The sequence below is a fragment of the Oncorhynchus mykiss genome, chromosome 2 (assembly GCF_057628025.1).
Source record: "Oncorhynchus mykiss isolate SJ-2025 chromosome 2, ASM5762802v1, whole genome shotgun sequence".
Lineage (NCBI taxonomy): Eukaryota > Metazoa > Chordata > Actinopteri > Salmoniformes > Salmonidae > Oncorhynchus > Oncorhynchus mykiss.
In genome coordinates this window covers 53,249,762-53,374,040 of record NC_143023.1, presented here as the reverse complement: position 1 = coordinate 53,374,040, position 124,279 = coordinate 53,249,762, and the positions used below count along the sequence as shown (strand labels likewise).

Sequence of the window (124,279 nt, the reverse complement as noted above, 5' to 3'; positions counted from 1 at the left end):
GTGGGCCTACAGCTAGAGCATTTTTGACAAGTATAACAAAAACATTGAAGCATTATGAACATCCTGTGTACTATTTTCTTAGTCCAAATAAAATGACAAACTGTCAGGAAGCATTGAGACATACAGTGCATTCTGAAAGCATTCAGACCCCTGGACTTTTTCTACAATTTGTTACGTTGCAGCCTTATTCTAAAATGTATTAAATATAATTTTTTTCCCTCAGAAATCTACACACAATAGCCGATAATGACAAAGCGAAAACGGGTCTTCAGAAATGTTTGCAAATGTATTTTAAAAAATCTAAAAAAGGAAATTTGGTATTTGCAAACATTTCTAAAAACCAGTTTTCGCTTTGTCATTATGGGGTATTGTGTGTAGATTGATGAGGGAAAAAAAAACATAAAATGTAGAAAAAAGGAAGGGGTCTGAATACTTTCTGAATGCACTGCATATGCCCTTATATCAGTCATCAGTCAAAAAGAGGGTGTCTTGTCCTGAAATCTGCTCCTGAATTCATCCCGGTCATCAGCAACAGAGCATTGGGGTAGGTGTATGTCTGGCATCAATGTGTGCACAATTACAATGATAATTTAATATGGTCATGAAAAACAAAATCTAAAGATATAACATAAACATACTGTTGACACATAGGTTATGGTGTAATGGAATGTTTTGCCTTGTGTGGTAGGTTTTGTGGGTTTTCACACTCTTATGTAGGTGTCATAACCAGACTTAAAATAACATTAATATATGTCACAACAGGTCTAAATATAGGCTATGACAAGTTATGTCAGCTATTATGACATGGTTATGTCAAGTAAAGTGTTACCCAAAAACCACGCTGGAGAAAGTCTACCAACACTACTAACAGGCTGTGACACAGAAAACGTTTGACATGTAGGACAAAAACTGCCCTGGTGAAAGTCCAACAACTCCATATATACTGGGGTTACATCGATTAAATCAGACTAACATTTATGCAGGCACAGTAGGCCCATTTAATTTGCTTTCGTTTGGCTACCTCAGAAGACCTCAGAAAAACGCCTTAAAATCCAAACTCAATGCCCCCGCGCTTCATATTCCATCCGATAATACCGCAGCCATTCGTCAATCGCTCTGCACCATCTTCCAGACAATCCTGCAAGACGGCCGTCTTCTCGCGTCTGATACTCCAGGCAATGAGATTAAAGGCCGAATGGAGAGACGAGATAAGACCATACAGACTAAACCGAAGGCAGTAAATGTGTTTAAAAAGGCTGTCGCTAGCGTGACAAATGGCAGTGGCGAATTTGCATGAGTGCACTGTTCATGGTAAGAGAACAATATATCACTGGAGAACAATGAGAAATCTTTATGGTCTGTGTAGTGTATTGGTCTGAACAGTGGAAAACCTATTCAAGTGAACAAAAAGTGCTCTTTTGTGATGACTTGTGGCATTGAAGTCAAGAGTCAACCCTAAGAACCAGTTACGCAAATATATATATTTAATTTAATATGGCCCGCTAAAGTTGTATAACGCCATCGGTTGTGTAGATCCAGCTACTCAACCCCAAATGAACAGAACAAATAATCCCAGCAAACCTGAAAATTACAAGGTGCTTATCTTTTCCATTCATTTTAGATTGAGGGATATAGCTGGATCTACAGATGGCCTGGGACACCACATTTGAGGTCTAAAAACATCTTTCAACTCTGGGATGGTTATATCCCTTTAAAATATCTACGCCTTTAATCCGTGCCTGAGTTCAACTCAGCTCAGACTAAGGAGTGCAATGAGAAAAAAATGAAGATAGGAGCTAATTGAAAATGGGATCAAAGCTAAGCAGCATCAGATGTGAGACGCACTGTAGGAGGATTCCTTGGGGCTGTGTGTGGGACAACAACACTTTCACTGGATTAAGACAGATCGTGGGAGGACTCTGGGGAGATAACCCACTCTCAAACAGCAAGACTGAGTTCACTTGAACGCCAGAAAGTTTGGTAGATGGATGATAAGTGTGGGAGGAACCCACTCCAAACATTTTTACAGCCCTAAAACCACAATACTCTTCAGGCCAAAATACTGAACAAATCAGAAGAAAAAGTCCTGGACTAACTGAACTGTTGATGTGGTAATAATGTGTGAGTGATGATTGTAATACCTCACAAGGAGCAATAACCTGTGTAGTGATGCTGTGATTACTTTAGTAACAATATTGTACATACCGCATCTTTTGGGCACACTTATGACATGTTGGCATTAGCAACATCACAACACCAGTGTTGACAGGGGGTTTTTACCAAAGCTAGTACACAGGCCTTGTTTTGGGTTATTGTCACCATTGCAATGGGAAACATATTGCCATGGACCTAACCAGCAGAAGCCTTGGTACCGACAAAAGCCGTGTCCACTTTCAATGGCAAGAAAATGGCACCACATCAAAAACAAAAAGCAAATCTGTCTGTCTTTCACGGCTGCCAGGGATTTTCAACACTCTGATCTGAGAGCCGTTACACAGCAGCAAGGCGGCGGTTCCCATTATTCAACACAGAGGCTGCCAGGACGACAATGTAACGCCCCTGCTTTTTGACCTGGTATCCCTTGAAAGAATGAGTTTCCCCCTGAGTGAATCACAATGCACGGGGAAGCCAGGTCGGGAGGAAGCCGGGTCCGGGGTACAAGCCGCTGCGATGTTAATTTAATGACGAGCTGCAGCTCAAATGATCATCCAAACAGCTGAATAAAGTCATTGTTGTTTTGCTTCGGTCTGTCCCTCTGTCACCAACAGTAGAGAGGGACACCTCTTCCCAAAAAGCTCTTCCTTACCACCGCCCAACCCAATTAAGTTCTACACAGGGTTTTGAAGGGGAGGGGGCCCTGCTGAAAATGGCCCATTGGTTTTGTGAACTGAGACAATTAGTACGTAATTGGAGTATACATTATCAGAATGACGTCAGATGCTGAGAGATGACAGAGAATAGAAAAATAACGAACTACTAAATGTTTGCACCTGGACAGTTCGCACCTGTTTCTTTTTTCAGAGGGGGATAAAAGAAAAAACAAAGTGCTTTATTAATACTTCACTGTACATTTTTATTGTTCGCTGAACCTTTATTTGATATTTTGACATTTTTGTTGTTTTACAACCTCTTGAAAATAAGGTGCAAACGTTGCACTTGTGGTAATGCTTAGTTAATCTGTCCAAAATCAGGATCAGACCAATAAACACTACATGGCCACATACAAAAGTATGTGGACACCCCTTCAAATTAGTAGATCTGGATATTTCAGACAAACCTGTTGCTGACAGGTGTATAAAATCAATCACACAGCCATGCAATCTCCATAAACAAACATTGGCAGTAGAATGGCCCATACTGAAGAGCTCAGTGATTTTCAACGTGGCACTGTCACAGAATGCCACCTTTCCAACAAGTCAGTTTGTCAAATTTCTGCTCTGCTAGAGCTGCCCCCGTCAACTAAGTGCTGTTCTTGTGAAGTGGAAAAGTCTGGGAGCAACAACGGCTCAGCCGCTAAGTGGTACGCCACACAAGCTCACAGAATGGGACTGCCGAGTGCTGAAGCGTGTAGCGCGTAAAAACCGACTGTCGTCAGTTGCAACACTCACTACCGAGGTCCATACTGCCTCTGGAAGCAAGGTCAGCAACTGTTTGTCTGGAGCTTCATGAAACGGGTTTCCATGGCCAAGAAGATGCCCAGAAGACTAAGATGTGCAATGCCAAGCATCGGCTGGAGTGGTGTAAAGCTTGCCACCATTGAACTCTGTAGCAGTGGAAACGCGTTCTCTGGAGTGATGAATCACGCTTCACCAATCCAACAGACAAATCTGGGTTTGGTGGATGCCAAGAGAACGCTACCTGCCCAAATGCATAGTGCCAACTGTAAAGTTTGGTGGAGGAGGAATAATGGTCTGGGGCTGTTTGTCATGGGTCGGAGCTAGTCCCCTTGTTCCAGTAAAGGGAAATCTTAACGCTACAGCATACAATGACATTCTAGACGATTCTGTGCTTCCAACTTTGTGGCAACAGTTTGGGAAAGGCCCTTTCTTGTTTCAGCATGACAATGCCTAAATGCACAAAGAGAGATCCATACAGAAATGGTTTGTAGAGATCGGAGTGGAAGAACTTGACTGGGCTGCAGATAGCTCTGACCTCAACTTAATCGAACACCTTTGGGGTGAATTGGAACGCCGACTGCGAGCCACCTATATATACACACACATGTATATACAGTATCAGTCAAAAGTTTGAACACACCTACTCATTCAAGGGTTTTTCTATATTTGTACTATTGTCTTAATTGTAGAATAATAGTGAAGACATCAAAACTATGAAGTAACACATATGGAATCATGTAGTAACCAAAGAAAGTGTTAAATTCAAGGCACACTTGAATTTAAATTTCAAAGCAGCATTTGTTTTTCAACAGGACAATGACCCAAAATACACCTCCAGGATGTATAAGGGCTATTTAACCAAGAAGGAGAGTGATGGAGTGCTGCATCAGATGACCTGGCCTCCACAATCAACCGATCTCAACCCAATTGAGATGGTTTGGGATGAGTCGGACCGCATAGTGAAGGAAAAGCAGCCAACAAGTTGGAAACCCTTCAAGACTGTTGGAAAAGATGAGAAGGCAAAAAAAATGTGGCTACTTTGAAGAATCTCAAATATAAAATATATTTTAACACTTTTTTGGTTCCCACATGATTACATGTGTTATTTCATAGTTTTGATGTCTTCACTATTATTCCACAATGTAGAAAATAGTAAAAATAAAGGAAAACCCTTGAATACGTAGGTGTGTTCAAACTTTTGACTGGTACTGTACATATACAGTGCACATTCGGAAAGTATTCAGACCGCTTGACTTTTTCCACATTTTGTTACATTACAGCCTCATTCTAAAATGTATTTAATCGTTCTTTTGCCCTCGTCAATCTACACACAATACCCCATAATGACAAAGCGAAAACAGGTTTTTAGAAATATTTGTAAATGTATAAAATAATAAAATAATAAACGGAAATACCTTATGACTTAAGATGTTTCTACAACTTGATTGGATTCCACCTGTGATGAATTCAATTGATTGGACATGATTTGGAAAGGCACAACATAAGTCTATAAGGTCCCACAGACATGAGGTAGAAGGAATTCTCCGCAGAGCTGGATTGTGTCGAGGCACAGATCTGGGGACGGGTAACAAAAAATGTCTGCAGTATTGAAAGTCCCCAAGAACACAGTGGCCTCCATCAATCTTAAATGGAAGAAGTTTGGAACCACCAAAACTTTTCCTAGAGCTGGCTGCCTGGCCAAACTGAGCAATCGGGGGAGAAGGACTTTGGTCAGGGAGGTGACCAAGATGGTCACTCTGACAGAGCTCCAGAGTTCCTCTATGGATATGGGAGAATCTTCCAGAAGGATAACCATCTCTGCAGCACTCCTCCAAATCAGGATATTAGGGTTGGCCTCGCCAGATGGAAGCCACTCCTCAGTAAAAGGCACATGACAGCCCACTTGGAGTTTGCCAAAAGGCACCTAAAGGACTCTCAGACCATGAGAAACAAGATTGAATACTTTGGCCTGAATGGCAAGTGTCACATCTGGAGGAAACCTGACACCATGCCTATGGTGAAGCATGGTGGTGGCAGCATCATGCTGTGGGGATGTTTTTCAGTGGCAGGGACTGGGAGACTAGTCAGGATTAAGGGAAAGAAGAATGGAGCAAAGTACAGAGAGATCATTGATGAAAACCTGCTCCAGAGCATTCAGGACCTCAGACTGGGGCGAAGGTTCACCTTCCAACAGGACAACGACCCTAAGCACAAAGCCAAGACAACGCAAGCTTGGCCACCCCAAATACAGGTGTGCCAAACTTGTAGTGTCATACCCAAGAAAACTTGAGGCTGTAATCGCTGCCAAAGGTGCTTCAACAAAGTATTGAGTAAAGGGTCTGAATACTTTTGTGAATGTGATTTCAGTTTTGTATTCTTTATAAATGTGCAAACATTTCTACAAACCTGTTTTTGCTGTGTCATTATGGGGTATTGTGTGTAGATTGATGAGGATAACTTTTTAAAATCCATTTTAGAATAAGGCTGAAATATAACTAAATTTGGAGGGGTCCGAACATTTTCCGAATGCACTGTATGCTGTATTTGCTCAAGAAATATTTGGTAAATACATTTCTCAAAGCAAAGGAGACATGATGCTAAACTGGGGGAATAAAACCATCTTTACTTTTCTAGCCTGAAAAGACATGCTTTGGTCTTCTTTCTCTGTTGGTTTTGAAAGGTGTCAAAAGCTTAAAAGATTCTCATGTTATCTTAAGCAGATGGAACTATTAAAACAGTAAGACTGACGAAGGATGAAAAAGGTCAAGTTCAGCCAAGTGTGGGAGTGCTGTCACATCAAATTACCCAGAGTGCTTTGTGCCTCAGATGTCCCCAATGACTTTCATCCTGTGATATATTTAGTCACGCTTAACTCCAAATAAATGGTTTTCTCAAAGGGCATTCACACATATTCAGAGCTCTGACAGATACTTGCAGTGCATCACAAGTGTCCAAGGATTTATTCCACACAATTGGAATCCAGTAGTAGAACATTTCCAAAAAAAACACTGCATTTGATGAAAGTGAAGACGTTTTCAAGATTTAGTATGTTTTCTAGGAATCTGTGTGCAAGTTCACACTTGGTTCACGCTAATGGCTGTGACGACAGAGTTGAAGAGAGAAGTCTCACAAGAGGATGAGGCCGCAAACACGTACTGGTATCCAAGTGAGAAAAAATTGCTGGACAAGATGTGTTTAAAAGGGATGAAACATGGAATGCTGAATGTCCTCATTTGAACCTCCAATGTAAAGTAACTGACTATGAATGGAGGTTTTCAATAAAGGTTTGGGAGGCATGTCAGAGCTTGGTTGTATTCAGTAGTGCACAACGCAGCAAAAAAAACTTACAAGTACTGCTACTAGCACAGGGATAGCTTATAATTACAAATCAATAAAAGTAACAAGTAATTAAAGAGCAGCAGTAAAATAACAATAGCGAGACTATATACAGGGGGGTACCGGTACAGAGTCAATGTGCGTGGGCACCGGTTAGTTGAGGTAATATGTACATGTAGGTAGAGTTATTAAAGTGACTATGCATAGATGATAACAACAGACAGTAGCAGCGGTGTAAAAGAGGGTGGGGGGCAATGAAAATAGTCTGGGTAACCATTTGATTAGGTGTTCAAGAGACTTATGGCTTGGGGGTAGATGCTGTTTAGAAGCCTCTTGGACCTAGACTTGGCGCTCTGGTACTACTTGCCGTGCAGTAGCAGAGAGAACAGTCTATGACTAGGGTCGCTGGAGTCTTTGGCCATTTTTAGGGCCTTCCTCTGACACTGCCTGGTATAGAGGTCCTGGATGGCAGGAAGTTTGGCCCCAGTGATGTACTGGACCATTCACACTACCCTCTGTAGTGCCTTGCGGTTGGAGGCCAAGCAGTTTCCATACCAGGCAGTGATGCAACCAGTCAGGATACTCTCGATGGTGCAGCTGTAGAACCTTTTGAGGATCTGAGGACCAATGCCAAATCTTTTCAGTCTCCTGAGAGGGAATAGGTTTTGTCGTGCCCCCTTCACAACTGTCTTGGTGTGCTTGGACCATGTTAGTTTGTTAGTGATGTGGACACCAAGGAAATGGAAGCTCTCATCCTGCTCCACTGCAGCCCTGTCGATGAGAATTGGGATGTGCTCGGTCCTCTTTTTCCTGTAGTCCACAATCATCTCCTTTGTCTTGATCACGTTGAGGGACAGGTTGTTGTCCTGGCACCACACGGCCAGGTTTCTGACCTCCTCCCTATAGGCTGTCTCATCGTTGTCGGTGATCAGGCTTACCATTGTTGTGTCATCGGCAAACTTAACCCTTGTGTAGTCTTAACATTCTGTATACTCCCCTTGTCCTAAGGGTAAAAAATGACCCGCCTTCACTAAACCTCTAAAATAAAGCAGTTTAATTGAATTGTAAACCCCAAATCTATTTTGCATGCAGAAACAATCGGTCATTCATCACAAACTTTGTGAATACCTGGGTATTCCCTCTTCACAATGCAGAAAGACTGCATTTAATCAGTGGACACCACTCGTTTTTACAACACACCTGTCATAATTGTTTTCTTTACTAATGTAGAGGTTTATTATTATTATTGCTAAAGGTGTGAACATACATTTTTTTAGCAAGAGATGGCACCTGTATAGCCTAAGAAAGTAGCAGAAATGTGCAAAAAGTCATTTTATATGCATTTTATTAAAGGGAAACAATAACAGTCACTTTTTTGGCAACATAGTAATATATTATTATATACTGTACATATTATTTATTTATTTATTTATTTCACCTTTATTTAACCAGGTACAATTGTGACCTGGCCAAGATAAAGCAAAGCATTTCAACACATACAACAACACAGAGTTACACATGGAGTAAAACAAACATACAGTCAATAATACAGTAGAAAAATAAGTCTATACACAATGTGAGCAAATAAGGTGAGATAAAAAAAAAGCCATGGAGGTGAAGTAAATACAATATAGCAAGTAAAACACTGGAATGGTAGATTTGCAGTGGAAGAATGTGCAAAATAAATAAATAAATAAAATAAATACAGTAGGGAAAGAGGTAGTTGTTTGGGCTAAATTATAGATGGGCTATGTACAGGTGCAGTAATCTGTGAGCTGCTCTGACAGCTGGTGCTTAAAGCTAGTGAGGGAGATAAGTGTTTCCAGTTTCAGAGATTTTTGTAGTTCGTTCCAGTCATTGGCAGCAGAGAACTGGAAAGAGAGGTGGCCAAAGGAAGAGTTGGTTTTGGGGGTGACCAGAGAGATATACCTGCTGGAGCGTGTGCTACAGGTGGGTGCTGCTATGGTGACCAGCGAGCTGAGATAAGGGGGGACTTTGTAGATGACCTGGAGCCAGTGGGTTTGGCGATGAGTATGAAGCGAGGGCCAGCCAACAAGAGCGTACAGGTTGCAGTGGTGGGTGGTATATGGGGCTTTGGTGACAAAACGGATGGCACTGTGATAGACTGCATCCAATATTTTGAGTAGGGTATTAGAGGATATTTTGTAAATGACATCGCCGAAGTCGACGATCGGTAGGATGGTCAGTTTTGCAAGGGTATGTTTGGCAGCATGAGTGAAGGATGCTTTGTTGCGAAACAGGAAGCCAACTCTAGATTTAACTTCGGATTGGAGATGTTTGATGTGAGTCTGGAAGGAGAGTTTACAGTCTAACCAGACACCTACAGTGCCTTGCGAAAGTATTCGGCCCCCTTGAACTTTGCGACCTTTTGCCACATTTCAGGCTTCAAACATAAAGATATAAAACTCTATTTTTTGTGAAGAATCAACAACAAGTGGGACACAATCATGAAGTGGAACGACATTTATTGGATATTTCAAACTTTTTTAACAAATCAAAAACTGAAAAATTGGGCGTGCAAAATTATTCAGCCCCCTTAAGTTAATACTTTGTAGCGCCACCTTTTGCTGCGATTACAGCTGTAAGTCGCTTGGGGTATGTCTCTATCAGTTTTGCACATCGAGAGACTGAAATCTTTTCCCATTCCTCCTTGCAAAACAACTCGAGCTCAGTGAGGTTGGATAGAGAGCATTTGTGAACAGCAGTTTTCAGTTCTTTCCACAGATTCTCGATTGGATTCAGGTCTGGACTTTGACTTGGCCTATTCTAACACCTGGATATGTTTATTTTTGAACCATTCCATTGTAGATTTTGCTTTATGTTTTGGATCATTGTCTTGTTGGAAGACAAATCTCCGTCCCAGTCTCAGGTCTTTTGCAGACTCCATCAGGTTTTCTTCCAGAATGGTCCTGTATTTGGCTCCATCCATCTTCCCATCAATTTTAACCATCTTCCCTGTCCCTGCTGAAGAAAAGCAGGCCCAAACCATGATGCTGCCACCACCATGTTTGACAGTGGGGATGGTTTGTTCAGGCTGATGAGCTGTGTTGCTTTTACGCCAAACATAACGTTTTGCATTGTTGCCAAAAAGTTCAATTTTGGTTTCATCTGACCAGAGCACCTTCTTCCACATGTTTGGTGTGTCTCCCAGGTGGCTTGTGGCAAACTTTAAACAACACTTTTTATGGATATCTTTAAGAAATGGCTTTCTTCTTGCCACTCTTCCATAAAGGCCAGATTTGTGCAATATACGACTGATTGTTGTCCTATGGACAGAGTCTCCCACCTCAGCTGTAGATCTCTGCAGTTCATCCAGAGTGATCATGGGCCTCTTGGCTGCATCTCTGATCAGTCTTCTCCTTGTATGAGCTGAAAGTTTAGAGGGACGGCCAGGTCTTGGTAGATTTGCAGTGGTCTGATACTCCTTCCACTTCAATATTATCGCTTGCACAGTGCTCCTTGGGATGTTTAAAGCTTGGGAAATATTTTTGTATCCAAATCCGGCTTTAAACTTCTTCACAACAGTATCTCGGAATTGCCTGGTGTGTTCCTTGTTCTTCATGATGCTCTCTGCGCTTTTAACGGACCTCTGAGACTATCACAGTACAGGTGCATTTATACGGAGACTTGATTGCACACAGGTGGATTGTATTTATCCTCATTAGTCATTTAGGTCAACATTGGATCATTCAGAGATCCTCACTGAACTTCTGGAGAGAGTTTGCTGCACTGAAAGTAAAGGGGCTGAATAATTTTGCACGCCCAATTTTTCAGTTTTTGATTTGTTAAAAAAGTTTGAAATATCCAATAAATGTCGTTCCACTTCATGATTGTGTCCCACTTGTTGTTGATTCTTCACAAAAAAATACAGTTTTATATCTTTATGTTTGAAGCCTGAAATGTGGCAAAAGGTCGCAAAGTTCAAGGGGGCCGAATACTTTCGCAAGGCACTGTAGGTATTTGTAGTTGTCCACATATTCTATGTCAGAACCGTCCAGAGTAGTGATGTTGGACGGGCGGGCAGGTGCAGGCAGCGATCGGTTGACGAGCATGCATTTAGTTGTACTTGTATTTAAGAGCAATTGGAGGCAACGGAAGGAGAGTTGTATGGCATTGAAGCTAGTCTGGAGGGTTGTTAACACAGTGTCCAAAGAAGGGCCAGAAGTATACAGAATGGTGTCGTCTGCTTAGATGTGGATCAGAGACTTACCAGCAGCAAGAGCGCCATCATTGATGTACACAGAGAAGAGAGTTGGTCCAAGAATTGAACCCTGTGGCACCCCCATAGAGACTGCCAGGGGCCTGGACTACAGGCCCTCCGATTTGACACACTGAACTCTATCAGAGAAGTAGTTGGTGAACCAGGTGAGGCAATCATTTGAGAAACCAAGGCTATCGAGTCTGCCGATGAGGATGTGGTGATTGACAGAGTCGAAAGCCTTGGCCAGGTTAATGAATACGGCTGCACAGTATTGTTTCTTATCGATGGTGGTTAAAATATCATTTAGGACCTTGAGCGTAGCTGAGGTGCACCCATGACCAGCTCTGAAACCAGATTGCATAGCGGAGAAGGTATGGTGTGATTCGAAATGGGAGATCAATAACCTTCCAGGATACCCCGGCCAGGTTGATTAGAAAGGCCTGCTCGCTGAAGTGTTTCAGGGAGCGTTTGACAGTGATGAGTGGAGGTCGTTTGACCGCTGACCCATTATGGATGCAGGCAATGAGGCAGTGATCGCTGAGATCTTGGTTGAAAACAGCAGAGGTGTATTTAGAGGGAAAGTTGGTTAGGATGATATCTATGAGGGTGCCCGTGTTTACGGCTTTGGGGTGGTACCTGGTAGGTTCATTGATAATTTGTGTGAGATTGAGGGCATCAAGTTTAGATTGTAGGATGCCTGGGGTGTTAAGCATGTTCCAGTTTAGGTCGCCTAGCAGCACGAGCTCTGAAGATAGATGGGGTGCAATCAGCTCACATATGGTGTTCAGAACACAGCTGGGGGCAGATGGTGGTCTATAGCAGGCGGCAACGGTGAGAGACTTGTTTTTAGAGAGGTGGATTTTTAAAAGTAGAAGTTCAAATTGTTTGGGTAGGCTATCTTTGCAGTAGATTGCAACACCGCCCCCTTTGGCCGTTCTATCTTGTCTTAAAATGTTGTAGTTAGGGATGAAGATTTCAGAATTTTAGGTGGTCTTCCTAAGCCAGGATTCAGACACGGCTAGAACATCCGGGTTGGCAAAGTGTGCTAAAGCAGTGAATAAAACTAACTTAGGGATGAGGCTTCTAATGTTAACATGCAGTCATCAAAAGAAAGCGCCTGGAGAATAGGAGTGAAGCTAGGCATTGCATGGCCTGGATTCACCTCTACATCACCAGAGGAACAGAGGAGGAGTAGGATAAGGGTAAGGCTATGAGAATTGGTCGTCTAGAACGTCCGGAACAGAGAGTAAAAGGAGGTTTCCGGGGGTGATAAAATAGCTTCAAGGTATAATATACAGACAAAAGTATGGTAGGATGTGAATACAGTGGAGGTAAACCTAGGGATTGAGTGATGAGAGAGATAGTCTCTAGAAACATCATTGAAACAGGTGGGTGTGGGTGGTGGAACTGACAGGTTGGATAAGGTATAATGAGCAGGGCTAGAGGCTCTACAGTGAAATAAGCCAATAATCACTAACCAGAACAACAATGGACAAGGCATATTGACATTAAGGAGAGGCATGCTTAGTCGAGTAATCATATGGGTCCAGTGAGTAGTGAGGTTGGTTGGGGTCACGGCGATTCAGACAGCTAGCCGGGCCATCAGTAGCAAGCTAGCATAGGATGGAGGTCTGTTTTTAGCCACCTCGTGTGTTTCCTTCGGTAGATTAGTGGGGTTCCGTGTGGCAATTGGCAAAATAGATATAGTTATAGTGACCAAAGAAAAATTGTCCAATAGACCTATTCAGATAGCAGCCGATAAGACAGCTAACGATTAGTGGGCCGCAGATGGGCGTTCAGGTAACGTCACGATGGAGGGGCCAGTTGGATAACTCCCTCGGGCAGATAACGTCGGTAGTCCAGGTGTGAAGGGCCGGTGGGGTACCGCATCGGTAGTAAAACGGGTCCGGATAGTTGCTTGTAGCCCAGGAGTGGCTGATGGAACTCTTCAGATGGCTAGCTCTGGAATAATTGATGTTTGCTCCGGGATCGACGTGAGCCAATAATCACACGGATAGCAGCTAGCTAGCTGCGAGATCCAGGTGTAAATGTCCAGAGCTTGAGGTTGAAATCCGGGGAAATGTCCGGTATGTTCTGGTCGGAGTCGTGTTGTAAAAAACTGTTGAGTTTTTGGAAAAGAAAATATATAAAAGATATGCGAAGAAAGATGTAAATATATATACAAATATATATACACGGCGAGGACAAAGGACGTCTGATTGCTATGCCATCTTGGTACATATACTGTACTGTACAACGAGGAATTCAACTACAAAATACTAGTCTTCTCCCATTTTTTTAACCATTGCCACAACCCAAGGTGTAAAAACAACAACAATAAATAAGAATAAAATAAAACAAAAACATGAATCCAACTCTAATTAGCACATGTGGAACAGTATGCAAGTGTGTGTGCATGGACTTTGCAGATGTACAGTTGAAGTCGGAAGTTTACATACACTTAGGTTGGAGTCATTAAAACTAGTTTTTCAACCACTCCACAGATTTCTTGTTAACAAACTATAATTTTTGGCAAGTCGGTTAGGACATCTACTTTGTGCATGACACAATAAATGTTACCAACAATTGTTTACAGACAGATTATTTAACTTATAATTCACTGTATTACAATTTCAGTGGGTCAGAAGTTTACATACACTAAGTTGACTGTGCCTTTTAACAGCTTGGAAAATTCCAGAAAATGATGTCATGGCTTTAGAAGCTTCTGATAGGCTAATTGACATGATTTGAGTCAATTGGAAGTGTACTTGTGGATGTATTGCAAGGCCTACCTTCAAACTCAGTGCCTCTTTGCTTGACATCATGGGAAAATCAAAAGAAATCAGCCAAGACCTCAGAAAAAAATTGTAGACCTCCACAAGTCTGGTTCATCCTTGGGAGCAATTTCTAAATGCCTGAAGGTGCCACGTTCATCTGTACAAACAATAGTACACAAGTATAAACACTATGGGACCATGCAGCCATCATACCGCTCAGGAAGAAGACGTGTTTTGTCTCCTAGAGATGAACGTACTTTGGTGCGAAAAGTGCAAATCAATCCCAGAACAATATCAAAGGACCTGTGAAGATGCTGGAGGAAACAGCTGCAAAAGGAACTATATCCACAGTAAAACGAGTCCTATATCGACATAACCTGAAAGGCCACTCCGCAAGGAAGTGATCTTCTGCTCTAAAACCACCATAAAAAAGCCAGACTACGGTTTGCAACTGCACATGGGGACAAAGATCTTCCTTTTCGGAGAAATGTGCTCTGGTCTGATGAAACAAAAATAGAGCAGTTTGGACATAATGACCATGGTTATGTTAGGAGGAAAAAGAGGGATGTTTGCAAGCCGAAGAACACCATACCGATGGTGAAGCATGGGGGTGGCAGCATCATGTTGTGGGGGTGCTTTGCAAGCAGTCATCCTTCTGCATCTGTAAGTTCCAATCACCTTGTCCAGGTTGTCCACGCCTCCTTTGTTGTGGTTGATGTCCCACGATCACTGATTTCAGCCATTTTGTGCAGTGTGCTCAGGAGGACCACATTCTTGTTACTCTTTGGGAGGTAAGAAAGTAGAGTGGTGGTGGGGTGAAGGCAAACTTTGATGAGAAGGCCTCTCTCCCCCTTGTTGCGAGGAGTGCAGGTGGAGCTCAGGCTTGTTCTTTTTAACTGTGCCAACCATGGTGATCTTCCTCTTCAGGAGCTGCTGGCTGAGTTCAATCAGTAGCACACAATCTTAATTTCTCATGGTGTGTGTGTGTGTGTGTCTTTCTGATTTTTGTGGTGTGTAAATGATTTTATAACTGCCGGGTCAAAAATGACCCAAAGACAATCTTTGTACCCTGGTGGTGTACAGCGTTCACGGAAATATGAACAAAGGCGATGTTTCACTTTTTCTAATGTTGGGGTCATTCTAGGAAAAGTCATCAAATTTCAAGCTGAAAAAATATAATTGAGTTTTTTTTCCTGCTGTTAGCGGCAGATACTTTTTTACCCTTAAGACAACACAAGGGTTAATGATGGTGTTGGAGTCGTGCCTGGCCATGCAGTCATGAGTGAACAGGCGGATGTGTGGCCGTCCGAATCATCCCAAACTCTCTCAATTTGGTTGAGGTTGGGAGATTGTGGAGGCCAGGTCATCTGATGCTGCACCATCACTGTCCTTCTTGATAAAATAGCCCTTACACAGCCTGGAGTGGCGGATGTGTAGTTACCTACCCTTACAACCTGGGGGCGGCCCGTCAGGAAGACCAGGATCGAGTTGCAGAGGGAGGTGTTTAGTCCCAGGGTCTGTAGCTTATAGATGAGCTTTGAGGGCACTATGGTGTTGAACGCTGAGCTGTAGTCAATGAATAGCATTCTTACATAGGTGTTCCTTTTGTCCAGGTGGGAAAGGGCAGTGTGGAGTGCAATAGAGATTGCATCGTCTGTGGATCTGTTGGGGCCGTATGCAAATTGGAATGGGTCTAGGGTTTCTGGAATAATGGTGTTGATGTGAGCCATGACCAGCCTTTCAAAGCACTTCATGGCTACAGACGTAAGTGCTACAGGTCGCTAGTCATTTAGGCAGGTTACCTTAGTGTTCTTGGGCACAGGCACTATTGTGGTCTGCTTAAAACATGTTGGTATTACAGACTCTGACAGGGAGAGGATGAAAATGTCAGTGAAGACACTTCCAGTTGGTCAGCGCATACTCGCAGTACACGTCCTGGTAATCCGTCTGGCCCTGCGGCCTTGTGAATGTTGACCTGTTTAAAGGTCATCGGCTGCGGAGAGCGTGATCACACAGTATTCTGGAACAGCTGGGGCTCTCATGCATGTTTCAGTGTTATTTGCCTCGAAGCGAACATAGAAGCAGTTAGCTCGTCTGGTAGGCTCGGGTCACTGGGCAGCTCTTGGCTGTGCTTCCCTTTATAGTCTGTAAAGGTTTGCAAGCCCTGCCACATCCGACGAGCGGCAGACCCGGTGTAATACGATTCGATCTTAGTCCTGCTTTGCCTGTTTGATGGTTCATCTGAGGGCATAGCGGGATTTCTTATAAGCCTCTGGGTTAGAGTCCCGCTCCTCGAAAGCGGCAGCTCTAGCCTTTAGCTCAGTGCAGATGTTGCCTGTAATCCATGGCTTCTGGTTGGGGTATGCACGTACGGTCACTGTGGGTACGACATCATCGGTGCTCTTATTAATGAAGCCAATGACTGATGTGGTGTACTCCTCAATTTCATTGGAGGAATCCCAGAACATATTCCAGTCTGTGCTAGCAAAATAGTCCTGTTGCTTAGCAACTGCTTCATCTGACCACTTTTTTATGGATCTAGTCACTGGTACTTCCTGCTTTAATTTTTGCCTGTCACGGGAATCAAGAGGATAGAATTATGATCAGATTTGCCAAATGGGGGGCGAGGGAGAGCTTTGTATGCCACTCTGTGTGTGGAATAAAGGTGGGCCAGAGTCCACCATCTACGCTGTGACTGATTCAGTTTTGTTACGGATAAAAAGCATTTGTTTGCTATAACAATGCACACGTACATTGACAATTGGTGTGTGGAAACTTTGGTAGAGTGCTTGAGAGTGACTGTACTACAGAAGGCTGCAGTGGTTATGCAAAATTGCCAGACTGCTCCTGACTAATCCCATTGCTGTGGAGGAGCCGGGAGGTGGGGGGCCTCAACACAGCACAGAAAGCCCTCATTATAGTTCAGATCTGGAGTATCCCCCGGGTAGAGTGTGCAGAGAATACCCACACTGCAGTTGTGAAAAGAAGAACATTGTTGCAACAAAGAAAAAAGAAGGAATGAGGATGGGACTTGCTGTTCCAAGGTGACTTTTTTGAGGTACCAGGAGCACTTTGTCTTGGCTGCGTAGTGCACTGGACAGAGAATGAATGAGAGAAAATCCGCCCCCATGCTCCAGAAGAGAAAAGACTCTGTCCCATGACATACTGGAAAAGTAAACAGCATTCGCCAATGTTTGCCAATCAGTGAGTTAATTGGCAGCTTTGACAGTGAGGAGCCTCTTGTTTCAGAGACAATACCTAATCTGTAGTTCCAACAGCAGCCTGCTCTGAGAGTCAAACTTTGTATACGCTGGGCCACCATTAGGGACCGTTCAAACACTGTTGGAAGTTGGGAAGCATGCACTCTGAGGCATAATCATGCAGAAGGACTTCGGGGAAAAGTACAACCCCCTCTCCTGCTTTCCCTTTTAACAGAACTCATTACATCTGCCGGTGGGAGAAGGGGGATTCTGTGGGCATGTGTCAGTCCGGCTCCTCGTCAGGGCCCCGGCGCTACAAGTGCTAACTGGGTCAGGGGGGAACAGAGAGGGGTGGGGGACTGGGTTTATCTCTCACCTGTCCGCCCTCATCGGATCTGTGCCAGTTGTGGTGCACCACCCAGGGCTCGCTGGCCAGCCAGACTGAGCTCAGTCCCAGTGAGGTCCCCTCAGCCCCAACCACCCCATCAGATTATGTACACAGCTGCACTGAAAACAAGTGTGTGACCTATATGGCATGTCCCAATAACCTTGAGGGGCTTTTTCTTTGTCTCGTTTTTTCTCCATGACCACTGGTCTGTGAGAGCAATTTAATGGAACCGATCCAGTATTTTCATCCATAATTGGTCAGGAAAGTGACAGGATGAGGAAAGGAACTTATTTGGTGTCTTCGGACACAACCGGGTGCTCATGTAAAAGGATATGTCCAACCACTTTTTGTACACGCCAAGCTTGGTAACTGTTTACGTAATGAGCCAAATGTCCTAAATCAATCTTGGCAAGACGCCTGACTGTTTTTGTCTGAAAGTGGGGGTGCAAAAAAAAGAATCCTGCAATTCTTCTGTTTTATCACAGAGGGAATCCATATTTATGAACAGAACAACTGTTTTTCATAGGTTTAGCCACAATATATTAAGCTGAACAAAAAGTATAAACGCAAGATGTAAAGTGTTGATCTTATGTTTCATGACCTGAAATAAAAAACACATGCAAGCTTATTTCTCTAAAATGTTTTGCACAAATTTGTTTCAATCCCCATTAGTGAGCATTTCTCCTTTGCCAAGAGAATCCACCTGACAGGTGTGGCATACACAGGTGCACCTTGTGCTGGGGACAATAAAAGGCCCATCTAAAATGTGCAGTTTTGTCACACAACGCCACAGATGTCTGAAGTTGAGGGAGCATGCAATTGGCATGCTGACTGCAGCAATATCCACTAGAGCTGTCGCCAGAGAATTTAATGTTAATTTCTCTACCATAAACCGCCTCCAATGTCATTTTAGAGACAGCTACATATTTGATGCAACGAAGGTAGAAATGTCTTATTTGGGCGATATTACTTACCAAGCAAAGCAGAGCAGTTTTATCGAGGTACAATTACCGTGTGTTTTTTTTTTTCAATTTGTGCATAGGCGCACACAGACACAGCTTGGCTACATTGTAACCGCGAAGTGGCCACGGTGTGCTCGCATATGGGGCTCAGCCAGGACTCTTACTTTTGTAACTGAATAAAAACATTTTAACAATGTGATTTAACCGATTGATGTTGAGAAAATAGATGGCAAAAATGCAGAATGTAAACAGCTTGGGGATCCTTTTTTTATTACAGATTTAATCATGTAATATTAGCTACCGCACATGCAGTTTCCTGAAAAGGTGCAACCTTACGTAGGCTGATGGAAGGCTACTCAGAGGCAGTGGGAGAATCTCAATTGCATCCTCCTTGCATACTCTCCTTCTCAAAATCCATTGGATGAGAAAGCCAGAGGTCCCTACCCTCTGACCTTCTCCACCAATGGGTTTTGAGAAGGAGGCGAGGAGAGAGGACGCAAGCAATTGAGATTCTCCCAGAGGCTGCTATACATCGAAGACGAATCAGTCATGCCCGTGCCCATCATCGGACATGAAACAACGATACAAACGTGGAGGGAAGAAAAACTTTCCACTGGCCAAAACCATTAATCTTGAGGCGACAGGGGGAGGTGGTGCAAAATGCAATCTGTTCATTTTTATATAATATATCAAATTCACATATCCCTTTTAATATAGACGAGCTCATAATATTACTAATAATTGAAAATCACAAATTACCCAATGGACGTTGACACATCTCAGGTAAAAAACATGTTTGCACCTCTATTTTGAAAGTGTGGATGCAGCTGCTCCTTTAATGCCATTGCTCAGGCGCCTATGCACCTTGGAATACACAGATATAGTGGAGATGTACTTACATTCACAAACATTCCCAGTATATATTTAGTACATTTTTTGTTGGTGACTGAGACCAACTACCATCACAATCTACTTTGGTTGACCACTTTACATTACTGGTATATTATGATTATTTTTTATGGATAATGCTGCTCATCAACAACTATAATGTACTATAATGTACACTGGTATATAACTAGAGTTAGATGGTGAAACAACGCCATCTGCTGGAAAATAAGAACATTCCATGCGTGTGCATTTCTTTGCGTTTGGAACAAAACACACATCCTATCCTACAACATCCCCCAGCGGCTAAACAGTACTAAAATAACACTATAATAAATAGCCCACCAAATCTCCACACAGAAGACTGTGGTCAGCAATAGACTCAGATTGGGATAGTTCCTATGTTCTCAACATGAAAATGAATGAACAATGATACAGTCAATGACATGGGCACACACTGTCAAAGGCTTACAGCCAAAAATGTGTTAGCGCTCTTCATGGTCGAAAAACTAAAAAAGTAAACTGATCGACTACATACACCTTTCTAGTGTGTTGCCGATTCTCCCTCCAACTTCCCTCTTCAGAGAGGTGGCCTACACACAATAAGACATAACCCCAAAGTGGAATTATGATTTTTGAAATGTTTACAAATGAATAAAAAATGGAAAGCTGAATTGTCTTGAGTCAATAAGTATTCAACCCCTTTGTTATGGCAAGCCTAAATAAGTTCAGGAGTAAACATTTTCTTAACAAGTCAGGTAAGTAGCATGGACTCACTCTGTGTGCAATAATAGTGTTTAACATGATTTTTGAATGACTACCTCATCTCTGTAACCCACATACACACAATTATCTGCATTTTGTTTAGTAGCTACATACTGTGTTTGTGTCCATTACAGGCTGCAAATATATATATTTTTAAACAAACCCTCAAGACAGGCTATATCAGCTACAAATGTCATTTTTTATTATTATTTTAAATAATGTTGAAATAAAGGGGCTATGATCCACAGAAAATCTATGCTCAAGTGACTTTTTCGTTGTTTTTTTTGTGTACACACACACACGGTCAAACGTTTTAGAACACCTACTCATTCAAGGGTTTTTCTTAATTTTTTACTATTATCTACACTGTAGAATAATAGTGAAGACATCAAAACTATGAAATAACACATAGAATCATGTAGAAACCAAAAAAGTGTTAAACAAATCTAAATATAATTTTATATTTGAGATTCTTCAAATAGCCACCCTTTGCCTTGATGAAAGCTTTGCACACTCAAATAATCTAATATATTTAGAGTTATTTAACACTTTTTGGGGTACTACATGATTCCATATGTGTTATTTCATATTTTATGTCTTCACTACTATTTAACAATGTAGAACATTTTAAAAACAAAGGAAAATCCTTGAAAGCACATTTGTGTCCAAACTTTTGACTGGTACTGTGTGTGTATGTATATATACATATATGTGTATGTATATATACAGTGCCTGTGTGTGTATGTATATATACAGTGCCTTGCGAAAGTATTCGGCCCCCTTGAACTTTGCGACCTTTTGCCACATTTCAGGCTTCAAACATAAAGATATAAAACTGTATTTGTTTGTGAAGAATCAACAACAAGTGGGACACAATCATGAAGTGGAACGACATTTATTGGATATTTCAAACTTTTTTAACAAATCAAAAACTGAAAATTGGACGTGCAAAATTATTCAGCCCCTTTACTTTCAGTGCAGCAAACTCTCTCCAGAAGTTCAGTGAGGATCTCTGAATGATCCAATGTTGACCTAAATGACTAATGATGATAAATACAATCCACCTGTGTGCAATCAAGTCTCCGTATAAATGCACCTGCACTGTGATAGTCTCAGAGGTCCGTTAAAAGCGCAGAGAGCATCATGAACAAGGAACACACCAGGCAGGTCCGAGATACTGTTGTGAAGAAGTTTAAAGCCGGATTTGGATACAAAAATATTTCCCAAGCTTTAAACATCCCAAGGAGCACTGTGCAAGCGATAATATTGAAATGGAAGGAGTATCAGACCACTGCAAATCTACCAAGACCTGGCCGTCCCTCTAAACTTTCAGCTCATACAAGGAGAAGACTGATCAGAGATGCAGCCAAGAGGCCCATGATCACTCTGGATGAACTGCAGAGATCTACAGCTGAGGTGGGAGACTCTGTCCATAGGACAACAATCAGTCGTATATTGCACAAATCTGGCCTTTATGGAAGAGTGGCAAGAAGAAAGCCATTTCTTAAAGATATCCATAAAAAGTGTCGTTTAAAGTTTGCCACAAGCCACCTGGGAGACACACCAAACATGTGGAAGAAGGTGCTCTGGTCAGATGAAACCAAAATTGAACTTTTTGGCAACAATGCAAAACGTTATGTTTGGCGTAAAAGCAACACAGCTGAACACACCATCCCCACCGTCAAACATGGTGGTGGCAGCATCATGGTTTGGGCCTGCTTTTCTTCAGCAGGGACAGGGAAGATAGTTAAAATTGATGGGAAGATGGATGGAGCCAAATACAGGACCATTCTGGAAGAAAACCTGATGGAGTCTGCAAAAGACCTGAGACTGGGACGGAGATTTGTCTTCCAACAAGACAATGTTCCAAAACATAAAGCAAAATCTACAATGGAATGGTTCAAAAATAAACATATCCAGGTGTTAGAATGGCCAAGTCAAAGTCCAGACCTGAATCCAATCGAGAATCTGTGGAAAGAACTGAAAACTGCTGTTCACAAATGCTCTCCATCCAACCTCACTGAGCTCGAGCTGTTTTGCAAGGAGGAATGGGAAAAAAGTTCAGTCTCTCGATGTGCAAAACTGATAGAGACATACCCCAAGCGACTTACAGCTGTAATCGCAGCAAAAGGTGGCGCTACAAAGTATTAACTTAAGGGGGCTGAATAATTTTGCACGCCCAATTTTTCCGTTTTTGATTTGTTAAAAAAGTTTGAAATATCCAATAAATGTCGTTCCACTTCATGATTGTGTCCCACTTGTTGTTGATTCTTCACAAAAAAATAGAGTTTTATATCTTTATGTTTGAAGCCTGAAATGTGGCAAAAGGTCGCAAAGTTCAAGGGGGCCGAATACTTTCGCAAGCGCCTGTATATATATACACATATACATACACACACAGAAGAAATCTATCCAGGGTGGGAGACCTTTGCGAAGAAATTATACTTGAAGAAATTATACTTTGTTCAATTCTTCTTGCTGCCTAGGGACTGCAAGAATGAACTGAGGGCGTATCCACAAAGCGTCTCAGAGTAGAACATATTTCGCAAACTGTCCTAACCAGTAGGTGTCTTGATAATAGAAAAGGGCAGCAAGTCAGTGGAGTTGTTGAAAGAATGTTTTGATATTCCTATATGATCAATGCATAAATAATCTAGACCTACATGCAACAGTATCTTGCACTTTTGAAAATGATTTCTCATGAGCCCTATTTCACATAATATACCTAACCACGCTGGCTACTAAATAAGCTGTTTAAAAAATATATATTATTTAACCTACATGTTATTTTAAGTCATCTATTTGGAGCACAATATCACATTGTTTAAAATATGCCTAAATTGGGCACGCATGCCTATAAATTGGGCAATTGAAGGCATCTAGGGCCTACTAACTTTGATTTAGTTCAATGAATATGATAGCGCTTTCAAAGATTTTATGCAACATTATCAGCAAGTGACTTGACAACTTTGCCAAGCGATTTAGAGTAGCTAAACGGGAGTGACGAGTGTGTTGATATAACGGTACGCATGAAAACATATTAGCCAATAATTAAGAGTAGGCAAAGTGATCGTGTCAGGTGAAAGTGATATAGGGTACCAGTCAAAAGTTTGGACAAACCGACTCATTCAAGGGTTTCTCTTAACTTTGACTATTTTCTACATTGTAGAATAATAGTGAAGACATCAAAACTATGAAATAACACAGAGCCATGTCGTAACCAAAAAATGTGTTAAACAAATCTAAATATATTTTATATTTGAAATTCTTCAAAGTAGCCACTCTTTGCCTTGATTACAGCTTTGCACACGCTTTGCATTCTCTCAACCAGCTTCACCTGGAATGCTTTTCCAACAGTCTTGCAGGAGTTCTCACATACGCTGAGCACTTGTTGGCTGCTTTTCATTCACTCCGCGGTCCAACTCATCCCAACTATCTCAATTGGGTTGAGGTCGAGTGATTGTGAAAGCCAGGTCATCTGATGCTGGACTCCATCACCCTCCTTCTTGGTCAAATAGCCCTTACACAGCCTGGAGGTGTGTTGGGACATTGTCCTGTTGAAAAATAAATTAAAGTCCCACTAAGCGCAAGATCAAATCAAATTTTATTTGTCACATGCGCCAAATACAACAGGTGTAGTAGACCTTACCGTGAAATGCTTACTTACAAGCCCTTAACCAACAATGCAGTTCAAGAAATAGAGTTAATAAAATATTTACCGGTACCGAGTCAATGTGCAGGGGTACAGGTTAGTCGAGGTAATTTGTAAAGTGACTCTGCATAGATAATACACAAGAGAGTAGCAGCAGTGTACAAACAATGGGGGGGGGGGGGGGGGGAGTAAACATACATAGTCTGGGTGGCCATTTGATTAGTTATTCAGCAGTCTTATGGCTGGGGGGTAGAAGCTGTTAAGGAGCCTTTTGGTCCTAGACTTGGTGCTCCGGTAGCAGAGAGAACAATCTATGACTTGGGTGATGGGAGTCTTTGACCATTTTTAGGGCCTTCCTCTGACAACACCTAGTATATAGATCCTGGATGTCCGGCGGTCTTCGTGCAAGCATCGGTTTAAATAGACGGCTACGAATAATATAAATGAGAAGTCTTATCATGAGATATTCTACCTCAGGTGAGAAATACCTCAATTATTCTTCAATATTAGACATAGCGCACCAGAAGTTGACAAATAGACCCCCTCCCAATCCCCACCCCGTCCTGCCGAAACACGGAGAAGCCAGCCAGCTCTATATTATCAGTGTCGTCGTTCAGTATGGTCTCGGTGAAACATAAACTATTACAGTTTTAAATGTCCCATTGGTAGTATAGTCTACCTCTAGTTTGCTTTCCAATGATTGCACGTTGGCCAATAATACAGAGGGTAGTGGTGGTTTACCTACTCGTCTGCGAATTCTTCCTTTCCAGTGGCGGTCCTCATGAGAGCCAGTTTCATCATAGAGCTTGATGTTAGTTCTTGAAATGTCCCAGATTGACTGACCATGTCTTAAAGTAATGGTGGACTGTCCTTTCTCTTTGCTTATTTGAGTGGTTCTTGCCACAATATGGATGTGGTCTTTTACCAGATAGGGCTATCTTCTGTATACCACCCCTACCTTGTCACAACACAACTGATTGCCTCAAACTCATAAAAAAGGAATTCCACAAATTAACAAGGAACACCATTTATTAATAGAAATACATTCCATGTGACTACCTCATGAAGCTGGTTGAGAGAATGCCAAGTGTGCAAAGCTGTCATCAAGGCAAAGGATGGCTACTTTGAAGAATCTAAAATATATTTGTATTTGTTAAAAACTTTTTGGGTTACTATAGGAATCCATACGTGTTATTTCATCTTCACTATTATTCTACAATGAAGAAAATTGTAAAAATAAAGAAAAACCCTTGAAATGAGTAGGTGTCCAAACTTTTGACTAGTAGTGTATATATTTTCTTTACCATCGTCACATTTACCGCGATTGTCTATAGTTCATAGCTGCCGATGCCTCGTCTAAATAGTTTTCCCGACATTATTTACAACGTCGTTGAGCGTCATCACCATCTTTCCTTTCCGGTAGCTCAAAACGGTCGTGAATACAAGCGTAGAAACTTCTATGAATTGATTTTACTCCTGGCTCAGTTGGTCTGAGCAGTGTCTTAAACGCCCAGTGCAGTCAATTTATTTTTTAAATAAACTCGGCAAAAAAATAAACGTCATTTCACTTTTAACTGCGTTTAATTTCAGCAAACTTAACATGTATAAATATTTGTATGAACATAACAAGATTCGACATAAACAGACAAAGATCCACAGACATGTGACTTGACAGAACCAAAATAATGTGTCCCTGAACAAGGGGGTGGGGTAAAAATAAAAAAGTAACAGTATCTGGTGAGGCCACCAGCTGTATTAAGTACTGCTGTGCATCTCCTCCTCGTGGACTGCACCAGATTTGCCAGTTCTTGCTGTGAGATATTACCCCACTCTTCCAACAAGGCACCTGCAAGTTCCCTGACATTTCTGGGGGGGGGGAACGGCCCTGGTGCTCACCCTCAGATCCAACAGGTCCTAGACATGCTCAATGAGCTCATGAGATCTGCGCTGGCCATGGCAGAACACTGACATTCCTGTCTTACAGGAAATCACACACAGAACGAGCAGTATGGCTGGTGGCATTGTCATGCTGGATGGTCATGTCACGATGAGCCTGCAGGAAGAGTACCACATGAGGGAGGAGGATGTCTTCCCTGTAACGCACAGCGTTGAGATTGCCTGCAATGACAACAAACTCAGTCCGATGATGCTGTGACACACCGCCCCAGACCCTCCACCTCCAAATCAATCCCGCTCCAGAGTACAAGCATCGGTGTAACGCTCATTCCTTCGACGATAAATGCAAATCCGACCATCACCCCTGGTGAGACAAAATCTTGACTTGTCAGTGAAGAGCACTTTTTTGGTCCAGCAACGGTGGGTTTGTGCCCATAGGCGACGTTGTTGCCTTGCGAGGACCTGCCTTACATCAGGCCTACAAGCACTCAGTCCAGCCTCTCTTAGCCTATTGCGGACAGTCTGAGCACTAAATGGAGGGATTGTGCGTTCCTGGAGTAACTCGGGCAGTTGTTGCCATCCTGTACCTGTCCCGCAGGTGTGATGTTCGGATGTACCGATCCTGTGCAGGTGTTGTTACACGTAGTCTGCCACTGCGAGGATGATCAGCTGTCCGTCCTGTCTCCCTGTAGCACGGTCTTAGTCGTCTCACAGTACGGACATTGTACTTTATTGGCCTGTCCACATCTGCTGTCTTCATGCCCATTTGCAGCATGCCTAAGGCACGTTTACGCAGATGAGCAGGGACACTGGGCATCTTTTGAGTCAGTAAGTAGAAAGGCCTCTTCAGTGTCCTAAGAAGTTATTTGGATTTTTAGGAATTATCTTTGAAAGACAGGGTCCTGAAAAGGTGACTTTTCTTTTTTTTGCTGAGATAGATATCTATACACACACACACACACACACACACACACACACACACCAATGCCAGCTTCATGGACAGCTAAAAACAGAAGAATATGTACATCGGTACTCAAGGTACAAAGACGGCAGTCTATGATACCTGCTGGTTTCACCATCCAAGACTTTTGCACCAAAACATTTTCATGGGATATTTATTCATTTGTAAGAGGTTCGTTAAGTACCAATAGTTTGAGAACCTTGGTAAAACTAAAGTCAACAGGAAAAACACTCTGTGGTAGATGCATTGTAAGACTTGATCCTGACAATCGTTTTGAGTAAGTTGAAAAGCGTTTTACGTAAAGCTTAAAAATCCTTAAATCTGTCTCCTCCCCTTCATCTACACTGATTGAAGTGGATTTAAGAAGTGACATCAATAAGGGATCGTAGCTTTAACCTGGTCTGTCTGTCATGGAAAGAGCAGTTAATGTTTTGTACACTCGGTGTACATCCAGTATCACATGCCAAACAACTTTAGAGAAGATTAAAATACCCAGTGCAGTAAAACATGTGCCTTTTCTGTGTTTTATATACGTTTCCACACCATGCGGTCGGAATAATACTTAGAAATCATGAAAATGATAATGCCCTTTTCGTGTAAGAGTTGTTTGAAAAGACTTCCTGAAATGTCATCCTGATTTGGGGGGTTGGACCTTAAGCCTTTCCATTGTGACATCACCATGCGGTAAATTAGTTAATAGACCAATAACGAGTTCTAAACCTCTCCACCAATAACAGCTAGTTCAGTTTTTCCCCTCCCCACTCAGACCACTCCTAGCAAGTCTTTGCTAAGAAGCTATTTTATTATTTTTGACCATTTTAATTGAAAACAATCACAATAAGGTACTTAATTATTATCCAGAAACGATTTGATAGAGATTGGCTTAAAACAGGTTTTAAAACAGGATTCCTAGGACCTTTTCTGAGATGCTTTGTGGATACAGGCCATCCGCTAATAGCCCAGCTCCACTCCATTGAGAGTTTGTTCAGCATATCCACATGGGCAGTGATAGACTGAAATGAAAGCCAAAATCAAACTTCAAAAAAATTTAAGATTTTATAAAACTTCCATTTCAAAAACAAAGACCTGGATACATTTCTACTTTTCAAATGAACATTTCTAACTACAAACAACAACAAAAAACACAGTAAGGAAAAACAAAAAACTACTATCATAATCAACTCCCTTTGGTAAAAACTGTCTTGCATTTTTATTTTTCATATACGTACTAACTTCAGCCTCTCACTAAAGTCCACAGTAAGCTTAGAAAGTATTACTAGCACAACAACGCAGTTCTTAGTCATAAAAAAGGTCTGACACTATGTACAGTTTATTTACAGTGTGTGGATAGTCCATCCATAATGATCTCGGTTCATGTGTACAAGCTGGTGTATTGGCGTAGTAGGGCATTGCCAGCAACTTCAAAAGGTTGAATATCAGGGTTGGCCAGGATTAGTTGTGTTTATATACTTATAATAAATATATACACACACAATACATTTCATAATCTGACATTCACAAGCTATACAATTTTACAGTCAGACACAGCAGAGTTGTGTGGCTAATCTACTTGTCTTTTTACATGAAACACAACAGTGCTTTTCACCCCACAACGCTGCTTGGGACTCGGGCCTCGTTCTCTTAATGCACCCGTGTGTTTGAAAAGGAAAGGTGAACAATAAGAAACATCATGTTCTCGTTTTGAAGTGATGTGTTATTGTGATTTGTTCCCAGCACAGGGACGTGGCTGTGCCAGATCGTTTCAACTAAAGTCCGCTTTGAGCTCCATGCACCCTTGAAACCGTGGCAACGCAAACTCAACCCCATCCAATTCATAGTTAAGTGCACTTATCCCCCAAAACTATTTTCCACGGATACCGCAGTTGCACCGTCAACAGAATCCTTATTCTGATGGCTTCATATATTACTATGTCTGTCAATAACAAACAACCAAACCCCAGCCTACTGACTGAGCGCAAGTGAGGCTGTAACCTAGCAGGCACCTCTAGGGAGCACACAGGGCAAGTCCCAAAGGCCTTTTTTTAAAGCCCTCGAAGACCATGATTTGTGATGTGGTTTGGTCTGCTGGTAAGAGCTCAGGTCAGTGACTGTGGCTAGATTTCAACCAACAGAACAACTCCCTACATCTTGGCACCGAAGGCCCTGCAAAAGTGTGGACAGCTAAAACCGCTGGTTAAAAACAGTGATCCAGTCGCCCCCGGTAAGACCTAGTTGTGTGTTGTGCTCCCATATCAGCCTTAGAAAGTTGTTGATATGCCCTCTCCTCCTCACCCATTCCTGACCCATCCTAGTATATAATCCCAAACCCCCCTTCCAATCCTGGTGGGTTATGGTGCTTTGAAGGGTGAGCCGTATTTGACACGGTACTTGTTGATGTTCATGAAGTGGAGGATCTCCAGCTCGCGGGTGGTGGTGCACGGCACCAGGCCGTCACGCCCCTCTCCCATCAGCCACTTGTTGGTCTCAGCGGCCATGTCGCGAGTGACATGCTCCTTCACCCAGGAGTCGACCCAGGCCTGGAAGCGCTTGTGCAACCGAGTGCTCACTCTCTCGTGTGACTGCAGGTGGAAAGGAGAGAGGGACACCGTGGTCATGATACTACTGCGTTAAAAGAAACAGAACTCTCAACACAGCAAATATAGGTTTCTACGGTATTGCTCACACAATTGGTGGTCCTTTAGAGCAGTGGTTCCCAAACTGAGGCACACGAGGGTTTGGCAGAGGGGGCAATTGGGTCCCACCCCAAAAAGGAACTCAGTCCGGCTTTCAACGTACTCTTGAAAGTTGTAATAGTAGAATGCACAAGGTGCAATTTCAAAAATGGGTAGTGCATCAGTTTTCCTTGTCATGTCAGTCATTGCATAGCTTATGTTACGTTTACAAACTAGTAGGAACTAGGCAACGCTGACATTCCCAACTTGTTAACCTGGTTGTAGTGTTCAATGAATCAGCAAGTCTGAAATGCTTGAGTTTCCTAGTTCCGATTTGCATGTGAACGCGGCATAAGAGAGCTAATTTATAACCTATCAGAAATGTCCAGATCAACTAATTCATGTCAGCAAATGTTTTTTAGCCATATATTTTGTTGTAATGTTTGAGTCACTCAATTATCACATGAAAACACAATTGACATAGAAAAACGTATAAAATTGTAAGAAAACGAGATGTAGAACTTACAATTTCTCTCTGCAACATGTGACAAAATGTTTAGAATTGCTGAAAATAAGCTTTAAAGCTGAGAAACGTTCTCTCCACCAACAAGAAGGTTGTGAACAGTCAGAAATAGACATTGCACGTGCAGGAGGGGGTGCGGTATGTTACCCAATGCTTGAAGGGGAGCCTGAGTGAAAGTTTGGGAACCACTGATTTAGAGGATGGTTACTAATTTAACCGACTAGAATAACAAGTCACATATAGGATTGTGCCCATTAAAAGGATGAGGCCACAAAGGGTAATATGTACAGCTCCACTACACTAAGTGGGAGAGGAATATGAGTAAATGGGAGGAGAGATGAATACCTGGTGAGCTCGCAGCAAAGCAGTGCGTCGGTACATGTAGTCCTCAGACTTGAAGACATAAACCATCTTGTAGGAGTTGAGTTTGAACATACATTCCATTTTAAGGTTCTCAGCATTCTCTGTGGACTTTTTCTCTCCCTCGCTGGCCTCCTTCTCTAGCTGCTCCCTACCCCTTTGGTACTTCCGTATCCGACGGAGGTTCCTGATTAGAAAAGGTTCTAGGTTAGGATAGTCAAAGCTAACTCTCGTTTGAGGCATTTTGCACCACTTCTCCCTTGAAAAGGGAGAATAAAGAGAATAAAGAATGCATATTCAAATAGAGTGACACTAACCTGGGAAGGAAGACAGGTTTCTGAGCAAGGTGTTCCCGCAACTCTGGAGAGGTAGAGTCAGAATTCAGGTAGCGACCCACGTAATCTGACCAGCGCTAGAAAATACAAAACAACTCCACTCAATACACAGACCAGCTGCCAAAATAAAAGATCAGCAGTGATAACACACATCTACCGTTTACCACAACACTAAAAACAACTTTCAACTAGGTGTGTTCACAGATTGACAACAATCTTCGCCATTGGTCAAATATAGTATAACAAAAAATACAGCTGCTCTAATTAAGTGGCGGAAAGCTGAGAGGTGCCTGGGTTCACACAGGAGAAAATAAAAGCATATATTTGTGCTGTGCTGTCTATTACCTCTGCCTCCATGGGTTCATCGGAGTTCTCCTCCTCGGTGTCCAGAAGCTCCACTGTCAGTTGAACATGGCCTCTGTTCTTTAGAAACATAAGCTGTGGCGAGAGCGAGGGAAGAAAGGCAGGAGAGGAGAGAGAGAAAGATAACGTTAAGAGTTTGTATTTATAGATGTGTACAATAGTCAGAAACAGACATCACAGAAAAAAAAAACTATTTCCTGACAGTGGTCGATCTACCTTGAAGCAATTCTCATCGGACATGATCTGTTCCGCCTTGCGCTGGTAGCATCCCTCTACGGAAGCTCTGGATGTCTGGGTGGGAAGGGGACCTCCGGTGGCCCCGTTGGTGCCCTCTGCTAAGTACAGGTCTGTCACCTGCACGCAGATCTCGTCACTCACTATGTGCTGGAGCTGCAGACACAGAAAAGAAGAAGGGCTGAGTGGAGAAAAGTGCACAAGGTCTAGACCAGCAGAAACAACCTATTAAAAAAATGCTTAAACAAAAACCTGGAGGTTCAAAAAGCTAGCTATGCTACTAGCCCAAACTTAGTGTAAAAGAATAGCAGTAATGAGGGGCTACTGACCTGCCTGACAATGCTCTGGATGAGTTTGTCCATGGTGAAGGCGGTGTAGGCATGGATGGTGAACATCTCCCGGAGGGAGTCCTCGTACTGAGCCGGCTCCATGTTGCCATCCAGAAGGTTCCGCACCATCTCCAGGAAGGCAGAGTAGTAGTCCTCCACCTCTATATCCACTGAGGGTGGGGAAGAAAGACTATCAGAAACTGATCATGGCACTATGCATCAGTTCAACCAATGTACAGATGACATTTAAATAGAGGACTGCATTCCCATGGGATAAGCGCAGGACCTGAGGATCCCGACAGATCATTGTGGCGCCGTCAGCATTTTTCATGCTGCGGGTGGGAGTGGGCGGTCAGACAGACTTCTTTGGAATGAAAATATTTGTTTGTTGTCCTACGGAGTTAGAAATGGTGGTCTTTCCGCTTTGTATGGGTTAGCCTAGGCCTACCCATTGTATTAAAAGCACGTCACATCATTCACAAACTCAGAATTCGCTACTTCAACTTCCGTAGCCTACCTATGCTCTTCTAGTTGGGCATGTGAGATCAAGTGCGCCTAGTATACAGTACCAGTCAAAAGCTCGGACACCAACTCATTCTTAATTTTGACTATTTCCTACATTGTAGCATAATAGTGAAGACATCAACACTATTAAATAACATATACGGAATCATGTAGTAACCAACAACAAAAAAAAGTGTAAAAAATAAATCAAAATATATTTTAGTTTCTTCTAAGTAGCCACCCTTTGCCTTGAGAGCTTTGCGCATTTGCATTATCTCAACCAGCTTCATGAGGGAGTCATTTGGAATGCTTTTCCAACAATGTTGAAGGAGTTCCCACATATGCTGAGCACTTGTTGGCTGCTTTTCCTTCACTCTGCGGTCCAACTCATCCCAAACCATCTCAATTGGGTTGAGATCGGGTGATTGTGCAGGCCAGGTCATCTGACGCAACACTCTCCTTCTTGGTCAAATAATAGCCCTTAGCCTGGATGTGTGTTGGGTCATGGTCCTGTTAAAAACAAATAATAGTGGGACTAAGCCCAAACCAGATGGGATGGCGTATCGCTGCAGAATGCTGTGGTAGCCATGCTGGTTAAGTGTGCCTCTAATTAAAAATCACTGACAGTGTAACCAGAAAAGCACCCCCACATCATCACCCCTCCTCCTCCATGCTTCACGGTGGGAACCACACATGTGGAGATCATCCGTTCACTCACATTGTATCTCACGAAGACACGGTGGCTGAACCAAAAATCTCAAATTTGGACTCATCAGACCAAAGGACAGATTTCCACCAGTCTAATGTCCATTGCTCTTGTTTCTTGGCCCAATCAAGTCTCTCTTCTTATTGGTGTCCTTTAGTGGTTGTTTCTTTGCAGCAATTTGACCATGAAGGCCTGATTCACGCTGTCTCCTCTGAACAGTTGATTTTGAGATTTGTCTGTTACTTGAACTCATTGAAGCATTTATTTGGGCTGCAATTTCTGAGTCTGGTAACTCTAATGAACTTTTCCTCTGCAGCAGAGGTAACTCTGGGTCTTCCTTTCCTGTGGCAGTCCTCATGAGAGCCAGTTTCATCATAGCGCTTGATGGTTTTTGCAACCACACTTGAAATTTTCCAGAGATTGACTGACCTTCATGTCTTAAAGTAATGATGGACTATTGTTTCTCCTTGCTTATTTGAGCTATAGCTAGCTATAATATAGCTATAGCTATATTTTTTACCAGATAGGGCTGTCTTCTGTATACCACCCCTACATTGTCACAACACAACTGATTGGCTCAAACACATTAAGGAAAGAAATTCCACAAATTACGGCACACCTGTTAATTGAAATGCATGAAGCTGGTTGAGAGAATGCCAAGAGTGCGGAAAGACGTCATCAAGGCGAAGGAAGGGTGACTACTTTGAAGAACCTAAAATATATTTTGATTTGTTAAAAACTTTTTGGGTTACTATATTATTCCATATGTGTAATTTCATAGTTTTAATGTCTTCACTATTATTCTAAAATGTAGAAAATAATAAAAATGCTACCTGCCCGAACGCATAGTGCCAAAAAAGTTTAGTGAAAGAGGAATAATGGTCTGGGTCTATTTCTCATGGCGCAGGCTAGGCCCCTTATTTCCAGTGAAAGGAAATCTTAATGCTACAGCATTCAACGACATTCTAGATGATTCTGTGCTTCCAACTTTGTGGCAACAGTTTTGGGAAGGACATTTCCTGTTTCAGCATGACAATTCCTAGTGTACAAAGTGGGGTCCAGAAATGGTTTGTCGAGATCAGTGTGGCAGAGCCCTGACCTCAACACCAATGAACACTTTTGGGATGAATTGGAACACCAACTGCGAGCTTAATTGGTCAACATCAGTGCCCAACCTCACTAATGCTCGTGTCTGAATAGAAGCAAGTCCCCTGCAGCAATTTTCCAACATCTAGTGGAAAGCCTTCCCAGAAGAGTGGAAGCTGTTAGCAGCAAAGGGGGGACCAACTCCATACTAATACCCATGATTTTGGAATGAGATGTTCACCGAGCAAGTGTCCAGAGTGGCGCAGAGGTCTAAGGCACTGCATCGCAGTGCTAGAGGCGTCACTACAGACCATGATGAGATCCTGGGCACATACTGTGTATCGCCAAGGGCTATGATTACCCAATCTCTAGCTTGCTCAATGCTTCACAGATCCACGTAGCCCCCCATTAACACAGTGCTGATGCACTGTGTGTCTGAGACTTACCAATCAAAGTGATGAAAACCCTGAGTGATTGAGTGTGAAAAGGCTGTGTGGAATTAACAGTTTTGTGCTATGAACTCACTGGGCTCTTTCAGTCTCAGCTGGATGGCAGGGTTGTCATTCTTGTCTCGCTTGAGGCCCAGCACCTCTCTCTCCCAGTCACGCTCCCGGATGTCCTCCTCAATTTGTCTCTCCGCCTGCCCGTAGATCCGCATCAGCCGCGAGCACAGTGTCTGGTGCAGCCGCAGGAAGATGTACCAGTTATTGTTGACGTAAAATAGATTGTAGGCCTCGGTGCAACTTCTCAGCTTCTGAGCACCCGTGTTGCAGAAGAGGAGCTTGGAGGACTTGTTGGGGCTTCCGCCTTGCGTGACGCCATTGTGCTTCTTAGCCACGGCCTCATCCAGCTCCTCTTCCTCTTCTTCCTCCAGGTCCGAGAGCTCGCCGCGCTGGGCGAACAGCATGTCTGGGATCAAGTGGTGAATGATTTGTTTGATCTTGTACTTATCCTCCTTCTGGATGCTCGTCTGCCGCTTGACGTGGTGGATGATGAGGGCGGCAGCATCCTCCAGGATCTGGCTGTCCTTGTAGGTCAAAGTCAGGTGGGGGCCGCTGGGCATCGCGGTGTTCTCCTCCGACGCCTGTTCCTGTCGCTACGCCGCAACACAAAAGCACACACTTTTCACCTACTTGCTGTTGAATGAACAGCAACATAAAATTCCCACAATTTAAGATTCTATCCATTTTAACTTATTGAAATTCAAGAAAACTCACCTCGTCGTAGATGCTCTCAATCTCATTGAGCAGTGTCTTGGATCGTAGCACCTTGGTGTCGTTCTGTTTGAAGTTGATACCTTGGTGATCGAGAGACTTCAAGTAGTACTTCTCATTCTGCTCCCTCCAGATCTTGTTGAAGCCCCTCTGGGCTTCCCGCCACTCCTCCTCCTTGGTCTTTAACCTGAGGACAACATGGGAATGAGGAGACTTGCAGGGGAAAACCTCAAGATGTGACTAAGTGAAAAGATTCATAGTTTTCAACTCAACACAGATATAAGAATATGCATATGAGCATGCATGAAAGAAGAATATAGACACCCACAAAAGCCCCGTAAACAAATATATAAAAATGTAATCAACAGTTTAGAGAAACTAGGGATAGTTCATCCAAATGACATGCGCAATAAATAATACTCCTTTCCTGGTACAGTTTGAGTTTTGGCTTGACACTCACCTCTTCAGCACAATGGGAACAGAAATGGCAGGGTTCTTCTTGAGCCCATCGATGATGTCAGGGGCCTTTTCACCGTATATCCTCTGGATGGCCTTGCGATGGATGACTTCCGAGGAGCCTCCCAGCGTGTTGTCCAGGCGGAACTTAGCCTGCTCCTCGGCAGACATACGCGACAGTTTTCTTTGTACGGTCTCCAGCATGCGGATGGTGGCCAGGTTGGTCTCCAGCACCACGTCCAGCTAGAGGCAAATACAAATGAAAATAAGGGAGCGTTACATGACAAGCACAACATGGGCAAGACAACATAATAGCATAGATCAGGGATGGGCAAACGGGAGCAATTTCGAAATTTGGTTGTGCATCAGATACTTAATTAGCCCATGTCAGTAAAAATGTTTTAGACTGGTAAATTAGTCTAGCGGCCAGCTATCTAAACTTGTAGTGAATATGGTCGAATTACTGACAGGGGCGGGGCCCATTGGACATTAGTTATATTAAAAACTGCAAAAGAGTACCTCCACCCAATGGCAAAATGTGCAAATTCGCAGGAAACGTTAAAAAAAATATTAGATGTCACGAGGGGGGCTGAAAATGTTTTGTTAGCAAGGGGATGCCTCATGAGATGAGTTCTGTTTTTTTGTGCTCCCCACCCCATCAAAGTTGCCCATCCCTGGCATAGATGGATGTATTTGTCCATGAAACAGATCGAAACTGTTCTTATTAATTTGGTTTACAGTTTTGGGCTAACTCACCTCGAAGCGTTCATCCTCACATCTGTAGATGTGCTCCTCATACTGGGTCTTTTTGGAGCTCACAAAGGTGGAGTCTTCAGACCAGGAAGGGAAGGACACCCAGGTGTCATTGAGGACCTGGATGAAGCAAGGACACGCTAAACATTGTGTACATACTTTACACATATAAAAAGGTGTAAAAAGAATAAGAAAAAAAAGATTGCCTCACAGCTTTGCATCACACAACACAATATAGCTCTGGTAATAATACAGCTCTGATTTCACCAAGTAAACCTATAGAAACATGGTTCCGACATGAACATCCACTACATTCAGAAAACAGTACACACAGTGAGTAATTATGTGTGTGAACAGCTGACAGGTAGGTGTGGTTAATGGCTGGTGAAAAAGGTTCCCTTGAGGGCCTGTTGAATGGCTGTAGTTCTTTAGATTGCCTTCGAGGGGCAGTGTTGCACTTACCTCTTTGCACAGTGGCGTTCTCCCGGTGCACTTGGGCTGCGTGTAGCTCTTCGGCAGTGCTCTGTAACTCGAGCCCAGTCTCTTGCAGGAAGCATAGTCGATCTCCATGGCAATGCCCTCCAAGGCACGCTCCTTGGGATAGCGCTCAGTGTGGGAAATTTCCCGGTATCCTAGGAAGTTCTTGAACCAATTGAACAGTTCGGGGAATCTCCTGTCAACGACAGTGGCCATTTTGGTTAAAACATTTTTTTGCTTCAGCCACACTTAAAGCTTTACTGAATGGATCAAATGAATGCATAAATCAGTCGAACATGTCAATGATGTGAAACAAGCCACGACCAATGAAGAGTGGATGAATCTAGAAATAGTCGGTCACTGAGTGAGTGAGGCAGTTTCCCAACTTCCGTACTCACCCCAGGAAAGGCAGCACCAGTTGCACCAGCTCAGCCCTGGAGATGACCTCTTGGTTGAAGATAACCAAACAACGCAGGAAGTTGTCATAGGCCTCTGCACTCCGCAAGGCCTTCCGCACCTGCAAAAAAATATATAAACACCTGGGACGTCAAGCACAATGAGACGTCAAGCAAAGACAGATTCAAAAAGTTTTTTAAAAAATAGCATGTTCCCTTTAAGATTAACTACACTGCTCAAAAAAAGAAAGGGAACACTAAAATAACACATTCTAGATCTGAATGAATGAAATATTTTTATTAAATACTTTTTTCTTTACATAGTTGAATGTGCTGACAACAAAATCACACACAAATGATCATTGGAAATCAAATGTATCAACCCACGGTGGTCTGGATTTGGAGTCACACTCAAAATTAAAGTGGAAAACCACACTACAGGCTGATCCAACTTTGATGTAATGTCCTTAAAACAAGTCAAAGAGGCTCAGTAGTGTGTGTGGCCTCCACGTGCCTGTATGACCTCCCTACAATGCCTGGGCATGCTCCTGATGAGTTGGCGGATGGTCTCCTGAGGGATCTCCTCCCAGACCTGGACTAAAGCATCCGCCAACTTCTGGACAGTCTGTGGTACAACGTGGCGTTGGTGGATGGAGCGAGACATGATGTCCCAGATGTTCTCAATTGGATTCAGGTCTGGGGAACGGGCGGGTCAGTCCATAGCATCAATGACTTTCTCTTGCAGGAACTGCTGACACACTCCAGCCACATGAGGTCTAGCATTGTCTTGCATTAGGAGGAACCCAGGGCCAACCACACCAGCATATGGTCTCACAAGGGGTCTGAGGATCTCATCTCGGTACCTAATGGCAGTCAGGCTACCTCTGGCGAGCACATGGAGGGCTGTGCAGCCCCCCAAAGAAATGCCACCCCACACCATGACTGACCCACCGCCAAACCGGTCATGCTGGAGGATGTTGCAGGCAGCAGAACGTTCTCCACGGCGTCTCCAGACTGTCACGTCTGTCACATGTGCTCAGTGTGAACCTGCTTTCATCTGTGAAGAGCACAGGGCGCCAGTGGCGAATTTGCCAATCTTGGCAAATGCCAAACGTCCTGCACGGTGTTGGGCTGTAAGCACAACCCCCCCCACCTGTGGACGTTGGGCCCTCATACCACCCTCATGAGGTCTGTTTTCTGACCATTTGAACAGACACATGCACATTTGTGGCCTGCTGGAGGTCATTTTGCAGGGCTCTGGCAGTGCTCCTCCTGCTCCTCCTTGCACAAAGGCAGAGGTAGCGGTCCTGCTGCTGGGTTGTTGCCCTCCTACGGCCTCCTCCACGTCTCCTGATGTACTGGCCTGTGTCCTGGTAGCGCATCCATGCTCTGGACACTACGCTGACAGACACAGCAAACCTTCTTGCCACAGCTCGCATTGATGTGCCATCCTGGATGAGCTGCACTACCTGAGCCACTTGTGTGGGTTGTAGACTCAGTCTCATGCTACCACTAGAGTGAAAGCACCGCCAACATTCAAAAGTGACCAAAACATCAGCCAGGAAGCATAGGAACTGAGAAGTGGTCTGTGGTCCCCACCTGCAGAACCACTCCTTTATTGGGGGTGTCTTGCTAATTGCCTATAATTTCCACCTGTTGTCTATTCCATTTGCACAACAGCATGTGAAATGTATTGTCAATCAGTGTTGCTTCCTAAGTGGAGAGTTTGATTTCAAAGAAGTGTGATTGACTTGGAGTTACATTGTGTTGTTAAAGCGTTCCCTTTATTTTTTGAGCAGTGTATATCATACTGCACCTTCAAGCTTTCTGGGGGGTATGCCGCCTGGGTGGCAGGTAGCCTAGCGGTTAGAGCGTTGGACTGAAAGGTTGCAAGATCGAATCCCCGAACTGACAAGGTAAACATCTGTTGTTCTGCCCCTGAACAAGGCAGTTAACCCACTGTTCTTAGGCCGTCATTGAAAATAAGAATTTGTTCTTAACTGACTCGCCTAGTTAAATAAAGGTAAAATAAAAATCTAAACATTTAGTTAATTATATCTGGAAATAAGCAACTTTTACTCGTTAATATTTAATTAAATTTAGTTAAAAACATTGACCTATCAGGTTATTTAATACCGTAGCTAATGAAACTAAATTGGGCAGAAAGCCAAGCTCAAACTCACCTTCTCAAAGAACAGAGATTCTGTGCCATCTCCATGTTTGCTGGCTTCTACCAGGGACGAGTCTTTCAAATTCAGTAACTTGGGCTTCTTCTTCAAGATAGCAAAGGTGTGAACAAAAGAGCGTGAATTCTCAACTGTGATGTAAAGAATATATCAGTTTATATTGATAAATAATTCAACACAAGCTGTAAAATAGTAGAGCATGCTGGAAAGCAGTCAGAGGGTAATGCATTTTCGTATCTAGTGTGCAGATATAAGGGGTGTGTACCTTGACAGGGGGTGTGGCAACCGTCCCAGAGAGCATGCGGATCTGGCAACCGTTCTGATTGGGCCTCTGTTTGTTGTTGAGCTGCAGCTTCTTCGCTGTGCCACCGTGGTCATTCCGCACAGACTCCGCCTTTTCTGCTGTCGTCTTGCTTAATAGCTAGGGAGGACAAGGGACACGACATTGGCAGATAGCTCAGAGGTAGTTGCATCACAATATTACCTCAGGTACTCATTTGAAAACCTGCTTTCGAAATGTTATGTCAACCACTGAATTTTATGTCTGATATGGACTTTTAGGAACAAATACTTCTGAATACAAATTAATACTTTGAAAAGACTTTATAGGCATCCACTGAGTATAGCAAACATTAGATATCACCTTTCTAATATTGAGTTAAATCCCCACACCTCCTTTTCCCTCAGAACAGCCTCAATTCATTGGGGCAAGGACTCTACAAAGTGTCGAAAGCATTCCACAGGGATGCTGGCCCATGTTGACACCAATGCTTCCCACAGTTGTGTAAAGTTGGCTGGATATCCTTTGGGTGGTGGACCTTTCTTGATACACATGGGAAACTGTAGAGTGTGAAAAACCCAAGAGCATTGCAGTTCTTGACACAAACTGTTTTGCCCTGCACCTACTACCATAACCCCTTCAAAAAGGCACTTAAATATTTTGCCTTGCCTATTCACCCTGAACGGCACACGAACACAATCCATGTCTCAAGGCTAAAAATCCTTCTTTAACCCGTCTCCTGCACTTCAATTACACTGATTGAAGGAGATTTAAGGAGTGACAATAAGGGATTATAGCTTTCACCTGGTCAGTCTATGTCAAGGAAAGAGCCGGTGTTGTTAATGTTTTGTATACTCAGTTTAGATTCTCAGGGCACAGATAAATGCTTTGTGCTCTACTCACCACCGAGCTGTTGGCATCTGGTAAGAACTGGCCAAACTCAGAGAGAAGGTCCTCCTGGTTCTTGAAGAGCTGGGCCACCTGGGCATAGACCTCCTGCTCTGTCAGGGCTGGGGTGTAGTTCCCTCCTGCCTCCTTAGCATTCCGCTGCTCCTTCTAGAGTTGACAAAGAAAAACATTGCTATTATGAATGCTCCAATTGGAATATTACGTGATAGGTGGTCTAAGAGGAAAATGTGGTTTGGCTGCTGACCTGGTAGGTGTGCAGGATCTCCAGGAAGGCTTTGTAGATGTCCGGCTGACCCTGGAAACGGTTCTTGATCTTGTTGACGTAGTTGATGGCATGATTGAACTCCACAGGCTGGTTGTTCTGCAGCGGAGGGGCATTGGGCGTGCCACTGATCGGTGTGTGGGGCTGCAGGGTTGGGGATTGGGGGGAGGCATAGGCGGGGATGGACGGATTGGGCTGGCTGCTTGGCGTGAGGACTGGAGATTGCAGTGGCTGCTAGACAAAGACAAAACGAATACGTATATAAAATCATGTTGGGGAAAAACTAACATATTTAACATTTTGGACTAGCAGACTGAGAAAACAGAGTGGTAAACATAATACAGGCAAATAATGTGTAATATTTATATTTTCACCCACTCACCTTGCTCATCTTGGTAGGGGTTGGCTGTGTGGGAGGGGGTGGTGCAGAGGTGGTGGGGGCTGGCACCTGGGGCTGGTGCGGGGTGGGTGGTCCCGACAGGGGGATTTGTGAGACAGAAATGCCGTGAGGGGTGATGTGGTGGATCTGACCCGGCGTGGTTACATTGACCAGGTCGTTGGTCGCAACCTCGATCTTGTAGCCCGGGGGCAGGAAGGTGTTGAATCCCATAATGAGGTCGGGGTGGCCTTTGAAGAGCTGGGATACCCTGCTTATCACCCCTGGAGTGTCAATGCTGTGACAAAACAGAGAAACATATTTGCTTGAAAGGCAGTTAACTTTTGTCATGCTAGAGTAAGAGAGAGGCAAAACCTTAAATGTCAATCGTGAATGACCTCACCTTTGAGACTTGAACTCCTTCATGATGTCCAGGAAGTCATTGTAGACTTGAGGTTGGTTGCCAAACTGGAGTTTCACTTGATCCAGGTAAGACAAAGCATCTTCCACCTGAGAGACAGAAATATATCCATCACTCTAAGTCTGATTACTGTTCATCTGGGTATTATTTGATTATATTTCAGAAAAAAATCTAAATTGCTCTCATTAGGCTGGCCTGGAAAACACCAAACGGGGGGGCCCAGGAGGTCTCACCTTGAGCCTCTGGAATTGCTGCTGGCCCTGGGCTGAGGCAGGGGGGTGAGCGTGGCACTGCATCACAGGGGGCCCGTGGGGCTGGACCGCTGGGCTGTGGTGGTGTACAGTTGGGCTAGGGGTGTGCACATGACCACTCGAGTTCTGTGGCACCATGGGGACCTGTAGGGGGGACACAGAGTCAAATTGGTTTTATTTGTACTATTTTCTACATTGTAGAATAATAGTGAAGACATCAAAACATGTGGAATCATGTAGTAACCCAAACAAGTATTAAACAAATAAAAATATATATTTAAAAATATTTGTATCTTTAAAATAGCCACCCGTAGCCTTGATGACAGCTTTGCACACTCTTGGCATTCTCTCAACCAGCTTCACCTGCAATGCTTTTCCAACAGTGTTGAAGGAGTTCACACATATGCCAAGCACTTGTTGGCTGCTTTTCCTTCACTGCGGTCCAACTCATCCCAAACCATCTCAATTGGGTTGAGGTCGGGGTATTGTGGAGGCCAGGTCATCTGATGCAGCACTCCATCACTCTCCTTCTTGGTCAAATAGCCCTTACACAGCCTGGAGGTTTTGGGCCATTGTCCTGTTGAAAAACAAATGATAGTCCCACTAAGAGCAAACCAGATGGGATGGCGTAACACTGCAGAATGCTGTGGTAGCCATGCTGGTTAAGTGTGCCTTGAACTCTAAATAAATCACTGACAGTGTCACCTGCAAAGCTCCCGCATACCATCACACCTCCTCCATGCCTCACGGTGGGAACCACACATGCAGAGATCATCCGTTCACTCACATTGCGTCTCACAAAGACACGGAGGTTGGAACCAAAAAATCTCCAATTTGGACTCCAGAACAAATTTCCACCGGTCTAATGTCCATTGCTCGTGTTTATTGGCCCAAGCAAGCCTCTTCTTATTGGCATCCTTTAGTAGTGGTTTCTTTGCAGCAATTCGATCGTGAAGGCCTGATTCACGCAGCCTCCTCTGAACAGTTGATGTTGAGATGCGTCTGTTACTTGAACTCAGTGAAGCATTTATTAGAGCTGCAATTTCTGAGGCTGGTAACTCTAATGAACTTATCCTCTGCAGCAGAGGTAACTCTGGGTCTTCCTTTCCTGTGGCGGTCCTCATGAGAGCCAGTTTCATCATAGCGCTTGATGGTTTTTGCGACTGCACTTAAAAAGAAACTGAGTTATTTACATTTTCCGGATTGACTGACCTTCATGTCTTCAAGTAATGATGAACTGTCATTTTTCTTTGCTTATTTGAGCTGTTCTTGCCATAATATGGAGAATGCCAAGAGTGTGCAGAACTGTCATCAAGGCAAAGGGTGGCTATTTTAAGAATCAAAAATATAAAATATTTTGATTTGTTTAACACTTTTTTGGTTATTAAATTATTCCATATGTGTGATTTCATAATTTGTAAGTCTTCAGTATTATTCTACAATGTAGAAAATAGTAATAAATAAATAAAAAACCTTGAATGAATAGGTGTTCTAAAACTTTTGATCAGTAGTGCACATGCATATATGGCATTTATTTTTGGGGGAGGAAATTACTGATTGTTTGGTTGTTTTATGAATGCAGTTCTGGAATTGATTGATCAATTGTTAAATCATTCCAAAGTGTACATAGCAACAGAATATCACAATTAGGGAAGTTACTGCTCATTTATGATTAAAAATTGCAGTTAAACCTATTAAACCGTAAAACTTGGTTGCGTGTGTAGCCCTGCGTACCTGGTAGCCCTGTGGGACAGAATACTGAATGTTGCCTGCGGTAGGCTGCATGCTATCGCCCACGGCCTCGTATGCGGCAGGCGCAGGGGCCAGGACACGGTGCTGGAAAGCCTCCGTGCTGCAGGTGAGGCGCCGCTGTTGGGACGCAAATACCGGTTCCTGTTCCTCCAAGCGCCGTTTCATTTTGAACTCATGCTCGAGGGGGCTGAAAGACCTGCGGACGAAACAACTTCAGCATGGCGTCTGGGTAGTCATGTATTTACCGGGCCGTTTTTTTGATCATACTCGCGCAAAAATTGTTGACCTTTTCACTTAAATGGAGACCAAGACAGCGTCAAGAATATATGTACTTTCAGGTAGGAAGGTATACATAAAAAATGTAAGCCTAAACTTCATACACAAACAGGATTGATTTATTTCAAACATCCATGCTGGGAAGAAAGTATGTGTGTGTCATTTGAATCTGAAGCTAAACATGGAAATACGAGTGGCACGTGTTGCAATACTATGTAGACTGAAAACAACCAAGCAGCCAAGGCATGCTGCAGAACTACGAGTTGCTAATCGAAGCGGCGCGACAGTACTGGGGTGTATTCAAAACATTACGCCGATTTACTTTGCAGAACAGAAACCGTTTATTCCTAACGGAAAATGTTTTGCAATAAAAACCAGAGTTTCTACTGGACAAATTCAGGAAGGTTCGTCCCCATTTCGTTTGCTTCTTATACGGTTTCCGTTCGAAGAGGTAAATGAATACACCCATGATTGAATGTGACTGGCTTGCTACATTCCATTCATGATCTAGCTACCGTGGTAGTGATTTATTTCCTGCATTTTCGTATGATGACAAAACAGTCAATATGAGATTTCTACTTAAAAAAGGTTCCAATAAATAAGTATTTTGATGTAATAAAATATCTAGCTAGCAGCTGGTTAACATTTCGGACAGGCTCCTTCCTGTTTATTTATTTTATTTTACCTTTATTTAACCAGGCAAGTCAGTTAAGAACAAATTCTTATTTTCAATGACGGCCTGGGAACAGTGGGTTAACTGCCTGTTCAGGGGCAGAACGACAGATTTGTACCTTGTCAGCTCGGGGGTTTGAACTCGCAACTTTCCGGTTACTAGTCCAACGCTCTAACCACTAGGCTACCCTGCCGCCCCAAGTAAGTTACACAATGCTACATTTATGCTTAGAAATGGCAAGCTTGCTAGCAAAAGTTGAGTTAACGTTAGCTATATTGAATTAATGTCAATACATCTGTGGCTAGCCTACACACGTGGTAGGTGCCACCTACCTAGACAACCTCGGCTGGCCGAGTCGCTAACTAGCCAACATGTCGTTAACTTCGCGTCTTCAATCAGGTAGGTAACTAACTGCCAACACACTAACGTCACAAACTACTTAGTTGACCACTTATGCTGTGTATCTTGATCGTAGCCACATGACTAGCTTGCAAACAAACCACCAGCGTTTCCCAAATAAAGGCATTGTGAGTTAATAAGTATAAAGGAGAACGGCTCATGTGCAAGTGTATTGGCCACAATAATAGCTTCGGCCTTATTTTCAAGTTGAAAGTAATGGCCAGTCCCCTCTACCCTCCCCCTCCGCTTTGCGGCCTGTCACCATTTCAGAACACCGACAGCGAGTAGCCGAGTTACAAGACGAAGCGATCCAGTGCCCGCCTTTGGATAACGACTCAAGTATTGAGTGCTTTAGAGAAAACATACTAACGTCAACTAGTTAGTTTTCAAATGCCATAGATAAGACCACCACAACAAAAGATGACATTAACGGTGCCTTTTAAAAATTCGCAAACTACCAATTTGTGTCCATTGCAAAGGTATGTAGGTGTGTTGGCTAGCTAAGCTGTCTTGTTAGCATACAACATAAACAACACATTGAGAATCGATTCGAGTGGAGCACGGCAGACCATCTACAATAAGTTCGCGTTGCAAAATATTCACATGCTAGCCAATTTACCACCCCTTTTCCTCAAATCTGTGCTAAAGAGTACTTCAGCAGTGACTGAAAGTACCGTTCCACACGCCAGTTTCCCTTTAGTGCTAGCTATATCAAAGTTGCTATCGGGAAATGGCTAATTCAAACGAAACAATGATTGTTCTTTCAATTCTTGACAAATGAACTCACCCCCTGCCCTGGTAACACAGACTTGAACAGGCACGTTAAAGTTGCAGTCAATTCGTGGGTATAAACTTAAACCTTTGAAAGCCGAAAAGACTAACAGGAGCATGCATATACTTTTGTAAATAAAATAATTTAAAACAGCTATAAGTATTTGAACAATCACCGCAATAGGAAAATTATCCTCGAGAGAAAACAACCTCCGCTCGGTTCTTAAACAAGAGGCGTGGCCACGATTGTGTTTTTCTCTTTCCCACCCACTGAACAATGTTATTGGTCGGGACTCGAAAGAAGCGGCAAAGTGGGATGGTATTGTAGTTATTATTGGCAGTTTGAGAAGTCCCTCAAATATTAACTGGAAAGGGGCTGTACTTTCACCCGCAACCCTCGCGTACACAACATTCGAAAATTAGACTGAACAAAATGCTCGCAAATGTTTGTAAACAAAGCCGTTCTGGTAGTTCCGGGTTGCGAGCGTCGGAAAGCTGCATTCGAGAATGCAAATAAAACCGCATGCAGATCACCGCCGTAATAACTAGACTAATTAATAATGTATATACTCAGTTTAACATTTCTATAAAATCCTCAACACTATTCTTGTTATCAAGACTCCATTTTTCTAGGTTGTTAGATAGCTAGCTTGCTTCGTTAATGGAGGAAATGCCAACTACAAAAATTGCCTTGGTTGCAGCTGACCTTGCTGTATGCTAGCCAGAGCCATGTATTTGTATGTCATTTTTTGGGGGAAATGTATTACCAGCTAACTCCAATTGTAATGCTGGATAGGTCGCTAATCTGTTCCATTTATGAATACCGTCTTAATTGACTTTAATCTTCACCCACTAGCATTGTGCAGAATGAATGTATACAAAGGCAGTAACTACCCAACGTTAGCTAGCCCCAACTACCCAGTTAGCGGAGTTCAATTTCTCCTTTTTCAGCTATCTTGTTTGAACACCAAATGACCGACCACAAGCTGCCTGCCAGTGGGTGCGCTAGCTGGTTAGCTAAATATTCCTGCCTCAGGCATTGCATTGGCTATCTTGTCAGCACGCATGGATGAATGCAGATGTCCGTCATGTCACGTTAACAAAGAAAACCCTTGTTTTCAATTAATAAGCTGGTTTGGTATCTACAACAATACACACATTTCCTTACCCAATGCCGATGGTTCCATAGCCTGCCATACGTGAGTTGCTTAGCTGGGTTGCTTATGAGAAAGTTATTTGTCGATGTAACGTTAATCATTGCAATTTGAGTTAATGTTATACACAAATAACTGTTTAAAATACCTGATTGTTTGACTGATATCCTTCATCTGATGAGTGCAGGGCCATAACCAGGGTTGGAGTTTTAGTGAAGTTGAAGGATATCTCAAAGTTGAAGCTCATTTACTGCATTTCTAAACAATTAAAAAACAATACTATTTGGAGAACAGCAAAAATGACCCCAGCCATGATTATCCTTGGCTGCTGTAGGTTCATTCACCTGTTGATCTACAAACACTGCATATTAGCTATACAACTAATGTAATACCCCTGAAATATCCACATTGATTTCTACATTGGCCACTTGACCCTATTTTCACTAGATAAACACAGCCACAAAGTCGTCTTCTCTGGTATTATGGCAGCCTGCAAACAAAGGTTAAAGGTGTATGCTGCCACACTATACGGGTAATGAACAAGGGGGAAAAAAATAAACTACGAGAAAGTGGAAAAAAATACAATACAAAATTAAATCCTAAAACCAATCCCACTCCTTTAATCATAGTCCAAATCACATCCCTACAGGATGGAACATTCAGCAACAGGATTCCTTGTAATGCCAAAAAACATTAAGCCACACTCACAACACTGCCTATTTTCTTAGATTTCCAATACGTTTGCACCTTTTTAACATGCAACATGTCAGGCTCCTGTTGGCGAGTAACATTTACTAATTTCTCTAATCCAAATACCATGGTTTCTTAAACTTTACTGCCGCCTTCCACTCTTCTCGCCACCTCTGTCTCCTTCACCCTAACAGGGCACTTCCTGCATTCGGGCGCATGCTCGCCACCACAATTGCAGCATTTCGCCTCAAATGGCATATAATACTCCTCCCGTCAACATACACTTCACATATTTACATTCATCACACTGCATGGGTTTGAGCACAAAGCCCCTTACAGGTTAGCTCGCATAGCCTAAATATAAAGAACCAGTCAAAAGTTTACACCTACTCATTCAAGGCTTTTTCTTAATATTTTTTTTTCTATTTCCTATATTGTAGAATAATAGTGAAGACATCAAAACTATGAAATAACACATATGGAATCACTTAGACTTTTTTTTTTTTTTTAAACAAATCAAAATATATTTAACATTTGAGGTTCTTCAAAGTAGCCACCCTTTACCTTGATGACAGCTTTGCACACTTGGCATTCTCCCAACCAGCTTCATCTGGAATGCTTTTCCAACCATGTTGAACTAGTTCCTACATATGCTGAGCACTTGTTGGCTGCTTTTCCTTCACTCTGTGGTCCAACTCATCCCAAACCATCTCAATTGGGTTAAGGTCGGGGGATTGTGGAGGCCAGGTCATCTGATGCAGCACTCCATCGCTCTACTTCTTGGTTAAATAGCCCTTACACAGCCTGGAGGTGTGTTGGGTCATCGTCCTGTTGAAAAACATAATAGTGGGACTAAGCTCAAACCAGATGGGATGGCGTGTTGCTGCAGAATGCTGTGGTAGCCATGCTGGTTAAGTGTGTCTGGAATTCTAAATAAATCACTAGACCAGCAAAGCACCATCACACCTCCTCTTCCATGCTTCACGGTGGGAACCACAACTGCAGAGATCATCCGTTCACCTACTCTGCGTCTCACAAAGAGACAGCGGATGGAACCAAAAATCTCAAATTTGGACTCATCAGACTAAAGGACAGATTTCGACTGGTCTAATGTCCATTGCTCGTGTTTCTTGGCACAAGCAAGCCTTCTTATTGGTGTCCTTCAGTAGTGGTTTCTTTGCAGAAATTCGATCGTGAAGGCCTGATTCACGCAGCTTCCTCTGAACAGTTGATGTTGAGATGCGTGTTACTTGAACTCTGAAGCATTTATTAGATCTGCAATTTTTGAGGCTGGTAACTCAAACCTATCCTCTGCAGCAGAGGTAACTCTGGGTCTTCCTTTCCTGTGGCGGTCCTCATGAGAGCCAGTTTCATCATAGCGGTTGATGGTTTTTGCGACTGCACTTGTAGAAACTTTCAGTTCTTGACATTTTCCGGAATTACTGACCTTCATGTCTTAAAGTAATGGTGGACTGTCATTTCTCTTTGCTTATTTGAGCTGTTCTTGCCATAATATGGACTTGGTATTTTACCAAACCATGTCACAACACAACTGATTGGCTCAAACTCATTAAGGAGGAAAGAAATTCCACAAATTAACTTCAGGCACACCTGTTAATTGAAATGTATTTCAGGTGACTACCTCATGAAGCTGGCTGAGAGAATGCCAAGAGTGTGCAAAGTTGTCATCAAGGCAAAGGGTGGCTATTTAAAGAATCTCAAATATAAAATATATTTTGATTTGTTTAACACGTTTTTGGTTACAACATGATTCCATGTGTGTTATTTCATAGTTTTGATGTCGTCACGATTATCCTACAATGTAGAATTAATACAAATAAAGAAAAACCCTTGAATTAGTAGCTGTGTCCAAACTTTTGACTGGTACTGTACATACAAAGGAAGAGACTCTTCTTCAAAGTACAAAATAATGGATGGAGTGGTCTTCCTTACTCCATCCACCATACAGGACAGTCGGTGTGCATCAACTACTGCATCTACTTTTTCAGTTACATCCCTTGCACACACTTCTAGCGCCACTCCAGAGATAACCCCCTTGATAGGTGCCCTGCTACACAGATCCACACACGCAACACATTCCAATTCAATATATTTTTCAGTTGCAAAGCACGCTCCCTTCTGTTCTTCGGACACACAAAAAAATCAAGATAAGCCCACTTCTTGTTATCAACCTTATCCAACGCATCTATGATATTCGAGATGTCAAACGGATCTCCCAGATCATGCCCTCGGTCCAAAAGTAAGAGCAAGGCTTTACTAGATTCCATGACAATACTTTTCTTATTTCCCTTCTTGTTCTCCACTGAAATGCATTTCTTCTCACTCCTCTCCACTCAACGCTCCATCAGTTTCAAAAGAAACATCCGCCTCCCATCTTCTCCTTCTACCTGATGTGCTTTCTGGTGTGCGTTTCCAGCCCAGACACAAAATCAAAACAGCTTTTCCATTTTGACAATCGATGCCACCATGCTGGCAGAAATCAATAGACGAATATCTCAGCGAATCACAGTAATACTGTGAAACAGTCATTCCACATTCCACTTACTGCATATATGTACATTTTCTGTAATTACACAATGCAAAAATAAATAAATACTATGTGTAGTGCCACTATTCAACAAGATACCAGCTTTCGCATTCTGAACGACTGGGAGTGAATGGTAGCAGCAAGAAGTTCGCCATCAAAGTGAATAATAAACTTAATTGTAGTAAATTTCAGTTAACTACTTAGCAGTCACACATACCATAACTGCTTTACTGTCAATCTATTCATTTAGTCGTTTTTTTTATTTAATTTTTTTAATAGCATTGTCTTTCTTACCATCTTCAACCTAGACTTCAGGCTATTCGGTGTGGAAGAATGGGAAATTGTGGGGACCAGGTGTCCAAGGGTGTGTTCGTAAAATTCACTGGCTATCTACTCCGATTTCAGAGCACTCTCGTCTAAGTGTGACAGAGGACAGAATAACTGATGAATTTATGAACACGTAACACCCGTAGAATATGACCGGTGTCAGTAAACATCTGCATATTTTTTAAATTAAATTATTGCTAGCAGCACAGTCAGTCACCAACACTCTAAATAACATGTAAAACAGCCTAACTAGCTCTGCTAGGGAAAGTAAAATGATCAGATTGAGGGGATTGCTCATTTGTGTCTGGAAGTAGCTAGCAAGCTAGCCAACTTAAGTCAGTTAACTTGGGTGCTTGACTGCAGAAGTTAGAGTTGAGGTCAGAATGTCAGAATGCTCGGATCAACCCTACTCCTTGGCCAGTGTCCAGTGTGCGCTCTGAACACACAGAGCGAAACACTCAAACGCTCTGTATTTACTACTTGTACAGTTGAAGTCGGAAGTTTACATACACTTAGGTTGGTGTCATTAAAACTTGTTTTTCAACCGCTCCACAAATTTCTTGTTAACAAACTATAGTTTTGGCAAGTCTGTTAGGACATCTACAGTAATTTTTCCAACAATTGTTTACAGACAGATTATGCAGAAGTTCACATACACTAAATTGACTGTGCCTTTAAACAGCTTGGAAAATTCCAGAAAATGATGTCATGGCTTTAGAAGCTTCTGATAGGCTAATTGACATCATTTGAGTCAAATGGAGGTGTACCTGTGAATGTATTTCAAGGCTTACCTTCAAACTCAGTGCCTCTTTGCTTGACATCATGGGAAAATCAAAATAAATCAGCCAAGACCTCAGAAAATAAATTGTAGACCTCCACAAGTCTGGTTCATCCTTGGCAGCAATTTCCAAATGCCTGAAGGTACCACTTTCATCTGTACAAACTTTAGAACGCAAGTATAAACACCATGGGACCACTCAGCCGTCATACGGCTCAGGAAGGAGACGCACGTACTTTGGTGCGAAAAGTGCAAATCAATCCCAGAACAACAGCACAGGACCTTGTGAAGATGCTGGAGGAAACAGATACAAAAGTATCTGCGCTGTTTATGACTTCAAGCCTATCAACTCCCGAGATTAGGCTGGCAATACTAAAGTACCTATTAGAACATCCAATAGTCAAAGGTATATGACCATACTAGAGGTCGACCGATTATGATTTTTCAACGCCGATAACGATTAATGGAGGACCAAAAAAAGCTGATACCAATTAATCGGCCAATTAAAAAAATATATAAATATATACAATTTTGAAATAATGACAATTACAACAACTGAATGGACACTTATTTTATCTTAATACACTGCTCAAAAAAATAAAGAGAACACTTAAACAACACACTAACTCCAAGTCAATCACACTTCTGTGAAATCAAACTGTCCACTTAGGAAGCAACACTGATTGACAATAAATTTCACATGCTGTTGTGCAAATGGAATAGACAACAGGTGGAAATTATAGGCAATTAGCAAGACACCCCCAATAAAGGAGTGGTTCTACAGGTGGTGACCACAGACCACTTCTCAGTTCCTATGCTTCCTGGCTGATGTTTTGGTCACTTTTGAATGCTGGCGGTGCTTTCACTCTAGTGGTAGCATGAGGCGGAGTCTACAACCCACACAAGTGGCTCAGGTAGTTCAGCTCATCCAGGATGGCACATCAATGCGAGCTGTGGCAAGAAGGTTTGCTGTGTCTGTCAGCGTAGTGTCCAGAGCATGGAGGCGCTACCAGGAGACAGGCCAGTACATCAGGAGACGGGGAGGAGGCCGTAGGAGGGCAACAACCCAGCAGCAGGACCGCTACCTCCGCCTTTGTGCAAGGAGGAGCAGGAGGAGCACTGCCAGAGCCCTGCAAAATGACCTCCAGCAGGCCACAAATGTGTCTGTTCAAACGGTCAGAAACAGACTCCATGAGGGTGGTATGAGGGCCCGATGTCCACAGGTGGGGGTTGTGCTTACAGCCCAACACCGTGCAGGACGTTTGGCATTTGCCAGGGAACACCAAGATTGGCAAATTCGCCACTGGCGCCCTGTGCTCTTCACAGATGAAAGAAGGTTCACACTGAGCACATGTGACAGACGTGACAGAGTCTGGAGACGCCGTGGAGAACGTTCTGCTGCTTGCAACATCCTCCAGCATGACAGGTTTGGCGGTGAGTCAGTCATGGTGTGGCATTTATTTGGGGGCCCGCACAGCCCTCCATGTGCTCGCCAGAGGTAGCCTGACTGCCATTAGGTACCGAGATGAGATCCTCAGACCCCTTGTGAGATCATATACTGGTGCGGTTGGCCCTGGGTTCCTCCTAATGCAAGACAATGCTAGACCTCATGTGGCTGGAGTGTGTCAGCAGTTCCTGCAAGAGGAAGGCATTGATGCTATGGACTGGCCCGCCCGTTCCCCAGACCTGAATCCAATTGAGCACATCTGGGACTTCATGTCTCGCTCCATCCACCACAGACTGTCCAGACTGTCCTCATCAGGAGCATGCCCAGGCATTTTAGGGAGGTCATACAGGCACGTGGAGGCCACACACACTACTGAGCCTCATTTTGACTTGTTTTAAGGACATGACATCAAAGTTGGATCAGCCTGTAGTGTGGTTTTCCACTTTCATTTTGAGTGTGACTCCAAATCCAGACCTCCATGGGTTGATAAATTTGATTTCCATTGATAATTTGTGTGATTTTGTTTTAACATGAGTCTTCAATATTCCCAGGTAAGAAGTTTTAGGTTGTAGTTATTATAGGACTATTTCTATCTACACCATTTGTATTTCATATACCTTTGACTATTGGATGTTCTAATAGGTACTTTATTATTGCCAGCCTAATCTCGGGAGTTGATAGGCTTGAAGTCATAAACAGTGCAATGCTTGAAGCACAGCGAAGAGCTGCTGGCAAATGCAGGAAAGTGCTGTTTGAATGAATGCTTACGAGCCTGCTGCTGCCTACCACCGCTCAGACTGCTCTATCAAATCATAGACCTAATTATAATATAATAACACCAAAATACGAGCCTTAGGTTATTAATATGGTCAAATCCGGAAACTATCAATTTGAAAACAAAACGTTTATTCTTTCAGTGAAATACAGAACTGTTCCATATTATATCGAAAGGGTGGCATCCCTAAGTCTAAATATTGCTGTTAACATTGATGGTTGTGCAATGTATGTCATAATTATGTAAAATTCTGGCAAATTAATTACGGTTTTTGTTAGGAAGAAATAGTCTTCACACAGTTCGCAACGAGCCAGGCGGCCTAAACGGCTGCATATACCCTGACTCTGCTTGCACAGAACGCAAGAGAAGTGACACAATTTCCCTAGTTAAAAGAAATTGATGTTAGCAGGCAATATTAACTAAATATGCAGGTTTAAAAATATATACTTGTGTATTGATTTTAAGAAAGGCATTGATGTTTATAGTTAAGTACACATTGGTGAAACGACAGTGCTTTTTTTCTTGAATGCGCTTGTTAAATCACCCGTTTGGCGAAGTAGGCTGTGATTCAATGATAAATTAACAGGCAGCGCATCAATTATATGCAACACAGGACAAGCTAGATAAACTAGTAATATCAACCATGTGTAGTTAACGAGTGATTATGTTAAGATTTATTGTTTTTTTATAAGGTAAGTTTAATGCTAGCTAGCACCTTACCGTGGCTCCTTGCTGCACTCGCATAACAGGTAGTCAGCCTGCCACGCAGTCTCCTCGTGGAGTGCAATGTAATCGGCCATAATCGGTGTCCAAAAATGTCAATTACCGATTGTTATGAAAACTTGAAATCGGCCAGTCCGATTAAATCGGTCGACCTCTAATATCCACAGTAAAATGAGTCCTATATCAACATAACCTGAATGGCCGCTCAGCAAGGAAGTAGCCACTGCTCTAAAACCGCCATAAAAAAGCCAAACTATGGTTTGCAATTGCACATGGGGACAAATATCGTACTTTTTGGAGAAATGTCCTCTGGTCTGATGAAACATAAATAGAACTGTTTGGGCATAATGACCATCGTTATGTTTGGAGGAAAAAGGGGGAGGCTCGCAAGCCGGAACACAGTATCCCAACCGTGAAGCACGGGGGTGGCAGCATCATGTTGTGGGGGTGCTTTGCTGCAGGAGGGACAAGTGCACTTCACAAAATAGATGGCATCAGGAGGCAGGAAACTTATGTGGATATACTGAAGCAACATCTCAAGACATCAGTCAGGAAGTTAAAGCTTGGTCGCAAATGGGTCTTCCAAATGGACAATGACCCCAAGCATACTTCCAAAGTTGTGGCAAAATGGCTTAAGGACAACAAAGTCAAGGTATTGGAGTGGCCATCACAAAGCCCTGACCTCAATCCCATACAATATTTGTGGGCAGAACTGAAAAAAGCATTTGCGAGCATGGATCCCTACAAACCTGACTCAGTTACACTAGCTCTGTCAGGAGGAATGGGCCAAAATTCACCCAACTTATTGTGGGAAGCTTGTGGAAGGCTACCTAAAACGTTTGACCCAAGTTAAACAATTTAAAGGCAATGCTTCCAAATACTAATTGAGTGTAAGTAAACTTCTGACACACTGGGAATGTGATTAAAGAAATAAAAGCTTAAATAAATCACTACTATTATTCTGACACATTCTTAAAATAACGTGTTGATCCTAATTGACCTAAAACAGGGAATTTTTGCTTGGATTAAAATGTCAGGAATTGTGAAAAACTTAGTTTAAATGTATTTGGCTTAGGTGTATGTAAACTTCCGACTCCAACTGTACTTTATAGTGTTATTGGCTATTCTATGTTCTGGTTGGTAGCTAACGTTACCACTCCAGTGGCTAACGTTAGCACCGTCATGAAAATGGGCATCTGGGAAGCCCTACAATATTACATTTTTCTAAGTAGTGCCAACGCTTGGGAGCAGGCAATGTTGAAAAGTAATCTTTACATGTTGTACTTTTCTTAAATGTAGGTAATTTGTAAATTACAAACTAGCTGACAAGAAAATTGCATTTCAAGAAGGTGCAGTTTTTGCTGGGGAGAGGCTTTACGTTCCCGCAGGATGCCCAAATGGGTCACTTATGTCACGTAGCTGAGAGTAGAATGTATTCGGTTCAGTCAGTTGTTCCAATAAACCCTTCCCAGCTAACGTAGATTATGCTGGCTAGCTGGCAACTGCATGGCGCTAGTTAAAACTTGTAAAAGTCAGTGATGTTATGTAGATGAACAAGGGATAAATAATTTGCAGTATTGATCACCAATGTTCCCTTAACTGCGCACCACCACCGGGACTGCCACGAAGAAGAAATGCTGAGCAGAGACAAGAGATTAAACTTCAACGTTTTTTCTGTGATCAAATCAACATTATATCATCCCCTTTTCAATTAAAGAAAACAAATCTAACTTTGCAAGATTGAGTCTGATTTTGTTGTAGCAGAGCCAATACAATGTTATTAGCAGGGTTATCCCTTGAGCGGTCTTTCAATCACCCGCGAGTGAATGCACTTTTTTAGAACAGTTCAGAGCCGCGAGTGTGCACGCATTTGTTCATATTCTTTGCTAGTTAGCGGGTTATTTGCCCAGTTATAGACAAGTATAGGTCAGCAATGGGAAGTTATTGCTTCCTACAAGAGCACAAAACGTGTAGGCTACACTTCAAGTTGTCTTTGAAAAGCCAGTCAGGTAAAAAGCTTGTCTTAATTAAAAGGGGCAGCAGGTAGATCGAATCCCGGAGCTGACAAGGTAGAAATGTTCGTTCTGCCCCTGAACAGTTAAACCCACTGTTCCTAGGCCGTCATTGTAAATAAGAATTTGTTCTTAACTGACTAGCCTAGTTAAATAAAGGTTCAATAAAAAAAGGGTGAGTCTTGCATTTGGAGACAGGCTTGACTATGCAAATAAGCCAATAAACAGAGGGGTACCCTACATTGTCTGTATGGTAATAATAATAATACATTGTATATTGTTAGTGGTTTCTTGCATCACACAACAATACAATTTACAGTTACCTATTTGGCCCATGGCATTACAGACCAAGTCAAAATGCATGAATTCATGGCAAGCCCTTCATATAATATAAAAACATTTTTAAAAAGTCTCATGTAATGTAGGCCTGCATTGAACACCACATAGGCTATTTCATAGAAATCAAAAGTTATTTCCATGTAAAAATGTTTTGTTGGTAGGCCTACATTATGCTCAAATAGCCACAATAGCCTATTGGCTACAGTCTAAAATTGTAAAGGTACAACCTCAGTGTTCACTATAAACGCACACCGGAAGTTGCACAAAATTCTCACAATGTTTAAGTTTCTGCTCACATTTGTTCCACCCCACTTGACTTTATGTTGTATTAGGATAGCAGCCCACATGAGAAATAACTTTAATATTGATACCATCTGGATCACGTGCTAGTCTTCACTGCTCAATGGGGATGTACAATATTACATTTCAAATTCTCGCTGAAGTTTCTAGCCAAATTGGATATTGTGGCTAGAAACTTCAGTGAGAATTTAAAACTTAATATTGTACATCCCCATTGAGCAGTACAGACTATCACGTTATCCAGATGGTATCAATATCACAAGTTATTCCTCATCAGGATGACTGACTGAACCGAATCCGTTAGTCTCCACTCAACTCTCGCTGCACGGAAAACATCATCAATTTGGTCACCGGGCATGTCTGTATAGCCTCTTTCAGAGGTGTGAGGAGGATCTCCGCGGACCCTTCATGTCGGGGGAATTAATTTGGCCATTGGCGATCTGTGGAGTTCTGTCAATTAACTTAATTCTAGCATTACACATTATACTAATTATGTCCGATTTAATCAACAAATATGATAGTCAGTTTAAATAAGGTTAAGGGTACAAGACTGTGTACATATCTGGCTGTGTTGGCAGAAATCACTACATATCCCATAGAGCCAAGCGGGGAGAGAGTGCCCATTGTTACTGTTCCAAGACCAGTCAGAGGCAGTGCTTGACGGGCAGGAGCTCACCAGAGCGGAGTACCGGTGTTGTGCCGAAAAGCTCCCCCTGCCAGAATTCTCCATCCCCTTCGCATGAACGCGCACACACAAATATTAATTGCTGCGACTTGCTTGCTAGTTAACATTTCTGATCACGTTAGGCAGCATTTCAATTTTTTTTATGTCGGTTTGATCGCGGGGGAGGCACTAGTAATGTCTGTAGTTTTCAGGTTTGGTTATTTGTTTCAAATGTATTCTATAAATAAATCTATTTGCTAAAATTCATCATCTCTCCCATGTCTTATTTGACTAGTTGTTCTGTAATGTTTATTGCTTGCCTACATTTGACTCCCTCCTATGTTTAATATAACACACATACATTAATAATTAATTTCGGTTGCCTATCCCGAAGTGAAGTTTGTGCTATACAAAGTATTTGACTAGCCACAAAATTTTTAAAAATTAGGTGGAAGGGATTTCGGCAAGGCCATTTTCTTGCCTGACGAAATTCTTACCCCTTTCTATCTTGGGACTGCAAGGCCATGGCACACTTCAGAATAATTTTGGTAGCTCATGTTGACCAGTAGTGTGTGCCACGGGAAGTATTTGACTCCAGCCACAAAATTAAGGAAATTAGAAGGGGGGAACGACAACGATTTCAGCAGGCAAGAAAATGAACTTGCCAAAATCACCCCCCACCCTCAATTTACTTAATTTTCTGTCAGGGGGGAGCTTTTCGGCCCCAGACCGGCCACTAAAATGTTCTCCTGCTTAAACTCCAGTTCCTCTTTTAGAATATTAGCTCAAAAGTACTGTGGCGATCCCGCACCTAAATATCAACCGTCCTGGCACTCAACATGAGTACCGGCCCCTATTTCAGTCCAAGTCAGAAGCATCCAGCAAACCCTATGCCAATAGGGTTGAACTGAATTTGGAAGCGCGTTAAGTAGTGCAATGGTATCCTTCGCCACCTCATTTTATGAATATGCATAGTCATCTCGAGACAACTACTATAACGTGATTTTTCTCTAAATTGCCGGCATGTCATTTATACTACTTATCAGTACACTCGTAACAACTGAAGCATTACAAAACGTATATTCGATCAAATAAACCTCACGTAGGAAAAAAAAATGTGTTGACCAAACGTAACACTTATTGACCGCCATACAAAAACTCATTGATTTGTGGGCGAAACAACGTCACCTGCAGGAGGGAAACAGATTATCCACCGAGTTGTCTCGCGCATTACTGCGCATATTCAGGCTGTCAAAGGCACTCCGACAAAAGTTGTTTTTGACAAATGAAAACGTGTCAGTTCGGCACTTCTACGAGGTCGGAGTAATAACATATTCAGCAAGACATTGGCCTGACATTCATTAATATTGGCTCAAATCTAGGTAGTGCCTTTAGATTTCGATCAAATTAACTTTGGAATAACATTTCACTCCTCAAACCCTGGTCTGTTTCGCAAGCGTTCCCAGAAGTCTCGCGATATTGCGCCTCTGGGTTTAGAAACTGTGGTGGAACTTCCAAAATAAACCATTGCCCACGGGAGGCGGAGCTGAAACACAGCCAGGGATTTCTCCCTCCTCCACCCGAGGAGTTACAGCAGCGATTGTATGACAACCGTGCCAGTGTACAGATTACGAGACATTGACGAGTACGCACATTTTAATTCGTTCTGAATCGGGTTTTGGCATGCTTCTGCTGAATACAGCCAAACAGGCGCCTCAACTGGATTCGCCTATGTGACTTATTCAGGCTCGGAAATAACACAGCTAACCATTTCGACCGACGTAGGCACCAGATCTAGAATGTTGTCAAACACAAAAAGCCATATGGTTATTGCTAGAGCGGAAACATTTTAAGCATGTAGCCAACATTAAAGCTAACCAGCTAGGACAGAGGAAGGACATTTCTTCAAGTTTTATAGGATTGATGGCAGACAAGTCTCGGTCTCCCTCGATATAGCTAGCAGATTGTCACATTAGCCCTGCAAAATCCCAAATGCTAGCTGGTTCGATATGCCCCTCTTACTTTTTCTACCGAAAATGAACAGGAACGATTGAAATGCTGCGTTCTAAAGCAATACGGGAAACATAGCAAATTATATTATTTCCTCGGCTGCAGCAGCTTTCTTGTGCGTAGATTTGGTACTCGCAACGAGGACAATGGTTGAAACCTGATATACAAGACAACAATTTAGATGATTTCGTTTTGAAACATGCAAGTCAGTTGCCCTCCACATTCAGTGCCAAAGTCAAATAGGAACTATGAAACATTTTGTAAGCGTCATTACAATTGACGTTATAGGCAATTCCGTGTCAAAAGCAGTTGTAAATGTCTTAGTTTGACCGTCTTGATTAAATTCTGTGTTTACTTTGATACTCGGAGTAAAATGTCCTATTCACCACAATAACTCCCTCCCCCTGCCGATCCATTTGCAAACTGTAGCCTATACACCGAGGTCTGCAAGATACTACATAGTATTTTTTTTACTTCTCTGGAAGTGTAAACAATTTATATATAACCCCATTTACAGTTAATTCGTGTTCTTTCAGCAACAGAAACGCATACTAGGGGGAAATTTGGCTTGCAACCATGTCCTTATTTTGGCCGTTCCTTTGACATTATCGCGTAAACACCAATACATTTGCAAGAACAAGATTCATAGCCTATATGCCCTTAACCTTCCCAATCTTTATGAACGTCATATGGTTCGAAATATGAAAGCAGAAACATTTATGTTTGCTTTACCAGCTGTTACATACCTAGGAAAAATGGTCTTCTCACTCCGGATTCGTGTTTGTAACAAAATAGTTGGAAACGCCCCCCCCTCCTCTTGCATTGGCGTACACTTCTCCTTACGTCATTTGAGTTTAAATATTACCCGCCAAACTGTTACCTATAGGCCTACTTTTTTATGCTGGTCTAGTCCAAGAAATGTAATAGTTTTAAACAAATAAGGATTTGGTATGAACTTTGATTCATATATATATTTTTAAATTGTATGTTCTTGTCAGTAGATTCTATCCAGATGTATAAGCTATGGCAGAAGACTGTCACCTGGTGACAACAAAGTAAACAGCAAAAGAGGAAGACCTTGATGGTTGAAATGTTACCAATCTTTATTAAATAGCCTTTGGGAGCAACTAATGTGAGCAGAATTTTTTTAAATGCATCTTATACCATAGAATTAAAAATGGTACATAATGTAATAATATCTATTCTCGATTAGGCTACCCTCCCTTCAATTTCAGTTGGATGCCACCAGGTTTCCTCCAAATTAAGAGCATCTTGATTCAAGCAAGCCTAAATTACAACTATGGAGTCAAGACATGAGGCATGACACTTAAAAAAGAAAAGCCTCTGCTACTTCTCTATGATATCTTAAATGCATGCAGACTGAGAAGTGACACTTGGCCATAGGCTACTGCTGTGTTGGAGCAAAAAACAAAACCTGTGAGTTGAGTCTGTGCAGTAAATGCAATTGTACTCACATTTGTCCAACAATACTAAGACAATTGAAGTAAGATGTAAGGATAGTATGAAGGCTCATTAGGGGCGACAACTTCCCTGTGGTGATAATATTAGGGCATCCTATCATTGATGTCCAAACCACTACTACTGGACACAAACTTTTAAAAAAGGTAAATAGCAGATAACGCAAAGTTTTAGCAAAGGCAAGTAACGATTATCACAGGGGAGATAGAATACTAAAGTTGGAGTTGAAAAGATCTTAGCTCCCCCTTCTGGAATTTATGGAGCTTTTGGCCACCTCAGAAAGCTGCAAAACAATTCTGGAGCCAAGACTAGCCTTTTATAGATGCTAAGAAATGTAATCAAGTCACAGAAAAATAATTACAGCCAAATTAATCATTTTCTTCAAACTTAGATTTTTTCAGAATTATGATTAGTCTAGACAAACCAGATTCAAATATGACAAAAGCACACAATCAATTGGGAATCACCATTTTTCATTTAATATGCTGAATACACTGTTTTGGTCTTCCTTTGAAAGGTTATTGGACATATCCCAATCTCCTTTGATTGGAAAACATAATACTTGGCAAAACAAAAATTGGGTAATGAGACAGAACCATTTCAAATGCACGTGTAGACAAAGGTTGGCTTTTCATACAGCATAGTTTGAGTCAGTTGTCCTCAATCATACTAATAACAAGTAATGTTACAACTGAGAATATAATTTAAAGTAGATACTTTTAAAGTCTGAATACTTGTAAGAAAAAGTTGAATACAATAGAAAAATAATATTGGTCACACTTTGTGTCCGTCATTGAAAGTAATCATTCTAAAATAAGAGTGCACGAAGATGGCGGACTTAAATGAGGCTCCACTTCAAGCAAATTCAATATGAATTCAGTTGCAAAGAACACATTATTTCATCCAACTATAAGCCATGTAATGATGCACAGGCACTGTACAGCAATGGGAACGGTAATATTCTACATGTATGACAAGATGTCAGGTTCAGATAGATTATATTCGGAAACTATTCAGACCCCTTCACTTTTTCCACACTGTTACGTTACAGCCTTATTCTAAATTTGATTAAATCACCCCCCCCCCCCCCCCCCCCCCAAATCTAAACACAATACACCAGTGACAAAGCAAAAACAGGTTTAGCCATTTTTGCAAATGTATAAAAAAGTGAAATAAATATCACATTTACTTAAGTATTCAGACCCTTTACTAAATATTTTGTTGAATCACCATTGACAGCGATTACAGCAGTCTTCTTGGGTATGACACGCCTGTATTTGGGGAGTTTCTCCCATTATTTTCTGCAGATCCTCTCAAGCTCTGTCAGGTTGGATGGGGAGTGTCGCTGCACAGCCATTTCCAGGTCTCTCCAGAGATGTTGGATCAGGTCAAGTCAAGTGGAAGGTTCTCCCATCTCCACAGAAGAACACTGGAGCTCTGTCAGAGTGACCATAAGGTTCTTGGTCACCTCCCTGACCAAGGCCCTTCTTCCTGGATTGCTCAGTTTGGCTAGGCGGCCAGCTCTCGGAAGAGTCTTCGTGGTTCCAAACTTCTTCAATTTAAGAATGATGAGGCCACTGTGTTCTTGGGGAACTTCAATGCTGCAGAAATGTTTTTGTACCCTTTCCCTAGATCTGTGCCTCGACACAATCCTGTCTCAGAGCTCTACGGACAATTCCTTTGACCTCATGGCTTGGTTTTTGCTCTGACATGCACTGTCAACTGTGAGACCTTACCAAATCATGTCCAACCCAGTTGTAGAAACATCAAGGATAATCAATGGAAATAGGATGCACCTGAGCTCATTTTCAAGACTCATAGCAAAGGGTCTGAATACTTATTTACATAAGGTATTTAAAAAAAACATTTGTAAAAATGGTCTAAAATCCTGTTTTTGCTTTGTCATAAATGGGGTATTGTGTGTAGATTGAGGATTTAATGTTGTTTTTATATATTTCAGAATAAAGCTAACAAAATGTGGGGAAAGTAAAGGGGTCTGAATACTTTGAAGGTCAAATGTCCAATCAACAGTAATCACGTTATATTGTACCTACAGTGCCTTCAGGAGAGTTCACACCCCTTTACTTTTTCCAGATTTTGTTGTTACAGCCTAAAAAAAAAAAAAATGGATTAAATTAAGATTTGTGTCACTGATCTACACCCAAATGTCAAAGTGGAATTTTGGTTGTGGAAACATTTAACGCTGAAATGTCAATAAGTATTTAACCCCTTTGTTGTGGCAAGCCTAAATAAGTTCAGGAGTAAAATGTGCTACAAATCACAAGTTGCATGGAATCATTCAGTGTTCAATAATAGTGGTTAACATTAGTTTTGAATGAGTACCCCATCTTTGTACCCCACACATACAGATAATACATTGTAAGGTCCTTCAATTGAGTAGTGAATTTCAAGCACAGATTCAACCAAAGACCAGGCAGGTTTTTCAATGCTTTGCAAAGGGCACTGATTGGTAGATGTGTAAAAATATAAAAAGCAGACACGGAATATCCTTCTGAGCATGGTGAAGTTATTAATTAGGCTTTGGACGGTGTATCAATACACCCAGTCATTACAAAGATAAAGGCGTCCTTCCTAATTCAATTGCTGGAGAGGAAGGAAAATGCTCAGGGATTTGACCATGAGGCCAAAGGTGGTTTTAAAACAGTTAGAATTTAATGGTTGTAATATGAGAATGGAACATTGTAGTTACTCCACAATGAAGACACATTTCAGTTGTACAACTGACTAGGTATCCCCCTTTCCCAATACTAACCTAATGACAGAGTGAATAGGAAGCCCGTACAGGATACGCAAATTCCAAAACATGCACATTGTTTGCAACAAGGCACTTAAAGTAATGTGGCAAAGAAATTCACTTTTTCCCTGAATACAAAACTTTGTGTTTGGGGAAAATCCAACATCAATGAGTACCACTTCATATTTTCTAGCATGGTGGTGGCTGCATCATGTTATGGGTATGCTTGTCATTGGCAAGGGAGTTTAAGCTAAAAAGAAACAGAATACAGCTATAAGCAAATAAAAAAATCCTAGAGAAAAACCTGGTTCACTCTGCTTTCCAAAGGACACTGGTAGACAAATTCACCTTTCAGCAAGACAATTACCTAAAACATAAGGCCAAATCTACACTGGAGTTGCTTACCAAGATTGTAAAATCCAGGTGTACAAAGCTCTTAAACTTACCCAAGAAAACATAAAGCTGTAATCACTGCCAAAGATGCTTCTACAAAGTATTGACTCAGGGGTGTGAATACTTATGTACATTCGATTTCTGTATTTAATTTTCAATAAAATGTAATAAAAAAAACAAAACATGGTTTTCACTTTGTCATTATGAGGTATTGTGTGTAGATGGGTGAGAAAAAAAAAATATTTAATTCAGGCTGTAACAAAATGTGGAATAAGTAAATAAGTGTGAATACTTTCTGAAGGCACCGTATATCACACGTATACAATCTCCTACAATTGTAATTTCACCTTAAATGCACTTTACCAACACAAGAACTGTAATCTCTAAAAGCACAAAGTGCTTCAACATGGCTGTGTATAAAAGTCTATTGCACTTTACTGAGGTGAGGTCTAGGACTGGTGTCTTAAAGCGGAAGCAGGGTTATGGCCTTCCTACACCAGGTCCATCGCAGCATAGGAGGCTCAATAGACGTACATGACACAACTGAAGCATACGGAACAACTACTGAGTGAAAGCAGCGGCGACCAAACATTTAATGTCACGATCACTACAAGATTTTCACAAGGAACGTTTGAACAGCCAATGTGAATGACTTACAATAACAGAGTGAAGGCAGATGGTTCATGTGTTGTCAGGAGGCCAGCTCTTAATTATTAGATCTGTAGGAAATGCATTGAGATACCAACTTTATCAGCTGCTCACAAAAACATTAATGTGTTTAGTATTACTTAAAGTTGAATTTAAGGTCATCTATGCATTTTAACTCTCAATGGTTGAGGCTTGGATTGGGGGTAGGGTAAGATGAGAAGTCCACATGCATCTCAGGGGCAACTTCTACATGTAGCCATTCGATTCAATGGCCCAGGGGAAGTTGGGGGGGGGGGGGGGGGGGGGGTCATCCCAGGAGGGGTTCAATGCTTGTATGCCAAGTATAGTTGTATCGCTAAGGTCACAACGACAATACCAAGAGGCAAAAGACCATTGAAAAAAAACTATTCTTACTTTCTTCTCCAATACCATTCTTCTCTGCTTTCACAGGTAGAGGATGGAGAGAGGGAGAGAGCAAGAGAAAAAGCCTTCTCAAAGACCACTGAACTGGTCACAGATGTGATAGGTTCTTAAAAAAGGAAGTTGAACGCAAAGTTCATGTCATCGGTTACTGCTAAGTATCTGGATCACACAAGACACCAAAGCGAATGATGTGCGTCACAACACTAACGACAGACTCGCATAGACACAGATAACGGTCACATAATGATTCAAAATCTTCCTCAGAAGACACAAAACTGACAACATTTGTTGCCAGGTTGCTGTGTCTTGTATGTTATTATGTCTTACTATCTAACATTTTTCATCACAACTGTGGCTCTGTCAGAAGTGGCAGAGTCAGAAGGAGGAATGAGTTGGTCTTAAAGGCCTCTTAAAAAGGGAAGAAGTGATGGCATTTGCTAGAAGTGGGCATGCTGATTGGCTACAAAGTGTCCCCTGGATTCACAGATTGGCTGCGAGAAGGGTCACTGATAGGCTACGACAACATCCAGGGCATCACAGATTGGCCGTGAGAACTATGAGGCGACCCCCAGGCATCACTGATTGGCTGAGAGCAGGCCCTGTCTCTGAGCGTGCTCCAGGATGGCGTTGTGGCAGAAGTAGTACTGGTCTGGGGTCTGGATGGTGAAGGCCCTCTGCGTTCTCATCCGCCGCACCGTCTGACACACGTTGAGCGTCCCCACATCCTGCAGCTGGGACAGACAGATGTCCAGGGCACAGAAGGTACCTGGGGAGAGGAGAGGGAAGGCGGGAGACATCATTATCAACAAATGTGTTGTGGGGAAAATACAGGAATAACATTAGTTCACTATGGCCCTCCATACATTATAGCCAAGGTGAACAGGTGCCGTAGAAATAGAATCCCTATTAGCGAAATTGAGGTGACACCTATGACTGTCCATAGAGATTCTATGTCATTCTGTGCTTTACACCGATCTTACCACAGGGCTTATTTTTGGCAGGAAAGAAGATAATTAAGTTCGATATAAGCCTGTATGAACCTTTATGATATCATGTTTTCTGTGTCTTTATTTGGGACTCAAGGACTAGAATGAGTCTGACACGCATAGACTAAAAGAGTGGTGGTCGTCAATGAGAATTAATAATTCACCTGTTCTGCCGATGCCAGCACTGCAGTGAACCACCATGGGGGGTCCCAAGGGGTGGCCCCTCCACTGGGGCCCCATGGTCTTCACTGACCGCCTCTGCTGCCTCTTGACAGCCCCCAGAAAGTCAATGAGTGTCACGGCCGAGGTGGGGACGCCGTAGTCGGGCCAGCTCAGGTACTGGAAGTGGGTCACCTGCCTCTGCTCACAATTCTGGAACACACACACGAGATGTAGCTTCAAAATGGGTGAACAACCACCAATGTTTTGCAATTGTTCAAACTCGATAGAAGTTTTGATATTAGCCAACAGTCTAAGAAGAGATGGTAGTGTGTGCTATAGCTAGATAATCTCAGATTTTTGTCCTTGGAAAAAAAATACAAATTCATCAATGGGAAGGCATGTGTTCTCCTTGGGTAAAGGGAGCAGAGGTCACCTGAGACCTGTAGCTTGCTACTGTACCTCCATGTTGTGCAGCTCCAGGGTGGTCTGGTTGTAGTGGGAGTGATTGTCCACCCTCTGGTTGACCACAGCCATGTGACCATACACCTCCTGGCCGCCTTCCTCTAGAGGCCAGTACTGACCACACTTCTTCCGACCTCCCTCGTCCGCTCTGCAATACACAGATCGATTATTGACGATCTTTCTAGAACCTCTAGGAAGTGCCCCATTGTAACCTACAGTATTTGGGTCTGGTTCACAACAGTCATTTCCAAATGTCAATGACTCATTTAAAAACAATTCTCTACATCATGCCCACTGGGTAAAACAAATATGCAAGAAGATGAACTACCTTGTTGTCATGACAATGACTAGCACGTTTTGCTCCCAGACCATCCTCCAGAAATCCCCATAGGTTTTCTCCAGTGGTCCTATGGACAGCAGAGGGTAGAATGAAGAGAATTAACTACTTTTAATAAAGACATCATAAAGCAGGGGTGTCAAGCATACGGCCTGTGTATGTTTGACACTGTGTCCAGTTTATTAGATACATCGATCTAGTACCAGGTTGGACCCCCTTTGCCTCCAGAACAGCCTAAATTCTTAGGGGGGGTAGAAACATTGCGCAATTGGCACGAAGGGACAAAATATGTGCCAGGACAACATTCCCCACATCATTGCAACACCAGCCTATACCGTGACACCGGGGCAGGATGGGGCTATGGACTCATGCTGCTTACGCCAATTCCTGAACTCAATATACTTTAAAAAGGACAAAAAACAAATGGAAACTGTGTAGAAGTGATAATGACATACATTTATACTGTTTCTTGACTGTGTCCCGCTCGCAAGTAATCACCAAAAAAAACAAGCTTATGGCATCGTTTGGAACTGCCGATCAAGAACGCAGAGTTCATCTCAGCCTATGCTGCCCTTCAGTCCCTTGACTTTTTCGCCCAGACTGAGACATGGAACACCGCTGCTCTCTTTTCAGCTGACTATGTTCTCTCTCATAGTCCGAGAGCATCTGGACATCGCAGTTATGAAACAGGGCTACTCCTCCCTCCCCGGCAACTTCAACTTTCCGACGTCTGCCTTCGATTACTTTCTTTCAAACTCACTCTTTCCCCTCCTTTTGACCTCACTCTTTCCCAGTCCCCTCCCACTCACAAGGCAAGCAATACGCTTGACTAGAGGCTGTTCACCTACTCATCTCAGTGCAACCCCCTTCCAGGTCTCTGATCAAACTACCTTGTTTCCTTTTCTGTCTCCCTCTCCTCCAAACCTAGCCACTCAACCCCTGCAGCTTATCCAGAACACTGCAGCCCGCCTGGTGTTTAACCTTCCCAAGTTCTCCCATGCCACCCGCTCTTCCGCACACACCACTGGCTTCCATTTGAAGCTTGCACCACAACAAAACCATGGTACTTGCCTATGGAGCTGCCCCTCCCTACCTTCAAGCTATGCTCAAACCCTACACCCCAACCCGAGCCCTCCCTTCTGCCACCTCTGGTCTCTTCCACACCTACTGGAGGGCAGCTTGTGCTCAGCCCAATCCAAGCTCTTCTCTGTCCTGGCACAATGGTGGCAACAGAATCCCTGCTCATCTTCCTAAAACCCTACCTCTTCTTAAATAATCCCACAGCACACCAACCCCCACCCCCCTTTGTAAACTAACGCTTGCCCCCCCCCCCACTAGCTCAGACTTTGCTGATAGCTACTTTGAGGAAAATTTTACTTTGACTGATACGTGGTTGTCCCACCTAGCTAACTAAGTCGCTCTGGATAAGAGCGTCTGCTAAATTACAAAAATTTTAATGTAAAGCTAGGGAGTCTGAAAAGTAAAGAAACTAGGATAGAGGACTAGCTTTTGCAAATTTAGACAGTGAGGAAATAACTCATTTCAACATCCCTACCACATCCCCAACGAGAGAAGAAAAAAAAAAAAAAAAAAAAAAAAAACTGGACATTTAAAATGCGTCTATGTATCACATTTTCAACTGACTCAAAATTATTTTGTCAATCATCAGGGGGCTATAAATGCTTATGACAAGTTTTACAACGCATCCACCACATCAATGCATTTTACCTGCCAACTTTAGTGTTACCAAAATACCAATAGTTTGAGAACCTCTTACAAATTAATAAATATCCCATGAAAAAAGGAATTTGTGCAAAAGTATCTGATGATGAAACTAGCAGGCATCATAGACTGACGACTTTGTACCTTGAGTACCGATGTACGCATTCTTCTGTTTGTAGCCGTCCATGAAGCTGGCATTGATGTAATCTGATCTCTGTGGGAAAAAAACAGGACTTTGTCACAGCGAATGATAGAATAGGGGTCTTGTAACAGAGCTGTACAGTAGCAATTCAGATACCATTATACAAACATATGAAAATATAGCTCAGTTATTTGTGTGTCTTAATAACATATTCAAGATTAATCAATCATTTAAATAAATATTTTTCAAGTTCTGGGAACCACATGTAAACAGTAGGCATAGGTGCGTTTACAAAGACAGGCATACAGCAAGTCTTCTAATGCACTTTGTGCTTGATGAAAGGCAATGCCTTCAGAAAGTATTCCTAGCCTTTGACTAATTCCACATTTTGTTGCGTTACAGCATGAATTCAAAATTTATGAAAAAAATTCTCTTCTCACCCACCTACACACAATACCCCATAATGACAAAGTGAAAACATGTTTAGACATTTTTGCACATATTGAAAATGAAATATCCAAGTTACATAATGCACATTTATTGAAAATGAAATACAGAAATATCTCAAATTTACATAAGCATTCACACCCCCTTGCTATGACACTCCATTTCCCTTTGATCATCCTTGAGCTAGCGCAACATGATTGAACTCCACCTGTGGCAAATTCAATTGTTTGGACATGATTTATACACTGAACACCTTCCTAATATTGAGTTGCACGCCTTGTGCCCTCAGAACAGCCTCAATACATCGGGCATGGACTCTACAAGGTGTCGAAAGCGTTCCGCAGGGATGCTGGCCCATGTTGACTCCAATGCTTCCCACAGTTGTGTCAAGTTGGCTGGATGTCCTTTGGGTGGTGGACCTTCGTTACACACAGGAAACTGTTGAGTGTGAAAAGAACTGCAACGCTACAGAGTTTGACATAAAACAGTGCACCTGGCACCTACTACTATACCCCTTTCAAAGGCACTTAAATCTTTGGTCTTACCCATTCACCCTCTGAATGGCACACATACACAAGCCATGTCTCAAGGCATAAAAAAATCCTTCTTTAACCGGTCTCCTTCCCTTCATCTACACAGATTGAAGTGGATTTAACAGGTTACAATAAGGGATCATAGCTTTCACCTGGTCAAAGAGCAGGTGCTCCTAATGTTTTGTACAATCAAGTGTATAAGGCTCCACAGTTGACAGTGCATATTCAGATCAGAAACTATACCATGCGATCCAAGGAGCTGTCCGTAGATCTCCGAAATAGAGTTGTGACATATATCCGGGCAAGGGTATAAAACAATTTCTAGAGTGTTTAAAGTATCCAAGAGCACAGTGGTCTCCATCATTTGGAAATTTAAAAAAAATATATGTCACTACCCAGACTGTGCCAGACTCTGGCTGTCTGACCAAACTGAGCAACCGGGCAAGAAGAACCTAGGTGAGGGAGGTGACCAAGAACCCAATGGCCACTGACAGAATTACAGTTCCTTGGCTGCAATAGGAGAACAGGCTCTGCAGTACTTTACCAATCTGGGCTTTGTGGGAGAGTGGCAGACCGAAGCCACTCCGGAGGAAAAGGGACATGACAGCACGCCTGGATTTGACAGAAATCCCACAAATGACTCAAAGCATAAGGCAAAGGATTCTGTGGTCTAATGCGACAAACTGAACTCTTTGGCCTGAATAAAAAGCACTATGTCTGGAGAAAAACAGGCACAGCTCATCACCCGTACAACACCATCCCTACTGTAAGCATGGTGGTGGCAGCATCATGCTATGGGGATGCTGGGAGACTGGTGAGGATAGAAGAAACAATGAATGGAGCCAAACACAGGCAAATCCTCAATGAAAACTCGCTTCAGAGCGCAAACAACCTTTGACTAGAGAAGATTTATGTGCCAACAGGACAATGACCCCAAGCATACAGCCAAATCAATGTTGGAATGGCTTCAGATCAAAAATGTGAGTTCTTGAGTGGCCTAGCCAAAGCCCAGACTTGAATCCCATTGAAAATCTGTGGAAATACTTAAAGATTGCTGTTCACTCCCCATCTAATTTAACAGAGCTTGAGAAAATCTGCAAGGAAGAATGGGAGAAATCCCCAGATCCAGATGTTCAAAGCTGATACGGACATACCCAAGACAACTCAAACCTGTAATTGCCACCAAAGTGGCTTGGTGGGGGTGTGAATTGACTCAGGGGTGTGAATAGCTAGTGGGGCAAAAAAGTATTTAGTCAGCCACCAATTGTGCAAGTTCTCCCACTAAAAAAAGATGAGGCCTGTAATTTTCATCATAGGTACACTTCAACTATGACAGACAAAATTAGAAAAAAAATCCAGAAAATCACATTGTAGGATTATTAATGAATTTATTTGTAAATTATGGTGGAAAATAAGTATTTGGTCAATAACAAAAGTATCTCAATACTTTGTTATATACCCTTTGTTGGCAATGACAGAGGTCAAACGTTTTCTGTAAGTCTTCACAAGGTTTTCACACACTGTTGCTGGTATTTTGGCCCATTCCTCCATGCAGATCTCCTCTAGAGCAGTGATGTTTTGGGGCTGTTGCTGGGAAACACGGACTTTCAACTCCCTCCAAAGATTTTCTATGGAGTTGAGATCTGGAGACTGGCTAGGCCACTCCAGGACCTTGAAATGCTTCTTACGAAGCCACTCCTTCGTTGCCCGGGCGGTGTGTTTGGGATCATTATCATGCTGAAAGACCCAGCCACATTTAATCTTCAATGCCCTTGCTGATGGAAGGAGGTTCACTCAATCTCACGATACATGGCCCCATTCATTCTTTCCTTTACACAGATCAGTCGTCCTGGTCCCTTTGCAGAAAAACAGCCCCAACGCATGATGTTTCCACCCCCATGCTTCACAGTAGGTATGGTGTTCTTTGGATGCAACTCAGCATTCTTTGTCCTCCAAACACGACGAGTTGAGTTTTTACCAAAAAGTTATATTTTGGTTTCATCTGACCATATGACATTCTCCCAATCTTCTTCTGGATCATCCAAATGCTCTCTAGCAAACTTCAGACGGGCCTGGACATGTACTGGCTTAAGCAGGGGGACACGTCTGGCACTGCAGGATTTGAGTCCCTGGCGACGTAGTGTGTTACTGATGGTAGGCTTTGTTACTTTGGTCCCAGCTCTCTGCAGGTCATTCACTAGGTCCCCCCCGTGTGGTTCTGGGATTTTTGCTCACCGTTCTTGTGATCATTTTGACCCCACGGGGTGAGATCTTGCGTGGAGCCCCAGATCGAGGGAGATTATCAGCTGCTCCCACAGCTGATTTCTTCAAACCAAGCTGCCTACCTATTGCAGATTCCGTCTTCCCAGTCTGGATTTTTTTCTCATTTTGTCTGTCATAGTTGAAGTGTACCTATGATGAAAATTACAGGCCTCTCTCATCTTTTTAATTGGGAGAACTTGCACAATTGGTGGCTGACTAAATACTTTTTTGCCCCACTGTATGTAAATGAGATCTGTATTTCATTTTCAATAAATGTGCAAACATTTCAAAAAATATATTTTCACTTAGTCATTATGGGGTATTGTGTGTAGATGGACAATTTCTTTATTTAATATATTTTGAATTCAGGCTGTAACAAAATGTGGAATAAGTCAAGGGGTATGATGAATACTTAGTGAAGGCACTGTATGCACGATGCACAGGTGGTTCCTAGAAAGTGTTACTGATATCTCTTGTATTATGATTCTGTAAACTTTAACTACATTTAACGTCATTTAACTTTTGAGAAGTACACACCTCGTTTCTTCTGGTTTTCAGGTGAACTCTTGTTTGGTCAAGACACAGGACATCCCCATAGCGATTCCTCTCCTGGTTGTATGCAGTACTGGAGAGATTGACAGACACAAAATCAACCAATGGTGATTTATGAATATCAGAAAACAATACATCAAGTTCCTACTGGTGCAAAGTTTTGCCACCCAGTTTGACACTTTACTTCTTTCCATGGAAGTTTAATTGATAAACCTACAGTCTCCTCTCCTTTGTAACCCAGTGAGGGTTCAGGGGCCTCAAAGAATCAGAGTAGGAGTGCTGGTATATGATCAGTTTTGCCTTAGATCATAAAGAATACAATTACACGGACAGGAGAGATTTATCCTAGATCAGCGCCTACTCAGACGCTTTGTGAATATTGGCCCGGAACTCTAGGCTTCTCCCCGTCCAGCTCAAAAGCCTGGAAATGTAGACAGACCCAAAGCTAAACCTTTATAAGTGCTTCTATCCATCTACTCACAGGGCACAATGGAATGTCCCAGGTGGTTGCTCCTTGCGGATTTCCTCATACTCCAGGTGGATGCCTGAGCGCTGGAGCCTGCCCAGGTGGGCCATGAACTCAGGCAGACGCATGGCCTCAGGCCCAGGGTTGTGGACCGACGAGTCCTCCAGGGGGATGCCAACCAGCTCATCCACGGGGTCCACACGGCCGTTCTGCCCAGCCAGAAGCTGCTGGTTCCAGCCGTGGGCATCCAGGGGCAGCAGCCCCCCCAGGTGCTCAGGGAGACAGTCCCGTGGGAGGTGCTGGCAGAGGTCAGACATTCTGACCATCTGGACCTGGGAGAGGAGAGGGGAAGGATGTAGGAAAGAGTGAGGGCTTCACCTACCACAGTCAAATAACTTCCTTGCGCCGTTTCAAAACACACTCACGTCATTACAACTGGACCACATTTCAATACAAGTCTGGAATCCTTTTTTAGGACATCCTGATTTGTAAGCTGTAGGTTTCAGCCTTTAGGATGTTCAATGGATTCTGTACAATAGAGGATTAGGTTGATTTCATTCCCATTCAATGCATCATGGGGCAAGACATCAGATTGAAAATGTGACTCGATTAAAAAAAAAAAAGAAAAAAAAAAGTTGATAAATAAAACCAGGGTTTCAAAAACTAATTTCTGGGGCCTCCCCTGGGTGCACATTTTGTGGGGGAGGGGCAGGACTGAGTTTGGGAAACTGTGTGCTTTTAATTTATGCTCCCATGACCCGTTCAATAAATGGATTCCAGTTCTGATGTTGCATATTAAAGCCATTCTACAAATGTCATCTCAATGAAAAATGTGATTGTGGTGATAACACCAAGCACCCAATCTCATGACCTCCTCCAGTTCATCAAAAGATGCAGGTTAAAGTTAAAACGAGATCAATGACTGACTCAAGTTGTCTTTCTAGTTCTGGTGAGGCAAATCAAATCACTCTACTGCCTTTCTTAACTAATCTGCTTTAAGAGATACAGCATGTACTGTATCTATAAGAGGCACGCAAAAGATTTGTCATACAGTTTAGTGAAATGGCACTGTTTTCCAAATAGAGGGCACTACTTTTGACTAGGGTCCATTGGGCTCTGATCAAAAGTAGTGCACTATATAGGGTGTAGGGTGCCATTTTGGACGCTGCAGTGGTGATTCCAGATACCAAACATTGGCATTCCCTGAGGGGAGTGACTTCCTGTGTAGAGGTCACAGTGGAGACACCTTGCATCCATCAATCATGACAGCTGAGGAAGTGCCTTGTGTACCAATTACATGCAGGGGTGGACAGTGGGTTCACCTTCCATCGTCAGGTTTTATACACTGGAAGGGATCTTAACGATCATCCCCAGGTCCCAGGAGTGTTTATCTGCTCCTTACTAGGAGATGTTCCTAAACTACGGCAGGGAGTGAAAGGGGTTACTGGTGTAATGTCTTGAGACACAGGGGCCATGCGTCGCTCTACACTGTGAGGCTAAGCCTATGATAGTGCACCATGCCAGAACATCTCAATCATGCTGCATCTGAAAAACCACTGTTTTAAATGGAAACTGATGGCACAGCTTGCATGATGCTAGCAACACCAGGGTTGTCTGATTCCTGCATTGGCCAGATATACTTAGGAAGTAGATTTAGAACAGTCACTGTCACACATTCTTGATAGTTAAAGTTGGACTTAGTGCTCGTTTCTGAAGATATGATTCTGCCCATAGTGAGAATAATACCACTGCACTCACCCTCTCCCTGAGTTTCTCCTTAAGCAGCAGGCTCAGCAGGTTGTAGGGCACGCGGAACCAGACAGGGGCACCCACTATCAACACTTTCTTCAGCCTGGCAGGGAACGCCCCCTGGTGGAGAGCAGAGCTGCAATTTTGGAACAGTTTTGCAATCCTGGCCACTTTTTCATAAACATACATTTTCTGTCAACATTTTATCCTGGTGAACAGTTATTGATACACTACTACAATATGCTGGCTCAGTACTTTCTAACCTTGAGTAAGTTGAGGATCTTCTTGCTCAGGTCCAGCTCAAAGTTGGTGTAGTTGGAGCCCGCCATGTCGTAAATGAACACCAGGCCGTTTCTTTGAGTTTCAAAGCTGGAGGGAAAGAGAGAGTGTGCAAAGCTGTCATCAAGGCAAAGGGTGGCTACTTGAAGAATCTCAAATATATTGGTTTAACACTTTTTGGTTAACACATATGGAATCATGTATTTGATAGTTTTGATGTCTTCACTATTATTCTACAATGTAGAAAATAGTAAAAAAAAGTAATAAAAACCCTTGAGTAGGTGTCCAAACTTTTGACTGGTACTGTATGATGGTAATACCTTAATACATTATAAGCAGATTTATAATTCTGTGTGCTATGCATAATGTACTATAATGAATGCCATTGATGCACATAATTAGTGGTGTAAAAAAAAATATATGCGCCTGCCAGGTCACACACCAACATGTCTCATATTTGGTACAATTTGTCAGTTTTTTTTTTACCCAATGGTCTTGATTATCAATGAAAGGGAATTGATCATGTCATTTAAGCTGGAGTCTCATCCACATAACTGAACAGATAATACTGGTCCTCCGTAGCTTAGTTGGTAGAACATGGCGCTTGGAACACCATGATAGTGGGTGAGATTCCCAGGACCACCAATGCGTGAAAACATGTCTTTGGATAAAAGTGTCTGCTATATATATATATATATATATATATATATATATATATATATATATATATATATATATATATATATATATATATATATATATATATATATATATATATATATATATATAAAATATAATATAATATATACACACAAAAAAATAAAGTGAACACTAAAATAACACATCCTAGATCTGAATGAATGAAATATTCTTATTAAATACTTTTTTCTTTACATAGTTGAATGTGCTGACAACAAAAATCACAAAAATTATCAATGAAAATCAAATGTATCAACCCATGGAGGTCTGGATTTGGAGTCACACTCAAAATTAAAGTGGAAAACCACACTACAGGCTGATCCAACTTTGATGTAATGTCCTTAAAACAAGTCAAAGAGGCTCAGTAGTGTGTGTGGCCTCCACGTGCCTGTATGATCCCCTACAACGCCTGGGCATGCTCCTGATGAGGTGGCGGATGGTCTCCTGAGGGATCTCCTCCCAGACCTGGACTAAAGCATCCGCCAACTCCTGGACAGTCTGGTGAAACGTGGCGTTGGTGGATGGAGCAAGACATCTTGTCCCAGATGTTCTCAATTGGATTCAGGTCTGGGGAACGGGCGGGCCAGTCCATAGCATCAATACCTTCCTCTTGCAGGAACTGCTGACACACTCCAGCCACATGAGGTCTAGCATTGTCTTGCATTAGGAGGAACCCAGGAGGAACAAAGGGGCCAACCGCACCAGCATATGGTCTCACAAGGGGTCTGAGGATCTCATCTCGGTACCTAATGGCAGTCAGGCTACTTCTGGCGAGCACAGAGGGCTGTGCGGCCCCCCACACCATGACTGACCCACTGCCAAACCGGTCATGCTGGAGGATGTTGCAGGCAGCAGAACGTTCTCCACGGCGTCTCCAGACTCTGTCACGTGCTCAGTGTGAACCTGCTTTCATCTGTGAAGAGCACAGGAGGTCATTTTGCAGGGCTCTGGCAGTGCTCCTCTTTGCACAAAGGCCAAGGTAGCGGTCCTGCTGCTGGGTTGTTGCCCTCCTACGGCCTCCTCCACGTCTCCTGATGTACTGGCCTGTCTCCTGGTAGCGCCTCCATGCTCTGGACACGACGCTGACACACAGCAAACCTTCTTGCTACAGCTCGCATTGATGTTCCATCCTGGATGAGCTGCACTACCTGAGCCACTTGTGTGGGTTGTAGACTCAGTCTCATGCTACCACTAGAGTGAAAGCACCGCCAGCATTCAAAAGTGACCAAAACATCAGCCAGGAAGCATAGGAACTGAGAAGTGGTCTGTGGTCCCCACCTGCAGAACCACTCCTTTATTGGGGGTGTCTTGCTAAATGCCTATAATTTCCACCTGTTGTCTATTCCATTTGCACAACAGCATGTGAAAATTGTCAATCAGTGTTGCTTCCTAAGTGGACAGTTTGATTTCACAGAAGTGTGATTGACTTGGAGTTAGTGTGTTGTTTAAGTGTTCTCTTTATTTTTTTGAGCAGTGTATATAAAATCTCTGTTCTCACCTCTCCACAGCCTGGTCCAGGAGGTAGAAAAGAGCTTGCAGGACAACATGGTTGCCTGTCTTGTTGGGGTGGTGGAGTTTGGCCGTGTACAAGGCTATGGAGGCACCTGATGGGTCTCGCACACTCTGGTAGAACAGAACAGACAGGGGTCAAAGTAAGGAGCGATTAGGGTGTGCATCTTAGCTGCACTGTGGGGCACAGATGCCAACATCCTAATATTCAAATAAGATTCTATACAGTACCTTAGTTGAGCAAAGGAAGATAATAAGCAGCACATCACAAACCAGAAGTCTTTTAAAACCGTGTTAAAAAGTGACCGCAAATGTAATTTAGTATTAACGTCAATTTTTTTCTGTTGATCTAAACACACAGGGAATTGTAAGTGGTATTCTGACAGAGGTGCATAAAGTTGACAGTAGAAGTACATACAGGACAAGTTGCACACTGGATCCAACATGCAATCATCAAATACATGGGGCAGAGCAGCAGCGTGCAGGTCCAAGTATCTAAGATGGGGTCTGGGTTCAGGTTGACCACAAGGTGGCAGAGTAGACATGACCATGAGAAGCAATGAGAGCTTTGGCCACGTGGAAGCACCTGGGTTCACAGTCAGATTTAAAATGGGCGCCGCCTCATCTCTGAAGGAGTGACTTGTATGAAACAACCAGTCTGGAATGGGACATTGCACTTAACCGGAAACAATTGTTAAAACAAGGGTCCCATTCATTTAAAACAAGTTCACAGGTTACTGGAGTATCAATGAAAATACATTGTTCTTGCACTTTGCGCAACTGTGTGACCTATTCAAAATGACAGAATTTTAACTGAATAGTCTAGTCTGAACCGCAACAGTGAAGAGCATACAATACATTGGCACAATTTACACTCACCCCAACATCCAAAAAGCAGATTGAGTGACTATTTTGACAAATGTATGTACCCCTTTATCAGGGCCCACATTCATAAAGTGTCTTCGAGTGAGAGTGCTGAATAAGATGTTTGACATTTTAGATTAGAATGAATAAGATTATGGGGAAGACATGATCCTAGATCAGCACTCCTCCTAGGCGCATAATGAATACAGGCCCCGGACATTCCTGTTATTTGAGGGCAAAATAGTCTTACGACTAAAAATACCTGACAGGATACAGACAGAGGGCCAGTGCTGAAGTGGTGGAAGTGTTCTTTCTGTGAGGAAGGAGGTGGTCTCAAATTGATGCAGCAGACTGGCAGTGGCGTGACAATGGGAAGGGAGGGGGAAGAGAAGAGGGATCGGTGACAATCAGCTGTCATAGCTCTAGCCCTGCTGACTGACTCAGATTTCCAGGCAAGGAGGGCAGGGAGAGAGGGAGGGACCCTTCACTACCACACTTGATCCCAGTCCAAGACAAACTACATGGAAGGACCCTGACTTCTCTATTTGAACTATTGAGTTATGAACCCATTGCAACAGTCTTCTAAAGACTACCAACATGATATCTTACACACACCACCCCCCCCCCCCCACCCCCCACCACAACATTCTTGCTGAAACTCTACGCAGCTCACCATTAACATTCACAATTCTGAATTACTATAAAATACCATTTTGAATTCAACATCCAATTTATATTACTAGTAGTACTACTACAACTAGCAGCCTTTTACACTCATACCCGTATATGGGTTGAAAATGTCAAATTTGCACACTGATAAGTGCCTAAATTGAAACCAGTGGCTGTACAGTAACATGATCTCAGGGACTCTGTCACAGCTCTGTAAGGATTTTGACAGCTGTTCTGACTTAGACCACCACACGCGACTAGAAGTTTCCCCCATCCTCCCACTAATTTGGCAGCTTTTGCACATTTTTTCATTGCTTGAGTGAGGGAAATGCTGTAACTTACAAGGACTACGTGTTTTGAAAGATGAGACATTGATGATTATAACACCACATTGATGTCATACAAGCAAGCCAAACACCCATGAGTCCAAATGTGCACCTCACATTTCCATGTCATAAAACTATTGTAATATACACTGAGTGTAAATTACATTAAGGACACCAGCTGACCAGGTGAAAGCTATGATCCCTTATTGAAGTAACTTGTTAAAACATTCTGGCTCTGGCTTAGAATACATGGATAACTACAAATACCTAGGTGTCTGGCTAGACTGTAAACTCTCCTTTCAGACTCACATTAAGCATCTCCAATCAAATTAAATCTAGAATCCGCTTCCTATTTTGCAACAAAGCTTCCTTCACTCATGCGGCCAAACATAACCTTGTAAAACTGACCATCCTACAGATCCTTGACTTTGGCGACGTCATCTATAAAATAGCCTCCAACACAAACTGGATGTAGTCTATCACAGTGCCATCTGTTTTGCCACCAAAGCCCCATACACTACTCACCACTGCGACCTATACGCTCTCGTTGGCTGGCCCTCGCTTCATACTCGTCGCCAAACACACTGGCTACAGGTTATCTACAAGTCTCTGCTAGGTAAAGCCCCGCCCTATCTCGTAGCACGCGCTCCAGCAGGTATATCTCACTGGTCACCCCCAAAGCCAATTCCTCCTTCGGTCGCCTTTCCTTCCAGTTCTAGAGAAGCTAGAGATTCCCATCTCCCTCACTAGCTTTAATAACCAGCTGTCAGAGCAGCTCACAGATAGCTGGGCTGTATACAGGTGCAGTGATCTACCTCATCCCCATATGGTATTTTTTCATGTATTCTGCACCACAGTATCTCTACATGCACAGCCATCTTTTGCACATTACCATTCCAGTGTTTAATTGCCATATTGTAATTACTTCGCCACCATGGCCTATTGATTGACGTAACTCCCTTATTTGACCTAATTTGCAATTACTGTATATAGACTTTGTTTTCTACTGTATTATTGACTATGTTTTTTTCATTCCATGTGTAACTAACTCTGTGTTGTTGGTGTATGTGTCGAACTGCTATGCTTTATCCTGGCCAGGTCGCAGTTGCAAATGAGAACTTGTTCAACTAGCTTACCTAGTATTAAATAAAGGTGAAATAATTTTTTGGGAAGAAATCCACTTCAAATCAGTGTAGATGAATAGGGGATACAGGTTAAAGGATTTTTAAGTGAATGGGCAAGACAATATTTAAGCGCCTTTGAACAGAGTATGGTAGTAGGTGCCAGGTGCACTGTTGTGTCAAGAACTGCAATGCTGCTGGGTTAACAAAGAAACAAGTCCGACTATATGCTTCAATTTAGAGTTATTTATGCAACTTTAGTTGCGATACAAACGTTTGGCTATACGTTTTGATTTTTAATACATTTTACGGCTGCATGATGTGACTAATGATAATTAGGGGGGAAAAAAAGCATGAAAGGCACGAGCTCCGATTTGTTTGTTTTGTGCAGGCTGAATACACTTCAGTCTCTCCTTCACAATTTGACAAGCACTTAATATTCTAACCAGGCCTTATATTTCCCAGTGGCATCCTCCTTGTGTGGCTGTAAAGCCCCCTAAACAAATCCATCACTTTTGCAACCCAAAGTGTATTGTGCTCTTGGGCTGAATATAATCATTAGAATTCCCTTCTCCCGGCTACCATACGCCGAAGCACCTCTCACTCAAAAGGCTCTCTCAGATATCTCAATTAAGTGATGGGGTCCTTCTCACAGGCATCTCAGCGAAGTAGTATACTACAAGTGAAGACCGACATGTCGGGGACGCAACTGCGCAAATCCCTCATCGAATTTGGAGGCGCATATTTAAGATGATAGAACTGTCCACGTGTTGCCTACTTTGTTAGGCCTACTCATTTTGTTGGCAGACAAACACCTACGTCAACCTACTATCCCCATAGTTCTAAAGTTAAAACCTATTCTATTGGTCAACCTCTCCTTCTGTGCTATAAATAAATATTCCAAACATACTCTGGGACATTTGTGGGATGTGAGATCCCAAATTAATACAAACACTCCCATCAAAAAACTGTTTAAGAGCAAATGAGGCTGACAACAGATCAGAACCATTTAGCTTAAAAAAAAATGTTGATAAATTATTAGGCTATTTCTTCACATAAGTGAAGCAATGCACACTGCAGTAGGCTAGGGAGAAAACTTCTCAAAAGTGACTGCAAATGGAATAAAGAATGTAACGCTTTATTTTAAAATGTGCAATTATGGTGAAAATTCTTAACCAAACTTGAAACTCACATGCCACCTAGGCTCTACAATGGTTGTAAAGCGGATTAAACGTAAAGTTATTTGGCCATTTTAGTTGTGATACAAAAACATAAAGGCCTATGGGCTAGGCTACATGAGGTGAGCGACTATGATTTTTTTTAAATAGTCACAGAAAAAGGCATACACTGTTTCTTGCCTTACTGCACATCCTTCACAAGTGAAAATGCAGTTGAAATGGTAAGTTTATATACACTCAGGTTGGAGTCATTAAAACTTGTTTTTCAACCACCACAAATTTCTTGTTAACAAACTATAGTTTTGGCAGGTCGGTTAGGACATCTACTTTGTGCATGACAAGTAATTTTTCCAATAATTGTTTACAGACAGATTATTTCACTGTATCACAATTCCAGTGGGTCAGAAGTTTACATACACTAAGTTGTCTGTGCCTTTAAACAGCTTGGAAAATTCCAGAAAATGCCATGGCTTTGACATACTTTGAGTTGATTGGAGGTGTACCTGTGGATGTATTTCAAGGCCTACCTTCAAACTCAGTACCTCTTTTCTTGACATCATGGGAAAATAAAAATAAATCAGCCAAGACCTCAGAAAAAAAGATATAGACATCCACAAGTCTGGTTCATCCTTGGGAGCAATTTCCAAACACCTGAAGGTACCATGTTCATCTGTACAAACAATAGTACGCAAGTATAAATACCATAGGACCAAGCAGCCGACATACTGCTCAGGAAGGAGACGCGTTCTGTCTCCTAGAGATGAACGTACTTTGGTGCGAAAAGGGAAAACCAATCCCAGAACAGCAAAGGACCTTGTGAAGATGCTGGAGGAAACGGGTACCATAGTATCTATATCCACAGTAAAACTAGTTATATATATATATATATATATATATATATATCGACAGAACCTGGAAAGGCCGCTGAGCAAGGCAGAAGCCACTGCTCCAAAACCGCCATAAAAAAAGTCAGACTACGATATGCAGCTGCATATGGGGACAAAGATAGTACTTTTTGGAGAAATGTCCTCTGGTCTGATGAAACAAAATTAGAATCGTTTGGCCATAATGACAATCGTTATGTTCGGAGGAAAAAGGGGGACGCTTGCAAGCTGAAGAACACCATCCCAACCGTGAAGCACGGGTGTGGCAGCATCATGTTGTGGGGGTGCTTTGCTGCAGGAGGCACTCACTTCACAAAATAGATGGCATCATGAGGCAGGAAAATAAGGGGGATATATTGAAGCAACATCTGAAGACAGTCAGGAAGTTAAAGCTGGATTGGAAATGGGTCTTCCAAATGGACAATGACCCCAAACATACTTCCAAAGTTCTGGCAAAATGGCTTAAGGACAACAAATTCAAGGTATTGAAGTGGCCATCACAAAGCACCGACCTCAATCCTATAGAACATTTGTGGGCAAAACTTAAGGTGTGTGCGAGCAAGGAGGCCTACAAACCTGACTCAGTTACACCAGCTCTGTCACGAGGAATGGGCCAACATTCACACAACTTATTGTGGGAAGCTTGTGGAAGGCTACCCAAAATGTTTGACCCAAGTTACACAATTAGTATTTGGTAGGATTGCCTTTAAATTGTTTATGTAAACTTCTGACCCACTGGGAATGTGATGAAAGAAATAAAAGCTGAAATAAATCACTCTACTATTATTCTGAAATTTCACATTCTTAAAATAAAGTGTCCTAAAACCGGGAATTTTTACTAGGATTAAACGTCAGGAATTGTGAAAAACTGAGTTTAAATGCACTTGGCTAAGGTGTATGTAAACTTCAACTGTACATAAGTTCAAGAGTAAAAATGTGCTTAACAATACACATACGTTGCATGGACTAATAGTAATAGTGTTTAAAATAGTTTTTTTTATGACTACCGCATATCTACCACAAAGAAGGGAACCTATTGGTAGATGGTTAAAAATAAAATAAAAAACATGGTGAAGTTAATAATTACATTTTGGATGGTGTTTCAGTACACCCAGTCACTAAAGATACAGACGTTCTTCCTAACGCAGTTGCCGGAGAGGAAGGAAATTGCTCAGGGATTTCACCATGAGGACAATGGTGACGTTAAAAAAAAAATGAGAGAAGGAATATAAAAATATTCCAAACATTCATCCTGTCTGCAATAACACACTAAAGTAAAACTGCAAAACATTAACCATGTCCTGAATAAAGTGTCTGGGGCAAATCCAACACAACACTCGGTACCACTCCTCATATTTTCAAGCATAGTTGTGGCTGCATCATAGGTATGCTTGTCATCGTCAAGGATTAGGGAGGTTTCTTTGGATAAAAAGAAACAGATAAGCACATGTAAAATCCTAGAAGAAAAACCTTGTTCAGTCTGCTTTCCAATAGATACTGGGAGACAAATTCACCTTTCAGCTGGACAATAACATAACACACACTGGAGTTGCTTACCAAGACGACATTGAAAGTTCCTGAGTTACCCAATTACAGTTGACTTAAAAATCATCTTAAATCTATGGCAAGACTTGAAAATGTCTGTCTAGCAATGATCAACAACCAAATTGACAAAGCTTAAAGAATGTTAAAATATTGTACAATTCAGGTATGTAAAGCTATTAGACTCACAGCTGTAATTGATTCTAACATGGATTGTCTCAGGGGGTTGAATTCTTATCTAATCAAGATACTTTTGGTCATGTAGTGTATGTGGACACCTGCTCCTCAAACATCTCATTCCATAAATCATGGGCATTAATATGGTCCCTACTTTGCTTCTATAACAGCCTCCACGCTTCTGGGAAGGCTTACCACTAGATGTTGGAACATTGCTGCCGAGACTTGCTTCCATTCAGCCACAAGAGCATTAGGGAGGTTGGGCATTGATTTTTGGCGATTAGGCCTGGCTTGCAGTCGGCATTCCAATTCATCCCAAAGGTGTAAGTTAGTGTTGAGGTCAGGGTTCTGCACGCCAGTCAATATTTTACACACCGATCGACAAACCATTTCTGTTTGGACCCCACTTTGTGCACGGGAGCATTGTCATGCTGAAACAGGAAAGGGCCTTCCCCAAATTGTTGCCACAAAGTTGGAAGCACAGTATCATCTAGCACGTCATTGTATGCTGTAGCGTTCATTTCCCTTCACTGGAACAAGGGGACTAGCCCAAACCATATCACAGCCCTAGACCATTATTGCTCCTCCACCAAACTTTACATTTGGCACTAAGCAGTCGGGCAGGTAGCTTTCTCCTGACATCTACCAAACCCAGATTAGTCCATCAGACTGGACTGCCAGATGGTGAAGCGTGATTCATCACTCCAGAGACTCCAATCGTGGAGAACGTTACACCACTCCAGTTGACGCTTGGCATAGTGATCTTAGGCTTGTGTGCGGCTGCTCGGCCATGGAAACCCATTTCATGAAGCTCCTGACAAACAGTTGTGCCGACGTTGCTTCCAGGGGCAGTTTGAAACTTGGTAGTGAGTGTTGCAACCGAGGACAGACTATTTTTATACGCTACAGCACTCGGCGGTCTTGTTCTGTGAGCTTGTGTGGCCTACCACTTCTCGGCTGAGCCGTTGTTGCCCCTATACGTTTCCACTTCACAATAACAGCACTCAGTTAACCAGTGCAGCAATTTGACGAACTGACTTGTTGGAATGGTGGCATCCTATGACGGTGCCACTTTGAAAGTCACGGAGCGCTTCAGTAAAGCCAAGCTACTGCAAATGTTTGTCTATGGAGATTGCATGGCTGTGTTCTCAAATTGTATACACCTGTCAGCAACAGGTGTGGCTGAAGTCAACCAAATCCACTAATTTGAAGGGATGTCGGGATGTCCATATACTTTTGTATATATAGTGTATATTAGTGTTACACAAATCGAAAAAACAACATTTAATCCCACTTTGTAACACCAAAATGTGGAGAAAGTGAAGGGGTGTACATCATTTCTGAAGTCACTCCAGGATAAAGTGACCAGACGACAGGATAGTCAGTAAACAGTAGCAACAGCATATGTGATGAGTCTGTCAATGCAGATAGTAGCTATTGGTTAGCTATTTAACTATTTAGTAGTCTTATGGCTTGTGGGTAGAAGCTTTTCAGGAAACAAAAAAACCTTAGTTGAAGACTGAGTCATAAAAGTGCATTGAAATGACTTAGGAACTGTACACACTGGAGGTGTGTGGCTACTTGGAAGCACCAGTTAGTTATACCTCGCACTCAAACCCTTTTTTTTGTCTTGTTGCACCTACCCCAAATGTTCCAAGCATATTACCATACTACTGAATGTATCCAGAGTAATTTTAACAAATGCAGCAAAAATGTAAAATGCACATTAAATCAACAGTGTCCCTTTAGTCTAAGAATTTCCCATAATCTCTAAACGGTTCCCTTTTAATTACTACCATGGATAATGCATATCCCCCCCCCCCCAGAAATCTCAAAGCTGTAAAAGAAAAAAAAGTTCAAGAGCATTTCCTCTGCCGGTCTCCCCATCCTGACGAGAGCTTCCTCCTAATGGGGAGTGAGTGACAGGAAGGGAAACAACATCTACTAGCTGCTCCATAGACAGAGGATATCAAATTTAATGTCTAGTCCTGGAGTTGTTATAGTGTTCATCTTTTTCAGCATCTGGGCTATGTTCAGTAGGCATGATGCAGGAGAAAACGCACAGGGTTGCCAAAGCTGGCATAACCAATTGTGTGTGCCAAGAGTGTAACAGGGATGTGTGCTTATTCCTCTCCTGTACTCCCTGTTCACCCACGACTGTGTGGCCACGCACAACTCCATCAATGGGCCTGCAGTGGAACGCGTTGAGAGCTTCAAGTTCATCGGTGTCCAAATCACTAAGAACTTAATGGACACAGTCGTGAAGAAGCCACGACAGCGCATCTTCCCACCCAGGAGGTTGAAAAGGCTTGGCATGGGCTCTCAAAATCCTCAAAAAGTTGTACAGCTGTACCATTGAGAGCACCTTGACTGGCTGCATCACTACTTGGTATGACAATAGCACTGTCCTCGATCGCATGGCGCTACAGAGGGTGGTGCGGAAAGTTAGGCGGTGTAAAAGGAAGGCCTGGAAAATCATTTAAAAAAGACTCCAACCACAAGTCGGACACAAACAAGCACCTGAACAGCTTTGATCCCCATGCCATAAGACCACTAAATAGCGAACAAAATATCGGAGTTGACCTTTATATTTTCTTATTTTTCATGCACACTCACAGGGCCCAACACACAGCTGCCACTCTGTTATTAATAATATATCCTGATGCCTAGTCACCTTACCCCTATCAATCCAGTATCCCTGCACATTGTAAATATGGTACTGGAACTGACCCTGTATGTAGTATGCTTAATTTGTGTTCTTATTTTTTAGATCTTGGGTGTTTGTTCTACCTTGTCATTTTTAGTATTAAATTATTGATTACTGCATTTTTGGGGTTAGAGCTTGTAAGAAAGGCATTTAACTGTACATGTGACATTAAAACTTGAAACTATTAGACTCACCAGCACAGTGAACTTTCCACTGAGCAGTTCTGAGCGCAGAGGTTCCTCCTGGGGCTGTAGTTTGACAATGCCCTCTTTCAGACGGGTCTCCTAGAAACATGAGAAAGAGTTAAAAAGGGAACATCAGGCCTGTGAGGCCTACAGTACAACATCCATCCACTACACAGGTGTTCGGGTTGCAATGTGTGCATGCTTTTTGTTCCAGTCCAGCACTAAACACACTTGATTCAAATCCACCTACATCTTCAATGTAGGCCGCTACTATTAGTCCAATCAGGTGTGTTTGTGCCGAGCCAGAGCAAAAGTCTGCTTCTGTTCCAGCCCAGCACAACGAATTCAAATGATAAGCTAATCAGTCTTCAATTAAGACCTTGATTTGTTGAATTGGGTGTGTTGGTGCTAGGCAGGAGCAAAAGACTGGAGGATGCAAACAGAACTCCATTCCTCATCCCAGACAGTGTCTCAGAACTCTTCAGTGACTGGCCTTTCCTTAATCTGTACTGATCAAAGGCTGGAAGGATGAAGGCAATGATATGGATAACGCCTACCAGCGAGTGTGCTTTCACTCGTCATGTGATTACAAGGAAGTTTAGATGAAAGGAAAGAGAAAGGAAAATAAACCATTTGACAGATGAGCTTCAGGATGTGTTGCTTCAGTGCTAGGATGTGTCATATTACAGAGATACCGTGATATAGAAGCAGATAAGCTATAAATACCCGTGGGAAGCTGTGAATGAAACCTTGCAGGCTACACTACAATAACAGTTCCAAAGAACTACCTGCCCGAGTGACTAGAGCGCCTTTACCTTGTCTCCCGTTTTGCTCCACGCGGATCAAGAGGCTTCAATGGACTACCGTGGAAAACAATTGGATACCCATGGACAAAGGACTATGACGTATTACATAACATGCTTACAGTTATAGGAGGAGTCACCATAGAATTAATATGTGGGACAATATACTAGTGGCCCTACGGGGCAAAGTAGCATTCGATATTTAGTGAGAGTGCACACAAAGCACACTACCAGTGAGTACAAATGGGAGAAATGTATTTTCTTCAAATTGTTGTGGCCACCTTTTTGTCCAGTTTAATTAACAATTTCATGTATTAGAGCCTTGAATTTGTCCTCTGGTGTGACATAATGCTAATATAAAAAGGCTTAATGATTCTCAAATTGACAAGAAAATGTTTTGATTTCTTGGAAATTCCACATTACTGATTGGAATTGTTTTTAAACAATAATTGAATTGTATAATGACAGTAACCAAGTGTCTCCCCATTACATTTAGAGTAAAATTCACAGTAATTTCACAACCTTTAGTTTACTTGTATATTATGATGTTTCCTGCAGCGATTTTTTTACTTTTACTGTTGAAAAGCAATATTCCAAGTACAAATACAGTAAAGTTCACACACTCAAGGGTAAAAAAAATATGTTTTGTGCAAAATACTGTTTTTTAGACAACTGCAAACTTCAAGGAGTAGGGCATTCAAGGAGTGGTTTCAATGGAAAATGAGTGAAGTCATCAGCCCCCCCTTGCTTGAGGAACAATAGAGGTGCAATAGACTAGCCAGAACCGCTTCAAAGCACCTTGGCTTAGATTCTACAAGTATCTGGAACTTTCAGAGGAATGTGACACCAATCCTCCACAAGAAATACCATAATTTGGTGTTTTGTTGATGGAAAACTCTGTTAAAAGGCACCTCTCCAGTGTTCAATTGGGTTGAGATCTGGCGACAGACTGCCATGGCATATGATTTACATTGTTTTCATGCTTATCAAACCATTGAATGACCACTCGTGCCCTGTGGATGAGGGCATTGTCATCCTATGGGGCCATAGACATGGCCTGCCCAGCATTTTTAGACATGACCCTAAGCATGATGGGATGTTAATTGGGGCGGCAGGTATCCTAGTGGTTAGAGTGTTGGACTTGTAACCGAAAAGGTTGCAAAATCAAATCCCCGAGCTGACAAGGTAAAAATCTGTCGTTCTGCCCCTGAACAAGGCAGTTAACCCACTGTTCCTAGGCCGTCATTGAAAATTAGAATTTGTTCTCAACTGACTTGCCTAGTTAAATAAAAAGGTAGAACCACACCTGTGTGGAACCACCGACTTTCAATATATACTTTGTTTCCCTCATTTACGCAAGTGTTTCCATTATTTGGCAGGTCACCAGGTCACCATTTGAACCAAATGAAGTTATTTGCCTTTATGGACCACAAAAAAAAAGACAAAAAGGGGTGTCACATCAACAAGCCAAATACAGCTCAACCTCAAACACTTTCATTCAAGCAGAGGTAAAACATGGGCATTTCAAACACCTTTCACACAAACTTATTCATACGAGGCAAGATTATTCAGTCCTTAATTGTTATTATTAGTATTTTTTATTTTTTTTTAATCAACCACCACTAAAAGAAACCTCTGATTAAGTGACTTAATGCAAGCAGCTAAATCTAGCCACATCTTGCTGCTATTCAGGAAATTAGAAGGAGAACAAGACATTTGGGAACTTTCCATTTTCTGTGGTGGATTGGAATGGACAAGTCCCATTTTGTGTTCAACAGTTAGAGCCATTTGTCCACAAAAGTGACTAAACACAGCCCCGTCCAAATGGAGGATTAATTAAAGGTCAACTGCCCCTTAGAACCAACTTCTCTGGTTTTAACCTATATGGCATCGATATGAGTCAAACAAATGAGTGTCCAAAATTTACTACAAACTGTAAATAGGATCATTTTTGGTCATTAAGTCAGGTCTCATCCAAAACCGAGTTGAGAGTTTGTCACGATTTACTGGAGAGATGGGTATGGATTACTTACATGCCCACTTTTGCCAAATTTCTAAGTGCTCTGGAGCAGGTTTCTGTCAAGGATCTCTGTACTTTGCTCCGTTCATCCTTCCCTCAATCCTGACTAGTTTCCTAGTCCTCCCTAACCAAAGCCCTTCTACCCCGAATGCTTAGTTTGGCTGGGCAGACAGCTCTAGGAAGAGTATTGGTTGTTCCAAACGTCTTCCATTTAAGAATGGAGGCCACTGTTCTTGGGGACCATCAATGCTGCAGACATTTTATGATACTCTTCTCCAGATCTGTGCCTCGACACAATCCTGTCTATGCGCTCCACAGACAATTTCGTCGACCTCGTGGCTTGGTTTTTGCTCTGATATGCATGGTCAACTGTGTGACCTCAGACAGGTGTGTGCCTTTCCAAAATCATGTCCAATCAATTGAATCTACTACAGGTGGAATCCAAATCAAGTTGTAGAAATATCTCATGGATTTTTTTTTTTTTTTAACCCGTTTTCACTTTGTCATTATGGGGTATTGTGTGTAGATTGCTGAGGATTTACATTTTTTTTTAAATCAATTTTAGAATAAGGCTCTAACAAAATGTTGAAAAAGGTCAAGGGATCCGAGTACTTTCCGAAGGCACTGTATAGCTTTACTACTAGGGATGCACAAAATAATCGGTACGCATACTTTGAGTGCACTGTATATGCAAATTAGCCCATAACGCCACCTATACAAAATAGGCCTAGGACTATACATCCTTTAAGCAGGGTTCATACAGACATTGGCAAGTCAAATTCAAGGACTTTCTCAAGCACTTAATTGAAGGACTTCAGTGTTATACAACTGCATAATTTTTATAAAATGGTACATTAGGGCCTAATATACAGCAGAATCCCCCTCCCCCAAAAAACCATGTAGCGTAAAAAAGAAAAAAAAGTAGGCCATTACCACTAAGCATTTATATTCAAATTATGATTACATTCTAAAGTACTGTATGTGAGAATAATGTGGACATTGTCTGACTAAAATAGATGGGATGCAAGGAGATTTTTCTGTAGCCTATGTGGCCGACGCAGGCACACAAAGCTATGAACAGCTGAAGCATTAATCTCACCATGTGTCACACCATCGCTGTTTTTATAAAGAGAATGTGACAAAAAACAGGTTCCCCCCCCCCCCTTTTTTTTAATGGAAGACTTTGTTTGGAAACCCAAGTTGAAGCCAACATTTACCACAGCACCCTTCAACTGAAGTGGCAGGAAACAAACGAGTGGACACTTCACTCACAAAAACATTTTTTTTTAAATGAAATCACAGATAATTGTAGGAGAGCAGGACAACTTATAAATTGGCTCCAACAATAACCCGGACTTTTCAAACACCACACTGAGGAGATGTCTGATTGTCAAGGTAGGCAGCCTACTCCAAATTCAAGTAGGCTAATTCAAGCCCCTTGTATTGTTTAAAATTCAGGTCTAACATGGTGTTTTTTATTCATTAGCAGATCATATTGTGAATAAGCCCATTACGCTATGTAAGTTGATAAAATTAATAGAAATAGCATTGGTCGTTGCGCAATAGTCTAACCTACACATTTGCGCACAGTAGACTGTGTCCAATCCGAGGCACAAAACCCATGAACCTTGGGTGCTGTGTGCTCTTCAAACATTTATTTGCACATTGTTATATTACTGGGGCGGCAGGTAGCCTAGTGGTTAGAGCGTTGGTTCAGTAACTGAAAAGTTGCTAGATCGAATCGAGCTGACAAGGTAAAAATATGTCGTTCTGCCCCTGAACAAGGCAGTTAACCCACTGTTCCTAGGCCGTCATTGTAAATGAGAATTTATTCTTAACTGAACACTGCTTCTACAGTATTATGGAAAGTATGGTTTATTCTACATAAAACTGTTACACAGTTTAGAATATGTACATAGGTTCAACAATTGCACTCTTCTCAAATTACTCTGTAGGCTACTGACCGATGCAAAGCTTCCTCAGTAGCCTACATCTCACATCTGCCTGTAGGTCTTGAACTTTACCTGCTCAGCACATGAGTTGAGGCAAACTCATGTCATCCACCTGTCCATAACCTGTAATACATTACATAGATGGAAAGGACTTCGTCACTTACCGGAGACTTTGCTAGTAAAGTGCATATTGTAACACTCAACTTCACTTTTTCATGACACTATATTTACACCCGCTGTAACATATTGCATTATTTTATGGCTGGTTATGACACCTACATAAGTGTCAAAAAATGTTTTCCTTCCGTTTGAAAGTTTGTTTCTTAAATTCTTCAATCATTTAAAAAATAATTCTAATTTTAAATAACTTGTAGAAAATACGTTATAACACTGTCATGACCATCAAACATATAAGCCCAAATGTGTGCACGCCGACATGTACACATAAACACAACCGGAAACATACACCTGCATGTGACCAGAGGAGGTTCTTCCAGAGAGGAAGAGGGGGATGTTCCCCCTCAAATGTAGGAGAAAAATTTTTTTTTAATTAAAATAAATCTTTCTAAAAAGTTTAGTTCAGCAACCACTGGCACGCCCCACCCACACACACACCCACCCTGTAGCTGTGGAAGAGCTCGATGGCCCGGAGCACGTCGAACTTGCGCGCCATGAGGAACTTGACGGCCACTTCCCAGGACAGGGGGGACACTCCATGCTGAGTGGTCCACTTGTTGATTTCCTCCAGAAACTCCTTTGTAGCCTAAAAATACACACAGAGAGAGAGATGGTCACACACAATGTACTCACTCCAGGGAGAAATGAAAGACTAGAATAAGTGAAACTCAAGTTTAACATGATACATCCTATGAGGAAGTGGTACATGTATGACCTTTCTATGACATGAAATGCTATCTCACAGGAGGCTACAGAGGGTAGGACAGCTCATAATAATGTCTGGAATGGCGTAAAGGTAATGGTATAAAACATGGAAACCATTCCATTTATTCCGTTACAGCCATTACCATGAGCCCTTCCTCCTCTTTAAAGTGCCACCATAGGTTTACTTAGGAAGGGGTGTTTGGTGGGGGTGGGGACTTAACTGTGTGTGAAAATAAATAGCATAATTTTAAAAAATTCAAAATATAGGTTCAGTAGCACTTTTTGCTTCCACATTTCTGTACTTCCAACAGTGGTGTATTAATCTAAATCAGAACAACTGGATTCCATAAGGTCTGACTATCAAACCTACCAACACAAGGGACGCGAGTGGCATTGCAAATGTACGGTCCCTTACTAGATGTCCGCGGGTGTTATTAAAGTAGGCCGACGGCCTCAAGTCGTCCCCCAGGGCACGGTTTTCCAGGAAGTCAAACTAAAATGTCAGAGAGACCGATGTTTAAATTCTTTGACATTTTTCTGCTGTACAGGAAAATTCCACCAGATGGCGACTAGCTGCTTATTGCAAATGGTCAAACCATTAAACGTACATGGCCGTTTCTCGTAAAATGGAAAAGACTTCGAACACGAAACTCGTGAGCACAGGTTTGGCCCAATGTACTTTTAGCCCAGAAATAAGATGGCGTCGAGGCCTCAACGCTCTTTGAATGAATGCCCATTTTCTGGGATTAAAGGTTGAAAACGGTAATACAGCACTAATTTGACCGCTTCAAGTCTAAGTACATAAAGCTACGGTGTAAGGAAAAATATAAACATCCATTTATCTATCGTAATTTACTAGAAATCGTACAACGTCCGTTTGGTGATGGTTAAGCAAATGTGTTTTTTCTTCTTCAAAAAAGTTAGATCCAGTTGCGGCGTGTTAAGGCGAATCTGTTAAGGCAGGTTTCGACGCGCTACGTGATTTTCTATACACACAGTCAATGTGGAGTGACACAGTGTGGGGTTTACATACACAGAGCCTGCAATAGTTACCGGTGTTCAAACTATCAAAGAACCGTCAGACCTAGAGATGTGACATTTTATAAACCTGTTCTGGAGCTTCAGTCGGTAGTGCACGGTGAGTTGTGTGGCTCTAAAAAGATTCTCAGGCCGAGGAACACCTTAGTCCATTTGCAATAACTCAATGCATTTTGAACGGTGCGAAAATGACAACACTTAGAAAAGTCCCAGAAATCACAAGACCAGGTGCATTGAAACCGCCTCGACCCAGAGACGGACCCTAAAGTTTGTCCGATAGCTATTTCAGGGATCCTGTTACAACACCCGGAAAAAGTGCATTTTCAGCACTAATTAAGGTCGCTGCTCGGTCTCCGAACTCCGGAGTCGCTAGGCCTACACATAATGTCAGAACTGGACCTGCAGATAACACGTAGTTACGTTCTAAGTTTTTTTATGGTTTTAACAGAAGGCGCTGTGAATTTTGGGACGGCTCTGAAATGTGATAGTTGGCTTCTAAACGAGTTGGACAAAGTGGGTTTGGTGTCAGTATGTATCAGTTTGGTGTCAGAATGATATCTTACTGACTGATGGCCTGATGCCCCACTTGAATGTAGCTCGCTTAGTTTGACTGCAGCGGCCGTGCAAAAGTAGGCCCGGAATGAAGCCTGACCTAAATTTGAGGTGCTTTTGGGTGACAGCAACAGAACCGTTAAGGTTAGAAGCACAATGCAACCACAGGAATGTTGCTAAGGTCCTCCCGATAAGTGTGGAATTAACCCTTAACTTCTCTAGGGTAGGGGGCAGCATTTGGAATTTTGGATGAAAAGCATGCCCAAATTAAACTGCCTTCTACTCAGGACCAGAAGATATGAATAGAATTAGTAGATTTGGATAGAAAACACTAAAGTTTCAAAACTGTTAAAATAATGTCTATGAGTATAACAGAACTGATTTGGCAGGCGAAAACCTGAGAAAAATCCATTCAGGAAGTAGGATTTTTTGTTGTTGTAGTTTTCTATTCAATGCCATTACAGTAGCCATTGCCTTGGTAAATTACCTTTAAATGGCGTCAGACCGAGGCACTGCATCCGTCCTCGTGCTCCTAGACCTTAGTGCTGCTTTTGATACCGTCGATCACCACATTCTTTTGGAGAGATTGGAAACCCAAATTGGTCTACACGGACAAGTTCTGGCCTGGTTTAGATCTTATCTGTCGGAACAGAGATCTTCTGTTTCAATTAATCTTGGTTGTACAGTTGTCTCAGATAAAACTGTGAAGGACCTCAGCGTTACTCTGGACCCTGATCTCTCTTTTGACGAACATATCAAGACTGTTTCAAGGACAGCTTTTTTCCATCTATGTAACATTGCAAAAGTCAGAAACTTTGTCCAAAAATGATGCAGAAAAATTCATCTATTCTTTTGTCACTTCTAGGTTAGACTACTGCAATGCTCTACTTTCCGGCTACCCGGATAAAGCACTAAATAAACTTAAGTTAGTGCTAAACCCGGCTGCTAGAATCCTGACTAGAATCAAAAAACGTGATCATATTACTCCAGTGCTAGCCTCCCTACACTGGCTTCCTGTTAACGCAAGGGCTGATTACAAGGTTTTACTGCTAACCTACAAAGCATTACATGGGCTTGCTCCTACCCATCTTTGCGATTTGGTCCTGCCGTACATACCTACACGTACGCTACGGTCACAAGACGCAGGCCTCCTAATTGTCCCTAGAATTTCTAAGCAAACAGCTGGAGGCAGGGCTTTCTCCTATAGAGCTCAATTTTTATGGAATGGTCTGCCTACCCATGTGAAAGACGCAGACTCGGTCTCAATCTTTAAGTCTTTACTGAAGACTCAGGGGGTCATTTGATTGAGTGTAGTCTGGCCCAGGAGTGTGAAGGTGAACGGAAAGGCTCTGAAGCAACAAACCGCCCTTGCTGTCTCTGCCTGGCCGGTTCCCCACTCTCCACTGGGATTCTCTGCCTCTAACCCTATTACAGGGGCTGAGTCACTGGCTTACTGGTGCTCTTTCATGCCGTCCCTAGGGGGGGTGCGTCACTGACTTGATCTTCCTGTCCGGGTTGGCGCCCCCCCTTGGGTTGTGCCGTGGCGGAGATCTTTGTGGGCTATAGTCGGCCTTGTCTCAGGATGGTAAGTTGGTGGTTGAAGATATCCCTCTAGTGGTGTGGGGGCTGTGCTTTGGCAAAGTGGGTGGGGTTATATCCTTCCTGTTTGGCCCTGTCTGGGGGTGTCATGACCCCTCCCGTCTCAGCCTCCAGTATTTATGCTGCAGTAGTTTGTGTGTCAGGGGGCTAGGGTCAGTTTGTTATATCTGGAGTACTTCTCCTGTCTTATCTGGTGTCCTGTGTGAATATGTGAATGTAGGTATGCTCTCTAATTCTCTTTCTCTCTCTGAGGATCTGAGCCCTAGGACCACCTGGCATGATGACTCCTTGCTGTCCCCAGTCCACCTGGCCGTGCTGCTGCTCCAGTTTCAACTGTTCTGCCTGCGGCTAAGGAACCCCGACCTGTTCACCGGACATGCTACCTGTCCCAGACCTGTTGTTTTCAACTCTCTAGAGACAGCAGGAGCGGTAGAGATACTCCTAATGATCGGCTATGAAAAGCCAACTGACATTTACACCTGAGGTGCTGACTTGTTGCACCCTCGACAACTACTGTGATTATTATTTGACCATGCTGGGAGTTTCCTAGCCACCGTGCTTCTACACCTGCATTGCTTGCTGTTTGGGGTTTTAGGCTGGGTTTCTATACAGCACTGAGTTATCAGCTGATGTAAGAAGGGCTATTTAAATACATTTGATTTGATTCTAGAGCTTAAGTCGGTGAGTTGTGGCTCTAGGTTCTCAGGCTGAGAAAAAGCCTTGTCCATTTGCAATAACTTCAATTAATTTTGAATGTTGTGAAAATGACAACATTTAAAAATGTCCCAAAATCACAAGACTAGGTGCATTGAAACCAGAGCCTTAAGTTTGTCCGATAACTTTCATGGACCCCGTAGCAACGCCCGGAAAAAGCGAATTTTCAGCACTAATTAAGGTCGTTGCTGAACAACCTTAATCGAGCCGAAACTCATGGTCGCCTCAGCTAGGTCTACACAATGTCAGAACAGGACTCGCAGCACGAATATAACCATGTTTTTGAAGGTTTATGGTTTCAACAGAAGGCACTATGAATTTTGGGCCAGCTCTGAAATATGTGAATCCTGGCTATTAAAAGAGTTGGACAAAGTGAGTTTGGTGTCAATATGATATCTTATTGACTGACTTGATGACAGTATAATATATTGGCATTGTACATTTTATATTGCAAATGGACAGTGTACATTTCCAATGTATTTACCATCACCAAATGGACAGGCTGAAATCAACACGAGCGATGGAGACGAGCGATGGACAGGAACCACTATCACTGCTCGGCCATCCCGAGTTCAACGAGCCAGTCAATTGAGCATTTCTACAGTACGTTAGAGCATGTCCAATTCGTGTTGGTAAATGCCCATTGTAAGACATTGCAAATGGACAGCCGTGCACCTGGCAATTGAACGGGTTACCAGGAGCGTATTTTTAATATGGCTCTAAAATGGTTTCAGGGGGGTACTAGGGGTCCATGGCCAGGTAGGGAGCACCCCACACCCAGGTCGAACCAACAGGGGCCAACTTTAAAAAACATTTTAAACAAGGAGAATGTGTGCGCCTAAATTGAAAAGTGTAAGCACACAAAGAAATATGGGGTAATAAAGCTGGAATCTATCAAATTTGTCTAGGCGCAAAATTCCAGGTCACACAGCAAAACATTCAGGCTATATGCAAGTAAAATGGTTGCACTGTAGAGCCCTGTGGATGTAGATTTCACGCACACCCATGTGCGCACACCAAACACAGACGCCTTGGCCACTAAGATGGTTAAGCAAAATGTACTTTAGATACATGAACACTGCCTGGGACTGTCCCCCCCCCTCCCCTCCCTTGTTGATTTACCAATCACATAACTGTGAACAATTCCATTTCAGCACTCTGCTCAGTTATCTAAGCGTTATTTATGAACTACAAGGTTGAGTAGAGATTTGAACCAACAATGTTTTTAAAAGAGAAAAAGTGATGTGCATAAATGTTTTATAGAAGAATGCTATGAAAAATAACATTAGCTATGTGCTATTGGAGCTGACAGGGCAATCGTCAAGGTGGACCATTAACTTCCGGTCCCTCATATCATGCCATCTTTCCCTCTAAACACCAGGCCTGAAGGAGCTAATTCAAAGCTTTAAACTTCCCCATTATCCATTCACTAAAATATTCAAAAGAAACACATTTGGACAAAAAGGGTTTCATAACACTATATATTCATTCTGTTCTGTATTTTCTATGATGTATTGTTTGTATATTGTTGTATTTTACCTTTGTGGGACTATCAGTGTTTTGTTACTTGCAATGGTTTGTTTTTTGAGGACCCAAGGAAGAGTAGCTGCAAATTCTAATGAAGATACTACTGATTTTGTTTATTTGTAAAACCTACAGTAGTGTGAAAAGGCACTAGAGACCCCCATTATATCATGTTTCAACTAGAAAAGAGACCAATCTAACTGTGCACGCCCTCTAGGTCCATCCATGTCCTCCCTAAAGGCTTCCGGACATTCTCTTTGACGAGCCCAGCCAGGCAGCACCAGCAAGCTGTCACAGAAGCCCGAGGGGGGAAATGAAAGCTCAAAGCAAGAGTTCCACTTCTCCAGCCAGTGAGAGGGGGTAGTCAAGTCAGGCTCTTCAAGAATACAAAAAGCTACTGATGAGCAGAGCTAAAAAGGACAGGATGCCACCGTCCTTCTCTTGCAAAGCCCAGGCTTTCAAAGACAAACTGGTGAGTGTCAGGGGCTCCTGCACTATTAAAACAGCTAAAAGCTGAGGAGAAAGCCAACTTAATTGTTGAAAAAAGAAATTGCACCGTGTTGCTGTATTGTGTTTTCACCGTGTAGTTCTTTCATTCTCATCTTTGTTTCTGTGTATCAGTCGATTATTTTAACTGGTAAATCCAAGAATGTCACGATATTGGCCCGGCTCTTTTAGAAATCTCACGGAAAAAGCATTTCCTCTGGTTACAGGTGGTGTTTAAAGGAGGTGGGCCTCAATATCTAAATCAGATTATCAGTACATTTTAAAGTGCTCTAAATAGTATGATCTTTATTTTTTTTCTTCCTAGATAAATATCAATTGTATAACAACTGATACGATATTAAAAAAAAAAGTAATAGATAGATAGATAGATAGCTAGATAGTCGAGTAAAAGACAACAAATGGGCCAATAATACCAGTCTGGCTCGACTCAATACCACCAGGAACCCTGGACTCCCAGAGAAGATGAAGGGATGCTATTATCATGATCCAAAAGAGCCCAACAACCAGGATTCAATAAAGGACCACTACAAATTGAGATACTCAAGGACACCGAATATGCTCTCAGACTCACCCATAGGCCCATTAAATTACAATGTTATTAAGGGACTAAAAACAGGTGTTTGTGCATGGATAAACTATTCAAATGTAACCTACCTCTAGAATAACTTTCTGGTTCACCAAAACTTTTAACCTTCACAGTTCACTTGAACATGCACCAAGAGTTGGACCCATTACTGACCTGTTACGTCAAGATAGTTACCTTCTCTAATTCAGGTGAACTAAGTGCATGAATGGATTCCTAAAAAAAGTATTCTATGGACCCTGTGTGTCAACAACCCAAAATGTTCTACTTCGAAGAAAAATGTTTTGGCGCAGGCAAATTCTGTGAATCAAGAGGATAGACGCAAATATTTACACATTGTAGAGGATTCAGTATGTTGTTCCTCAAATGGTGGTTCTGCTGGGTTACACATGTTGCAATAAAAGCAAAAAGTGTCCATCCTCACAGAGTCATTTTCTTACGGATCTCGCTCCATCTGCAGAAAAGCAAAAATGACTGCTTGCTCTAGGAACAGGTCACACACTCTGCCCAGTCTGTTGCGTCTCCTTAAAAGGCTAAGATAGACAAATGAAAGCGCAGAAACTTGACTGTACCTGACAGTAGTAGTTAGGATCATATTCAGTGAGTTCCTTGGTTCACATGGAGAGGGGGGACTGGCTATATGCTGTAACAAGGGCCAGAGGAGATCAATATCAAGCGAGTAGACATGAGAGACTGGCCATTTCACAAGTCTGAAAGCTATACGAACCACCAGTGACTGAGTTCATATTAGAGCCTGACCGATAAGTTCTGGGTCCGATTGTTTTTTTTGGGGCGGGGGAACAAAACCGTCTGATAGATCAGAAGATGTACCACTACTGTTTTACAGCATGAAAATTGCCATCCATTAGAGCAGTAGTCCCAAAAAAAAAACATGTTTTATTTATATATATATATATATATATATATATGCTTCAAAATGTTGATTTCTTACATTGTGACAATAATGACAGCATTAGCAGCATGAGAATGGCCACGTGTTCAGATAAACAAGAGATATTAAATCAATTTGACTATCATAATTTCACCCAATAATCGTCCGCTATCCGTAAAAGGCCAACATCGTCCGATTAGTCTCTAGACAGATGGGTTGCCTCCCACAATGTACCAATGCTCCATGTTTGTAGAAGTTTCGGAATCTCTTTGTTAACAGCTGGTGCGCAAGTTTTGAGTTTTTGCTCACCCGAGTTAGAATACCTATTATTTATGAAGAGAGTTATTTTTTCATAGTTCTCCACTTACCACCACAAACCAATGCTGTATAGGGCCGTAAGCAGACAAAATGTAGATCCAGCAGTTCTCGTGGCCAGTGATTTTAACAAAGAGAAACTAAAATCTGTTTTACCAGCATGTCACCTGTGCAACTAGAGGAAACAGACTAGCTCACCCTTACTCCACACGAAATACATGAAAGGCTGTCCCTTGCCCTCCCTTCGGCAAAGCTGACGGTAACTTTATCCGCTTGAATCCTGCTTACAAGAAGTACCAGTCACATGCTCAATGTCGAAGTGTCGGATGCTAAGCTACAGGACTGGAATATGCTCCGGGATTCATCTGATAACATTGAGGTGTCACCAGCTTCATGAATAAGTGCATCGACGACATCCCCACAGTGACTGTACATCCCAACCAGAAGCCATGGATTATAAGCAACATCCGCACTGAGTTTACACCTTCAAGGAGCGGGACACCTATAAAAATACCGTTACGACCGCCGATGAGCAATCAACAGGCAAAGTGTCAATACAGGACTAACACGGAACCCAAACCGGCAGCGGGCGTGCGCCATCGTTCACACATTTATTTTGTCCCCCTACACCAAACGCGATCACAAGACAGGTTCAAATATCAAAACAACAACTGAACGAATGACATTTGCGGACAGGTCAAAAAAAAACATTAAACATGTATGGCAATTTAGCTTGTTTGCTTGCACTTGCTGGCTAATTTGTCCTATTTAGCTAGCTTGCTATTGCTAGCTAATTTGTCCTGGGATAAACATTGAGTTGTTATTTTACCTGAAATGCACAAGGTCCTCTACTCCGACAACTAATCCACACATAAAACAGACAACGGAATCGTTTCGATTCATCTCTCCTCCTTCCAGGCTTTCTTTGAACTTATATGGTGATTGGCATCTACACTTTCATATTATTACTACAACGACCGGCAAAACATTTCATCTTTCAATCACCCACGTGGGTATAACCAATGAGGATATGGCACGTGGGTACCTGCTTCTATAAACCAATGAGGAGATGGGAGAGGCAGGACTTGCAGTGCGATCTGCGTCAGAAATAGGAATTACTTCTATTTCACCCCTTGGCATCGCAGACGCTCGTTGGCGCGCGCGAGCAGTGTGAACATGGATTTTAAACTGACGTGTCCGGTCTGGTCAGCATGTAAAATCTAATCTGATTATGCTGGCTTAGACTCTCATCGGATGTAGCAGGGCTTGCAAACTATCACAGATTACAAAGGGAAACCCAGCCACAGGCTGCCAAGTGACGCGAATCTGCCAGATGAGCTAAATGCCTTCTCTGCTTGCTTCAAAGGCAAGCAACACTGAACCATGCATGAGAGCATCAGCTGTTCCAGACAACTGTGATCTCACACTGTAGCCAATATGAGAAAGACCTTTTAAACAGGTAAACATTCACAAGGCCGCGGGGCGAGATGGTTTACCAGGATACGCATTCAGAGCATGCGCTGACCAGCTAGCAAGTGTCTTCACTGACACTTTCAACCGCTCCCTGACCCAGTCTGTAATATCTTCATGTTTAAAGCAGACCACCATAAATTCCCTTGTTGTTCATGGGCACAGGGACTATCACCCCGTAGCACTCACATCTATACTGCTACAGGGCAGTAGTAATTCCCTTTCTTGGGCACAGGGACTATGGTGGTCTGATTGAAACATGTAGGTATTACAGACTCGGTCAGGGAGAGGGTGAAAATGTCAGTGAAGACAAGAGGTCGACCGATTATTCGGCATGGCCGATTTCAAGTTCATATAACAAATCGGTAATCAGCATTTTTGGACACCGATTATGGCCGATACATTGCACTCCACGGGGAGACAGGCTGACTACCGGTTATGAGAGTACAGCAAGGAGCCAAGGTAAGGTGCTAGCTAGCATAAACTTATCTTATAAATAAACAATCTCAACATGATCACTAGTTAACTACACATGGTTGATGATATTACTAGTTTCTCTTGTCCTGCGTTGCATATAAATCGATGCGGTGCCTGTTAATTTATCATCAAATAACAGCCTTCTTTGCCAAATGGGTGATCTATTAACAAGCACATTCGTGAAAAAAAGCACTGTCGTTGCACCAATGTGTACGTAACCATCAATGCCTCTCTTAAGATCAATACACAAGTATATATTTTTAACCCTGCATATTTAGTTAATATTGCCTGCTAACATGAATTTCTTTTAACGAGAGAAATTGTGTCACCTCTCTTGCGTTCTGTGCAAGCAGAGTCAGGGAATATGGAGCCGTTTAGGCCGCCTGGCTAGTTGCGAACTGTGTGAAGACTATTTCTTCCTAATAAAGACCATAATTAATTTGCCAGAATTGTACATAATTATGACATAACATTGATGGTTGTGCAATGTAACAGCAATATTTAGACTTAGGGATAACACCCTTTAGATATAATATGGAACGGTTCTGTATTTCACTGAAAGAATAAACGTTTTGTTTTCGAAATGATAGTTTCCGGATTTGACCATATGAAATAACCTACGGCTCGTATTTTGGTGTTATTATAATTAGGTCTATGATTTGATAGAGCAGTCTGAGCGGTGGTAGGCAGCAGCAGGCTCGTAAGCATTCATTCAAACAGCACTTTCCTGCATTTGCCAGCAGCTCTTCGCTGTGCTTCAAGCATTGCGCTGTTTATGACTTCAAGCCTATCAACTCCCGAGATTACGCTGGCAATACTAAAGTACCTATTAGAACATCCAATAGTCAAAGGTATATGAAATACAAATGGTGTAGAGAGAAATAGTCCTATAATAACTACAACCTAAAACTTCTTACCTGGGAATATTGAAGACTCATGTTAAAAGGAACCACCACCATATGTTCTCATGTTCTGAGCAAGGAACTTAAACGTTGGCTTTTTTACATGGCACATATTGCACTTTTACTTTCTCCACCATTTGTTTTTGCATTATTTAAACCAAATTGAAAATGTTTCATTATTTATTTGAGGCTAAATGGATTTTATTGATGTACTATATTAAGATAAAATTATTCAGTATTGTTGTAATTATCATTAATATACATCTAAAAAAATAATGCAGATTAATCGGTATCGGCTTTTTTTGGTCCTCCAATTAATCGCCATCTCCATTGAAAAATCATAAATCGGTCGACACTTGCCAGTTGGTCCGTGCATGCTTTGAGTACACGTCCTGGTAATCAGTCTAGCCCCACAGCCTTGAGGAATGTTCACCTGTTTAAAAAGGTCTTGCTCATATCGGCTTTCCAAAAGGAAAACAACCCTAAGCACACAGCCAAGACAGCGCAGGCGTGGTTTCGGGAAAAGTCTCAATGTCCTTGAGTGACCCAGCCAGAGCCCAATCAGATGTCTCTGGAGAGACCTGTAAATAGCGTCGCAGTGACACTCCCCATCCAACCTGAGAGCTTGAGAGGGTCTGCAGAGAAGAATGGGGAAAAACTCCAAATACAGGCATGCCAAGCTTGTAGCGTCGTACCCAAGAAGACTCGAGGATGTGATCGCTGCCAAAAGGGGCTTCATCAAAGCACCGAGTAAAGGGTCTGAATACTTATGTAAATGTGATATTAAAGTTGTAGAAAAAGGTGTCTGAATACTTCCCGAATGCACTGTAGTTACACTTTCCTACTCATTATTGCAGTGCTGACTGGAAATAGGAAGAACATATATTTTATAGTGTTGAACACAATGTTGACAGCGCTGAGTAAGAACTTGAACACACTCATAAAAACATTTCTTTGCTGTATTAGTGGACAGTCTCTAGTCATGGTTGTAAAAATCTCAGTATAAACTTTGCTGTAGCTTTCTTTTATGCCTGCTACATTACTGCAGACACGGTCATCTGAGCCATCCGATTGGCCAGTGGTAGGCCTATAGTGCACTTGATTGGATCCCTGTGCCAACCTGAAATGCAGTGTTTTTTTTATTTTATTTTTTTAACACCTTTATTTTACTAGGCAAGTCAGTTAAGAACAAATTCTTATTTTCAATGACGGCCTAGGAACAGTGGGTTAACTGCCTGTTCAGGGGCAGAACGACAGATTTTGTACCTTTGTACCGTCAGACACATTAAATGGTTCAAAATGGCAACAGTTTGCGTTCCTGGAGTGCAAGGCAGCTGAATCGGGTGCGCCTTCCGCAAAAGCCAGAGAGAATTTTTTTTTAAAATAGGAACTCAAAGCGTCATTGTTCCATTATTATTTTTTACAGAAATGTTTGCCGATCAACTAAGAATGCATTGGAGATCAACCAGTTGATCGTGAGCAACAGGTTGGTGACCACTGTTCTAGGAAAGTTGATTGAAGTACAATCTGTTGCTTCTCTCAGTGGGCTTAAATTTCAGCATGTCAGTCTTGGGGCTACTGCACACGCAAAGCTTAGAGGGAACATTGCCTGTAAGTAAGCATTTCACTGTTAGTCTCCACCTGTTGTTTACAAAGCATGTGACAAAAAAAATGGCATACATGCATTTTTGGTCATTTAGAAAATTCAGCATTTTTATATAAAACCACGAATCTAAAAACTCAAACAACGGACCTAAAAACTGTCTAGGGTACTGACAAACAGCCAGGCAGGTGTTATGTCCCAGATGTGTTTTTGGGTGAACTTCCCCTTTAAAAACATCTTTCCATACACAAACAAGGTACAAGAGTAGTGAATTGATGTTGGCTTCAGCTGAAAGCTAGCAAGGAAAGCTATCGGTATCTGCTTCCCATTGTATGCAGTGTTCTAACCTGTACTCGACATCGTTTTGGGAACAGTCAGAAATGAACAGTTTCAACATTTCTACATGCCATGTTGCATTATTCAAGTGTGTTAACTTCTGTGCAGCATAAGTGGCGATGCAGTACAGACTCCCAGTGAGATCAGTGGTTCCTCATGGCAGGCTACAGCTAGCAATGAGTAAGTAGCACAGGCAGGCAAGAGGAGGCATGAACGGTGTACTCGCACTATAAAAGGATCAGCTGTGCTGATAGACTTGATCCTCTCAAATCAGTAGACGCCACGAGAAACCGTTTTGAAGAACTACTGAAATGTTGGTGTACCGTGCATCACTACTAGGATATACAGGCCATAATCTAAAAGAAAGCAGCCAGGACTTATAGTCTTGCCAAATGTACGAGCTGTTAAATTTAGAAATGTTAAAGGTGATTCATATGCAACATGATTATTGCTGAGGCACTTCGACATTAGCCATATGTGGAGAGTGCCATCCTATTCCGTTCAGTCCCATTTGGCACAAGTCGATCCTAACAGGAAGTCTCGTGCGTCATTCTTTCTATCCCCCACTCGCTCTTTCTTCCTGTTAAGCTTCCTGGGAGCCGACTGACTGACTGCCCCCTCCCCCAACATACACACACAAAGTATCCCCACAACAGCAGCATCACTCCAGTGGAAATGTTTTTAACAGCTGCCTATAAGTGAAGTTCCACCATACTAGCAGGCCCCCAGAGGCCTCCTGTTACAACCGGACACAACCAGACCGAGGTTCTAATAACCCAGCCTACAGGCGTTCAGCCCTCCACCATGGCTGGGCCCGCAGAGGAAATGAAGTCCCCAGATAAGACTTACTGCCTGCCGGCCAGATGAGCCACGGGGAATGGGAAATGGGATTAGGGCCTGGAAAGTGTAAAAGGCATCATTAGCAACAGGCTGGAAAAAGGGACATCAGCCTTTATAGCATACCAGCTCCTTTTTATGCTGTGGATAAATGTTAATCATATGGACAATACCACTCTAGCAATAGATAGCCTATCATTACATAATCAGTTCCCTGTTTTTTTGACCTGTACTAGCCATATTGTTGTTGTGTGGCATGGGATGTGTGCATTTGTGCGCACAAATCATTGCTTTTTAGATTCTTGCCCTTATTTAATGTAACTAGGCAAGTCATTTAAGAACAAATCCTTATTTACAATGACAACCCACTGTTCGTAGGCTAACTGCCTTGTTCAGGGGCAGAACGAAGATTTTTACCTTTTCAGCTCGGGGATTCGAACTAGCAACATTACGGTTACTGGACCAATACTCTAACCACTAGGCTACCTGCCGCCCCTTATACTGTTCGTTTGTAATGCATTTGATAGACTGTCTACATTCGCGGAAATCAAGTTTCAATTGTGTTTTTCACTAGCTATAATACATCATAAACAATCCACTGTAATATTTTGAATTTCCCTGTTAGAAGCATCGCCAACGTATGCGACAATGTAAAGGCCTGTGCCATAAATGTATACAATGTTTGTAATTGGGATGCCTGCGTCGCAACAATTTAACCATTTAAGAGCATAACTTGCAGTGGTGTAGGTAGCCTACAGAGTCAGACATTAAGGTCGTTGTAATTACATTTTCCCTTTAAGGTCTGAACTGCAGGGTGCCGTGATCAGGACACCGCGGAGTCGGCGGGTGATGGCTCGTTAAACGTACCTGAATCCAGGGATGGGAGAGGGCGCTGTACTCCTAATTATACCTTGAGAACAATTAAATACTGCTAGATTTTAATTAAAACTTCAAATTGTCTTCAGCAATGCATTCTAGGCTAGCTAATGCTAAAACAAACCGTTGGATTCGACAACACTTCCGGTTACTCACGCCAATGCGTGGCGTCGTATTTTCATGGAATCCAATGGCCTGCTACAGTAACGGTAGGCTCGTATTAACAGTAAATTATTGGGCTAGCATATTGTACCACACCATTCAGACTACTGAGAAAAAATGAACGAAAGTCGGATTCTGGCTATGGTAGGCTACCTGGAATGCAACTTACTTGACACACAACAATAGGATTTCTTACCGCGGTATAGATGATCAAATATTTTGCATAGTTTTCAAAATTACCTGTTCTTCCTCCGCTGACAAACTGGCTGCCATTCTTCAGTCTCGTTCTTGAGATTGACACCTTAATTTTTCAACTTGGTGGCCTTTTTCCCCTTATTTTTCGTAAAGGTAAACGACGACAGTTCTATCCTCGTACCGGGCAGTACATCAACCGGTTTTGCCTAGGTTACTGGCATTTCACAAAACTGAAATGTTCCTCATATAGAAATGGAAAGCTTATACTGTTTTTGTTCGTCTGGCCTGTTTTAGTCGAATAAGAAATTATATGGAATCTTCCATCAAAATACTCATGCATGAGCGAAAATCGCTGTTGTGTCAAATCTTCTCGAGTACTGAAGAAATTAGTCCTCAACAGTTTGGCGTTTCTCTGGGACGAATCGCAGTTGATCGAATTTGACCCATTTGTCCAGCCAGTAAAGTCACCCACCTTTGCTAAGAATCAAGAGTAAAGTCAAAAGGCATGGTGTTCAATCTTTTATTCTCTACGTACGTCGCCTGGACTACTATTCTGCCAGCAGCACTAATGACGTCACTTTTCTATGGTAATGAGAAACCTTCAAAATAAAAGCCTGTATTTCAAAACATTGCGAGGTGGATAACTCTTTCAAAAGATTGGTGCTTATAACCAACATTTAAGAAGGAATTTATGTGTGTGTATGTGTATATATACACACGTGGTTTAAAAAAAACATTATATACAGACCACTAATTTAAAAATACTATGTTCAGGCTGGTATGTTGACAATATTGGGGTTATAGTGAACATAAATAGTGTTTATTGCGATGATTGCGTTGATTGAATTTTACAATAAAATGTATTTATAACGCCCTTTTTACATCAGCAGATGTCACAAAGTGCTTATCCAGAAACCCAGCTTAAACCCCCAAACAGCAAGCAATGCAGATATAGAAGTATGGTGTCAAGAAAAATTCCCTAGAAAAGGCAGGAACTTAAAAATAAACAGATGAAGCAGGCTCTGAGGGGTGTCCAGTCCTCTTCTGGCTGTGCCAGGTGGAGATTATAAGAGTACATGGCCAATAAGTTCTTCAAGATGTTCAAACGATCATAGATGACCAGCAGGGTCAAATAATGGTTGTAGAGGGTGCAACAGGTCAGCACCACAGGTGTAAATGTCAGTTGGCTTTTCATAGCCAAGTATTCAGAGGTCGAGACAGCAGGTGCAGTAGAGAGTAGAGAGGGAGACAGAGAAGGTCAAAAACAGCAGGTCTGGGACAAGGTAGCACGTCCGGTGAATAGGTCAGGGTTCCATAGCACATTCTTGATCAGCAGCAACACCAGGTGGCATCAGGCCAGGTAGACCTGAGGCATGGCCCTAGGGCTCAGGTCCTCCGGGAGGAGAGAAAGAGAGAGAGAGGGGAGAATTAGAGGGAGCACACAAAGACAGCTACTTCGATGCAGACAAGAAGGACAGATAGGACAGACTGACCATAGCCCTCCAAGTGGGGTTGGGAGTACTCAGTAGGGTCTGTAGAATCTATAAATGGTTTATTTCATGGGCCACTGAGGTCTAAATACATAGCAGCACAATACACACTCAATTCTCAAAAAAACGAATGAATATCATCCAGGATATTTGTACATAACATAATGACGCTTTCAGAACAGCAATTATTTACAAGTAATAAATAGGGAAGCACAAATATTACATTTTTGGCCAATACCCAATTTCCAATATTTTCCTTGACAAAAAACCTGATACCGATAACCGATATTTAACATTTTTGCGGCCTTTTAAGCATTCTAGTATAGTTAAATAGTTGGAATACACACACACACACACACACAAACACCAAAAAGTTAGTTTGTTGGCATTTAAGATATGTCCCCATTACCAGTAAAGCATAATCAACACATACAGTGGGGCAAAAAAGTAGTTAGTCAGCCACCAATTGTACAAGTTCTCCCACTTAAAAAGATGAGAGAGACCTGTAATTTTCATCATAGGTACACTTCAACTATGACAGACAAAATGAGAAAGAAAAAATCCAGAAAATCACATTGTAGGATTTTTAATTAATTAATTTGCAAATTATGGTGGAAAATAAGTATTTGGTCACCTACAAACAAGCAAATTTCTGGCTCTCACAGACCTGTAACTTCTTCTTTAAGAGGCTCCTCTGTCTTCCACTCGTTACCTGTATTAATGGCACCTGTTTGAACTTGTTATCAGTATAAAAGACACCTGTCCACAACCTCAAACAGTCACACTCCAAACTCCACTATTGGGAGACTAGTCAGGATTGAGGAAAAAGACGAACAGAGCAAAGCACAGAGATCCTTGATGAAAACCTGCTCCAGAACGCTCAGGACTTCAGACTGGGGAGAAGGTTCACCTTCCAACAGGACAATGACCTTAAGCACACAGCCAGGACAGCGCAGTAGAGGCTTTGGTCTCTGAAAGTCCTTGAGTAGCCCAGCCAGAGCCAGGACTTGAATCGAACATCTCTGGAGAGGCCTGTAAATGGCTGTGCAGCAACACTCCCCATCCAACCTGACAGAGCGAGAGGATCTGCAGAGATGGATGGGAGAAACTCCCCAAATACAGGTGTGCCAAGCTTGTAGCATCATACCCAAGAAGATTTGATGCTGTAATCGCTGCAAAGGTGCTTCAACAAAGTACTGAGTAAAGGGTCTGAACTTGTGTAAATGTGGTATTTTATGTTTAATAAATTAGCAAGAACTTCTAAACCATGGGGGGGGGGGGGGCAATTTAATCAATTTTAGAATTAAGGCTGTAACAAAATTTGGAAAAAGTCAAGGTCTGAGTACTTTCCGACGGCACTGTGTTGCTTATATATATATATATATATATATATATATATATATATATATATATATATATATATATATATACTGCTCAAAAAAATAAAGGGAACACTTAAACAACACAATGTAACTCCAAGTCAATCACACTTCTGTGAAATCAAACTGTCCACTTAGGAAGCAACACTGATTGACAATAAATTTCACATGCTGTTGTGCAAATGGAATAGACAACAGGTGGAAATTATAGGCAATTAGCCAGACACCCCCAATAAAGGAGTGGTTCTGCAGGTGGGGACCACAGACCACTTCTCAGTTCCTATGCTTCCTGGCTGATGTTTTGGTCACTTTTGAATGCTGGCGGTGCTTTCACTCTAGTGGTAGCATGAGACGGAGTCTACAACCCACACAAGTGGCTCAGGTAGTGCAGCTCATCCAGGATGGCACATCAATGCGAGCTGTGGCAAGAAGGTTTGCTGTGTCTGTCAGCGTAGTGTCCAGAGCATGGAGGCGCTACCAGGAGACAGGCCAGTACATCAGGAGACGTGGAGGAGGCCGTAGGAGGGCAACAACCCAGCAGCAGGACCGCTACCTCTGCCTTTGTGCAAGGAGTAGCAGGAGGAGCACTGCCAGAGCACTGCAAAATGACCTCCAGCAGGCCACAAATGTGTATGTGTCTGCTCAAACGGTCAGAAACAGACTCCATGAGGGTGGTATGAGGGCCCGACGTCCACAGGTGGGGGTTGTGCTTACAGCCCAACACCGTGCAGGACGTTTTTAATTTGCCAGGGAACACCAAGATTGGCAAATTCGCCACTGGCGCCCTGTGCTCTTCACAGATGAAAGCAGGTTCACACTGAGCACGTGACAGTCTGGAGACGCCGTGGAGAACGTTCTGCTCAGATCCTCAGACCCCTTGTGAGACCATATGCTGGTGCGGTTGGCCGTGGGTTCCTCCTAATGCAAGACAATGCTAGACCTCATGTGGCTGGAGTGTGTCAGCAGTTCCTGCAAGAGGAAGGCATTGCTGCTATGGACTGGCCCGCCCGTTCCCCAGACCTGAATCCAATTGAGCACATCTGGGACATCATGTCTCACTCCATCCACCAACGCCACGTTGCACCACAGACTGTCCAGGAGTTGGCGGATGCTTTAGTCAAGGTCTGGGAGGAGATCCCTCAGGAGACCATCCGCCACCTCATCAGGAGCATGCCCAGGTGTTGTAGGGAGGTCATACAGGCACGTGGAGGCCACACACACTACTGAGCCTCATTTTGACTTGTTTTAAGGACATGACATCAAAGTTGGATCAGCCTGTAGTGTGGTTTTCCACTTTCATTTTGAGTGTGACTCCAAATCCAGACCTCCATGGGTTGATAAATTTGATTTCCATTGATCATTTTTGTGTGATTTTGTTGTCAGCACATTCAACTATGTAAAGAAAAAAGTATTTAATAAGAATATTTCATTCATTCAGATCTAGGATGTGTTTTTTTAGTGTTCCCTTTATTTTTTTGAGCAGTATATATATATATATATATATATATATATATATATATATATATATATATATATATATATATATATATATATATATATAGTTAGCAGTATACAGTAAAGTCATAGGCCTATTAAACTTTTTTCAAAAACAAGAGTATGTACCAGTTATATTGTGGTGATTATCAAGGTCAATGACGTTATTTTCTGTACAGTTTTAAAATGCATAAAAGTTTTCAACTAATTTCCACTCTAACTCATAAAATAGTCTCTCATGCCATTGTGATAGTGTATTCACATTGCACTCTGTCTTTAGAGAACAATCACACATTTACACCACAATGACTACCGTCTGACAGTTTTCTAAAATGGGGGCACCGATGGCAAAAAAATCATAGTTTAGTGTCACATTTACCACAAATCCATGCATTGTCAGAGACTAATGCCAGGTATTTCTGAATTGGAAGTAGTGTATCCACTCTTTCATACTGGCTTCAGGAATCCATCATAAGATCTAAAGTAATGCAATTACTACTACATGTTCCATATCTATGGCTATAACTTTCCAATGTGACTAAGTTCATTGGCCTTATAACATGCTTAAAACCCCACCAGTTGTGGGATGTTCTAGGCACATTTGGCATAACTGCTTTGATGTCACAAAACCGACTGTGTAACTCTCTTCTGGCCTGTCTACCTTCACAATGTAGTGTGAATGTAATAGGAGCATGGATGACATTAGGGCTGACATTAGAGCTTGACCATTGAAAGCCGTTAGCAGTAATACAGTCATTTGTCATGTGGCCAGCGACACAATGTACTATTCAGTGCCCCATGAAATGACACCATACATACACTGAGTGTACCAAACATTAGGAACACCTTTCTAATATCGGTCAGTCTGTCATGGAAAGAGCAGGTGTTTCTAATGTTTTGTATACTTAGTGTAGATTCTACTCCCAACCCCACTTTTACTTTGGCAAAGAGTTTTTAAAACTTTCTATAAGCAAATATGTCATTTATAGGCTTACAGTGTATTGCGTTGGGACCACTGGAATGGGTGGAGTAAAAAGTGCTGCTGGGTATGTAGACCTAAGTCCCCCAATAAATACAACATATATAGATTCCACAGGCCCTACTGAGTAATCCTAACCCCACATTTACATTGGCACATAGAGTAGTTCTTTCTCAATAAGCCAATGTGTAATTTATATGCAGTGCATTCAATTCCAGTGGGTGGAGTAAGGAGTCATTAGCATTCTGTATTAAACCTGTTGCCCAGCACATTAGACCAATTTAAGTTTTGTAGACAGTATTGAGTAATTCCAATGACATATATGACATATATTTGTATATGTGGCACTGTATATGTGGCACCTTTCCAACATGTCAGTTTGTCAAATGTCTGCCCTTCTAGAGCTGCTCTGGTCAACTGTAAGTGCTGTTATTGTGAAGTGGAAACCTCTAGGAGCAACAATGGCTGAAGTGGTAAGCCACACAAGCTCACAGAAACGGGACCGCCGAGTGCTGAAGCGCATTGAGTGTAAAAATCATTTGTCCTCGGTTACAACACTCACTACCGAGTTCCAAACTGCCTCTGGAAACAACGTCAGCACAAGAACTGTTGGTCGAGCAGCTGCACACAAGCCTAAGATCACCATGTGCAATGCCAAGCGTAAGCTGGAGTGGTGTAAAGCTCGCCGCCATTGGACTCTGGAGCAGTCAAAACGCGTTCTCTGAATCACACTTCTGGCATTCCGACAGACAAATCTGGGTTTGGCGGATGCCAGGAGAACACTACCTGCCCGAATGCATAGTGCCAAATGTTAAGTTTGGTGGAGGAATAATGGTCTGGGGCTGTTTTTCACGGTTCGGGCTAGGCCCCTTAGTTTCAGTGAAGGGAAATCTTAACGCTACAGCATACAATGACATTCTAGATGATTCTGTGCCTCCAACTTTGTGGCAACAGTTATGTTTCAGCATGACAATGCCTTACGTGCACAAACAAGGTCCACACAGAAGTGGTTTGTCGAGATCGGTGTGGAAGAACTTGACTGGCTGCACAGAGCTTTGACCTCAACCCCATTGAACACATTTGGGATGAACTGGATCCAACTGCAAGCTTAATCGCCCAACATCAGTGCCCGACCTCACTAATGCTCGTGGCTGGATGGAAGCAAGTCCCCACAGCTATGTTCCAACATTTAGTGAAAATCCTTCCCAGGAGAGTGGAGGCTGTTATAGCAGCGAAGGGGGGACCAACTCCTTATTAATTCCCATGATTTTGGAATGAGTTGTTCGACGAGCAGGTGTCGTTATTGTGTATTTATCGTAATATCCTGCTGCCAAGAGAACGGTAATGTCACCTGGTGAGGCACAGACTCTTAGATATAACAACTCAACCCTCATGTGGCCACAAGGAAGGACAGTTAAACTTGCCTTCTTTCATTAATAAAAATTGAATAGGAAAATCACAATTTTGTTTCTTGCACACACCTTGATGTGAATTCAATGCATAATGAATTACAGTTTGACCAACAATTTAGTTAATGGAACAGCAGGGACTGTGAGGGGACACACACAAACACGCACACTAACACTCACTTTATACTTTTAGTTGTGTTGTTTGTATTATTATTTTGTTGTTGTATTGTTTATCGTTGAATTTAACATTTGTGTGACTGTCCTTGTCTATCAGTGTATCAGTTACTAGTCATGATTTGTGTTTTGTGTGGACCCCAGGAAGAATAGCTGCTGCTTCGTCAAAAGCTAATGGGGATCCGAATAAACCAATTAGATGAAACCAGCTGATAATGATTCAAACTTTGCAATGAGTTATTTTCCGCTCTGTCTAAACTCCTAGAATTAAAAAGATATTGGAAACTTTAACATTCTAATCAGAAGATAGCCTACCTATACAATTGGATTAAAGAGCATTTAGGTACACATTTTCTTTGTGACCATCACTACCAGTCAGTAGGAAGATGTCTACATGTAGGCCTAGGCCAATATGCTTGAATTGAGCGATCCATTGCATTTAGAAGTCAAGAGACAGGCCCCACATTCTCCCATGTAGTGGAAAGCAATGCATTTTGGGAAACTGCAATGAAGGATCCCAAATTGTCAGATAGAACACATGGAAGCCTTAAAGGGCAGTTCTGTGACTTTTCAACCTCATATTTATTATTTCCAACACAAAACCAGTGTCTGCATACAGTACCAGTCAAATGTCGACACACACCTACTCATTCCATTTTTTTTCATTTAAAATAAAAACTATTTTCTACATTGTACAATAGTAGTGAAGACATCAGAACTATGAAATAACACATATGGAATCATGTTGTAACCAAAAAAAGTGTTAAACAAATCAAAATATATTTTATATTTGAGATTCTTCAAAGTATCTACCCTTTGCCTTGATGACAGCTTTGCACCCTCTTGGCATTCTCTCAACCAGCTTCACACTGGAATGCTTTTCCAACGTTCTTGAAGGTGTTTCCACATATGCTGAACACTTGTTGTCTGCTTTTCCCTTATTCTGCGGTCCAACTCATCCCAAACGGGTTGAGGTTGGGTGATTGTGGAGGTCATCTGATGCAGCACTTCATTACTCACCTTCAATAAAATATTTGGATTTGTTTTACACTTTTTTGGTTACTACATGATTCCATATGTGTTATTTCATAGTTTAAGTCTTCACTTATTGTTATTTTTTTCTCCACCTTTATTTAACCAGGTAGGCTAGTTGAGAACAAGTTCTCATTTACAACTGCTACCTGGCCAAGATAAAGCAAAGCAGTGCAACACAAACAACAACACAGATTTACACATGGAATAAACAAACACTCAGTCAATAATACAATCGAAAAAGTCTATATACAGTGTGTGCAAATGAGGTAGGATAAGGGAGGCAATAAACAGGCCATAGTGGCGAAATAATAGATGTGCAGAAGATGAATGTGCAAGTAGAGATACTAGGGCGCAAAGGAGCAAAAATAAATAAATAACAGTATAGGGATGAGGTAGTTGGATGGGCTATTTACAGATGGGCTATGTAAAGGTGCAGTGATCTGTGAGCTGGTCTGACAGCTTTTGCTTTAAAGTTAGTGAGGGAGATATGAGTCTCCAGCTTCAGTGATTTTTGCAGTTCGTTCCAGTCATTGGCAGCAGAGAACTGGAAGGAAAGGCGGCCAAAGGAGGAATTGGCTTTGGGGGTGACGAGGGAAATATACCTGCTGGAGCGCATGCTACGGGTTGGTGCTGCTATGGTGACCAGTGAGTTGAGATAAGGTGGGGCTTTACCTAGCAAAGACTTGTAGATGACCTGGAGCCAGTGGGTTTGGCGATGAATATGAAGCGAGGGCCAGCCAACGAGAGCATACAGGTCGCAGTGGTGGGTAGTATATGGGGCTTTAGTGACAAAACGGATTGCACTGTGATAGACTGTATCCAATTTGGTGGGTAGAGTGTTGGAGGTTATTTTGTAAATGACATCGCCGAAGTTAAGAATCGGTAGGATAGTCAGTTTTACGAGGGTATGTTTGGCAGCATGAGTGAAGGATGCTTTGTTGCGAAATAGGATGCCGATTCTAGATTTAATTTTTGATTGGAGATGCTTAATATGAGTCTGGAAGGAGAGTTTACAGTCTACAATGTAGAAAATAGTCAAAAGAAAGAAATAAAGAAAAACCTTGGAATGAGTAGGTGTCCAATCTTTTGCCTTGTACTGTATGTGAAAATGGCACGTTTCTATGATCTGTAGTTAAAAATAAGAAAATCTGTGATTTTCAAAACCTGCAACAAGTTTCTAGCCAGATCCCAACACTCCCAACATCACCTCAAATCTCATAGTGTTTGAAAATCACCTTTAAAAATGTTTGAACTTTTGGTGATGTCATCGGGTAGAACCCACATGAAAAATACTATAGTACACTATGGTCTAAATACCATAGTAGTCCTATGTTTATATACTATAGGATTCATATTGTTTTTGCAGACTTTTCTCTGGTATTCACTGTAGTGTTTTTGCGGACACGACTAATATATTATAGTATTCACTGTAGTGTTTTTGTGGACATGACTGTAGTATACTCTAGTTTTTACACAGACATGACTAGTATACTATAGTATTCCCTGTAGAGTTTTTGTGGACTTTACTGTAGTATAGTATTCACTGTAGTGTTTTTGCCGACATGACAAGTACACTATAGTATTTACTGTAGTGTTTTTGCGGACATGTCTGTAGTATACTATAGTATTCACTGACTAGTGTTTTTGCAGACATGACTGTAGTATACTATAGTATTCACTGTAGTGTTTTGGCAGACATGACTGTAGTATACTGTTGTTTTCACTGTAGAGTTTTTGCGGACATTACTAGTATACTATTTACTGTAGTATTCACTGTTGTTTCTTGCAGACATGACTGTAGTATACTGTAGTATTTACTGTACTAGTGTTTTTGCAGATGTGACTAGTATACTATAGTATTCACCGTAGCGTTTTTGCGGACATGACTGTCGTATACTGTAGTGTTTACGCAGACATGACTGTTACACTATAGTATTCACTGTAGTGTTTTTGCGGCCATCACTAGTATGCTATAGTATTCACTGTAGTGTTTTTGCGGACATGATGGTAACACCAGCCAACTAGTGTGAGCTAAAATGGCATAACTACCAGACTACTCCAGTTACTGTTTAATGAGGGGAACACTTAAACCAGAACACAAGACAAAGGTTTGTGACAGTCCAGTTATTGAGTTGGGTCAGCAGTTTTGAGCAATCCAACGGACCAGACAAAACCTTAGCAAAAATATAAACATTGTATTGGAGGGCGCTGCCAATAAACTTCCTGAGCCTCAAACTAGCAAAACCTCTACAAACAAACGGACATTATTGCAGTGGCTTTACATAATGAACATCTTGAATGTTGTCCCACATGAATGAACTCACAGATGGTTAAACTGAACACATACCATTAAGAACAATCAACCACACCCCAAACATCTCTTCAAGAAAGCATGGTCACAAAATGGTTGCTCACAGAAATAAAGCAACAGCAACAGCACCACTGCCATACAGCCTATACACCCAAAGGACCTTTCAGGTACTACACTTTCACCTGAACATGGCCACGGGGTGCTTTATTACATTTCCTGTATGTCCTCCCCTAACAAGGGTGCCCAGGGAAACACTGACCAAAACTTTGGTTTCTAGCCTGTCACACAATATTGTTCAGTTACATGATTGTAACTGATTGATGTTTAGGTGAGGTTATGGTGATGCCCATCTACTGTGGGACTCCACAGGTAGCCTAGTGGTTAGAGTGTTGGGCCAGTGAATGAAAGGTTGCTAGACTGAATCCCCGAGCTGACAAGGTAAATATCTGGCATTCTGCCCCTGAACAAGGCAGTTAACCCACCGTTCCTAGGCCGTCATTGTAAATAAGAATTTGTTCTTAACTAACTTGCCTGGTTAAATAAATAAAAATTAAGAGCAGGCAGAGATGCAGTTCAGTTTAATAGTCTTTATAGATTCAGGTAATGGAGATACATGGCAGGGAATGATTGACAGTTGTTGACTGGAGACTCTATTTGAATTCAAACTTGGTTGTCTTGGTATATAGTATGGTTTATCCAAAAGGAGACACGGAAAGTTGCAAATAATAGCGGCAATAACAGCAATTAATGTACATAATTCATTGGCTGTAAATGGTAGGGATGGGATGGGAAAGCTTCAGTGCTTTCACCAAATTGTGCCGTAAATTGGTTCATTACCTGTTCACAATGCACATTCGTGACATCTGCTGGTTAGCAATAAATAGCCGTGCGTGATTATCAGAGACGTTTTTTTCCTCTCCACTGTTTTCATAAAAAATTCTGTGTCACAACAGTAACTTGTTGGCTTTAGTAGCCTATGATAATTTTGAATACCAGGTTTGCATTTTACAATAAGTTGACTATTTTAATAAAAACAGAATCTATGGCATTATTTTGCATGCTTAAGACAAACTTATACTATACTAAATACAACTATTTATTTGAACAACAGTGCAGAAAGTGTGGTTTCAATTTTTTTTTTAAATGTGTAAATTGTGTGTCTAACTGTATTCGACCTCTTACCCTAATTTCCCTGAATGTTCCCTACTCTACCTGCTAAGCTACCTGTCAGGTGAAACTACTGTACAAATTCTACATTTGTAAGTACGGTGTCCAGTAGAGGTCTGTGTTTGAAAGCAGTTAAGAATCAAAGAAAGCATGGCGAAATCAGTGGCATCTCGCATTTTGCAACACGCGGTTTGAAAAAGCATGTAAACAAACGATGCTTGGCACACCTGTATTTGAGGAGTTTCTCCCATTCTTCTCTGAAGATCTTCTCAAGCTCTCTCAGGTTGGATGGGGAGCGTCGCTGCACAGCTATTTTCAGGTCTCTCAAGAGATGTTCGATCTGGTTCAAGTTCGGGCTCTGGCTGGGCCACTCAAGGACATTCAGAAACCTGTCCCGAAGCCACTCCAGCATTGTCTTGGCTGTGTGCTTAGGGTCTTAGGGTCATTGTCCTGTTGGAAGGTGAATCTTTGCCCCCAGTCTGAGGTCCTGAGCGCTCTATAGCAGGTTTTCATCAAGGATCTCTCTGTACTTTGCTCCATTCATCTTTCCCTTGATCCTTACTAGTCTCCCAGTACCTACCGCTGAGAAACATCCCCACAGCATGATGCTTTCACCACCACGCTACACCGTAGGGATGGTGCAGGGTTTCACCCAGATGTGACGCTTGGCCTTCAGGCCGACCAGAGAATCGAGTTTCTCATGGTCTGAGAGTCCTTTAGGTGCTTTTTGGCAAACTCTAAGCGGGCTACCATTTACTGAAGAGTGTCTTCCGTCTGACCACTCTACCGTAAAGGCCTGATTGGTGGACCGCTGCAGAGATGGTTGTCCTTCTGGAAGTTTCTCCCATCTCCATAGAGGAACTCTGGAGCTCTGTCAGAGTTACTATTGGTTTCTTGGTCTCCTCCTTGATCAAGGCCCTTCTCCCCCGATTGCTCAGTTTGGCCGGACATCCAGCTGTAGGAAGAGTCTTGGTGGTTCCAAACTTCTTCCATTTAAGATTGATGGAGGCCACTGTGTTCTTTGGAACCGTCAATGCTGCAGACATTTTTTGATACCCTTTACCAGATCTTTACCAGATCAGTGCCTCGACACAATCCTGTCTCTGAGCTCTACGGACAATTCCTTTGACCTCAAATCAAATTGTATTAGTCACATACGCCGAATACAACAGGTGTAGACCTTACAGTGAAATGCTTACTTATGAGCTCATAACCTACAATGCAGTTAAAAAAAATTAAATAAATATCAATAAGAATGGCTGGGTTTTTGCTATCACAGTCACTGGCAACTATAAGACCTTATAAAGACAGGTGTGTGCCTTTCCAAATCATGTCCAATCAATTGAATTTACTACAGGTGGACTCCAATCAAGTTGTGAAACATCAAGGATGATCAATGGAAACAGGATGCACCTGAGCTCAATTTCGAGTCTCATAGCAAAGGGTCTGAGTACCTATTTATATAAGGTATTTCTGTTTCCTATTTTTAATAAATTTGCAAACATTTCTAAAAACCTGTTTTAAACTTTGTCATTATGTGGTATGTGGTGTAGATAGATTTTTTTTTACTTAATCCATTTTAGAATAAGGCTGTAACATAACAAAATGTGTAAAAAGTTAAGGGGTCTTAATACTTTCCGAATGCACTGTATAGTGGTTGTGGACTGTTTATATATCATGTTGTGAGCTACAGTGCCTTGCGAAAGTATTCGGCCCCCTTGAACTTTGCGACCTTTTGCCACATTTCAGGCTTCAAACATAAAGATATAAAACTGTATTTTTTTGTGAAGAATCACCAACAAGTGGGACACAATCATGAAGTGGAACGACATTTATTGGATATTTCAAACTTTTTTAACAAATCAAAAACTGAAAAATTGGGCGTGCAAAATTATTCAGCCCCGTTAAGTTAATACTTTGTAGCGCCACCTTTTGCTGCGATTACAGCTGTAAGTCGCATGGGGTATGTCTCTATCAGTTTTGCACATCGAGAGACTGAAATTTTTTCCCATTCCTCCTTGCAAAACAGCTCGAGCTCAGTGAGGTTGGATGGAGAGCATTTGTGAACAGCAGTTTTCAGTTCTTTCCACAGATTCTCGATTGGATTCAGGTCTGGACTTTGACTTGGCCATTCTAACACCTGGATATGTTTATTTTTGAACCATTCCATTGTAGATTTTGCTTTATGTTTTGGATCATTGTCTTGTTGGAAGACAAATCTCCGTCCCAGTCTCAGGTCTTTTGCAGACTCCATCAGGTTTTCTTCCAGAATGGTCCTGTATTTGGCTCCATCCATCTTCCCATCAATTTTAACCATCTTCCCTGTCCCTGCTGAAGAAAAGCAGGCCCAAACCATGATGCTGCCACCACCATGTTTGACAGTGGGGATGGTGTGTTCAGCTGTGTTGCTTTTACGCCAAACATAACGTTTTGCATTGTTGCCAAAAAGTTCAATTTTGGTTTCATCTGACCAGAGCACCTTCTTCCACATGTTTGGTGTGTCTCCCAGGTGGCTTGTGGCAAACTTTAAACGACACTTTTTATGGATATCTTTAAGAAATGGCTTTCTTCTTGCCACTCTTCCATAAAGGCCAGATGTGTGCAATATACGACTGATTGTTGTCCTATGGACAGAGTCTCCCACCTCAGCTGTAGATCTCTGCAGTTCATCCAGGGTGATCATGGGCCTCTTGGCTGCATCTCTGATCAGTCTTCTCCTTGTATGAGCTGAAAGTTTAGAGGGACGGCCAGGTCTTGGTAGATTTGCAGTGGTCTGATACTCCTTCCATTTCAACATTATCGCTTGCACAGTGCTCCTTGGGATGTTTAAAGCTTGGGAAATCTTTTTGTATCCAAATCCGGCTTTAAACTTCTTCACAACAGTATCTCGGACCTGCCTGGTGTGTTCCTTGTTCTTCATGATGCTCTCTGCGCTTTTAACGGACCTCTGAGACTATCACAGTGCAGGTGCATTTATACGGAGACTTGATTACACACAGGTGGATTGTATTTATCATCATTAGTCATTTAGGTCAACATTGGATCATTCAGAGATCCTCACTGAACTTCTGGAGAGAGTTTGCTGCACTGAAAGTAAAGGGGCTGAATAACTTTGCACGCCCAATTTTTCAGTTTTTGATTTGTTAAAAAAGTTTGAAATATCCAATAAATGTCGTTCCACTTCATGATTGTGTCCCACTTGTTGTTGATTCTTCACAAAAAAATACAGTTTTATATCTTTATGTTTGAAGCCTGAAATGTGGCAATAGGTCGCAAAGTTCAAGGGGGCCGAATACTTTCGCAAGGCACTGTACATAGTTGGTTTTGCTGTTTTTCTTATTCACACTTTACCGTAATGACAGTCACTTTATCCTTCTTGTTTTAGTTTGTCATATAGTCTTTGGAGGCTAGACCATCAAGACGTTTACCTAACCTTGTGTTGTGTAGTGTAGTGGCCTTTCACTGAGAACTTTTCTGCTATGGTAGGTACATGGGTGAGAATGGCTGTCCAGCTGTAGATAATGAGGGTAGACCCTTGAGACATTTACCTAATCAACATAACACAAGGTTGTACATGGTCATGTGTAGTGGCCTTTCAATGGAGACCTTCCTGCTTTGGTACATGGGTGAGTGTCCAGCTGTAGACAATAAGGACAGACCCCCAAGACATTAACCTCATCTACATAGCTCATGTACAATGCAGTTCAAATTTACAGAGTGACTGATTCAGAACAGTAACATTTTACAAAAAAAACAGACAAATACATTTATAGACTTTTGAAATATTTATTTAGGAAAATAGTGCAATGTAAAACAACGTAATACACAGGTGAAAAGTGTGATGAAAGGGGCAATAAGAGAAAAAACAAAGTAAAACCCCACTAGCATGTGAATGAGGAAATAAGTAAAAAAGAAACATAAAAAAAACAGTAAATTACTCATCACCCTAATGTGTGAATAAGAAAAGCACACAACGTAGTTTTTTGGGGTGAGACGGAGGGCACTGATCGATGTTCCTGTGAAAGTACATTGTCATGTCCCTGACTAACGGGACACATTGATCAACAGCAAAATACACCATACATGACTGCTGATGTTTCTGTAACTCCTGCTGACTTTTCTTTGTTTCATCCACCCGCTGCATAATGTCAGTGTCCAAAGGATCCTTAGCCGTCTTCCTCTTACGGCCAATGGAGCTGGGTCAGGGCGATGGGGCCGATGTTGATGGAGCTGCAGGGCAGAGAGCACCTGGACGGTACGTTGAGTGTTGGTGCGAAGGGCCTGGGAGGTGAGTATCCTTGCCGTGTAGATGATGAACCAAAGGGCGATTAATCACCTGTAGATGGACCCTATGGACTCAGCTTTGTCTCTAGGCAGTCCAAAACACCATCCCCCTCCAACACAAAGTAGATGAATACATTGCAAGCAATCTCAAAACATCTCCATGGGCTCCTTTTGAGTTAAAATGCTTACTCAAAAGAACAGATTTCCTAAACATCTCAATCTATTTAGCACACACGCGCCAGAGGGGATGGCCTCCGTTTTACTGGATCTTGACCAATTGTGCTATTTTGTGTGTTTTTGCGCAGATCCTAACTTTTGTTTTTACATAAGGTTTCAGACATTGTTTCATAATGAAATATCTTCTGGACATCAAAACAGAGATTAATAGCCTCGATTTGGATGAGGACTTCTATTTCAACAAATTGGAAGCAAAGGACATAATGCTCATCCCAGAGCAGGCCCAAATCCCTGAACCTCGGAGGAGGTGGAGCTATAGAAGTCACCGTGCGGGATATCTAACAAGACTGCCATGGAGAGTGGATAAGTCGCCATTACCTCCCGTTTTATTGGCGTAATCCTATCAACATGAACTATAATATCCTATGTTTCACCAAGCTGAACAAGTACATGGAACATATAAATCTAGCTGAGTTTTCTATATATCGGCAGTACAGAACAGCTGCGTCCAGTAAGTTGAGTGGAGGTGGTGTGTGTCTCTGTCATCGAGACTTGGTGCGCAATCTCTAATAATAAGGAAGTCTCGAGCTCTTGATCACCTGAGCTAGAATACCTCCTGATAAGCTGTAGACCACACTATTTACCAAGAGAGTTTATCTATTTTTCGTAGCCATCTATTTACTACCACACACAGATGCTGGCACTAAGACCGCGCTCAACAAGCTGTATATGGCCATAAGCAAACAAGAAAATACTCACCTAGTGGCTCGGGAATTTAATGCAGGGAAACTGAAACCCATTTTACTTCATGTCTCCTGTGCAACTAGAGGCAAAAACAACCTATAGATCACCTCTACTCTACAGACAGACGCATACAAAGTTCTCCCTCGCCCGCCGTTAGGCAAATCTGACCATAACTCCTAAGATTGCATCCTACTACACCGGCTCTGATGCTCATCGGATGTGGCAGGAATGTGCAAACTATCATGGATTACTAATGGAAACCCAGCTGTGAGCTTCCCAGTGACGCGGGCCTACCAGGCGAGCTGAACCATGCATAAGAGCACCAGCTGTTCTGGACGACCGTGTGAT

At 42.3% G+C, this 124,279-nt stretch overlaps 2 protein-coding genes across 15 annotated transcripts; both read right to left on the bottom strand.

The window, feature by feature from the left end:
* Positions 1 to 27,442: 27,442 nt before the first annotated feature.
* sin3aa (SIN3 transcription regulator family member Aa) lies at positions 27,443 to 60,208 on the bottom strand. 13 transcript variants are annotated; one of them, XM_021564800.3, is made up of 21 exons: positions 60,138 to 60,208; positions 43,488 to 43,701; positions 41,736 to 41,897; positions 41,485 to 41,591; positions 41,088 to 41,379; positions 40,688 to 40,939; positions 40,438 to 40,590; positions 39,520 to 39,675; positions 39,252 to 39,341; positions 37,072 to 37,190; positions 36,659 to 36,869; positions 36,200 to 36,316; positions 35,448 to 35,686; positions 34,991 to 35,174; positions 34,299 to 34,869; positions 31,478 to 31,647; positions 31,131 to 31,304; positions 30,897 to 30,989; positions 30,534 to 30,628; positions 30,202 to 30,403; positions 27,443 to 29,240 (listed from the first exon to the last, which is right to left on the bottom strand). In XM_021564800.3, exons 2-21 carry the CDS (start codon positions 43,668 to 43,670, stop codon positions 29,010 to 29,012), a joined length of 3,801 nt encoding a protein of 1,266 aa, XP_021420475.3. In that variant the 5' UTR covers positions 43,671 to 43,701; positions 60,138 to 60,208; the 3' UTR covers positions 27,443 to 29,009. The 13 variants fall into 13 exon arrangements, with proteins under 13 accessions (XP_021420475.3, XP_090057949.1, XP_090057982.1 ...); XM_090201823.1 differs by having other exon boundaries at positions 39,252 to 39,338; XM_090201856.1 differs by having other exon boundaries at positions 40,688 to 40,936.
* Positions 60,209 to 63,521: 3,313 nt separating this feature from the next.
* On the bottom strand, positions 63,522 to 107,880 carry ptpn9a (protein tyrosine phosphatase non-receptor type 9a). 2 transcript variants are annotated; one of them, XM_021564770.3, is made up of 13 exons: positions 107,334 to 107,880; positions 92,444 to 92,587; positions 87,059 to 87,148; positions 77,386 to 77,510; positions 75,173 to 75,278; positions 74,919 to 75,029; positions 73,176 to 73,492; positions 72,680 to 72,767; positions 68,903 to 68,972; positions 67,028 to 67,106; positions 66,697 to 66,847; positions 66,240 to 66,447; positions 63,522 to 65,855 (listed from the first exon to the last, which is right to left on the bottom strand). In XM_021564770.3, exons 1-13 carry the CDS (start codon positions 107,364 to 107,366, stop codon positions 65,665 to 65,667), a joined length of 1,713 nt encoding a protein of 570 aa, XP_021420445.2. In that variant the 5' UTR covers positions 107,367 to 107,880; the 3' UTR covers positions 63,522 to 65,664. The 2 variants fall into 2 exon arrangements, with proteins under 2 accessions (XP_021420445.2, XP_021420455.2); XM_021564780.3 differs by lacking the exon at positions 107,334 to 107,880 and adding an exon at positions 106,923 to 107,128.
* Between the last annotated feature and the right edge of the window lie 16,399 nt (positions 107,881 to 124,279).

Excerpts from the sequence above, each read along its gene's own strand:
- sin3aa (XM_021564800.3), bottom strand. The coding sequence starts at position 43,670 with ATGAAACGGCGCTTGGAGGAACAGGAACCGGTATTTGCGTCCCAACAG. Across the intron at positions 39,676-40,437 it reads CAGATGCCAACAGCTCGGTG|CTATTAAGCAAGACGACAGC; the intron begins GTGAGTAGAGCA and ends TGTCCTCCCTAG. Across the intron at positions 30,629-30,896 it reads ATGAACCCATGGAGGCAGAG|CGCTGGTCAGATTACGTGGG; the intron begins GTAATAGACAGC and ends TGTATTTTCTAG.
- ptpn9a (XM_021564770.3), bottom strand. The coding sequence starts at position 107,366 with ATGGCAGCCAGTTTGTCAGCGGAGGAAGAACAG. Across the intron at positions 68,973-72,679 it reads TGAAAACCAGAAGAAACGAG|AGATCAGATTACATCAATGC; the intron begins GTGTGTACTTCT and ends TTTTTCCCACAG. Across the intron at positions 65,856-66,239 it reads TGCTGGCATCGGCAGAACAG|GTACCTTCTGTGCCCTGGAC; the intron begins GTGAATTATTAA and ends TCCTCTCCCCAG.